The sequence below is a fragment of the Capricornis sumatraensis genome, chromosome 8, assembly GCF_032405125.1.
Source record: "Capricornis sumatraensis isolate serow.1 chromosome 8, serow.2, whole genome shotgun sequence".
NCBI classification, from domain to species: domain Eukaryota; kingdom Metazoa; phylum Chordata; class Mammalia; order Artiodactyla; family Bovidae; genus Capricornis; species Capricornis sumatraensis.
This window is the reverse complement of record NC_091076.1, coordinates 90,482,350-90,620,538: the sequence shown is the minus strand read 5'-3', so window position 1 is coordinate 90,620,538 and position 138,189 is coordinate 90,482,350. Positions and strand designations below refer to the sequence as shown.

The window sequence follows — 138,189 nt, the reverse complement described above, 5'->3', positions numbered from 1 at the left end:
GACTTTGGAGCCTGTTCATCTTCCCGAAACTTGTCATGCTCCCAGCGACCCTCATCCTTCCACAGCTTTCGCTGACGTCCCTTGGGTCTGGTTGGAACCAGGGAAAAGTGTCTTAAGTTGGCAGACTCTGCCAAGTAAAGATGTTCATGAAATAAACAGGGTTGGCAGAGAAACATTAGGAACTCAGGTAATCTCTCCATCTTCCCAGACAGGTTATACACAACAGGCCTTCCAAAAGCAAGGGTGAATCACAGCACCGCAGGGCCTGCTGGGCATCAATGTAACAGGTATAAAAATAAGGAAAGCCTTTACTTCAAACTTCTCAGCACTCTGGAAACATCTCTCTACTGTAAGGCCACCTATGCAAGTATTTAGAGGCCTTGAGCCTCAGATTAATGAAGGCAGTGGACATAGAAGTCTGGATCCCAGCTCCTCCACCAAAAGTTACTAAATATCCTAAGTCTTACTTTCCTCATCTGTACAAAGGGGATAATCATAATACTTACCTTAAAATGTTGTGAACAGTAAATAAGATAATACAGGTAAAGCACTTAGTAAAGTGCCTGGCATGTAGTAAGCATGGAATACATATAATACTAACACATTACAGAGCAGCAGCAAGGGGCTGTTACCTGACTTCTTCCTCCTGAGTCTGCCCTCGAAGATCATGCTCAAAAAAGAGCCCTTTCCGGGGTATGTACGCTGGGTTCTTCCGATCTTCATCATCATCCAAATGTTTAGGGCCCTTTTTACCGACTTTGTTCTCCACAGGCTCTGTGCTTTCCTGTCGGACAGATAAAGAGCTCTTTACTCACTCCAAACTTAAAAGCCCCTATTCCAGAACTCGAATGGAAATGGAGGCCTTTGGTGGGTACTAACCTGTCCATCCCCACTTTGCCTCTCTCCAGTCACAGTGCCTTTGGTATCAGGCTTTTCTTCTCCCTTCTCATCTTTTGCTGAAGAATTAGCAGCATCATTGGCTTCTGATTTCAGCTCCACTTTGGAGTTTTCCTCTTCACTGTACTCCCCGTCATCGCCCTGAAAAAAGTTTCCTGGTACTTCCTTGGTGGTCCCATGGATAAGACTCTGTGCTCCCAATGCAGGGATCCCAGGTTCAACCCTTGGGTCAGGGAACTAGATCCCACATATTGGCAACTAAAGAGTTTGCACGCCCAGCTAAAGATCCCACATGCCGCAACTAAGACCTGGTGCAATTAAATAAATAATTTCCCTTTAAGTTTCCCTGTTAGCTACAGAGATAAGATTCAACTAGTGCATTTAAAAATTTTCCATTCTTTAGGAAAACATTTTCTAACAAATTTTATTATAATGCAAAAATTAAAAGCAAACACTTCAATATTTTTACTAAAATTTCTACTGAATAGAAGCATCGTTTAAAAAAATTAAAACCACATTAAAAAAACCTATACAGGGAATTCTCCAGCAGTCCAGTGGTTAGGACTCTACACCTTCACTGTCAAGGGCCCAGGTTCAACTCCTGGTAGAAGAACGAAGATCCATCCACAAGCTCCATGGCTCAGCCAAAACACACATACATAAATATATGTGTGTGCATATACATACACGGCTTCCCAGGTGGCTCAGTGATAAAGAATCTGCCAACGCAAGAAACGTGGGTTTAATCTCTGGGACAGGAAGATTCCCTAGAGAAGGAAATGGCAACCCACTCCAGTATTCTTGCCTGGGAAATCCCACGGTTGGAGGTGGGCTACAGTCCATGGGGTCACAAGAGAGCTGGAAACAACTTAGCGACTAAACAATATATATATGCACACATAAACAAGCTTATATAGATCTCTGTTAGGTTTTCCAGTAAGATATGCATGGAACTGTCAGGAGCAGCAGCCTCTTTCACTAAGCTTATTGTGATAATCATTCCACGATGTAAGTCAAACGATTATGCTGTTGTTACACCTTAAACTTATACAGTACAATTTTACCTCAAACTAAATGGCAAAAAAACCCAACAAAACAAATAGCTGCAGCCTCTGGGGAAGAAGCCCAGGGCCTATGGATCAGAGGCTTTTAGGTGTCTAAAGCATACAGAAGAAGCTTTCTTTTTGATAATTTCTCTCTCAATGAATTGTCTCTTAAACATGCAGTGCCTAATAACTACACTCTAACTCAAGCTGTTAATTCTCTCATCTCAAAATGTCTTACAGCAGAGATTCCCAACCTTTTAGATTACATGAATCCCCTTTTAGGACCTAAAATTTTCATAGAATCCCATGAGAAATAGCACAGTATAGTACCCATGAACTGAGAAAACACATAATGACAAACAACTGCTATATGTTCAATAATACTTTAAAATACATTAATATTTTTAATTAATTTATATATATTAAAAAATAGTAGTATATAACATAGATGTTGATTTGGTCTATAGATAATGGAAACAGAGTTAGTGAATTTGCAATCCCTTATCATAACTCCATACTTTCCCATGGCATTATTACTTTCAAGTTGGGAAATAGTAGCTTACATTTCTTTTAGGTCTATGATATGAACACTAAATTTTCTGCAACAGGAGAGCTCTTTGGCCAATAACTCTGTCTAGAATGATATAATTATAAAATTTTGACTTGTAAAACTTTAGAACTTGTATAACCACTGCATCTTAGGAAAAAAAAAAAAATTAACGCCCAAGTGCTCCCTTCCCTTTCCTTCTCCTGGCATAGCAAGATTGAATAATCCAATCAATTACACTTCAATTTTTTAAAAACTGAAAAATCCTACTTGTGACGTAGAAAATCTATCCATACAAAGAAGGGTCCTGAGGCCATCCTTTAAATTGAGGCAACTAGAAAGGGTTAGGCAAGAGAGGTGTGGCTTGTTTCAGGTAAGGAAAAAAAGAAGCTAAGATTCATGCTAAGGGGGCTGGCTTCAGACTAAAAGTTACTCTCTCATATCCCGGTCCTTCCAAGATTTGGACCTAGTGAGGCAGAGCTAAAGGCTAAGGAAGTAGGTCTAGAGACCTGCTGCTGCTGCTAAGTTGCTTCAGTCGTGTCCGACTCTGCAGGACCCCACAGATGGAAGCCCACCAGGCTCCCTGTCCCTGGGATTCTCCAGGCAAGAACACTGAAGTGGGTTGCCATTAAGGACGCAAAGAAATGGGTTCAAAGGAAGGTGGTCTAGTCCCCACTGCTGGGCTAAAAAGTCAGGGTGCCCAAACACCTCTGCCCCCAGCAGACATGTGCACTGTTCTCTTATTCTTCTACTGGATCTGACACTCGATCTGTAACAGACCAACTCCAGGCCCAGGATGGCCTAGGAATCTGATCAAAGATACTGAGATTCCTGATGAAACAAGAAGCTCTCAAGCCCTAAGTTTCTGACCTTTTTTCCAACAGGACCTAGACTGCCAGACTGGCCCAGATAAGCCAATTAATTACCCTTCCCCTTTATTCCCTGTCCAGCCTAAGTATTTTGGCCTCTGAGTGTTTTGAGTTAGGATTCCCAGAAAGATGATACTGTTATGAAGCTCACAGACCACACCCACACTATAAGAACCAAGCCCTTATTTACAGCTTTTTAACAACCAAGTACTCCAGATTCTTCCCATTTTTCCTCAATCACAAGAAATTTTCTCTCCTCTTGAGCTGGGAATGGGTGGGTGGTAATCATTCAGTTCTTTCCTTGGTCCTAGATTTCTTGCAGCATGTGTTGCAAGAATCTTGCTTGGTGTGTATGTGACCTTAATTCACTACTTCTCCCCCCTTCAACCCCAAACCTTCCCCCCTCCCAACAAACACACATTGACTGAATTCAAACATCTGAAAAGAGTATCAGCATAATTAATGAGAGAACTTTGTTTCATGCTGTATCCCTTCTTAGTCTATAGCGGAATGTCAAATGAGGCAACTCTTTTATTCCAAAGGAGAAAGTAATTTTGTTTCCAGGGCAGTACAGAAGATACAAATAGCATAGTGCTGAGAAGACTCCAAATAAGCATCAAAATCTGGTGTAACTGATGTGTTACCCTAGGGTCAAGCTTCTTTGGCTACAGAAGTGGAAGTGTTAGTGACTCATTTCCAACTCTTTGCCACTCAATGGACTGCCAGGCTCCTCTGTCCATGGAATTCTCCAGGCAAGAATACTGGAGTGGGCTGCCACGCCATTCTCCAGGGGATCTTCCCAGTCAAGGGATTGAACTGCAGGCAGATTCTTTAGCATCTTTGCCTACGGGCTGACATCAAAACCATTTTCCCTACTGCTGCCTTTCCCATTTAGTGAACACCCTCCCAACTCTAAAGCCTAACCCTCCACTTAAGCAACTGCTTCCCTGGCAGAATTCTCACGCAGATGTTTTAACTCATTTTTCCATTCCCCACATATTTCAGAGTAAAAGGGGAATCTATCTTTCTCATTCTCAATGTCTCTTCCAGATCTCTGTAGCCTTTTATTTTTTATTGAAGTATAGTCGAATTATAATAATTTTAATTATTGCTGCATAGCAAAGCAGCATAGTTATATATATATAGTATATACATGGAATATAACTATATATACACTTTTATACATATATATATATATATATATATAGGGGTGTGTGTTTGTATGTTACGTGTGTGCATATGTACACACACACAGATTTTTTTTGGCCTTGCCACATGGCATGTGGGAACTTAGTTCCCCAAACAGGGATCAAAACTGCACCCCATGCATTACAGGCACAAAGTCTTAACTACTGGGTCAGAGAAGTCCCTATCCGTTCTTTCTCACAGTCTTCTCCATTGCAGTCTATCGCAGGGTACTGGATACAGTTCCTTATGCTGCGCAGTGGGACTCTGTTGCTTATCCGTTCTATATATACCAGTTTCCATTTGCTAATCCCAACTCCACCTTATTTTAAATTCCTACTTCTCTGAGGCTTCTTTCATCTAGCTATGTCTTACTTCTTGAAAGTTAGGATTACACCATTTTGCTTTTTTTCTTTGATAAAAGACCTATAGTAGTATTTGTTTTCACAAACTGAAAGAAATTTGAAAAAGATTTTTTAAAAAAGGCAAAAGTGAAAACTGCACTCAGTGTTTGCTTTGCAGTGAGCTGTCATACAAGCAGCTCTATACCCTAAGCTGAAGGCGTGGAACCACCAACCACCAAGCTCCGGCCCTGAGGACTACACTCAGCCTCTTAGCATCAAGCTGCCACAGCTTTGAACTGTGTCTGTGAGCATTGGTGCTTTACCTCAATTTATTTTGTGCATCACTTGCCGAGAAGCGTCCTAAGGTAATTGCTTCTTTGCTTTAAGTCATTTCAACTTACAAAAGGTTTCACAGGGACACTCTATAAGTTCAACAGGAAAACCTCCACCTTTGTCTTTGCCTGGGTCTACCCTGTCACTCATCTGAAAATTATGGAAATAAGCTCACACTTTTCATCTCCACTTCAGTCATCCACTTTCATGTACACGTCAGATCAGTCTTACCTGGAACTGCTATACATTTTAAGTAAATCTGATCTACTTTAAAAAATCTTAAATTTAAATACCCCAGGTTTTCATCAGCACTGCCACATAAAAAAGAATGAAGTTACATTCCTACCTCACTCCTCATACAAAGATTAACTCAAAATGGATCAAAGACCTAAAACTAAGAGCTAAAGCTATAAAACTCTTAAAAGAAAACAAGCCTTTGGATTTGGCACAGATTCAGCAAAAGCTTCTTTGACATGCATGACACCAACAGACACAGGCAACTAAAGAAAAAACAAATATACTAGACTTCATCAAAACTGAAAACTTAACACCATTAAGGAAATAAAGACAACCCAAAGAATGGAAAAAACACACTTGCAAATCATACAGATGATAGAAATAAATCTAGAACATGTAAAGAACTCTTACAACTCAATGATTAAAAAAAAAAAAAAACAACAAAGTGGGACTTCCCTGGTGGTCTAGTGGTTAAGAATCCACCTGTCAATGTAGAGGACACAGGTTCGATCCCTGGTCCAGGCAGATTCCACATGCCACAGGGCAACTAAGCCCGTGCACCACAACTACTCAGCCCTACTAAGCCTGTGCTCTAAAGCCCGTGAGCAAACAACTACTGAGGCCTGTGCACCCTAGTGCCCATGCTCTGCAGTGAGAAACCACCACAATGAGAAGTCTGTGCCACTGCAACTGAAGAGCAGCCCCTGCTTGCGGCAACAACGAAGACCCAGCACAGCCAAAAATAAATAAATAAAAAATTTAAAAATGGACAAGGTATCTGAATAGCCACTTCTCCTAGGAAGATACACAAATGGCCAACAAGCACAAGACAAAATGCTTAACATCAGGTAAATACATATCAAGATACCATTTTACACCTATTAGGATGACCAGAATTAAAAAATCAAGACAATAATAAGTGCCATTGAGTATGTGGAGAAACTGTAATCCCCATACATTGCTGCTGAGAATGTAAAATGGTGCAGCTGCTTTGGAAAACAGTCTGACAACTCCTCAAACAATGGAACAGTTACCATATGACTTAGCAACTCTATTCCTAGGTACATACCCAAGAGAAACGAAAACACACATCCACACAAAAACCTGAACATAGATATTTTTAGCAGTATTATTCATAAAAAAATAGAAACTCAAATATCCGTCAGTGGATGAATGGATAAATAAAATATAGTATACCCATACAATGGAATATTGTGTGTGCTTAGTCACTCAGTCATGTCTGACTCTGTGACCCCATGGACTGCAGCCCGCCAGGTTTCTTTGTCCATAGGATTCTCCAGAATCTCCAGGTGGATTCTTTACTGTCTGAGCCAGGGAAATCCCACAATGGAATATTATTCAGTCATAAAAAGGAATGAAGTACTGATACATGCTACAATTTGGGTGAAAACTTCGGAAATAATATGTTAAGTGAAAGAAGCCAGTCATATGTTATCATATATGATTCTGTTCATAAAGAAGGCCAGAATAAGGAAATCTCTAGACACAGAAGGGAAGTATGTGGTTGTTAAGGGCTGAAGGGAATGAGAACGGAGGAGCTGTGGGGGGTGAGTGACAGTTAAAGGGTACAAAATTTCTTTTTGAAGTAATGAAAATATTTTGAAACTGACTATGGCAATGGTTGTACATACTTGTATATACTAAAAACTACAGAACTAGACATTTTAAACTGGTAAGTTGAATGGCACATAAATTATATCTCAATAAAGCTGTTTCCCCCCAAATCCTGCCTGTTATTCCTGTCCGTCCCCAGTTATTCCTTTATTCTTCCCTCTCATTTTTTTTTTTTCCTTCCCTCTCATTTCTTAAGACATCCGCTTCATTGACATTCCCACCTTTTCTCTGCCTATCAGTCCTCTCCCACATTCGCCTTCTTCTCTCTCTAGACTCTGTGGCCCGATCATTCCAGCCCTATCGGTAGCTCCCTCCAATCCCCTATTCCCATGTGCTCAGGACTGGATCAACCAAACTGTCTGCTTTTCCTAAGCTTACAACTAGACTACTGATCATCACTAAGGGGGATTAAAAAAAAAATCCTACAACTTTATATATCAGTGCCACCTCCCGGCTCAACTATTTAAACTTCCTTTATCTCAAAATTCCTATTCTGTCCCTTCATCAACAACCATTCTTTTATGTTTTTCCTCCTATTATATTTCACAAGGAAAACAAAACAAAGGGAACACCAGCTTCCTTCCCATACACCTTTCCTTCCCACCTCTCTATAATTACAGCGGAAGACAGTTTTCTCATCTGGTTCCTACTTCTTCTCATATACTCAATCAAGGACATCACACACTTAGTACCTATCCTCTCCCTTTGCTTTCCCTTCTTAATCGTTTCTTCAACCTTTAGGCATACTTGATTCTCCAACTCAAAAAATAACACCAAACCCTCTCTTGACCTTAGAGCCTTCTTTCCAGCTGCCATCTCTCTAGCCTCCCTTTCACAGTCTAATTTCTTTAAAAATGTTTCCTCAGAGGATTCTGGAAAAAATGGCAGCAGCATAGTTTTTGATCTCTTCAAATCTCCACATCAAATGGGGGCTTCTGACAGCAAAATCAAAACCCTCTGGACAATATTTACAGCAAAACTAGGTTACAAGGTATCCCCCAGACCCCAAAATACAAGCACATGAGCAAAGCAACGACTGCCACAAGACCTGCATCAGATTGGTGTCAGGGCTGGAAAAGCAGAGAGCGGTAAATGGACCTGCAAACAGGAGAACCTTGAACTAGTCAACAGGCAGTCAACAGAAAGTAAAACCAAAAACAACAGTTGAAACCAGAAGGGGTTTTGCTGTCTCTAATAGAATGTGAGTTTACGGATCTTGCAGTAAGAAGGTCCGAAAGGGCTGGAGCAATCCAAGCCTTATGAAATCTTAAAATCAACCTGGCTGCCAGGGGTTCCCTTGAGGACAGAGTACCACACTGAAGATAAAAATTGTTGAGAAGAGAATCAGTTCAGCAGAAGAGGGACAAAAGGAATGAAGGAAGGAAGAAGGTCCAAAGCAAATTAGAGAAGGGAACAAAACCAGGAAATCTCAGAAAGCCATATATATATATATGTATGTGTGTGTGTTTTAACACTAGGGGAAAACATCTGAGGAGGGAGTTCTATGAAGTTAGAAAAAGCTACTTTGAGCCATACTTCCTTTGAAAAGATCAGGAAGACTACATAAAAATCAACAAAAGAAAAATACAGAGATCAAATCCCACAGAAACTTACTAAAAGAAAAAAAAAAAAGTAGAATAGCACTGGTGGCTCTGATGGTAAAGCATCTGTCTACAATGCGAGAGACCCAGGTTCGATCCCTGGGTCAGGAAGATCCCCTAGAGAAGGAAATGGGCACCCACTCCAATACTATTGCCTGGAAAATCCCATGGACAGAGGAGCTTGGTAGGCTACAGTCCATGGGGTCGCAAAGAGTCGGACACAACTGAGCAACTTCACTAGTGACCAGTGACTAGCACTCCTACAATGAAAGCATGCCAGAAAGACATATGCATATCATACCAAAACTGCAACTTCTATTTCAAAATGAGCAAAAAAAGACATTAAAAATATTATATATGGCATGAAAGAACATCAACCAGAATTTTAAAAATCCAGAAATGAACTCAAGAAGATATTAGAAATTTTAAAAATCATTTAAAATATAAAGTCTAGAACTAGAAGGAACACAAACAAGAGTGAATAAACACAGTAATCAAAAGAAAACAGAGATACTACAAAGGATTAAAGAGAAAGGGTCGTTTATTGAAGACAGGAAAAGAGTATTTGGTTGTATTTGGATGGAAGTTCCATGCCATACTGTACAGAGCCTCTCATACCTATGAATACTGAACCAGAATGACCGAGTCCAAGACAAAGTATAATATGACTATCGGACCTTAAAGGAAAATATACTGGGAATATCCAGACAAAAATAGCAAGTGACTTATAAGGGAAAGAAAATTAGGTGATCAGCCAGTTCTGTGCAAGATAAAAGCTTTGGGTCATATTGCTATTTTCCATGGCTACCATGGAAAGACAATTTGCAAGAAATACAATGGATACAGATAGCATGGTGAGTTGCACAATGAGTGAGTGGCCATCAAAATCTTTTTAAAAGATACACTATTAAAAAAAGGATGAAAAACTAACCTGTCAGACTAAGAGACAGATCAAAATTTAAGAAACAGGCAAAACTAAGCATAGCATCTAGGTATATACAGTTAGTAACTAAGAAGAAATGCAATCAAGTAACAGATAACTACGTAAGGCAAAATATCAAGTCAAACTCTTTAATCTAGATCAGTGCTGTCCAACAAAACTCGCTGGAATGAGGGAAATGTTTTTACCTATGCACATGAAGAGCTGAACTTTTTTATTAACTCGAATAGCCACATATGGCTGGTGACTATCCTACTTGACACAACAGAACTACACTCCTCTCTTAAATTTTAGGCAACACATACCAGATATTGCCTCATCAAAGCTGCACATGTTCCTCAATCTCAAAACATCCAAAACTTAACCCAACACTGTCCTTCCCGGACTCTCTTCCTCCTGTGGTCCCTTTCTTAGTGACCAACACCATTCTCCAACCTGGGCATTACTTGGACTCCTTTTTCTTTTTTTTTGATATTACAAATGTATTGAACTTCAACATTATTAGCACAATCTTTTTTCTTAAGGTAACAACACTTTTTTTCCCCTTATAATTACTAGTTTTTACAACAGGAGCTGTATCTCACATGTAATGAAATTGTATTATGATACTTTACTTATGAAAAAAGGTTTCTCCAAATGATAAATGCTCAAATGTAAAGGGTAAAGTAGAATTGCAGTGTTAACACAGGAATGTGTGTCAAAAAAACAAAATTAATTTAAATAAGTCATTCTAAATGTTAACATTAGAAGAACTGGGTGAAAAGCCTATGGAACATCTATATTCTCTTTGTGATTTTTTTTTGTAAATGCAGAATTACTCCAAAATAAAGTGTATTTAGAAGAAAAGTCCTTGCAGTTCTATTTCATTTACTAATCCAAGGAAAGTTTATTGAGGGCCTATCACAGATACTCTTCTAAGCTCCCAGGATAGAACAGTGACAAAGACAGTCTCAGCCCTCCAGGAGCTTGCATTCTGCTCAGAGCTGAAGGAAATGGATATTAAAATCTGAAGGTTGGATTGCAGACAGGTCATGTGAGGCAGAAGTAAGTCTTGGGACAAAACAACAGAGGACACTCACGAGCAAGAGTCAAAACATTCAGCATTATTCTAGGGCTTTGGATGAAGCTAGAGAAACCCAGATCACCAAGCTCCCTCACCATGCTGTCGCTGTTCTTGTCAGTAAACTTTCTGGCTCTATCACAGGCATCTGGCCAGGTCCAAGCCCTCACCTGGATCAACATCTCCCATCAAGAGATGTCAAACAGTGCTGGGCATCTAAAGCTTATAGGAACCAAAAAGGCAGTCTTTCCAGTTTCAGCAGAATTCTCTTTTCTGACTCCTTAATTTAGGCTCCACATTCAATCAATCAAGAAATTCTGTTATTAATAATAATACCTAAATATCTCTCAAATCTATGTCTTGGGGTGCCACTGCCATCGTCCCTTCTTTAGGGCACTATCACGCTCCTTGGACTACTCTCTTAACAGCTCTGTCTTCAGTCTTCCCTCATCCTCAGATCCTCCTCCAGTTAAGCCTCCAATAGCCAGCCTTTCTTTCTTTGCTGTTACAGTAACATCCAAACTCATTATATTCATAATGGTAAACTGCTACAAAGTCACAATCACCAAACCTCACTGAATACTCCACATTGCCTGGCAGCCTTTCCGATGTTTCCATTCTTTAATGACTACTGCAAACATTACTCACTCCCAAACCTCTCATCCTCCTTTAATTGTTTGTGGGTAACTTTACAACTGACTTCACAGAAAGTCAGTCAACCACCAGTCACCACGTTTTGCCATCCCACAGCCTAAACAGCTGCCAGTGCTGCCCACTTCTGTTGCCACTGCCGCCACATTTTCTGCTTTCCTAGTCTTCCACAGTAGCTTTCTTAACTAGTTTTTCTGCCTCTAATCTTGCTCCCTTCAGATAATTCTCTCCACTGCACACAAAACAATTGTTAAAGATAATAATTCTAAAATATTACTGTGAATCAACCTGGGATGTTGTTAACACATAAATATCTGAGTCTGCCCTCCTGCAGGAGTCTGTTTCAATAGGGTTTTCTTTCATGTAGACGTTCCTTGGATCTGACAAACACTGCTTTAAAATTTAAGTCTAATCCATACTCCATATCATACTCTTCTTTAAAACCCTGTTTTACTTTCTTAGAATAAAATCCAAATACTTTTTCAACCAGGCTTATAAAGTGCTTTAAGATTTAGACTGAGATTCATCCTCACCACCAGTTATACTAAATCTTCCATGTCCTGCAACTCACTATCCTCCAATCCCACCCCTTCTGGACGTTCTTCTCGGACTGTTTCCTCTGCTAAGAAAATTCTAGCTAGCTAACTCCTACTCATCATTCAGGTCTCTATTTGAAGAGTCGCTCCTGTAAATACTTTCAAACACCCTATACTCAGTTAGCTGCCCCTGCCATGTGCTCCCAAAGCACCCTATGCGTCCCATATCATGGCATTTAACAAAAGGTTATTGTAATTACTTAACTGTCTGTATTTTCCCTCTCTGATCTGGAATGTAAATTCCATGAGGGCAGAACCATGTATCTTTTATTCCAGGGCCTAGCACAGCTCCTGGCACTGAGAAGGCATTTAATAAAGAGAAAGAAGAAGTAATCCCTGCATGATCTGACCCCTACTCTATAATTTGCCTTTATTTCTGGTATCCATCCTGTCCCAACGATGTTCCAACCACACCAAACTACTTCTAAGTTTCCAGATAGTCAATCTTCCCTCCTATCTCTGAGCTTTTGCAGCTGTTGTTCCCTCTGCCTAGAACATGATTTGCCTGGCTAACTCCAATTTATTCTTCTCTGACTGCCTAATATGGAATCAGTACCCAGTCATTAACACCTTATTTAACCCAACCGCCAGCAGTTGTCACCAAGTCCTGTGATTTCCTCAATGTTTGTCTGACTTCCTTACTAAGCTGTAAGATTCCGAAACATAGGAACTTTGTTACAGTGTTCACTTTTGCATCTCCAAGGCTTAATGGTAATCCTAGTATGTAGTAACAGTTCTACAAAATTTACAGAATGAACCTTTGAATCCACAATCCAATTCTTTCTGTATAAACCAGAGCTCTATTCAACAGTTCCAGGAAACAAGTAGTCATTCTGATAACATCTCTAGTTTATCCAATCAAAGCAAACTAAGTTCACAAACATTTGGCTTAGGGAAACTTTCTGCTAAAGACAGAAAACCTCATCCATAAACTGAGAAATGTTTCTGACACAAACCACTCAGAATCCTACCCTTCTGAGGTCTTCAGATATACTCAAAAAAATACCCAACTGGCTGGTTTCACCACCTAGGCATCATAAAACGGAGTGTGAAACATCCTGTGAAGGGCCAAAGAATGTTCTCATTCTCATATTTAGCATCTTATTTTCTTTAGATAGGGTGAAAGGTCAGCTATCAACAGTGTAACACATGTGGCCTGAAGAGGTTTAAACAAAGCTTCCCTCTCTATAACTGAACAACACTTTTTATAATAGTTTTTCAGAAGCATAAATGAAGAATGCACAAGTGGAGTAACAAACAGGTCAGATGCTTTCAAACCACAGGTGGGTACAATTTTTAAAACACATTTTCCAACCTACATCATAGGAAAAAGAATCTATCACACTCACTTCTGAATCTTCTGCACTTTCATAATCCGAGAGAACAGCTGAAAGAAAACAGAAACATATAAAGAAAAAAAAATGCAACAGAAATTTTATAATTACATCTTCCAGTGCTTGTTGTGGGTCAAGCTAAAACTCTCATTTAATTCTGACATCAACCTATGAGGTTAAACTTATAGTCCCCATATACAGATGGAAAACAGGTTCAAAGAGTGACTTTGACTTTCCCAAGATCATACAGCTAAAACTTATGCTCTTGAACGTTAAACTACAAAGAGCCCCTTTGTGGCACCCTCCCCAAAACCCTTAACAGTCTGCTGCTGCTTCTGCTAAGTCGCTTCAGTCGTGTCCGACTCCGTGCGACCCCATGGACAGCAGCCCACCAGGCTCCTCCGTCCCTGGGATTCTCCAGGCAAGAATACTGGAGTGGGCTGCCATTTCCTTCTCCACTAAACAGTCTGAGAGGATGTCAACTGCTGCAGACAGGTGACCTGAGTTTGGGGGCAAAGATCTCTATCATGATGCTACTCACCATCGCCCTCGATGCCATCTTCACTCTCCTGAAGGAAAGAAGACATGGGTTAGTTCTATGATTTCCAGGGGGTGGAGAAACGAAGAATGAACACAAAATGGTTGAAAAGGAAGACGAGGGAAGGTATATCTTTAACAGGCAAGATCTGAGGGAGGTCCCATCTATCCACCTCCAGTTCCAATTTCTGAATAAATATCCGCTTTCCGTCCGCAGCAGCTCCGCCTGTCCCCCAACAAACCCTCAATCCCTTCTCTTCCCTTGGAGCTCCGGATGCAAACCGCACCGGGATCGCTCTCCTCTTCTCCAACACACTACGCCTCAGCATCTACAGTCAACTCCCAGCCTCCCATCACCACCTACACCCCGCCCCCGGTCCACCCCGCCCGCGCGCACTCACACACTCCGACTCCTCAGCGCTCTTAGCGCCCCCGCTCTCCACTCGCCGCAGATGAAGGGCCCCAGCTCGGCCTCCGCGCTGGGAAGGCAGAGAGCCGCTGCCGCCGCCTTCAACGCTACCGCTGCAGCTCCCGCCGCCCCGCGCCGGGGAACCGCCGCTGTCTGAGCCGGAGGCACCAGATTCTTCGTCCTCGGTGTCCTGCGAAGCGCGCTGCCGCCGCCGGTCCGCCATCTTACGGAGAACGGCCGCCGCTGGCCAGATCCTGACGTACCGCGCCCGTCGCAGGGGCTGCCGGGAGGCTTGAGAGCTGGTCCCAGCATGCTTCACTTGCGGCGCTGGTCGCCCCGTTTTTCGGGGGGAGGGGCTAGGGGCGGAGCTGGCACGCTGCGGCACGTTTGCGGGTGCGCGGAATTGCGTAATTGGTGACATGAGGGGGCGTGGTGAGGCCCCTGACTTCCCCGCGGTTGGGCCCCTGGCGAGGAGAGTTGCTCTTGGGCGGGCAGTCGGCTTCGGTCCTTGCCCGGCCATCTTGGGCTTGAGTGGATAGCGTTGACCTGTCACAGCTTCACTGCGGCATTAGAGTTGTTTTATGATTTTCTTTTTAATCTCTCATTTCTACCTACGTTTGAAGCAGATCGTTTGACTGCATTCGTTTGCTTAGTAAAAACCACGAATCAAGGGAAACCTCTGAAGCCGTTGTGCTGCTTCAGATTTATCAGTCTATTTTAAGCTAAAGGGCGGGGGAGAAACCAGTTGTCTGTAGGGAAGCCCGAGAATTTAGTGTTGCAGCACTAGTGTTTCCCCTGTATTCTCATTTCTTCCCCCTTCATGTGTCTTCCCACCCCAGCCATCACCTCCCTGAAAGTGCAGGCTAATACGATGTGCTTAGTCGCTCAGTCGTGTCCTACTCTTTGCGGCCCCATGGACTGTAGCCCACCAGGCTCCTCTATCCATGGGGATTCTCCAAGGAAGAATACACGAACGGGTTGCCATGCCCTCCTCCAGGGGATCTTCCCAACCCAGGAACTGAACCCAGGTCTCCCACATTGCAGGCGAATTCTTTACCGTCTAAACCAGATGGTAATCTTACTAAAATTTTAGAACCGACTTAGAGATAATCATAGGAGCGGGCATTAGTTTAATATCCCGAAATGATTTTCTTGCCAAACGGGTAGATGACGGAATGCTGTGATTTTAGCAACACATTTTTCAGCAAGGAAAAAAAAATTGTATATTTTCTCTGTACCATAATAAAAAACATACAAGAAGCACGAGCTAACTGTGCATCTAAAGGAGTACACAATAATATACACCCGAGGAAAGTCACTATCATAGCACAGGATTCTGTCCCGTGTAATGCTTTTACAAATAATATGGTCAAGGCTACTGATGCTTATCAAATTTATAGACATTATGAAACTAGACGGTATTATGAATGCCTTCAGAGATAGTCAGGATCCAAATAGAGCTCAACTGGTTAAACAAGTGGTCAAATGGGACAACTTGTAAATACAGGTCCAAAAACCAACTGCTTGGGCTCAAAATGAAGGATATATGATTTTTAAAGTGTTAAAGAAAACCTAGAGGATCCTATCAATCACAAAGTAAATTGATATAGTAAGGCTGCCAAATTTAGTGTCTAAATAAGTAAAGTGATAGTCTGCCACTTTGCCTTTCAGTTGTTTGGTCTGCATTCAATTTTTAAATGGACTTGAGCAAATTGTTCACTCATCCAGAGAACTGAAACATTCAAGATTCTTTTGAGGAACAATTGTAAGAGCTCTGAATGTGAACCATGAAGATTGGGATTGCCACAGCAAAGTATTTGAGGGACTATGAGGAAAGAAGGAATTGATCTTTTTGTCACCCTGGAAAGCAGAGCAAGAACCAGTGGGCTCAAGTTACAAGAACTTAGATTTTGTCAATGAGGAAGAGTTCTCTAACATTTAGGAAAAACTGGACAGGAGAAAACGAAAGTGTTAGAGAAGAAGCTGGATTTCATTTGTCTGGAATGTTGTCAGAGGGAAATCATGTACTTGGGTCAGACTACATGACCTATAAGGTCCTTCCAGCTGAGGTTTTATTAATTAGACACCAGGCACCAAGCATCCTATCATCTCTTATTGTTTTTTAATTGCCCATTATCTGTAAGGAAGAACCCAGGACAAAGAGATGGAACATACACTGTGTTCATACACAAATGGGAGTTAGTATCTCATATAAAAGGGAAAATGGTGTTTTTCTATTTTGTGAAAGTGGATTTCTTTTTCTAGTCCTTTAAAATATCCAAGCAAAACTGTTTAATGCTTCCCAATAAATCTAATAAATTGAAGCAGAAGTTCAAAAATTAACAGCCACAATAGTTTATTTACAGTTGAACTCTTTATAAGATATTTACAAGACAACCAATTTTACACATCAGAAATGGTATCAAAAGTATGAATTACAACACAGACAACAATATGAAATGGGCATAAAACAAAGCTGAAGTGGACAGACAAGCAATTTCTTTTTTTAATTTATTAACACTAGCTTAAACTTTGTTAAAGAAAGAAACAAAGAACTATGTTTTAGGAGAACGGCAGGGCCTTCACTTGAAGATTGAATTTCACAGTGTTGTATCCCATGTAGGGAAAAAATAAGACTAATTTCCCCCCACACTCTGACACACTGTCTTTTTGCTCTTGGAACTTTGCTCATCTACCCTCCAACCTCCTTCTCAAAAAAACTTCAACATGTCCAAATCAAAGGAGAATTGATCTAGAAAAGGGGGCAATAAAATAGATACTAGGTAGAGGGAAAACCAAGGAAATTAGAATCCACATAAGTCTGGCCAAATAGCACCTCATGGATTCCTCTTAGTCTAACTTGAGTTCAGAATCTGGGAAGTCCCTTGGGTAGGAACAAAGGTGAAATCTGCTAACCTATATCCAAAGGAATCCAACAAATGCTGAAAATTAAGAAACTGAGAGGAATCAAAGAATAAAATAAAGAGACACTGACTGGTCTTTTTTCTTCTTGGGCACATTTTAAAGGAACATAACATAGGTCAGAGTAGGAAAGCCAAACAGTTTGCCATATTAAAATGATGGTAGAACAAAGAAAATCTGGCCTAGTTTTTCTAGAAATCTCCTTCCTCTCCTTAAGGTGTGAGATGAGAGCCCCTAGTGGAATAAGTCCTATTTCTCTCTACATTCTTGCTGCAAAGAAGTTCACAGCAGGTTCCCTTGTGGAGAGCCCACTCTCCTAAGCAGATGGAGTTACAAATGAAAACCCATAGCCACACACACACACACAAAGGAGAAATAAGAGCAGCAAGATCATCCAAGAATACTACATGTGCTGCCCGAGTAATTCCTTTAAAAGTCAAACTCAGGGAGCACAGACCAACATCTCACGAAAAGCTTTAGCAGTGGGAGGCCCCTGAGGAACTTTTTTCTTCCCTTCCCACAATGGTATCCCATTCTCTCATGCTCCACTGATGGGCCGGCCACACACCCTACATACCTTGGCTTCTCCTCTAAAAGTGCTAATAATCTGGGGACATATTCTCTTCAAGGATAAAAGCCCCTACCTTCTAGGAGATTAGACCCCTACTTGTTTTCATACAATAGTCCTGAAGACTAAAGAAAGGCAATTCCTATATATTTAAGACCAGAGGTCTTGGCTCTATTTTCCTTCCAGATAGTTACAGGGATCTTACACTGAGACCAAAGTGGCCTGGAGTGCTGTCCTGAAATTTTTTAACAAAATGGGGGAGGTGAGGGTTGGGAGGGGAGAACCAAGATGGTACACATACAAATCTATTTTTACAAAATGAACTGGAGAAGCTCATTAGGTACATCTGTTTGTTTCAAGATGTAGACATTTGCCAGCCAGAGGAAGCACATATTTCCACATACATCCCCACCCTCCCTAAATCTCTAACCCACCACCAAGAGCTCAGCTAAAAGGATAAAACCCAACTAAGGAATACTCAAGAGGTGATGCGACACAGAGACGTCTGTACAGGATCTGGCGCGCCGTTCCCAACACCAGCTGCTTTTGTTTAGAGCCTTAGCTGGCCCCAAGCTAACCATCCTCATTCTCTCTTCAGAAGATCTTATTTTTGAGGGGTGGGGAAAGACGTTCAGTTACCCATTAACTTAAGAAAATAATCACAGCCAAACATCCATTCCCACATGGCTGTACCACAGAACAGTTTTAAGACAACAACTGTGTTTTCAGATATTTATCAACCAACTCGCCATTATCTTTTCTACCCTGTGAAGATGACTTGCTTCATCACGTCACTTGTTATTCCTCATCTGGTCCTTAAGCTCCTGGTGAAATTTTGTTTTGTTTTAGGGTAAAAACATACTCATACTATAAGGAAGGGTATACGGGGCGAGAAGAGTGCCATGCAGGCACAACTCTAAAGGCAGGGGTTGCTTCATCTTCCACAAATCTAATGAAGGGAGCCCTTTTACCCCTTTAACACAGGCAAATGTAAAGAAGCAGACCCCTGAAGCTTCCAAGTCTGCCATCCTATAGATTTAAGTTGAGAACTCACTTCCCCAAAAAGGGAAAAGAAATCCCAATCACCCTCCACAATTCACAATTAGCCCAATGAAAGAGTTTTTGTGAAATCAGAGTGATGAAAACAAAACCAAGATCAGGGGAGTATGGAAGGGCATTTTCAGCAAATGGTAACATACATAAGGACATAGGTCACATATACAGGTCTCTGCCACTCTCTGGGAATGGCATGCTACAACTATCTGAAGACAGAAGGTTCTTGCCAGCACAGCTATTTCCTACACGTCCGATGAGGTGTTTGCTTCTTCTGGATCTCCAACCTGCATCGGCTACGCTCATCCAACCAGGGCAGCTCAAAATTCCTGGCAAAAAAAGAAGAAGGAATCAACCTGCAAGACTAGAAGAAATTCAATATGGACATGAGACTAAGTCAAAGAGAGATGGTATACCCTTCACCACTCCTAGCCCTGACTCCCAAGTCCCAAGTTTGGAGTGTCTTTCTTGCCTCAAAGTCAGAGAAATGGTGTGCTATTAAAGTGATTGAATAATCTATTTCTAAATCGAAAAGCAATCCTCCTAATTCTTGGCTTGGGAATCTTATCATTGCAAAAGCTAGTGGCCCAGGCAGCGACACTCCTGTCAAAGAGCCATGGCTATCCCTAAGCCTACTATTCCACCTTATATTGAAGCTTTCATGAAGTCTGAAAGGGAAGTGAAGTGCATGCCACCTGAGAAGAGGGAAAAAAACTTTATACTTACTGTGGAGTTAGTTTTGGTAATGGTCGTCCGAATGCTACAACAGGCAAGAAGGGGGTAATCATCAAACTTTCAACTATGGAAGAAAGCCAGATGGGACCTTGTTAGTGACATGGATGGAAGATACCTAGCAACTATACCTCTTCCAAAATACCACATTCATTCAGAGCAAGTTGTATCCTGGAGCCTTGTACCCTTTTTCTTCTCTGAGAAAACTTATTCTCTTAGATAAACAAAACTTACCATCATCTGGCTCAGGGAAAAATGAGGTAACCTCAGGCTCAGATTCCTGAATTCCTTTCTTTTTATACATTCTGAGCTGCAGTCGCTGTAAAATTCTTTGTTCCCTGATCCTCTGAATATCCCATCTGGGAAAAACAAACCAGACAAAGAAAACAAACAAACCCAATATTACTGAAAACCTGCTCTATAAAGGCAACTCATATGATCCAGATGCTAGGGAGATCCTGGCTGAGACTTCTAGATGAAGGGATGGGGGTGGGAAGCAGGGGGTAAAGAGAACTGTCTGCTTGATTAGGGAAGAGCTGTTTCGGTCTAGCAGTCTGGATCATGTGTTAGTGTTCCCCACAAGAAAAAGAGGCCAAACATCTTTATCTCTAACAATAACCACTTCAAAACTGTGATAATCAATTAGGAAGTCAGTAATTTAAAAGCATTAAGAGCTCCTGGGCTCCCCTCAGCATGGATGAGAGATGTCACAGTCCTATAGGCTCAACTGTTCCCACAGTGAACATCTCTAGCCTCACCTTTTCCTTCTCTTCTCATCCAGCTCCAGTTTTGCATGCCTCTTCGAAAACACACTGTCATCCAGGTTCTGTGTAAAGAAGAGCAGCTGATAAGCTATTTATCACCGTGTGACATGTATACTCATTTCCAGCTTTCAGGAATAAAACCTCTTTCACCTTCAGGTCCCACCTAAGTCTATAAGTTCTATGGGTATCATGGGAAACCCCTGGTAACAAAAATCAACAGAACACATACTTCTATCCCTACTCCTACCCTTGTAGAATCTCCACATTTCAAAATCTTTTCTATAACTTTCCAAAGTGAAAGTCACGTAACACTGAAACAACCCTTCAGACTGCCACAAACCCTCCCTACTGCTATATTTTATAAGGATATGAGTTTAAAGTAAGTATCAAGCTTTCAAAAGGCAAATGAGCTTGGAATATATAATTCTGTTTCTGAGTGGTACATGCCTAACTTTTCTACTTAGCATGAAACCTAGCTCTGTTTTGAATATTCACTAGCTACTTATTGTTTAAATCACTTAAGCCATTTTAGATCTCAGTTTTTTCATCTATACAACAAAGGAGTTGGACTTGATAATCTCTCAAGTCACCTTCTGGCTTTAGAATTCTATTTAACCCATCCATACAGTTATTATGACATATTCAAGTTATACCCCCATTTCTATCTATCTCGTACTCCCTTCTACTGACGAGTCTTGGGTACCTACCTCCAAAAGGTCTGAAGGATTTGGGTCCCTTAGAGGCTCTACTGAGTGGTCCCTCCAAGAAGGAACTGGAAAGAAAAAAAAAAAAAAAAGAAAGGGAGGAGGGGTGGAACCACCCTTAAATCCAAGGTCACACAACCTACTATTCACTAGGACAAGAAGTCTCTCCCCAGATAAGACAAAGTTACCAAGTGATAGGAATCCATTCTATGGCCTCACCTGAAGCCATATTCAGTGTCCTTGCTATGGTATTGAAAGAACCTAAAATGCCATTGCAGTCTGCCAAACACAGGATTACAAAAAACCCTAAACCAATACCTGACAATTCATATAATGGATGCTATTGCAGTTCCTGAAAAACAACTGAAATTTGTAGTCATTTTGAAGTCTATAGTGTAATCACATACCAAGGAATCTCACTCTCCCCCATCCAACTGATGGGGGATGCAACTCCCAACCATCCACCATCCCACCAGCCCCCACCCCAGGCCCAGTCAATATAATTCCTATTCTACTCACCAGCCAAGACTGAAGTTTCTCCTGCAACACTTGATGGCATCAGACACCCTAAATAATGCAGGAAAGAAGAATCATCTCAGTGTAAAAAGAAAAAAAGCCCATACCCAAAATGGAGGAAAGGATCATCACTGATGTTCTCACTAGGAAGCCATTTTGGTTTTTTTTTTTTTTGAGTTGCTCTTTTGAGAATTTCTCTCTAGGGGAGGGGAAGAGGGAACAACAGACAAAAGAAAAGAAAATAAGCCCACCACTTTTTTTTTTTTTACACTGAGACGACTTCTTTTCTTCATTATTTAGGGTGGTTTCCCTGCAACAGTTGATGGCCAAGGATATCAAACCTTAAACTCAGAACATGGCAGGTGAGTAAAAGTTGACCCTATTTTTCAAATAAAAGATCAGTGTTCTCAAAACTTACACATGTAGTCTTCTTAAACAGCTCCCTCCTCCCTCCAAACAAACTACCTTGCTGGTCCAGCCTGAACAACATGCACAAAGACTTTGGCTTCCTTAGAACAAGCCATTGAGACTTCCTCTTGAAATAGGGGCGTCCAGAATAAGGATTCACACATTTATTCACAACTCAGGCTCCTCAGAGGACTGGGATTCCCCCCAATCAGACTCTTTCTGTACTGCTAGACCCACAATATCAGAGGTGTTTGGAATTTTCTGTACTACGGCAGAAAGGGTTTTCAAAAACAGCCAGTCACACAGAACAGCTCCAGACCAAGCCATTTCTCAATCCCGGATGGGAAATTGCTTCACGGTTTCTCTTGTTACACAGCATTGCCATGGCAGCAAGAAGGTTAACCATTAAGGATGAACCTGTTCAACTGACTGAACCAACAAAAAACCTGAACCTAGATCAGGGTCCTGGTCTATCCATGTACTCAAATGTAAGGCCTAATGAATTTTAGATAATGAAGAAGAGTAATCTATCTTCTCCACTTAATTTTGTCACCAGAACAGCCAAACAAAAGCCTGGAGAATGCTCTTGTCTTATTGGAATGGATTCCCATACCCAGCCCTACGAGGGCAAGACACATCAGTAGAAACTCAGGACCGTGACTCTATCCAAGAAGGCTTCCCCACCATCACCCCGGAGCACCCACAGTGACTGTCATAGACTAACATTACATGATTGAAGGCACATTCCAGTTACTGGTTGATGTAGGAGATAGGGGAGCATCTCTGTATGGAAGCCATGAAGAACAAAAAGGGAATGAAGACCAAGGTCCCATACCCCGCACCCATCCCAAGCAGCTCAGATATCCCAAGATAGTCCTTATTGTTTGAAAAATAGTTTGTAGACCATTTTATTTAAATATATGAACAACCAATGGGCTACTGCAATCCAAGTAAACTCTTCACATTTAGAACCTTTGTGAAGTATAGTGAGATATAGTAAGACTGTTGGTCTTTGGCAGATTCCTCCTGCCCCCCAGACCGGGACACAGAGATACAGATAAATGTTTATATAGTTAAAGAGCGGAGGCCCAGGTGAAATTCCCCACCCCAAGCTGGCTCCCCAACCCAAAAATTACCATTGGCCCCTGAGAACACCCAAAGACCACCCTCCCAGGTTTCACACAGTATCAATTGCAGGAACAGTCGTGCATGGCAAAGTATAAGTTCTATGCATTTCACAGCACAGAAAACCCTTCTTTCAGAGGGCATGCAAGTTGCCGGAGATTACACCCCCAAGTCTGGTGCTCTTGTGATGAGCAACTTACTGGCAAACACATCTCCCAGTGTTGTAAGCAGGCAAATACATTGAGCACATTTTGCTGTAATTCCATCTATTTGCAATGCCTGCACAGTGTCTGTCTCTGGCTGTTAACTTACTCATTCTTGACAGAACTCTGCTTTATTGATTGCACTTTTTTAAAAATGCCAAAGGCATTTTCACACTTGTTAGCTTGACCGCCACCACTAGGGTATAAGAGCAAGTGTTCTCTATGCCTTACTTGCTACAGTCTCCTCCTTCTTTGGAGAGGATTCCCGTAATGGTAACGGTGATGGGGGAGGCTGGTGCCAACGACACAAATACATTTCTGTGGTGGAAAGGTACGGCAAATCTTCTATCTCACTTGAGAAGGCTTTCTCCTTGGGATGGGTGTTGGGTCCCTTCTGGGGAGTTGAGAGTCTTGGCGGGGTGTCCACTGAAGACCGGGGCTTTTCTGGAGTTTCTTGGCTCCTCAATTCACGTTTACAAACAGTTTCAGATAAGGAACCACAGGGTTCCTCTTTAACAGGAGAGTGCTTAGGAGTTTTTGTTTTGACTTTTGAAAATTCAGGAGCCAGCTTTTTAACAGGAATCTTTCTTTCTGTACTTCCAAATGGGGATTTCCTATTAGATAGGGAAGAAAAGATTATAGAATTTTATTGACTCTTGAATAAAATCTGATTTGATTACATTTTCGGGCAAGAGAACTAGCTTGCTCCAAAATGACCAGTATTCAAGTATCTAAATATCTGAGTTCACTTGGCTGTCATGAACAGGAACAGCCTCATGCTTAACAGTATGTATAATAAGCCCTTAGTAAACGTTTGTTGAACAAGTGAGTTTCCATGCTTAAGAACTTCTACTACTATTCCATTGACTACTAAATCTAAGAAGGTTCCTATTTTATTCAAGATCCTTTAGCTAACATCAGATGCCTCTACTCTGTGGTCTATTTCATTCCTGTCAACCAGACCCCAGTCTTATCCCACCCCCCTATTCCTATACCATGTTAATTACAATCATTTTTCCTTGCTATTTTCTGATTCTCTCTCTCCCACCAGTCTACACACGCACACACACACATGCACACTTCTAGAATGTCATTTCCTTTCCTTTTTCACCAACCTAAGTTCTATACTTTTTCAAGATCCATTTCCTCCTTAAACTTTCACTATTCTAACGCACGATAATTAATCTCTGAATAGTCTGTATCACTGTTGTCCATCTGCATATTTTATTGCAGTTGAATTCTGAGTTTTCAAAATTTATGCTATCCTTATAGCTAATCTCTTCCAGTCCAAGGACAGTTCGAGCTTACTTTTTTTTTTTTTTTTGAGCTTACATTTTTAACATCTACCAGTGCCTAACGCAATGAAGGAATTTAATACTTCCTAACTTGAAGTGAAGGGCTATAGTTTTAAGAAATTCAGCTGTCACATTTGCTGCCCATTCTCTTTATGATGTATGCTGCGTTCTGTAATTACTACTGTGACCAAAATGTTCCTAACAGACTTTTATAGCCCACACAAGGATGTTTCAGTTTCTCAGTACAGAAGACCTCGTGATTCAAGATACATTTGTATTAAAACTAATTCATAAGTCCTCATCCCTTACTCTCAGTCACTGCAAACACATGACCTCAAGTCCAGACAGTGTAACAAAGTTATCAGCACACCTTTTGTGTCCCTTTCCACTCCGCCCACAGGAGAAAGGCTTGGGAGGCAGAGTCTGGGTTGTCTCAGAAAGCTCCGGCTGGCACTCCAGTTTAATTTTCTCCGATAGCTCTGTTTCCTCTCTTTCTTCAGTTTCATAGCCCTGAAACAGCTTGTGCCTTTCTTTCTCATTATCCTTCTTTACCAGCTGCATCCGCCTTTCCATACGTTCTATCCGAGCAAGGAGCTAAAAAAGAGAGGGGCAAAATGCAGACTTAAAAAACAGAAAAATTAAACACAGGTACTTATCCCCATTCTGGAATCAGTCTGGTCTTCTGCCTCTTTCCATGAACCACAGCAATTCAACTTATTTTTAACAGGCAGACATAATCTGAATAGATTTTCTTAATCACAATAGAGAAGACAAGGCGCACTGGTTAATTTTAGGAGCCAATGTATTTGGGGAGGGACATGGGGAATCTGTAGTTCATTCTTCTGAAAAAAATCCTCTTCACTGGGAGAGGCCACAACATGCCTTTTAAATGGCACAGTCTCTGCTACTGCTAACATGTGGCTCCAAGTCAGTTTGGGAGTTTCCAGAATTAACCTTAATGTTCTTTTAGGAGGCCCTGAAGTTCTCCGAACACTATCCTCTCTACTTCCACTCAAAAATGCTACACACAAAGTCCAGACAGTACATTGAGACAGAATTAAAAGCTCACACAATCACAGTGCCACTAGGGATTGCAATATTATTTGAAAGGGGGTATGGTAGGGTGGGGAGGTGCCACCTAAACTGTGAACACTCAATTTGGAAGACTTATAAAAAGAACCAGTACCCATAAGTCCCATCAATCATCACATATGCATATTGCTTTGCATTTGAGATAACAGAAAAACTTATACCTATTTATTTAAACATTGAAAAGTCTTTTGACTCTAATAATTAAAGGGAGGACCACATGATCAAACACAAAATGGAAGTCTATTATCATTGAAAATTTCACATTAAAATGTTCTGAGAAAAGATGCCAACTGTGCTACTTATACTCTATAACAAGAATTTTAGTTGGGTTAGACAGTGATATTAATGTTGACTTCATTACATCCACTTAGCTGCACAGATCTCATGAGAAGCCAAATAACAACTGGAATAAGAGAAACAAGCTTAAGCGACACTAAGACTGCAATACACAACAGAGGCAGTGAATGCCAAGTTCAGACTGACACTCTATCCTTAACTCACCCCACTTTTCCTGCCTAGGAAAATCTGCAAAAGGGCCATTACCTCAGGAACTGAGCAAAAACCACAATCAGCAGAGAGCCCCCTGTCAGCCACACTCTCATTTCATCTCCTTCTGTTTTGATTCACAGCCTTAACATTACTTAAACACGTCTATTTGTGAATGACATTTCCTTGATTTCTTCTCCTTCACTGGTCGTCCTCTTCCGGACTCCCCCTCTCCCAAGTCAGGACATGATGTGTTGTAATTACAGTACCATCACACCCCTAGACTGCAGTACAGTAGCTGAGCACTGCCACCTCCATATTGAGTAACTTCCACAAATCAACACCATGAAATATTTTAATGAGACCGGCCCCAGCTCCCATTCCACCTTGCAGAATGCCTTCTCTAATAAAACAGTTGCTGCCTGAAGAGATTCATTTGGAAAGCAAACAAAATGAATAGCCCTCTGCTCCCTTGCTCAGCCCTTGGCGCACACAACGCCAGAGAGAGAGAGGGAGGGAGAGAGAGGAGAGACAGAGACTGCTGCAGCCTGAACACAACAATTGTAGAAACCATGTTTATTTTTAGGCAGCTGTAAGGTATGCTAGCACTATAATATCCCACCACCACAGCTTTCCTGATATCTGGAGTATGTTTTAACACATCAGGTGCCCTTAACTACTGCTACAAGGGTAATAAAATAAAATAAAACAAGCCTATATAGTCATGTTCCTCAGAAGTACAAAGAAATAATAAATGACTTCCCTACATCTTAAGATTCTAATATAGGGGAAAAAATTTCGGTCTGCTTAATACATTTAATAAACTTAATTTCCCCTGATGCCTTAAAACCCTTCCAGTTTCTAAACACCATGCTTATACAAGGGAGCTGGTCAGTAGGTCATGTTTTATAACTCTGATTCCTATTAAAACAAACAAAAAAAAAAACTATCTGAAATCAAAGGTGATGATTCTCCTAATATCATTTTAAAAAGCTAAAACAGGATTCCACTGTGAGTCACCTCAACCCCTCTGCCAATGAAAAGGCCTACTACTCTATCTAGATAAAGATGCTACAGCAGTGCTTAGAGCAACAGCTGCTATGGCCCTCTCCTCCAGAATGCATTTCTAACGCAAAGCTCTTTAATTTAACTCCTTCCATAAAGCAACCACATATGCATCCCACCTTTTCATTTTTCAACCCCTCACAAATCAGATCTTTCCCACTCAACGTCTTTCCCACAAGTCTGGGGCTGTCATTTTAAATTAACCCTTTGGCACCTGAAACCTCCCCTCCCCCTCCTCCTGGGAGGTTGCCCTTTAACCCTTCCCTCAAACCCAACGTGTCTGTGAGCCTGGCTCCCAAGGACCCAGCTACTGAGAAGACTCCTTTGCTGGTGGCCGACCTCCTTACCCCTAACTCAGGGATACCTTAACCTCTTACAGCCCCCTTCCCCCGAGCATGCGCACAACTCGTTCCTCGTCCCGAACGCAGATTAACCCTTCCCGTACCGTGTCTCTCTCTGACTTCAGCTCCTCGATCTCCTTTTCCTTGGCCTGCAGCTGCTGCTGCTGCTGTTCGATGAGATCCAATTGCAGCAGAAGGATCTGTTTGAGGCAGGCGGCCTGACTGGAAGCTCCAGAGCCGCCGCCACCTCCGAGAGGGCTCTTCCTCATACTCTTCCATCGACCCTCGCTGGCCGCCAGGGTCCCGGCGGCGGCGGTGGGCGCGAGGGGTGGCGGCCCGGGCAGAGGTAGTGGTGGGGGTCCCGCCGGGTCCGAGGCGGTGGCAGCTGGGGGAGCCGCCCCACCCTTGTCCCCAGCCCAGGGCGTAGGCTCTTTGGCCGCCGCCACGAGAGAGCCCGTCTGAATGGGCAGCACCGCCTGATACTTGGGTCGGGGACTGCAGCCGGCTCCGGCTGCCGCTGGCTCCCCCCCAATGCCAGCTTGTTTGGTGGCCGGGGGTGGACAGGGCAAGGGCACCGAGCCGCCCCAGCTCTCTTCCTGCTGCCCGGGGGCCGCCCCGGCCGGGAGTAACAAGCCCCGGCCCTTGCCGCCGCAGCCGGCCGGTGAGGGCGCGGGGCTCCCGCCTTGGGAGGAGGCCAGCGGGGGCCCCGGCTCCTTGAGCTTACGGTGCCGGGGGAGGAAGTGGGCTTCGGCCGCCCCAGGTTCGTCCTCGGGCCCGCCCAGCGCCGCAGCCCGCTCGTAGTCCAGTCGCTGCTCAGGGTTGCCGCCGGCAGGGGCCGCGGCCGCCTTGAACACTGCGGATCTCATGGTCATAGTGGTCCGGAGCAGCGTCGGGGACCGAGACGGAGGAGGGGGTGGGGAAGGGGTGAGGTGCGGGGGGTCGAGGACGGAGGAGGGGGAGGGGAGTTTGGCGGGCTCGCCTCAGCAGCGCGGCAGCAGGCCTCGGCTAGCGCGGCTCCTCCGGGGCCCGGGCGCCATCCCGCCGGCGTGCGGAGAAGTGGAGGCCGCGGCTGAGGCCCGCCGCCGGCCCATGGGGGCCTCGCCGCCGCCTCTGCTGCCGCCGCCGCCGCCTTCGCCTCAGAGGCAGAAGCTCGCACCCAGCCGCCCCCGAGCTCATCCCCAGAGCTCGCTTCGGCCCCCCCTGGCCCGGCCGGGCCCGCCTCGTCTCCCCACCCCACACCCCCCCTTCCCCGCCCCGGCCCCCCGCCCCGGAGCTCGCCTCAGCCGCCCCGAGCCTCCATTTTCCCCCCCCTCCTCCTCAGGAGGGGGTGGGAGGGATGGGTCCGCCCAAAGCCCTCCTACTACGGGAGAGGGTCTGTCGCCTCACCCGGGGGTCTCCGGACTCGGGGTCCCCCTCCCCCACAGTCACCCCCGATGCCTCAGCGTTTCCCTTTAAAAAAACGGAGCCGCTCGGAGCCGCCACAGCCGCAGCCGCCGCCGACCGGAGGGCGCATGCGCCGGGAGAGAAGCGGGCGGGAGTGAACCGGGAGCCGAGAGGAGGGAGGCGGGCCGCGCTATTGTGAAAGGGGCCGCTGTCGCCTGGAGGAGGGCGGGCAGGGGGCCGCGGGGGCCCCGGGCGCGGGGGGCCGGCGAGGGGAGGCCGGGAATAAGGGGCGAGGACCGAGGAACCCGCGGAGCGGCGGGGTGAAGGTGGGCTGCCGGAGGAGGGGCGAGCCGGGGGAGGGTCCGGAGGAGGGAAGAAAGGGCGAGGGCGGCGACGGGCTGCAGGCGACTGCTGAGGCTCCGGGAGAGAGAGAAGCGCGAGAGAGTGGAGTTGAGAGGAAGGAAGGGGGCTTCGGGAGGCAGATGCGCCCTCCGTGGAAGTGTATCGAGCGCTCCATGTACCCGGCCTGCGCTGGGCGAACCCTTTCCCGGGCACGTTGGCCACAGGCCTGGCTCTCACCGGAGGGGCCCCGCGGCCCCGCGCGCCGCCTGGACCAGAGTTAGGATGCAGGCTCCTGTTTGAGCCTGTGGGTATTTTCTGGGCATAGAATTCTAACCCCTCCAACTCTGCGCTCCCCAGCAACCCAACACTTGTATGGGAGAGAACGAAGTTCTTTATCTCTAAGGGACCCAGATGAGAAACGGAGGGGACCTCTGGTACCCCGAGGGAGGAAAATCCATGATGTCTGCTGCCTAGGGAGTTGTTGCCACCACCTCCCTGGAATGAAGTATTGCCAACTACCAACAGTTCTTTCCCAACGGCCACCTCCCCAGACTTCTTAAGTCACTTCTAGCGTCTTCCGGGGGTGTTCATGAAAGACTGAGGCAAAGGAAGTCTTAGAAGGGATCTTTACCTTTACGGAGAATAGAAATACTTTAGGGTATTAACGTATGCTGAGCACTTTGACCTCTCTGTGTTCATTTTGTATCTGTCTGTAACCTTTCAGGCAGCTTTAGCCAACAAGTTCTTACAGAATTTCTCCTGGAAAGCTTTTAAATAGTTTTTATTGATTTTTCTTTTCTGTTTAGGTGGGATTTTTTTTTCCCCAGTCTATATGGAGATGACAATGGCAACCCACTCCAGTACTCTTGCCTGGAAAATCTCATGGGCAGAGGAGCCTGGGAGGCTGCAGTCCATGGGGTTGCCAAGAGTTGGACACGACTGAGTGACTTCACTTTCACTTTTCACTTTCATGCACTGGAGAAGGAAATGGCAACCCACTCCAGTGTTCTTACCTGGAGAATCCCAGGGACGGCGGAGCCTGGTGGGCTGCCGTCATGGAGTCACACAAAGTTGGACACGTCTGAATCAACTTAGCAGCAGCAGCAACATTATTTGGCCTCATGTGAAAACCTCTAATTGAAACTGTGTCTCTGCCCTGTGAGCTCAGAGCATGAAGCACTGCAAACTTTAAACAAATGGATGGTGATGTGCTAAGAAGCCAAGGGAGTCACAGCCCTCTTCTGCCAGACTATATGGCCTCAGATCTGCAAAGGGAGTATTTGGGAGTTAGGGATACCAGTGAAGTGGGGGCCATGTGTGGCAGGAGGCATATAGAATATGGTGATCTTTTTCAGTGTCAAGACCTTCAATACCATCTCTACACTGCTCACATGCTCAGTCATGTCCGACTCTGCAACCCCAAGGACTATAGCTTGCTAGGCTCCTCTGTCCATTTTTCTGGCAAGAATACTGGAGTGGGTTGCCATTTCCTACTTCAGGGGATCTTCCTGACCCAGGGATCAAATCCGAATCTCTATACTGGCAACTCCTAAATTTAGATCTTCTTCCTAGGCTCATTCCCTCACTCCAAAATCACATATTCAGATGCCTAGGAAACATATCCACTTGGACGTCTAATAGGCATTTCAAATTTGTGTCTAAAATCACACTCCTGAATTTGCCTCACCTAAATCCTGCTTCTTCTATAGCCTTCCTCTCTCTCTCACTTCATATCCAGTCAGTCTTCAATACCATTGCCCTTCAATATGTATATCCAGAAACATACACCTTTGCAACATTTCCACAGCTTCCACCTTGAGCCATAATCTTTTCCATAATCGTATCTCACCTTTTTTTATTGCAGTAACCTTGTAATTAGCCCCTCAGTTTCAACCTTTGCCTTCCCCCACTGAAGTCTATTCTCAACACGGCAGCCACAGCGAACCTGATGTGAGAACATGTTCTTTGTCATGACTTCCCATCTTACTTGGAGTAAAAACAAAATTATCCTTTTGGTTTTTAGAATCTGGCCCCCAGTACAAATGACTTTGGCCCCTACTTCTCTCCCCCTTATTCAGTCCCCTCCTGCCACACTCACCTCTTTGCTGTGCTTCACACACACCCAGCATGGGTCTGCTCAGGTCCTTTCACTTGCTATTCTCTCCACATGTGTCACTCTTTCTTCAGATATTCACATACCTTCCTATTCATTGCTTCAGTTTTTTACTAAATATCTTTTCATCAAGCATTCTTTTCTGGCTATCTTATGTAAACCCACAACCTTCCCAGATTCCTTCCTGGGCCTTTCCTGCTTTAGTTTTTTTCATATACTTATTACTATCTGAAGTGAAGTCGCTCAGTCGTGTCCAACTCTTTGTGACCCTGTGGACTGTAGCCCACCAGGCTCCTCCATCCATGGGATTCTCCAGGCAAGAATACTGGAGTGGGTTGCCATTTCCTTCTTCAGAGGATCTTCCCGACCCAGGGATCAAACCCTGGTCTCCCATATTGCAGGCAGATGCTTTAACCTCTGAGCCACCAGGGAAGCCCCTAATAGATAATGTTAGATAGTACTATCTAACATGTAATTTATTGTGTTTATTGTCCTCTTCCACTAGAATGTGAGCTTTATGTTTTCTTTCTCTGTTGTCTCCTTAGCCTGTAGAAATATATCGGCCTAAAGTAGGCAGTTAATAAATATTCACTGAGTGAGTAAATGAGGTATTTAGATATATTAAGAGAAAGCATCTACCCTTGACCTTTAGCTTGGTTGACAGTGACAGCCTTATTAATAGGGTGTAAATAGTGAAACCTAGGGAAGAAAAAAGTTGTCTAGAAGCACAAAGAAGATAGAACATACTATCTGGAGGGAACTGAGGAAGTGACAACTGAAGTGGGTCTTAAAGGTTGAGGCCATAGGAGGACATTTCAGAGTTGAGAACATTGCAGATACCTGGGATAAAAGGATGTATTGAAGTAAATGGCGAAGTCGCCTGGACTTTAGCTTGGATAGTGGGGGGGGGGGGGGGGTACAGGGGATAAAACAGGTGAGGCGTATTGAGACTGGATTATTGAGGTCTGAAGGCCCAGTTAAGAAATGGATACAGTCGACCCTCCACATGCACAGGTTCCACATCTGCAGGTTCAACCAACTGCAAGTTGAAAATATTCAGGAACAAAAATTCCAGAAAGTTCCAGGAAGCAAAACTTGAATTTGCTACAAGCCCAACAATGATTTACATATCATTTGCATTGTGTTAGGTATTGTAAGTAACTAGAGATGACTTAGAGGATATGCATAGGCTGTATGCAAATATATACCATTTTATATAAGAACACTGAAAGATTTCCAGCAAAGTGTGGAATAATCAGATTTGTGTTTTTGAAAGCTAGTATATATTTGTACTGAAGGCAGGAGACCAACTTGCAGGCTATTAGTTCAAGTGAGAGATGATAAATGGTTAATCTAAGGCTTGAAAATCTAGTTTTCACATTTTTAATTTACAGAACTTTGTAATCAGTTGGAGAAGGAAATGGCAACCCACTCCAGTACTCTTGCCTGGAAAATCCCATGGACAGAGGAGCCTGGTGGGCTACAGTCCATGGAGTCACAGAGTCAGACACGACTGCGCGACTAAACTTTCACTTTCTTTGTAATCAATAGAAACAGTGAGGAGAGCATGAGGGAGAAGGAGGACTTTGTGGTTGACTTCTAAGACCAGGATTTGTTCCATGAACAAATTCCCTGTTTTCTTCCTCAATAGACCAAATGTTAGTCGCTCAGTCACGTCCAACTCTTTGTGATCGATGGACTTTAGCCCACTAGGCTCCTCTGTCCATGGAATTGTCCAACAAACTCAGGTTATTAGTCAAAGCTATGTTTTTCCCAGTAGTCATGTACAGATATGAGAGGTGGGCCATAAAGAAGGCTGAGCACCAAACAATTGATGCTTTTGAACTGTGGTACTGGAGAAGACTCTTGAGAGTTCCTTCGACAACAAGAAGATCAAACCAGTCAATCCTAAAGGAAATCAACCTTGACTATTCACTGGAAGGACTGATGCTGAAGCTCCAATATGCTGGCCACCTGATTTGAAGAACTGACTCATTGGAAAAGACCCTGATGCTGGGAAAGATGGGGGGCAGGAGGAGAAGGGGGTGACAGGATGAGATAGTTGGATGGCATCATTGACTCAATGGATGTGAGTTCGAGCAAACAGATAGTGAAGGACAGGAAAGCCTGGCATGCTGCAGTCCATGGGGTTGCAAAGAGTCTGACACAACTGAGTGACTGAACAAGACCAAATCTCCAAGACTGGCATCACCTGGGAACTTGTTCGAAATGCAAATTCTTGGGTCCCACTCTGCTGCTGCTAAGTCGCTTCAATAGTGTCCGACTCTGCGACCCAATAGACGGCAGCCCACCAGGCTCCCCCATCCCTGGGATTCTCCAGGCAAGAACACTGGAGTGGGTTGCCATTTCCTCCTCCAGTGCATGAGAGTGAAAAGTGAAAGTGAAGTCAGTCCTGTCTGACTCTTAGCGACCCCCATGGACTGTGGCCCACCAGGCTCTTAGCGACCCCCATGGACTGTGGCCCACCAGGCTCCTCCATCCAGGCAAGAGTGCTGGAGTGGGGTGCCATTGCCTTCTCCGTGGGTCCCACCCTAGACCTAGGGAATCTGAAACTCTGGGTGGGATTAAGCAGTATGTGTTTTAATAAGTCCACCAGATGATTCTGATTCACCTTAAGTCTGAAAAACACTACATTGGCATCTATATCAGGACCTATTATTCGAGAGCCAGATAGTAAATATTTTAGGCTTTGACAGCTGTAGAATTTCTTGCACTATTCAACTCTGCTGTTGCAGCACAAAAGACAGTGTAAATGAACAAATGGTGGCTGATGGTGAGTGGTTAAGGTACCCATGGTATGGGGATTTAGAGGGAATGACAGGTTGCAGATTCACTGTTTGAAAGCAAAGGCTCTGGTGTGAATACTGCAAGCAGTGATCACATTCCTACCATGTTACAAAATTTTATTTATGGACACTGAAGTTCGAATTTCATACATTTTCATGTTATGTGAAATACTACTTTAGATTTTCAATATTCAAAAATACTTAGCTGAATTATTAGAGAAATGCAAATCAAATTATAATGGAGTACCACCTCAAACCAGTCAGAATGGCCATTATTTAAAAGTTGACAAATAGGACTTCCCTGGTGGTACAGTGGATGAGAAACCACCTGCCAATGCAGGGGATTCAGGTTCGATCCCTGGTCCAGGAAAATTCCACATGCCTCAAAGCAACTGAGGGTGTGCACCACAAGAGAAGCCATTGCAATAAGAAGCCCGAGCGTCTCAAGAAAGAGTAGCCCCCACTTGTCACAACTAGAGAAAGCCTGTACAAGCAATGAAGACCCAGTGCAAACAAAGATAAATAAATACGTCTACAAAAAACAAATTCACCCATGTATATGTAATGCCAGGCTCCTCTCTCCATGAGGATTCTCCAGGAAAGAATACTCAAGTGGGTTGCCATGCCCTCCTCCAGGGGATCTTCCCAACCCAGGGATCAAACCCAGGTCTCCCACATGGCAAGCTGATTCTTTACTGTCTGAGCCACCAGCGAAACCAAAATTTAAGGCAGGGTGGCTTAATACTGTCACTTACTCAGAGATCACATACTTCCTATTTTGCAAATGTTGAGATGTACCTTTCTAAAATGATGATAGTAAACAGCAATTGGTAGTGGTAGTTTTTTAATGTCCTTACTTGGCAAAATAAAAAGCTGGCAATCCTACATCAGTTCCCTACATTTTTTTTTTTTCCTGAAAACTTTACAGCACTGAAATCCAAAATCTAGGATTTCACTGCTTCAGACTAAGTAAACATGCTTTTCTCCCCCAAAAGCCTGGAATTTTGAATTTGATGTCTGATCTCCTTGATCTCAATTCATAGGATGAGGTGAATAAACTACCAGAAAACTGAAACTTGGGAAGAGAAGCTCTCTAAAAAGGAAGAGAATTTTTGCTTCGAAACCATTCTTTCTTTCTTTCTTTTTTTTTTTAAAACTAATCGTATGTATTTATTTTGGCTGTATTGGGTCTTTAGTTGGAGAGAGTGGGGGCTACTCTAGTCGCAGGGCACGGGTTTCTCATTATGAAAGCTGCTCTTGTTACTGCGCACAGGCTGTAGGGCTCCTGGGCTTCAGTAGTTGTGGCCTCTCCGACTGTGGCAAGGCTCGGCAGATGTGGCCCATCAGCTTAGTTGTTCCGAGGCACATGGGATCTTCCCAGATCAGGGATGGATCCCGTCTCTTCTGCATTGGCATGCGGATTCTTGATCACTGAACCACCAGGGAAGCCCTATCATTAGGTTTTAAACTGTGATAATCCCTAAACTAGGACACATAAGAACATAAGATACCAAAGAGTAAAGACCAACAGGGAGAAAATAGACCTGCTGGCTTGAGAAGGAGCCTGAGTAAAACCACAGGACCCGTAAATCAAGTCCCTAAAGAGTTCTCTGCCTATTTCATCCCTAATGGGATAGTGACCATTTCCATTTGCCCTCTGGCTAAGTGTATGGATGGAGATAAAGCCAACACTTCAACCATTCTTCTTAAGATTTTTGGAATGACAGAATCGCATTTCCACGACCTACATTCTTTGAATGGAAAGCCTATAGTGTGGAAAGAGCATGTAGCAAGCCCTTTTACCAGTCTGGGTCCTGGTTTCCCCAGACCAAAAAGAAAACAGAAATAGATCACCTTAAGACTGCATGAAGTTGCCTTTCCCTACTAATAGTGGGGTAGAACTAAGCAGTAAAGAGACTTGCTTTGGCTTCTTCCCAGAGAGGATTCATCTCTGCAGCTTCCTGAGGCTCTCGGAAAGGTAAATAAAGACTGGGGCTGCGTAGCTGGTAGCCCACCTCCACAGGGCACCGAAATGAGACCACGGGTGGAGAGGCTACCTTTCCCTTCTGGAGGATTGGGGGATGGGGAACCAGCATGGAGCCACAGAAGTTTCCGGCTCTGAAGCTCGGCACCGGCCCAGAGCTCTTTCTGGCAAAGACCCTGCCCTGCGCTCCAGGCTTCCGCGAGCAGGATGCTTGCGTGCCGCTCCCCTTCTCCCCTCCGCGGGGGCCTCTCCCTAGGACACACCCTCCACCCTCTCTGCTGCCTTTTTTTTTTTTTTTTCAAATAAAATCACAACTCAAACTCGGGTATTTTTCTCTCTCTGCCAGCCCCGCCAAAACTTTCAGCGAGTCCCGCCCACTCCACGTGGACCTCCCTTCCCTTCCCAGAAACCTCTGCGAGGACCCCACCCCCAACACGTGACCAATTGTTACATTTCCTTCTTCGGCTCCTTTTTCGCTGGCAAAAGGACTTTTAACGACTGAAACAAAAGTGCCCCCTTCAGGGTGAATGTAGAGCAGCAGCATGGGGAGGAGAGGAAAGCTGATTGAGGGCTGGAGTGCAAGAGGGGGCCGTTGCTGCCTCTACTTAAGATTATTTCAAACCCACGTAACTCCCTGGCTGATAGCTTTAAGGATCATACAACTAAAAGATGAGGCAAATTCAAGAGGAGAGATATCATGAAAGGAAATGGTTTTGGAGAAGTTGGGTTGAGTTGTAATCCCTAGCTGCAAACTTGACTACCTGTACTTGATTTCCCCTAGAGTTCTTCAGGATGTTGGCAGAGCTCTCGGAGATCCCCGAATACCAGCTGAGTTCTTTAATTATGTTCCGGATAACGGGAACGTGACCTCTCCTGGAGTGAGCGTTCTGTTTGTTGCCTCCTCCATCACCTCCCTTTCCCCAACAACACTGGAAACAGTTCTTCCTCTATGGGCTGTTTCCTCAAGCTGCAAATTATTTCCAGAATGGAGAATCCTCTCCCAGCGTTGAGAACATTTGCCCAGGATAGGTAGAGCCCTGGAAGATCGTGTTGGAGGAAAGGGGAGGGCAGGACAGCAAAAATCAGTCCAGTGGGAAGGTTTGATGCAGAGCAAGGGGACTAACAGGAAAAGCTAGCCAGTTCAGTCGCTCAGGCGTGTCCGACTCTTTGCAACTCCTTGAACTGCAGCATGCCAGGCTTCCCTGTCCACCACCAACTCCCGGAGCTTGCTCATGTCCATCAAGTCGGTGATACCATCCACCATCTCATCCTCTGTCGTCTCCTTCTCCTCCTGCTTTCAGTCTTTCCCAGCATCAGGGTCTTTTTCCATTGAGTCAGTTCCAAAGTATTGAGCTTCAGCTTCAGCATCAGTCCCTCCAATGAATATTCAAGACTGATTTCCTTTAGGATTGATTGGTTTGATTTCCTTGCAGTCCAAGGGACTCAAGAGTCTTCTCCAGCACCACAGTTCAAAAGCATCAATTCTTCAAGTGAAGCTAAACAGAGGGAACTGTTTCCTTGGGAAAAATTCTCACAAAGACTTTGTCCATTTTTCTCTCCCCTCCTTTTCCCCAGGTGAGATGTGAGACTGAGGGTTTGGGTAGGAATTGGGGTGATGGAAAGTATGTGACTGAAGGCTGACTAGCAGAAAGGGTTGTACATTAAACAGTGCTCAGAAAAGGAAGGGTAAATTTAAAATCAGAATAGTCAGGTGCCATTTGTCCCTCCAGAGTCATAGAGGTCATGAATAGTAGATAACCCAAAGGCTAAAAGACTCTTGGAACACAAACAGGGGGACTTCCATTGTAGCCAAGAGGTACACTACCCAGGGGCATACTAAAGAGACATGTGTGGATGGGAATGGGAGGAGTCCTAAGGCACTTATTTTCAAGCGGAACAGCTCCAAGGTAATGGAGCTAGAACGTAAAGGACACTTGCTCTCCTATAACTCAGCATCTGTCAGCGCTCCCGTTACCAGGTGCTATTTCCAGAGTTCTGGGCCTAGTGCAGGAAAAGGGAGGGGGCCTGGTGGAGAGGCTGAGGGAGACCCGATGGACTCCTCCCCCAGCCCAGCTGCAGTTCCAGATTTTCGCCACTCGGGGTCTCCCGAGCTCAACCACAGCCCCAGAGTTAGGGACGCGGAGACAGAGAGCCTCCAGAGGACTGTTTGGGACGTCAGTGGTGACCCTGAGCAGAGAGGTGACTTAGGGGTCATTTGCTCTGAAGCTGCAGACCCTTCGCATGGCCGTTGGGAAGACATTCAGCCTCAGCCTTTCTTTCTAAAAGGGACTCGTGGGACCAAGAACTATAATAGTTCCCCACCTCTTAGCCTCCGAAGTCATTTCCTCCCCTGCGCGTTTCCTTCCCCTCCCCCATCCTCGCGGTAGGAGCACTACCACCATCCCCCACGGCCTGTCAGAGTCCTGAGGAATGCTCTCACCCTGGCTGGGTGCCAAGCTCTGGACTTCCTGGGCTTTGGGGTGGGGCTTGGCCAAGGGGAAGCCCTTTGGACCGGAGAGCCACCCAATCCTGTATAGCCTGCTCGTGCTCTCTCTCTCTCTGCTAAGCAAAAGGCTCATCTATCATTCTCTGTCACCATCACCTAATTTCCTATCCCCATAATAGGATTTCCTTGCCAGAGCAAAACATCCACAATCTGGAGGTGGTGGGCATCCTAAACACTGGTTCATAGTGAGAGGTGGGGGTGGGGGAGAACTATTTTAGAACCTGTCTTGCCTGTTCCAGAAGGTCTATAGCTGGAAGCAGAGGTTCAGCTGCAAGGAGCCCTGCCAGGCTCCTTGTGGATCCTTCTCAGAGCCATTGGGTCTAAGGAAGTATGTCTCTTAATAGTAAAGCTTGGGAGTGGATTTCTGCATATCTGACTACTTCTACCAAGCCTCCATGTTCCTGAAATAAATCAGTTGAAATCTAAGCTTGTTGGTCTACCTCAGGGCCAAGGAGATCTTTCCAGCCGACTGGAATGGGCTCAGTGAGAATGGGTAATGGGCAAAAACTACTCCCAAATCTAATGAATATAGAGACCAGGCCTGTCAGAGACCTCTGGCTCCTATCCAATGGGTCACTGCTCAGAAATGTTTTTGCTTTGGAGGGGTAGGAGAGTCTTCTGATATTGTCCACAAATGATAAAGTGAGAACTCAACCCTGCCTCACAGTCCACCAGTGCAGATTTTGCAGCCTGTCTCCCTGAAGTCATCATCTGCAGATCTGTGCTAGATTCCCAAGTTCCTGTCTTGAAACCTCAGCACCCCCCACATCCAGGGCCTAGGGGAGAGCCGATGTAGGTCACTGCAGCTGAGCCTGCAGGGCTGTCTGCTCCTTGAGCCCAGTGCCTTTCAGACACAGAGAGGAAACCTTGCAGAGAAGTGAAAGGGCTCTGTGAGAATTAGAGGAAAGCATCTTCTTCAAAAAATGAAGCATGGAGAGGCCATAAGTCAACTGGTCACATCTGAGCCAAGTGATGGGAGCTCTGCTCCTGAGAGGCTACATGTGGGGAGGAGGGAAGTGGAGAGAGGCGAGGCTGAGCAAGGCCCCATCCCTGGCTTTCCCGCCCACGCTCCATTCTTTCTCTGCTTGCCTGTGTGAGGGAACCCTTCTTGTGTGCATCCCCCATTCTCCAGTCACCTTGCTTTCAAGGCTCAGGTTTCATTCTCAGAAGCCTTTGTGACTTGCCTCAGAGACCTTCTGCTTCCTCTGGTCAGTTTTTGGGTCTCAGGAAGCTAGAGTAGGCCACGGTTGTCCCCACCCTCCCCCATTGAAAGACTCTTCCTGCTTTTTATCTGTTAAACTCATTTTGCCTGAGGGTACTTCCAACCCTTTGGGACCTCCTTCCATTTCTTGACTCTCCCTACCCCTGCCATCCTACCCTCACCCCGCCCCAAGGAATGTGTGTCTTTGTGGTGCAGTCCATGGGGTCCCAAAGAGTCAGACACGACTGAGCACCTGAACTGAAGAGTATGATGGTGTTCATACTCTTGGTTTTGCATGGGGAGTCAAAGGACCTATAGCTGTAACAAGTTTGGGGTCCCCAAGGCCAGCAAAAATAGACAAGGGACCAGTTTCTACCTCTAGACTCAAGACAGTTTAAACCACAATCGATTGTTCTGTAGGAGCCTCAGGAAGAAATGTAGGGAAGATGGAGAAAGGATAAACAGTCACAGTCTTGGCCTTCTCTTTCCCTCATTCTTACCTCTAAGCCTTACCCTATCATATCTCAGCTACTTATCCTCTCACTACTCATTTGCTCTCGTTTCCAGACTCCTTGCACACAGTAGGCACTCAATAAATGCTTTTCACACTGAGTCAAACTGAATCAAGTTACGCTCCCTGGCTAAACTTTAAGATAAAGAAGCACAAAGGGAGAAGGAAGACCTTCCCAGATCCTGGGATAGAATCTCCTACAGGGCTGTTTGCTAGAGAACAGAGACCCAGAGCCGTGGTTCTCCAGCATCAGACTCGCCTGTAGGACTGGGTGGAACTCAGACTGCTGGGCTCCACCACCAGAGTTTCTGATTCAGTGGGCCTGGGATGGGACATGAGAACCTGCCTTTCTTCTAACAGGTGCCCAGGTGATGTTGACCCCACCACTAATCAATCCTGGGACCACCAGTGGATCCTGAGCACCCCTGGCTTAGTCAACCACAGCCCCTCATCCCAGTGCTCACTCACCACGGGGACCTGGTTGGTTCTAATTTCATATGGTTTAGTAGGAAGGAACAGGTGAGAATTAGGAACACGTGACTCCTGCTCAGCCCTCCAGGGATCCCAGAGAGGGCAAGGAAGGTCAGAAGCGGGTCTCCGACTGATTATCCATTCTGTCTCTATTTAAATAGTCCATCGACTCCATCCTTATTGAAAGTCACTTCCCAAAAACATGTTTTGCAGCAGCAGCGGAGCACTAGGAATTTCCTGTGGCGAGGCAGAGCCAGCGCGGGGAGGGGAGAGGCCGTGCTGAGCGAGCGCCTTCCCTTGGCTCGGGCAGGGCCACGTGCCCCACCCCCTCGCTCGCACATGTCTGCGCCGCCACCGCCGCGGCAGCCGGGCTGTTTATGAGCGAGTTGTTGTGGTAGAAATGGAGCAGGCTGCACATGCCCGGCCCATGTGACCCCCGCAGCCCGCGTGAGTCTCGGGCCGGCACAGACACACTCGGCCCGGTCCTCCACCGACCGGAGAAGCAGGAGGAAAGATGGGGAAGAAATGAAAGGGCACTGGGCTCCCTTCCCCCCTCTCCTGGCTCTTTACCCTGCTTGCGTCTCTTTCTGCCTCTCGCTAGCCACCAGGGGAGAAAACACCCAGGAAAGCAACATGGTTTCCCCTGGGGCAGGTTCTCCTCCAAGGCAGCCCCTTGGCATTTACACAACCTAGAGCCCTAGGCCCCAAACGAACAAAAAGCCTCCCCAAGCCAGGAGCACAGAATGCCAGCCTCAGCCCTCCAACTGATGTGCTAATGGCAGCCCAGAGCCAAGACTTGGTTTCCCTGCAGTCTGGGCTCCCCCAGTCAGGCAGCAGGGTCCCTTGTTTCTAGGAAGGAGGATGCCACCCAGAGATACGGTGAGGATTCAGGGTCCAGGATTAGAACCTGGAGAGCTCAGGAATTTGTGGGGCTGGGGACTGGAAGCAAGGATTCTTTCTGCAGCAGTGATCTGCAGCGTGAGCAGACAGGAAAGGGAAAATCCCTCTGCCAACTGGGGATTGGGAGGAGCTGAGGGATGGGATGGGATGGGGGTGGGGGTGAGATCTGGAAGAACACTAACCCCGTCCAGCTGGAGAACAAACTCTTCCTTGCCATGTGAGAGACAAGTTCAGCCTCCATCCCTCCAGCTTCCCTTCTGTCCAGTCCTCCCAGCCCCATAGCGTCCTGTCTCAGCACTCTAACCCCAGACCCCTGCTCCCAGCCCTGGGCTCTGGCCCCCGCCCGTGACCCTGTTTCTGAACTGCAGTGCCTCTCGCTGGGATGTGAGACGACACTGGAGTCAGGCGGACAGTAGGTTAGCAGGAACAAGCAAACGAACTGAGCACGACCCACATTTCCTCACCGCATCAAAACTTCGCAGATCCTGCATTGCAGAGCTAGCGCTTTTTTTTTTTTTTTAATTCTCTGCTGGGCCCCTACACACGTTTGCATTTTTGCAACCAGCACAGATTTTTTTTTTTCAGGGTGCAAACTGTGCATTCTAATGAGCCAAAGCTCCTTCCTGTGGCATTGAAAAATCTCTTTGGCAAATTGCTTCTTCCCACCCCCACCCCCAATTTAGAAAAAGGGGAGGGATCCCAAATTTGTGAAGTCGCATCCTCCCCCTTTCCTTCCCCTGCCCCCTCCCCCAAGATACTGCAGTCTTTCCAGACCAACTAACAGCTGCAAACCAGGGGAGAGAGATGGGAGGAGGGAAAACCAGCCTTGTTCCTTCTTTCCACTCAGATTGAGCTGGCTGTCCGGGGTTGCTTTTCTTCCCTGGGCTGCCCATTGCATGCCTCTTTCCCTCCTCATCCCAGCCAGTGTTTATGTAAGCCTCCCAGAAGCTACACACGGCCCCTAATGCCTGCCTAGGGTGCAGCTCCTCCAAGGTCTATCCTGCTCATGAGGACTGTCATGAGCCTCTGGCCTCCCCCAGGCAGCTCCGAGGAGCTGTGCAGAGACCCAAAGAATGAGGAGAGATGCTGGACACGGAGGTCTGAGACTGAGCTCAGGGTAAACCATGGAAATGGGGGCAGGCACACAGGCATCCCCACCCCCGCCACTTCCCCTGCACATTCCCCTGTGTGTGTGTCCTACAGAGGCTCAAGGACAGCCAGTGGGCAGGTGCAGTAACCTGGAAGATGACACCAGCCCTGGGCTCCAGCAGAGCATACAAAGGTCGGACAGGATGGCCTTGGCATAGCCTGTGCTGGATGCCACTGCCCTTCAACCTGGCAGGGGGAACTCCATGCCAGAAGGAGGGCATTCAGGGGCTTAGTTTTCTACTGCCAAAGGCGGTCCATGTCACCTCCCTGATCCTGTGGTTTTGGTGGGATCCTGGGTTCAGAGAGGGGAATCCTCCTTTGAGTTCCCCAAATCATCTGCTGAAGAAGCATTGACCCAGGATGGTGAGTGGCTCTCAAAGGACTGTTTTTAGAAGTACTCATCTCTCAAGCAGGTAAATGGGGAAGCAAGATGTTGTTTCCTTATGGCATTTTATACAACTTCTGTCTGTCCTTGGTGGCCTTCCATACTCCTTTAACCAATCCATTTTTTTTTTTTTAACTGAAGCTTATATTTGAGGTGTTAGCAAGGAAAGAGAACTTTGTTTCACTGGAAAAGTCAGTTAACTCAGTGAATTATAAAGGTAACCAAATATGTAACAAGTCATTTCTAGCAATAGATCCATATCTATTGGTTTCTACCAAGGGATCCATGTAGATATGGTTACCACCAAAGGGTCTGCGCACACAAGGCTCCTAAGGGAGGGGGCCATCCACGCAGTCTTCATTCATGGAGCCCCTGCCGAGGGTGCCTTCCAGCAAGATGGAGGTCATGCAACCCAAAAAACCCTTTCTGTGGGGGGGTGGGGGGCATCCCACACGTGGCTGGCGGGATCTTAATTCCTTGACCAGGGACTTGGCAGTGAAAGTGCCTAGTCGTAACCACTGGACCGCCAGGGGATTCTCATTTCCCCCCAACCAATCCATTCTTGATATACCCCTTAGAAGGAAGTGGGTTTCCTTGGTGGCTCAGATGGTAAAGAATCTGCCTGCAATGCAGAAGAACCCATTCGATCCCTGAGTCAGAAAGATTCCCTGGAGAAGGGCATGGCGACCCACTCCAGTATTCTTGCCTGGAGAATCCCATGGACAGACGAGGCTGGCAGGCTACAGTCCATGGGGTCCGAAAGAGTCGGACATGACTGAGTGAGTAACACTTTGGAAGGAAGTGCCATGGCCCTTTAAGGGGCCCAGACCTGCATGTCAGTGTCCCTCTCCCCTCATCACCAGCTAAAAAAGCTCAATGCCTGCTTCAGTTAACATCTCTGTAGCAGATAACATTGAGCTCCGTCTTTTATTTACTTGGCTGCACCACATGCTAGTTGATATTCAGTTGTAGCACGTGGGAGGAGGTTCGTCTTATTGTGTGTTTGTTTATTTGCAGCTTATTCTGGCCCCCTTCTACCTCACCAGAAGAGGGGGCTGGAGGAGGGAGGAAGGGAGGAGTTTAAGGGAAGAAGAAAAGTGGTTGGAGTGAGTTAGAGGTTCTGGATGGCTAAGGTACTTGTGGGGTCAGGAGCCAGGGGTGCTTCAGGCTTCCCCTTCGTGGTGACACACCTCACTTGTAGCACCAGGATGAGCTTGCAGCTCAGACATTCCACTCGATGTAATCCTTCTCTCCAGGAAGGGCAGTCTTGCTAGTGGAAAGAGTTTGATCCACAGGCTTGGGGTTGAATTTCCAACATCCCCATTTTCATTGTGTCTCTTGGTAGTTCCAAGAGACAGCTGGGGGAGTTTTAGTACCTCCAAAACCTCCATTAACTCCACTGTTATTTTTTTCCCACCATTATTTAACGTGACATCTCAGTTTTATGCACTTCACTTCAAATACAGCTTCAAGGCAAATCGCCTAGTCTCTGAAGCATCCTGGGCAAGTGAATAAATGTCTCTAGGTCTCAGACTCCCCACCTCTAAACTCAGAATGAGACCTACAACATAGGGTAGTTATGGATATTCAATGAAATAATGTGTGTAATACACTTAGCCCAGTGCCCGGCATATACTTGGTGTGAGTGCTAAGTTGCTTCAGTTGTGTCCAACTCTTTGCGACTCCATAAACTGTAGCCCACCAGGCTCCTCTGTCCATGGGATTCTCCAGGCAAGAATATTGGAGTGGGTTGCCATGCTTTCCTTCAGGGGATCTTCCCGACCCAGGGATTGAACCCATGTCTCCCAGGCCTTCTGCATTGGCAGATGGGTTCTTTACTACTAGCGCCACTGGGGAAGCCTACAGTTGGTACTCAGTATATATTTATTATTCCCTTTCCTTGGAAAAAGGAGTACTGAGGTAAAGATAGAATCTGAGGCAAAACACATCCATGGAACCCAGCTCTGGATCATGCTTCACCCTCCCTTTTTCCATCTCCCTCAAAGAACAAATTAACTTAGACTTTAACCCTCCTACTTCATTCTCTTGAAATTCTTCCCAAGACATCAAAGCTCTGGGTGGGTTAGGGAAAGCTGGCTGGCCTTTCAGAGAACAGGAAAATAGATCTAGGAGGGCTGGGAATGAGTCTCTTCCAGCGCAGGGCTTGCTGCCTGAGTGTGGGGCATTCCCAGGGTTTCTGTCTTGGGGTTTGCATCACCTGCGCAGGTAGGTTATTTCCCAGGGGCAGTGGTTCTCGGTGAGAAAGGGGCGGGGGAGGAAGACACTTACTGAAGCCTGACCTGGTTTCCAGCAAGGACCCACCCTCCGCAGTCAGTCAGTCATTCAGTCAAGAAGCAGGCCCAAGATTTAGGCCACCCAGGATTTGCACAGGGTGTTGTCCTGTTACCCACAGTGTCCTACTGATGAGGAGAAAAGGTCTTGGATCAAACACACACATCCATACACACTCCTGCCATTCATGCTTATACACTCGGACATGCAGTCTCTACGATCGCATACACACACACTCGGGCCAGAGCTTAGAGCTCTCACTCTTTTCCTGTCTTCTACCCTATCTCTGCTGTCTTCCCCAAATCAAAGAAATCCAAGAGAATTTAAGACATAGTTGGAAACACACACATATAGAGGATCCCACCCTGTCTCTAAATGGTGAGGTCAGTCTGGAATCTCAGACTGTGAGGAATCTGTGCAGAAGTGTGGGCAATATGGAGCCAGATGTGCTTTGCTGTGCCAGGTCTTGGGTTCTATCTAAGCACTATTTATTAAGGGTCCAGATTCTTGGGCTGAATTTGGCTATGGGAGATATGGTACATGAGTGCACATGTGTATGTGTGTGTGTCTGTGTGTGTCTAAAAGAGAACTGGAATGTCCAGTTGGCAGGAGGGGGTGGGAGGCCATGTTGATAGACACCTGTTGTCTTAGGTCAAGGCTGAAGTGAAAGAGAGGCCAAAGCTAGATTCTATTACAGGTCCCCAAAGGCCAGACAACCCAGCCTTTTCTCCCTCCCTTTGGTGGCTCTGAGTCCCATAGTCTCTGTCCTTTTCCCAGCAGCTGTTGACAGAGAAAGGAGCAGGATGAATAGATAGAAGCTTCTAGAACAAAGGGAGAATCCTGCCTCTTCATTATTCTGTATCCTTCTCTCCAGTTTTAGAAGGAAGATCCCAAAGTTACTTGTCAGGGAGAAATGGAGGGGCCCTGTAAGAAGTTCAGAGGAAGGAGGACCCAGAAGGAACCCCCCTCCTTTGCCTCCTCCCTCCCAGCCTCCGCTTTCATACCTCACACAGACTGCAAAACAACCCAGCTTCTTGCCAAGAGTTAGGCTGACTGCATTTCAGCCCATGCTGTCTCTGCCTCCTCCTCCCTCTCACTGGCTGTAAACTCAGGGAGGGAGTCTTGACCCCTGGCCCTCCCCCCATGGGAATAAACACCAGCAAGCAGAACAAGGGGTGGGCAGGGTCACCAGAGCAGCAAACAGAGCTGTAGGTGCTAAACAGGGCAGCTAAAGGGAGTGCTGAGGCTGGTGGGGAGCTAGAGGTCATGCCAAGGTCCCTGATTGTGAATCCAGCGGTGGCAGGTCCCTGGGCTTGGGTCCTGGCTCTGATGGAAACTCAGAAAGGGCACAGAGAGCATGCAGTGCTCTCACCTCCCAGCTTTCCCTCCAGAGCCCTGAGGGAGGAGGGAGAGGGGGTGGAGGCCAAGTTCAGAACCAAGTTTTCCTGAAAAGCCTCTTTCCTTGTTTGTCCTAGCCCCTCCCAGGCCCTCCCACGCTCTGCTGAAGCTTCCCAGCTCTGGGCCAAGGGGCTCCGGCAGCCTAGGGAAGAGCCCACTGCCTTCTCTCTCCCACTGTTCTTGGGGGCAAGGGAACAAAGCTAAATCCCAGGCCGTTGTAGGGAGTCCATCTGTCTTCCCCAGGGAGGCAGAGGGTCAGCGAGTGGTCAGGCCAGCTGCCCAGCTGCCTCCCCTTCAGTCACCATCACAGTCCTCTCTGCTTACTCACTTCCTCACCACCCAGCTTACTCCTTCCCCGGGGTCCACACGCCTCCTTTTCTCTACCTCTTTGATGGCTGTGTCCAGGCATCCATCAATGCTGTCCCAGGAGTGGTCTGTGAACAAGTGGGGAAGGGCTTCCTGTGTGCAAAAACAAACAAAACCCTCCCTAGGAGCAGTGGGACTGAGGAGGGATTAGCAGGAAGCAGCAGGTGGCGCGGGTTCACTGGGCTGCATCTAGAAGAGGCTCTCAGCTCTCCCCACACCCAAGTCCTCAAAGAGGATAGACCTGGGGAATTCCCTGGCAGTCCAGTGGTTAGGACTCCGAGCTCTCAGTGCCAGGGCTCTGGGCTCAATCCTTGGTCAGGGATCCCACAAGCTGCAGGGTGAGGCCAAAAAAACCCCAAAACAAAAAAAAAAAACCATGATAGACCTCCACTGGAGACCTGCTTTCACCAGTGGGGTAGAGTTGCTCCTCTGAAGGGAGATGCTGGCTGTTTTTAACCCCTGTTCAATGTTTCACTTTCATGTCATTGCCTGATGGTAGGCAAGTGAAACTAGCAATGGATGTCTGACCTTGGGCCAGTCACTCCTTCTAAACCTCATTCTCATCAGTAAAGGATAGGGGTTAAGATGATCTCTGTGTTCCCATATGAAACCCACACTACCCTGAAGCACTGGGGGTGGAGCTAGGGGGTGTCACTCTGCCCCCAAGCCCTGCCTTACCTCTGGTCCTTTTATTTTAGGACCTCAAAACACTTTCACCACAGTTTCCTTCCCTTGTCCTTTTTATTTCCTAGACAAAGGGAAATGACTCACCCCAAAGTCACCTTGAGTGGGTGGGGGTGGTGTCATATAAGCAAACAGGGAGTCCCCAGGGACATCCTCAACCCCATGGCAACTCCATTCTCAAAGAGGAGGAGAACCCAAAAGGGGTCACATTTCCTTTCCCTCTCAGGACTTGGCTCTGCAGGACGTTAAGCTCCTGACTGTGGGGCTATCTCCCTCCCCAATCATCTCTCTCTCGTGTCACCACTAACCTCAAGACAGGGTCAGTCCCACAATCACGTGAAGCCCTCACGTTTGCAAGATTTGCAGAAAGGGGCTGTTAGCTTTGATCTCCCAGGGAGCCGCCAAGCTTGTCAGTCCCTCCCCAGGAATTCACATGCCTCTGCCATACAAGCTTTCCAAACACGCCACCCTGACTCTTTAACGCACTCCACCCCACAAGGCTCGCAGCTCCTCCCCGGTTCCAGCAAGAGCTTGTGCAAGGCAGAAAAGGGAAAGAAACGCAGTCCGCCCACTTTGCCAACGGACTACATATCCCGACAGCCTCGGCTTTACGCAGGCGCACCGAGCTCAACGTGCCTGCTGCTGGAAAAGTGTGTCACTGGGGCACGAGGCGCTCCCTGGGATCACATGGTACCTGCTCCAGTGCCGCGTGCGGCCCGGGAACCCTGGGTTGCTGGCGCCTGCGCAGAGCCCTCTGTCCCAGGGAAAAAGGCTGGGGCAAAAGGCGGCTGAGATTGGCAGAGTGAAATATTGCTGCCGAGGGAACGTAGCAGGGCACACGTCTCGCTTCTTTGCGCCTGGGTGCCCTGTTTCTCCCCATCACCTACTTACTTCCTGACTGCAGCCTCTCTCCCTGTGGGACTTTTGCACAAGGAGCTCCAGATTCGATACCCTGCAGCGCTGCGGAGTCGTCAGGCAGTGGCACCCCGTGCACTGCAGAGACCCGACCCTCCTTGCTACCTTCTAGCCAGAAGTACTGCAAGCTGATTCCCTCCGCCCCCTTCCCCCACACTCTCTCTGCTCTTCCCATGCAAAACAGACCTCGGTGCCTCAGCGTCCTACCCTTCTGCAGGGCTGCAGTCCGGTCCCGCCAAGACCTTGCTGCAGAGTGCCTCGGATCCTGATCGTGAGCCGCGGGGGTCCACTCCCCGCCCTCGGCCAGTGCCCAGGGGGCGACAGCTGCAACTGTAACCTCCAGTTGTGTCAAGGTCCAGTTTGAATGACCGCTGTCAGCCAGTGAAGACATGACGACCCTGGACTCTAACAACAACACAGGTACTAAGATTCCTTTGCTACCATCATTCTTTCTCTGTCACTGTCTCCTCTCCTCTACGTCTTGGAACAAGAGGAACTTTGAAAGGGACTGGGGACTCGCTTGGTCAGGGGATTTGCTAGTGATGGACACGGGGCTGGGATTTCCACAGCGGGTTGTTCGGCCTGGGAATGCGCCCGGAGGCGCCCCACCGTCACCCTTCAGACTCCTAAAGCTCCCTTTAGCTAGAAGGACTCAGATCGCGGGGAAGGAGGGAATGGAGAGAGTGGGTACGTGTGGTGAGACGAACAGTTTAGAGTAACTGGGAGTTTTGGAGCAGTGCCCCGAAACGCCCCCATCTATCCTGCCGCTGCAGCTGTGGCATGCCTGGACTTTTCGGAAGGAGGACCCTCTCTTTACAATCTTCCTCTTCCCTCAGAGTCCGCAGGAACTTGAGAAGCAGAGGGGCGACCCGGGTTCCAGGCAGGAGGGACTGGGAAAATGGGTCGGATCTCACTGGGGAACCCTCAGTGACAGTAGGGAGTGGCACTTGAGAAGCCCCAACAGTGGTGCTCTGCCCCAGGGAGGACACCCAGAGCGCCCAGGCAGCCCGGAGCGCTCACATGGCTGCAGAGCCGGGCCCACGTGCTGCGTTTGTTTTCATTCAGCAGAAGCCGTGGCCGCCACCCCATTGGTGGTTGCCTTCCGGCCCCGTTACATAATGAGCTCCGCCCCCCCCGGTTGCCCCGGCAACGCGTGATTTTTCCCCCCCCTGCCCCTTTTCTCCTCCCCTTGTAGTCCCGACCCAGCTGGTGTTAGAAGCTCAGCCGAAGACCCCGACCCGGGACTCCGAGGAGGGGCGGAACGGGGGCGGGGCTACTGCTCCCGATTGACGGAAGTGGAGAGGGCGGAGCCTCGGGTACTGGGGTTCCTCGTTGGGGAGCCACGTGCAAGAGTCACACGTGGAGCTGGGACGTGAGGCCGGCTGAGGGCCTGGCTCACGCCCCGCCCCGCCCCGCCGAGATCTGGGTGAAGCTGGGCTGACTCACCGCCCCCGCCTGCCTCCTTTTCCTGTCCGCTTGTCGGAGGGGGCCCCCCTTCGCCATAACCGATGCAGAGTAAGACGGAGTCATCCCTGACCTCTCGTGGCCTCATGTTTACACTCCTCAAAGAAACCTCACATCTAGCTTTCTCCTCACTCCTTTTCGATTTATTGTCTTTGCACCTACTTTACCGTACCGCCTTTAGAGTCAGCTTCTCCACAATACAAATTCCTTCTGTTCCCCAGCATCTCTTCTTAGTCCTGCAAACACTCTTGCCCCTTCCCCCATGAAACAAGAAGCAGCTTGCCTCCTAAGGACTTCCCCAGTCGGTAAAAAATCTGCCTGCAATGCAGGAGTCCAGGGTTCAATCCCTGGGTGGTGAAGATACCCTGGAGAAGGAAATGGCAACTACTCCAGTATTCTTGCCTGGGAAATCCCATGGACAGAGGAGCCTGGCGGGCTTCAGTCCATGGGATCACAAGAGTCGGACATGACTTAGGGAATAAACCACCACCACCAAAACAACTAGATCTCAGAGACATAGCTGAAAGGATATAAAGTCTCTTTTCATCTTTCTTTTCTCTTCCCCACTGAAAGTAAAACTGGGGCTCTGAGAAGGGAGTTGGTTTCCTCTAGATCACAAATCAAGTTGTTGGTGGTAGATCTAGAGCTCAAACCAGACTCTTGAATGTGCCCCTCACTTCCAGGTTGGAAGTCTCTTTGGATGAAAATCTTAACTTGCTTTTGGGGGATGGCTGAATTAGGTCAGGTTTATTTACCACCAAACAAGTATCCCATCCTCCCCACCTCAACCCTGAAACTGTAGGAGCTGGTCTGTTGTGCAACTGTTTTACAGGGAACTGGGTTCACCCTGACCAACCTTGAGCTATTTTAGGGTGGCCCTGCCCAGCTTAGTGTGTGTCAGTGGGTGAGCAAGACATGCCTCTGTAGACGGTGGCATGGCCTGTGTCGGCTCACACGTGTCCTGGGATCCTCCCTTCTCCCACCCCACCGATGGCAAGCCAAGCGAGGTACTTGGCCAAAGGTGTGGCAGACAGGTCGCTTTTTTATCCTGCTAATGCAATGGGAACTCGGCCATCTGGTTGGCAATATAACTAGAGGGTCAAAGTCCCTGAATGGTTAGAGAGCCAAGGTCATTGTCAGCAGGCGGAGAGATCTAGAAGGGGGAATTCCAAAGCTTTAGGCTGGACAGTTTGTTCTTCACTTCCACCTCCTGCAGCTCATACTGTTAAGCCCTTCCTGGATTCAGAGATAGACTCTACTCTGACTCTTGATTTTGGAGGCCAGGGGAACAGCACCTTTGGAGATGATGTCTTTCAGTTTTGAGAGAATGTAATTGTTTTATTCTTGTAAGACCTCTGTTCCCCTCACTGTTGGCTAGCTGCCCCTCCATGGTCTCATCCCTGGAATGGTCTTGGTATTAAAATCGGCAGCTGGGCTGTTTTTCTTGAAGCTTGTGCATTATGAATGGTTTTCAGCTGCTCTCCCATCCCCAGGTCAGCTGCTGACAATTAAGTCATTAGCTGCGTTTGATACTCTAAAGGAAGGCATCCAGGGCGGAGGTGGGGGGAGCAGTACATATGTGAGATAGCCACAGAGCATCACAGAGGTCACGCCTCTAGGGAGGTACCTCACACGCAAGGCAGACGCAGAATGTCCCTGCCGAGAGTTGCAGGGCTTGGATGGCCATGTCTGGCTTATGTTGGGGAACTGCTTACTGTGGCTCTTCTGGGGACTCCAAGAGTAGGGGTGCCACATGGTTAACTTCTGAGTGCCCCGCAGTTGACACCCCTTTCCCTTGTTCTCCTGCCAGGTGGCGTCATCACCTATATTGGCTCCAGTGGCTCCTCCCCAAACCGCACCAGCCCTGAATCCCTATACAGTGACAGCTCGAACGGCAGCTTCCAGTCCCTGACCCAAGGTTGCCCCACCTACTTCCCACCATCACCCACTGGCTCCCTCACCCAGGACCCAGCTCGCTCTTTTGGGAGCATTCTGCCCAGCTTGGGTGATGATGGTTCTCCCTCTTCTTCTTCATCTTCCTCGTCGTCATCGTCGTCGTCCTCTTCCTTCTATAATGGGAGCCCCCCAGCGGGTCTACAGGTGGCCCTGGAAGACGGTAACCGAGTGTCTCCCAGCAAGAGCACCAGCAACATCACCAGTGAGTCAGTTTCCAGCTGATTTGGGGGAAGGGAAGCTGTCCAGGTCTAGGCAGGGAGTTGATCTTCATGTGACAGCTATTCCAGGGCCTACTCAGGGCCTCAGGGGTTTCTCCTAGAGTTGCACCAGCTGCTGTTGGCCCCGTCTGGTCATCCAAGTGCCCCCTAGATACTGAAGTTCCTCCTCAGCTCTTCCCCCCACCCAGTCTCCAGCCAAGAAAACCTCCAGCTCTCTGGCCACTCAGAAACCCCCATTTACCTGCCTCCCCTCTCTTCCTGCAGAGCTGAATGGCATGGTGTTGCTGTGTAAGGTGTGTGGGGACGTGGCTTCGGGCTTCCACTATGGCGTGCACGCCTGCGAGGGCTGCAAGGTGAGGCAAGGAGGAGGGAAGGGCAGGGGCAGGTGACCCTCTCCCACAGGACACGTAGGCCTGGCCTGGACCAAGATGCTCACTCACTACCCTGCTCCACAGGGCTTTTTCCGTCGGAGCATCCAGCAGAACATCCAGTACAAAAGGTGTCTGAAAAATGAGAACTGCTCCATCGTCCGCATCAATCGTAACCGTTGCCAGCAGTGCCGCTTCAAGAAGTGTCTCTCCGTGGGCATGTCTCGAGACGGTGAGGCAGCACCATGGCCCCGCCAGCTTCCCCACACCCTCCCCCTTTCTTCCTTCCACTCGAGGTTTCTGAATTAGTCCCTCCCTTAAAAAGTCCCAAGACTATGCGTCTCATTTGCAGAGGGGGTGGCCATATTTCATCAGGGCTTGGGTAAACACACACTTCTTTCCCATTTAGTCTCTCTGGTCCCCTCCTACCACAGCCCTACTTGGAAAACCCCCTCCATGGGTGTGGCCTTCTGGGTTTTAGTTTTGATATGGAACCCCAAGTCCTCGGGGGCTTGCCCTTTCAGGAGGAAGGAAGAGAAACATGTGAGTGTGCGTGAGAACTTCCTGACACTGCTCTCATCCTGTCACAGCTGTGCGTTTTGGGCGCATCCCCAAACGGGAGAAGCAGCGGATGCTGGCCGAGATGCAGAGTGCCATGAACCTGGCCAACAACCAGCTGAGCAGCCAGTGCCCGCTGGAGACCCCACCCACCCAGCACCCCACCCCGGGCCCCATGGGCCCCTCACCACCCCCAGCCCCTGCCCCCTCACCCCTGGTGGGTTTCTCCCAGTTCCCACAGCAGCTGACGCCTCCTCGATCCCCAAGTCCTGAGCCCACAGTGGAGGATGTGATATCCCAGGTAGCCCGGGCCCACCGTGAGATCTTCACCTACGCCCATGACAAGTTGGGCACCTCACCTGGCAACTTCAATGCCAACCATGCCTCAGGCAACCGTCCGGCCACCACCCCACATCACTGGGAAAGTCAGGGCTGCCCGCCTGTCCCTAATGACAACATCATGGCCGCCCAGCGTCACAACGAGGCCCTGAACAGTTTACGCCAGGCTTCCTCCTCCTACCCTCCCCCCTGGCCTCCTGGCACTGCCCACCACAGCTGCCACCAGCCCAACAGCAATGGGCACCGTCTGTGCCCCACCCACGTGTACCCAGCCCCCGAAGGCGAAGCCCCTGTCAACAGTCCGCGGCAGGGCAACTCCAAGAACGTTCTGCTGGTGAGAGCACTGGGGGTGATGTGGGCAGGGGGCTGGGGAGAACAGATTGAGCACAGGGTCGCTGGGTGTGTATGGAGGCTAAGTGCAGAGAGGATGTTCAGTCCAGCAGGAGGGGCTCTGCCTGGGAAACCCTGATCTCCACCTGGCACTTGATTGCTGCTTTACCTGAAAGACCCATCCTCCAAGGCCACAACGCCAACCCAGGCAGAATCTGGGGCCCAGACCTGCTAGGGAAGCCCCTCTGAGCTGGCCTGGCTCATACTCCCCTCCCCAAATCCTTCCCTTTTCCAGGCATGTCCCATGAACATGTACCCGCATGGGCGCAGCGGGCGAACTGTGCAGGAGATCTGGGAGGACTTCTCCATGAGCTTCACGCCTGCTGTGCGGGAGGTGGTAGAATTTGCCAAACACATCCCTGGCTTCCGTGATCTTTCTCAGCACGACCAGGTCACCCTGCTTAAGGCTGGCACCTTTGAGGTGAGTGACCGTTTGGGCTCCCTGCTCTCAACCTTGGGAAGTATCCAGCAGAATGGGGGTCTGGGGTGGGGAGGGGCCACCTTACTCTTGAGTGACTAGGAAGGGACAGAATCCCACCCAGTCCTGCCTGTGGATGGCCAGAACTTCTGTCATCTCAAATGGGGTCTAATCACATCTTGCTACCGTAAAATAACACTTCAGAGTACAGTGCTACCCCCACCCCTCCGTTCTAGGCATGAGCAGATTCACTTTGGTGAAGGGCCTTGCCCAGGGTCACAGGGAGTGACAAGGCTGAGACTCAGATTCAGGCCCACTGGATTCCAAAGCCAGTGGGATGTTCCCCATCCTTCCACCCGCTCTGCCTCATTGACCACTCAGAAACTAGCCCCGGTCTTCACTAAGAAATCCAAGGCAGCACCTGTAACCCGTTCAGAAAAACGGTAGGGGAGATTTGGCAAGTCTTCCGCCCCACCCAGGACGACTGTCCCTGCTTCAGGTGCTGATGGTGCGCTTTGCGTCGCTGTTCAACGTGAAGGACCAGACGGTGATGTTCCTGAGCCGCACCACCTACAGCCTGCAGGAGCTCGGCGCCATGGGCATGGGGGACCTGCTCAATGCCATGTTCGACTTCAGCGAGAAGCTCAACTCCCTGGCGCTTACCGAGGAGGAGCTGGGCCTCTTCACCGCGGTGGTGCTTGTCTCTGCAGGTAGGTCAGGCTCTCGTCTGAGCCTGACCGGGGAGGAGGCGGACGCAGTTCGATTCAACACACCTTTTATGGAGTACCTACTCTAGGCCAGGCCCTGCACCGGGCACTGGAGATACAGACATGATTCAGACACAGTCTAGCTCAGGAGACAGACTCATGCCCAACTAATTATAAAACAGTGAGATAAGTGTCACAGTAGAAGCATGAACCAAGGGCTTTGGGAGCACACACAACTATTTCTGCCTGGGGAGCTGGGGAAGGAGGTGACACTCGAGTGGGGCCTCAAAGGACAAGTAGAGATACTGCCAGGCATAGGAGGGGGGAAGGGCGTCCCAGGCAGAGGGAACCACAGAGCAGCGGGGGAGCTAGGGCCCTGCTGGGCCTGTTCAGGGAAGGAGAGTGGCCTGGTGGGGCAGGAGCGGGGCTGACCTTGCTGAGCCTGGGCTCCTGGTTTGCAGGCATCTCCTGCTTTCGGGTCAGGGCCTGGGAGAGGGCATTATGTTCCCCCTCCCGCCCCTTCCCCATCGGCCCTCTGAGGGGCTTCAGGGAGAGGCTGCGTGGCCACCGCTGCATCCTCGCAGACCTCCGCGTCCTCCTCCTCCTCGTCAGAGTCGGAGGAGCTCAGGGAGTCTGCCTCACTGCTGTCGTCTTCCCCACAGACCGCTCGGGAATGGAGAATTCCGCTTCGGTGGAGCAGCTCCAGGAGACGCTGCTGCGGGCTCTTCGGGCTCTGGTGCTGAAGAACCGGCCCTCGGAGACTTCCCGCTTCACCAAGCTGCTGCTCAAGCTGCCGGACCTGCGGACCCTGAACAACATGCACTCCGAGAAGCTGCTGTCCTTCCGGGTGGACGCCCAGTGACCCGCCCGGCCGGCCTTCCGCCGCTGCCCCCTTGTACAGAATCGAACTCTGCACTTCTCTCTCCTTTACGAGACGAAAAGGAAAAGCAAACCAGAATCTTATTTATATTGTTATAAAATATTCCAAGATGAGCCTCTGGCCCCCCCGAGCCTTCTTGTAAATACCTGCCTCCCTCCCCCATCACTGCACCTCCCCAGCCTCCCCTATTTAAACCACTCTCCCCCCACCCCGCTCTTTCTCTCTAGCCCCCCGATCTGTTCTATTCCTGTCTCAAATCCAATAGTTCACAGCTGAGCTGGCTTCTGTGGTGTGTGCTCGTTCTGGGGGGAGGGGGAAGGGGTGGTGGAAATATGGCCAAGGCTGGGGGCACACCTCTCCATCTGGTCAGTTTGGGGGTGGGTACTCTGCCAGCAGATGGGAGGATACAGGGAAACAGCACGCAAGTCTAAGGGGGGGGGTGCCCAAGGGGGTTATTTTCATCATATATTTATTACATAAATATATAGTAAAATAGACGAGCAACAATTACCATAAAAATATCTTTCTTTAAAATCCTGACCCAAAACACAACGGGGGTGAAAAATCGCACATAACAGACATACTGATTGTCAACGTGGGGCAGGAGTAGGAGCCCCCAGGTCACCCCTACTGGCCCCAACCCCTCCCTGGGGAAGGGACCTACTGCCTTCCCTGTTTCTGGCCACAGCCCCCCTCCCCCCACCCCAGCACCAGCTTCTCATACATTCAGTAGCGCCTGCAGGGAAGTGTCCCCCTCCTCCCACCCAGGAGCTCCCAGGGCAGGAGTTGCTGTCCCCCTTCTGGACGGTGTCTGTGTCACACGCCCCGCCCTCTCCCAGCCCTGTAGACCCGCCACCAGGGGAAGGGGTAGGGGCTCCTCCACCCCCACCCTCCCCAGGTCTGAGCAGGGAGGAGGCTGGATGAGGTATGTGTGTTATGAGTGATGGGAGGGGGAATACTGAGATGGAGAGGCGGGTGGTGGGGGCGGGGTAGTGGTCATGGCTCTGGCACCCCCTTGTCCTGGCCTGGCCCCCTCCTCCTCGTCCCAGCAGCCCCTCCTCCCACCAATACTGCACCTGCTGCCCCCACTCTGCCTGCCCTAGTGCCCCGGGCCAATACTGGGGAAGGCAGGCTAAGCACCCACATCAAGGCCATCCCCCTCATTAGCACCAATGGCCCCCAGAAGAGGGCCCTGTCCCCCACTTCCAAAGCAGGGACTGGGACGGCTGGCTGCCCATCTAGAGCAGGTGCGTGGCACTCCTGAGTCCCCCAGCTCCTCCGCCACCACGTGTACTTGCTCACACACACACACACACACACACACACACACACACACACCCTTTCCCACTGAGTGGGGGGAGGGGTCGGGTTACGGGGACGAGTGGGGGATCACAGCTCACACGACTGGGCAGAGGTGGGTGGGGAGGGAGGGTTTCCCCAGTGCCTGTAAGAGGCCAAGCCTCTTGGAGGCCTTTTCTCCACCATGTGCATGGCTGAGAATGGGAATGGAGACGTGGCGGTGGGGATGGAGGGACGGGGAGACAGCAGACAGGCCAGGAATTCCACTGGGCCCCCAGGGGTGGGAGGAGGGTATGAGAGGGCTTATCCATGGGACTGGAATAATACAGGAATCAGTACCCCAGAAGAGAGATGGGGATTGAGACAGACAAAGACCGCAAGGGCAGCCCAAGAGCCCAAGGGGGCGGGGCAGGCACACGCACAGGTGGCAGCCTTGCTCTTCCAGGCCCTCCACCCCCCGTCGGAACACCTGAACAGTGGGGAAAGGACATGCCCCGATGGGCTTCGCGTGTGTGTGTGTGTGTGTGTGTGTGTGTGTTTCCACGCACGTGTGTGCATGTGTATAGGGGGCTGTGGCAGGCTGAGGGTCAGGGTGGGGTAGCAGGTTCCCCACTGCTTAAGACATTTTGCCCCAATAGTGCAAAGCGCAGGAAGCCCTGGCCCCCCGCCCCCCGCCCCCTGCCCCATTCCCCATGGCTTCCGGGGGCATCTATGTCCACCCATCCATCCCTGCCGACATGCAGCCCTGAGCCCAGGGCCCTCCGGTCTGCTCTGTCCCTCCCCACCCTCCCCTCCCCCACCCTCAGAGGGCTACCTCCTCCCTCCCTCTCTTCCCTGCGGAGTGGGCGCTGGCAAAGAAGGGAGGAGGAGAGCAGCTCACCCAAGTGCAGACCAACAGAGCACTCCTCACCAGGAGGGTGGGAGGTGGCTCAAGCCAAAGTCCCTGAATTAGAGAAAAGAAGAGGGGGAAGGGGTCCCAGGGGCACAGGGGCGGCTGGCCTAAAGAGCTTCAAAGGAAAAAGGCGGAGCACCAACCGCCCTCTCCCCCAGGGCCTTGACTAAGTGCCACTGATCTAAGCACCCCATTCTGGGGCCCGCCCACCCAGAGTCTGGGGTAGTGCTAGTGGGAGCGGGAAAGAAGGAAGGCAGGGGTTACAGAGAGCCCAGCAGACGGATGGGAACAGGGGCCGCGGGTGTGCAGGTTCTGGGAGAAGCTCAAACACACCCCTTTCGCCTCCCCCCATGCCGCCCCCCAACCCCCGCCCCGGGGCAGCAGCATCTGGATCGTAGCTAATACTGCAGGATGTGAGGAGGGCGGGAGCTTGAGCCACAGTTTTTCCTGTGTGGGTGCCAAGGTGCAGAAGAGGAAGGGGGGTGACAGGGAGAGGCCCCCGGGGCTGGGCACTTGAAAGGGGAGCTGTGCGGGCAGCAGGGCAGGCTGGTGAGGGGCCAGCTGGCATCCAGAGTGAGAGGTAGATGGAACTCAGCGGGCACGAGTGGCAGAGAGCAGAGGGAGTACTGGGGTGGGGGGTGCCAAAGGGCACAGAGGGAGGGGCAAGGCAAGGGGGCGTGGCCAGGACCCTGCTGTATTAGCTCACAGCTCTGATGGCAGCCCTACCCTTGGGGACCTGATGTGTGTGGGGGGGCAGTTCTCTCTGATTTGGGGGGAGGAGGGGCAGCTCTCAAAGTGCTCGGGGGTGGGAGGGGGGGTCCTCCCCTCTGGCCAGCCTCAGTTAATAACTTAATATCATCTCTCTATCAGTCGCTCGCTCTTTTTTCCTCTGTCTAGTATTTCTTCATTTATCTTCTCCCCTTGCCTAGTTTCCAAAGTGCAGTTAGAATGACTGTAATTTTTAACCTCCAGGGGAGGAGCCAAGCCAAGCCTTTCTTTGCACCAGGCATCTGGGGAAGCAGAGAGGCCCTCAGCCTGGAGGGGGGACCTAGGCCAAGAGACTGGGCGAGGGGGCTCTCTCGTGTGTGTGTGTGTGTGTGTGTGTGTGTGTGTGTAGGGGGTGAGTGAGGGCCTTTGCCCCCACCCCACATTCTTCTATCCCCTACGGTCAAGATGGCTTGTCCGCTCTTAGTTCTCCCTCCCTTCTCCTACCTTCTCAGAGGACAGGGTCCTGGGAACTGCAGGACACGGTCCCCCCGCCCGCCTCCCACACTGTCCTTTTCATAGCAAGTTCATTTGTTTGCCCTGTCCCAGGGCTGGAGGTTCTGAGGAGGGACAGGGCAGTGTGGGGGTGTGTGTGGGGAGCTGAATCTATCCAAGGATGAGAGGGAGGAGAGAAGAGGTGTGGGGGTCTCCCTCAGCCCCCAGCTCTGCCCCTTCTCTCCAGGCTCCTCCCCACCAGCTCCGCACACCCTCTGGCCGCCTGAGGCTTTAGACTTCCTGATCCTCAAAGACCTCGAGGAAGAGTGGGGGGAAGAGTTCGGTGGGGCACTCGACTTTCATGTGGAGGAAGCGGCTGGCGTGGCAGGCCCCGATCATGCGGAGGTCAGTCACCTTCATCAGCAGCTTGGGCCAGAAGTGCGGAATGTTGTGTTTGCGGTGGTTGACGTAGTGCTCGAACGCCAGCAGGTACGCCTCCTGACTCTTCTCAATCTTGTCCACACACAGCAGGCCCGAGCGGTCTGCAGGGAAGGAGGGGCACGAGGCTGAGAGGGTGCAGGGGGGCAGAGGCCGAGAGGCTGGGGGAGAATGGAGAAAAACATGCATTCTGCAGGGGCAGGGGGCAAGTCGGGGGCAAGCACAGGGCAAAGCCGGTGGAGGGGCTGGTAAAGCAGACAGAGGAGTCAGAGGTGGGCCTGGGAAGGGAGGAGACTAGGAGATGAGGCAGGCCCAGGGGGTGGAAAGGTGGGGTGGGCAGAGGAGTAGGAGGTGGTTGGGGGCAGGGACAGGGGTACCGAGAACAGAGGAGGGAGGGGAAGAGAAGGTGGATGGGAACAGAGTCAAGGGTGGGGAACAAAGGGGACTATGAGAGACAGAGAGCAGATGTGGGGCAGAGGTGAAAAATGAAGCCAGGATAGAAAAGGGCGTGGGAAGCTAGAGATGGGCCTGGAGAGAACAGAGGGGGGATGGGTGACAGAGCAGGGGACAGTGGACAGAGGATGGGCCTGCGGACAGGGATAAGTTTGGGGGACAGAGAGGTGGGCTTGGGGAGCAGAGAGACTGAGGGGTTAAAGGACAAGCCTGGGGCCCAGCCAAGGTCTCGGGCCCTGGAAGCTCCGGAGCCCACCCAGCCAGGCTAGGTACCTGTTGACATTAGCAGCACAGCCTGCAGCAGAGCCACTTCCGTGTCATCCAGGTTAAAGGCAGAGAGTGACTTGCCCAGTTCAAAGATGGCGTCAGAGACGACACCCAGGCCGCCGTTCTTGAGCTGCTCCCGCTTGACAGCCATCTCCCCGCTCAGCGTCAGGGTGTCGCTCTCGGGGTCATAGCGGACAGCCGCCCGCAGGGACATGATCTCCATGCAGCACCCCTTCAGGAGGATGATCTGGTCTTCGCAAGGCAGCTGCAGAGTCACAGGAACACTCAGCATGACCCTCCCCATGAGTGTCCCCTGAAGGTGCCCCTGGGAACTGCGAGGCCACCACCAACCGGGAACACATGCTCTGGACAGCTACCCTTGCACTGGGTGGCAGACCTGCCTTGCTTCACTAACCCTCACAACTAGGTCTCTGAGTTAGGTCCCGTCATTACCTCCATGCCCACTGCAGATGAGCAAAGGGAGGTTTAGGGAGTTAGGCCATGTAGCCAAGCTCTCAAGCCAGTAGGGCAGCCTGTCCACAGAGTTAGAGCTCTTTAAAATAAGAGTCTCCAGAGTCAGGATGGTCATGTAGACTTGCGGGGAGATGGGCAGGAAGAGGCTGGGGGTGCAGGGCTGGGCCCACGGAGCCTGTTAGTTCTTAGGAATCCGCTCATCCTGTGCATGCGTGTGTGCGTGCATGTGTGTGTGTTGGGTGTGTTGACCTACAGGAATTGCTCCCTGTCCAGAGAGCTTCAGAGAAGGATGAGCTGGGACTGGGTGACCCAGGGAGCAGCCCAAGGCTTCCCTCCAGTGTGACACCAGGTCTCTCGTCCCATCCATCACTCACCTCGGAGAACATGGGCAGTTTTTTGGCAAAGTCCACCACACGGGTGATGGCCGGGGTGATGATCTTGGTAAACTCGCTGAAGGCCTCAAGGTCCACCTTGTCTCCGTCTGGCATGGAGACGATGGGTGACTGGCCGATGTCATCCGGCTAGAGGGAGAGATGGGGGTCAGTTGGGGCTGCAGACCCCTTTCAACCACTCACTGAGGCTCCCTGCCCACCAGGGGGAGCTCCAAGGCAGCTTGGGGAAGCGGGGGCCACCGCACCTAGAGACTCTGTGTCCCAGGCCTAGGGCTTCTCCCACCTCACGGCAAAGAACAAACTAGCACCAGAGCTCCAAGATGGCTAATAAGAACAAGGATCGTAACACCAGTAGCGGCAATGCCATAACAACAGAAGCTACATTTGACTAATATGTAGCTAGGAATGAGGCCATGTGTTTTACACATATTATCTCATTTAATCCTCACCATGACTTATCACCACTAGTTGATGTTATACTTATCACCATTTCACAGATGAGGAAACAGACAGAGTGCAGCTAAGTAATAAGCCCAGGTCGAGAGCCCAGTAAGCGGTGGAAACAGGATCTGAACCGTTATACACACACACACACACACACACAAACACGTGCTTGGTTTCAGAGCTGGTGCTCCTTCCAGTGTACTGTTTCACCCACTGACACACTCCAGCCATCAGGAGTTCTCTGCCTTCCCCCACCACACACAACCAACTGTCCATCTCCTCCCACGCTGACCATTTCCTTGGCATTCAGCTTTGCCAAGGCCCAAAACAGCATGTGGCACCCAGGAGGCTCCCCAAAATACTGTCCCATGACTGTGTCCTTGCCCCTGCCTCCCAGTCACCGTGGAAAAAGGGGGAGAGATCCTCCCCACTTCACTGGAAATTTGATGAGGCAAGGCCCTGCCCTCATCAAATCAGATGGAAAAGGCAGTAACACATACACAGGTGTACAAATCAGAACTGCCAAGCTGTGCAGACTAGCAGCTTTGGGGTGGACTAATCTAAGAAGGCTTCCTGGAGGAGGCGAGACTCTGAATTCGCTCCCCTCGCCTGGCCACCAGGCTGCCACTCTCACTCATGCCCCTTCTCTCCTTACCAGGAATTTCCGCCTCTGCTTCCAATGGCTGCCCTGGGCGTTCGTGCTGCGATGGGCCTCCGTGGCAACATGGATCAGGTCCCACTCTTCAGGAGTGGGCTCTGGTCGCTGCTGCAGTGATCGGATCATCTCCTCCTTCCGTCGCCGCTCTCGGTTCTGCTCAATCAGCTTGCGCTTGGCCACCCGCTTCGAATCATCTAGAACCACTGTCAACAACAGACACAATGCCCTTTGCATGGCACACTCTGCCACCTGCTCAGAAACTACTCTTCCCAGTGTTCAGGTTGGAGAAACTGAGGGGAAGGGCCAAGAGAGGCTAAATGACTTCCCTAGTAGTCGGGTGGCACAACCTGGATCATGATCATCACTGGGACCACATCAACTCCAACCCAGAGGATACCATGTTCTGGTCTAAAGGTGACAATGGTTACTGGGAAACTGAGCCATCCAGTCCCTAGCTAACAAGAGGCCCTCTCTCACCCCACAGAGAACTGGAGTGCCTTCCCTGGCAGTCAGAGATACTGAGTTATGGTGAGGTACTCAGGACTTATTTCTACCCAACAACTCTCTGAAGACCCTTGACTGGTGAAAGGCAGGTAGGCACCAGGGCCTGTGCTCAGGGCCAATAGAGGAATCCTCTGTTTCCTTTTCTTCTGAGATGAGGGCAGCAGGGACTGCTGAATTCCCTGAAGATTCTGAATACTCATTCCATCACCAGCCTGACCCAGATGGTCACTCTGCCCTGTGGGTACCCTGGAAGGGAGCTGCCACATCTGAACACACCCCCCCTACAGCTGCCTGGCCCGGTTCCCCCCACCCATCCCCTTACAGTCCATGGCCATGCCCACAGCGATGCACTTCTTGAAACGGCACAGCTGGCATTGATTGCGGGTGATCTTGTCAATGACACAGCAGCTGTCATATTTGCACGAGTAGGTGGGATGGAGGTTCTTCTGGATTGTGCGGCGAAAGAAGCCCTGGAGTGGGGGCGTGGAGGAGAGAGACAGAGCATGGTATGATCACGATCTTCTCTTCCTGAACCAACCATGCAGCTCTCTGGCAGGGGGTGGGGGGCTAGGGGAATTAGTGAGGGGACCTGGCATCCTCTGGACAGAGCAACCCCAGCATCGCCTGGGCTCTGCCAGGACTTAGAAACACACATCTTCAGCCCCCAACTGCCTACGGGGTACCTGGGGAGTGGTGGCAGCAGAGGTAAGGATGGTGACCACGGAGAGGAGCTTTGAGCCTGGGAGGGTGTGAAATATGACGAGGCCTGAAGGAACAGCCACTGTGGACATCCAATTAATACCTGATTTTCCATCTTGCTAAACGACTCTAGAAACAACACTGGCCCCAAACCATTCTCATACACACTGCCTGTTGCCTATGCAGGTGGAATTCATGAAATGGTGGAGGGGCAGGGAGAATGTCAAAAAAAAATCAAGAAAAGGCACTGGGCATGGACTAGTATTAGCTTGAAAAGAAAATTTTCAATTTTATATACAGAGTTTAACCTTTGCTTTAAAGGAAAAAAACCCTCAAGACTCAAGATGGCAGTAATAATATGAAGGGCTAACATCTGCTGCATACTTACAATGAGCCAGGAGCTTCTAAACCTTTTCTTTCACGTATCATCACCTTTAATGCTGGTGTCAACCCCATGAGGTAGGAACTGTTACTATCTCCATGTTGCCGACTAAGAAACTGAAGCTTGGAGAGATTGAGCCATTTGGCCAAAGTTATATGGCTAAACAGTCAGAACTGGACCTGAGGTATGAGACGCAAGGTCTGAACTCTCAGATTCTGGGGTGCAATTAAAATCCACCGATCAAAAATACGGATTCCTGGGCCTCACTCTAAACCTATACCATCAGACTCTCTAGGAGTGGGAAGACATCTCTGTCCTTTTGGGATGACCCACTGGGACTCAGAGGGCCTTGAGGGTGAGACTCTGTTCTGTGCTACACTGCTGGTGATGCTTCCACGAATGCTGCTAGAGGACTCTCCATTCCTGGTGGTCTTGGCTTGACTGACAGCAAGAAAAGAGGACCTTGAAGCCTCGATGTATTCTTAATCTTTCTGTTTCTTGAAAGGTCTTATATTTTCAGGAGGTGATGACTCTAGACAAACCATGTAGGTTGAAATGCCCAAAGTGAGATCTAATTAAGTCTCCCCAAGTCTACGACCTTGTCCCCTCTGCCCAGGGAGACTCTGCCATCCTCTCCTCTGGGCTCCACCATGCCCCTCCCGAGCAAAGGTTCTCAACCTTTCACGGGCAGTGGAAGCAACTGGGGAGCCTGTTCCAAGGCAGATGCCTGGCAGCCACCACAAAATGTTCTGATTGAGCAGGGCTGGGATGAGGCCTGGGGACCTGCGCTTAACAAGTACTATAGGCGGTCCAGGAACCACATTTAAAAAACACTGATATTGCTTTCAGCTGACATCAGTCTTTCTCTGGTAGGCTGTGAGCAGCTTGAGGTCAAGGCAGGTACTACACTTCTGACACTTAATACACTGGGTGGATGGATGGAAGCAGACATTTGTTGAGTGCTTCTTTTCTGTTTGGCACTGTGTTAAATACTCGATGTGCATTATCTCATTTAATTCCCCCAACAATGCTATGTAGGTATTATCATTATCCTAACCCATTTTATAGATGAAGAACCTGAGGCTCAAGAGAGATGAGGCCTCTTGCCTAGGAGTGGCAGAGCAGTGATTATGAATGAACAAATGAATGAATAGGGGAAATGATGATGAAATAGGTGGGCTTTAGGTTACACGTTTATAGAGCTGTCTGTCGGGCCAGGTGCTGAGGGACTTAAGGGAACGAGTCGGGGGCTCAGGTGGTGGGGGAGGGGCAGGAGCTGGCTGGTCCATACCTTGCAGCCCTCGCAAGTGATGCAGCGATAGTGATAACCGGTTGCCTTGTCCCCACATACGACACACTGCTCGTCTTTGTCCAGGTAACTAGGGATATACCCTGGGAGGGAGGAAGGGAGGCAGGCAGGCAGGCATGGCTTGGGGCCCCAGCAGAGAGGCTTTGATACTCTCTCCATCCCCCCACTTTTCCTTCCTTGCCCAGCCTCCCTGAAGGGTTCTCTGTCTCCAGGCAGAGTCCTGGAGACATAACAGAGGTCATCTTGCTCATCCCCTTCCCTAAGAATATGGAGAATCCAGTTCTTCTGATTGCCCCTTCAGGGCTCTTCTCTCTTGCTGCATCCCAGGGGCAGGGGACACAGGAGAAGGAGAAGCAAATCTCGGCAGCAGCTCATCTCGGGGACCTCAGGCAAGGGCGTGATGGGAGGAGAGAAGGGAAGAGGCCCTTTCTGACCTACTCCATCCTCAGTGGCTGGGGCATGCTCCACGTCACACATCTCACCCAGACAAGTCCATCCCAAGCTCTCCAGGAGGCTCTTCCCACAGGACACAGGACCTGCTGGTACAAGCCCAGGCCCCGGAAGAGCCCTTTGCTGGTTCGGTGGGGTTGAGGGTGGGGAGGAAGGGCACACACAGCCAGGCTCACCTGACATGCTGGTTTTCAGGGAACATTGGCCGTTCTTTCTTTTTCGCTTTCCATCTGGTGACCTGGTACTGGATAGGGGTAAAGTGGGTAGAATCAGAGAGCAGACCTTGGGCAGCCCCTCTTTGCATCCAAGAGGCTGAGGTTATGCCTCAGGCCTGACTCCCTCCATCTACCTCGCACCTTCAGGTCAGCTGACAAAACTGAGAAGGGTCCAGCTATCTGAGCAAGAGATAAGGGGCTTGGCTGGAGCACAAGTATGTTCAAGGGTCCCAACACACACTCACACACACATTAGAGAACCTTAAACATCCATCATCTATAAAACATCGACATATTTAAGCCTTCAGTGCTTGACACGTATGCAGGAAGAATCTGAGAACATGAATCTTTAGGACATGCTTAAAACTATATAAACTTAGAATACACACAAATATATGCAGCATAAAACCAGCAAATATGAACATATGAACAACTATGCTGCCTTCAGTATAAACCCAAGCATGGTACGTAAGCAGCAGTCTCTATTATCTATGTGGATGTGACTTTCAGGGCTTTCTCAAATGTTACACGGCCTCAAGGATATGCCCACGTGTTTCACAAGCCTCTAGACAGGCACCTAATAATACCATGCCCCTCCCCGCAGCGAGCATGTCATTTGATTTTCAGCTCATGCACACACGCTAGATAACCACAGTGGACCACCAGAACCTAGACTCAAGAACATGAGAAAAGGATGGGACTCCCAAAGCCACCCTGTCCATGGGCCCCATTTAACAGAACAGCAAACTGAGGCCCCACCTGTGCCAGCTGACACGGTGGGCAGGGGTCAGAGCCAGAACAAAGACCCAGGGCCCCTCCATGTAAGGTATTATAGCAGCCCTCAGCCACTGCACACGCATGTGGCCAGCCTCTCCACATACGTGTTACATAACCTCGGCACACACAGATTACATAAGCCTTCTACATGCATGCAAGGATTGTATAACCTCTCACACGCCGCCCCCCCCCCCGTGTGTGGCATGTTGCAGAGCCCTCCCTCCAGAGTCCCATGCAACTACCAACACACTGACACAGTGACCTTGGCCAGGGTCACAGTCACAGATAGCTCTGTGTCCCACACACCCTGGGGATTGCCCCTGTTTAATTTCTAGAACAGTTAGAGGGTCAGATCTGCCTCCTGTCTCCGGAGGGGTGGGCGTAGGGGAACGCCTAGCTATCGAGGCCCCAGCTGAGCTGGCGGTCTTCAGCAATTAATCAGACTTACAGCCTCTGGGTGCAGTACCAGAGCTAGCCACAAGGTGGCGCAAGGACATGGGGGAGGGGAGGCTGTCAGGGGAGGGGCTGCAGTCCTGGGGGGACCAGGAACTGGCATTCCCGCCTTTCTCTGCCTTAGGAGCAGACTCTCCCAGACCCACAGAAGTCTGGGCATGGAGGTACAGAGGCTGTAAGTAAAAGCTATGCAATGACAGGGTACATCTTTTTCAGAGTTCCCTGGGGTAGGGACTGGGTAGGGGGATACCCCACTGCCCTTACCTAACCACCAGCCCCATCTACTTACTCCACCCTTCCAGGGACCCAGTCTTGGGCCCCAGGGCTTTGCTGGGCCAGGACTCCAGCCTCCTGGCTCAGGATCTGGTCTCCTAGGCAACGGCCACACTGCTCCCCAGAGCACCCATCCCCCACCCTCTCCCCAGCCATAGGCACAGGCTGTACCCAGCTCCCAGGGCACCATGCCAACAGAGACGGAGCTCTGTGCTGCTTGGAGCCGATGGGAGAGGCAGAGACCCTCTGGGCTCGTGAAAGGCACTGCAGATGGTAGGTAAGCCATCCCTAGCTGTGTGTGCAAGGCTGATGTCTGCTCCACGTGGGAGCAAAATCTTCATAGCTGGTATTCACTTCCACTTCCTGGGAGGAGCTCCATGGTAGTGCCCGCCCTTGCCCATGAACAAGGAAGAGCTTGTGAGGCTCCCAATAGCTTCCAAATATAAGTGTGTGCTGTGACCAACAGCTACTGGACCATGTGCCCTGAAATGTCATGTAACAGGCACCATGGCTTCTGGACTGCACAATGGCAGTCAGAAGGGAATGAGCTGCTAGGGAGAGGAGGAAAGGAGGCAAATGGCAAGGCTGTTTGGATTCCACAGATGCAGGTGAGGGTGGCCGAGGGGACCAGGGAGGGGGGCAGGATTTGAGATGCCCAGCACCATCCAGGGAGGGGCCATGTGTCTGCCGCCTGTAATTACTCTACATCACCTCCCCCTTTTAGAATGGGCATCTCTCCATCCAGGTGCCTAATTCCCTGCCACATGGGAACATGACTTCATCTCCTGGGCAAAGGTAGGCAGCAGGCTGGCCGGCCTCATGGCCCCGCCCTGGCCCCCACCACAGAGGTACTTAAAAGGCCCAAGCTCAGCTCTCTTGGGCCCAGCCAGGTGACCCTGCTTGCTGCCTAGGAGTTGGCACGACGTAGCTGCTGAACGCATTACCTGCTCTCCTCTGGGTCTGACCCACACTCCACCTTGCTTGGCTTCTGTTCCATTCACTTCAATTCCATCCAGGATGCCCTCCAGCACGCCGAGAGACTGGGGTGGGCACACTGGCCCCCCCGGCACACCCACAGGCCACCCACCCCCTGCCACCCAGGCCCTAGGGCACAGCACCCATGGTGCCCGCCTCAGCACTTGGCCTTTCACACCATGCCCTGAGCCCCAAGGGGGGCGGGCGGTGAAAGGGGCCAGGGAATGGCAGGTGGTAGGGGTGGGTCGGGGAGCAAGCCGGGTCTGTAAAGGGGTCCTGGGTGGGAAGAGTAACTTCTGAATCTTGTCCTGTCCAGAGGTCCCTGCAGAGAGAGGAGAGAGGCAGGGATAAGGTGGCGCCATGGTGGGGCTAGGCGAATAGGATTCCTTTGGTACCAACATTTTCGGGCTCATAATGAGAGGATGGGGGACTTCCCTGGTGATCCAGTGGCTAAGACTCCATGCCCCCAATTCAGGGGGCCCAGGTTCAATACCTGGTCAGGGAGCCGGACCCCACAGGCTGCAACTAAGAGTTCGCAAACCACAACTGAAGTTCCTGCATACTGCAAGGAAGACCTGAGATCCAGTGTGCCACCACTAAGACCTGGAGCATGCCAAATAAATAAATCCTTTGAAAAAGAAAATGAGATAGTGGTAGTCATAGAGGGCAGGCACAGGGAGAGGACTAGGATAGCCATCCAAATCAACAGAGAGCAGGCAAAAAAATAAAGAACCACCACATAGCAGGCAAGACTGGAGATCCACAGCCTGATCTCCAGACATGAACAAGGACGGCGGGAAAGAATGAGGTCATCCATGTACCTTGTCTCAATCCTCACAATCAAGTGAGGGCCCTTGTGTGTGTGTTAAGTCGTTTCAGTCGCGTCTGACCCTTTGCAACCCCATGGACTATAGCCTGCCTGGCTCCTCTGTCCATGGGATTCTCCAGGGAAGAATACCAGAGTGGGCTGCCATTTCCCTCTCCAGGGGAATCTTCCTGACCCAGAGATCGAACCCGCCTCTCTTGTGTCTCCGGCATTGGCAAGCCGAGTTCTTTACCACTAGCGCCACCTGGGAAGTTCCTGGCCCTTAATATGCATCTATTAAACATCAGCTGCTATTACCAACCCCCTCGCCAAGTTTTCCTAAAACTCATCAGTACTGTAAGGCAAGAGGCCACCAGAGATGGGCAGCTTTGAGCCCAGGCACAGGGCGGCAGGGGGGGGGGGGGTGGGGGGGCAGGGGGGTGTACTGGGGAAGGAAGCATGGTTTGTAGAGGTGGCATGCAGGAATCCTGAACACCCACCGGAATGCCTCAATGAAGAGGGACGCTGAAAACAGTAGGGAGCTGCCCCCTCCCCCAGCTGCTGGCCCAGTTATGACTCCCCAACCCTGGCCCCACAAGGTGATTCCCATACAAGGTCCCACATCACACTTCCCAGTCTGAGGACCAGGCTTCCCCTTCCCCATTGGTTTAGCTGAGCTGCCACCCACCAGAAAGGCAAGGGAACAGGGAATGGAAAATAACCCCCGTTAATGGCACATAGAACATGTGCCCTCTGGTATCAAAACTTCGCAGGTGAGTAAACGAAGCCTCAGAAAGCTTGAACATTCACTCAAGTGGGCACAGCTAGTCAGCAGCCTGCCTCCAACGCTGGCCTTGTTCTGCTACCTCGGGTCTAGGGCAGTGCCAACCTGGGCCAACCATTCCCTCCACACCACACTGCTGACCCCAGGCTGCAGACCTGAGGCTCCGTGTCTGCCCACACAGGCAGGTGTGGGCACATGAGAGGGGACAAAAGGTGCAGCTTCCCACACACACCCCTTCATCCCTCCATCGTGCAACTGCTGCACCAGAGGCTTTGCCCCTCGGCCCCACCTCCAAGAACTGATAAGGAGTCTGGGTGGGAGAGGAAGGGAGAGATAAGTCAGGCCATTGGGCAGGGCAGGGCCAGGCCATGGGACAGGGCACTGGGGTGAGTCCCCATCCTGGGGAGCAGGGCAGGAGGACAGAAGGGTCGCCCATTCTGCCTTTGATACCCCCATAGACCAGAACTGGGCACTGGGGGCTGGACAGGAGACACTGGGGGGGGGGGGCGGCGCGGGTGCGAGCGGGGAGCCTTAGCCCAGGGAGCCGTCAAGAAAGTAGGTCAAGTTTTTCTTGGCTTGCGGAGAAATTCCTGTTATAAATTTATAATGGCGTAGCCAGCCCTAAGGGGTGGAGGTGGGGGAGAAAAGGAGTGGGTGGGGTTGCCCAGAGCCTGGGCACAGAGGCCTGCTGCTCCCAGCCAGAGCGCTGAGGGGTAGGGGGGGCCAGGGTAGCCGTGGGGGTGGGGCTGACAATAGAGGGCTATTTTCTGTCGCCTCTGTTTCCACCTCTCTCTGTGCCCAGTGAAGCTTCCTTTGGTCTGTCTGTCTGCATCTGAATGTCTCTCTCTCTCTCTCTCCGGGGCTGGGTGTCTCCCTGTCTCCCCCTCCCCCCAAGACTGTGCCTCGGTGCTTGGCACACCCTGGCTGCGGTGCTGCCCCCGCCTGTCTCCTGCCCACCTGGCATGCTGCCACCACTTGTTTACAGAAGCTGGAAAAATCCACTCGCCAGCCTGAGGCCCGGGCGCCCCCGGGAAGGGGAGGAGGCAGGCACAGGAGTGGGCAAAGGGAGAGAGGGGCAGCCCTGGGGAGCAGGCCCTGGGGGCAGGTGAAGGCAGCCAGGGAGTGCAGGAATGGGTACTGACAGCTGTGGGCCAGGCAAGGCAGGGAGTCCTGGCGGCAGCGAGTGGCGTGGGCAGCTCCCTCTCAGGCCACAGAGCTGGAGGAACCCCCTCCCCGCTCACTCCTGCCACTGCCCCTACAGGGCACACCTGGGGCAGCGCCAACCTAAGCCACCATGTTTATCTTCCCTTCCCCCTCCCAGGCCCAGTCTTAACTCCAAATGTGTCTGGGCACTGCCAAGGGCTTGCACGTGCCTGCTGGGAGGGGCGTCGAGCAGACCGGTGCCTGCTGCCTGTCGGTACCACCTAGGATCCCCGGAGGCCCTGGCAGCGGGCAGTGGAGCAAGGTCCTGCCCTCGCTGCTCAGGGCACCCTCGCCTGGCACTTAGCAAGAGGCTGGCACCCCTGAGGGCTCCTTGTCATCTCTCTGGGGACATACCTGGGCCTCTGAGGCGACAGAGCGGGCAGAGAGCCCAGCATGCAGGGAAGCACACGGCACGTGGGCCAGGCCTGCGTTGGCCGTGGGCAGATGAAAGTCCACAGGGAAGTGGGGCGGGGACACCCACCCTGAAGGGCAGCCTCTCACCCCTCCTCCTGGAATCCTGTCAGTTCCCCAAGTGCCTGCCGGGCACAGACCTGCAGAGGAAGTGGCTCAGGCCCCTGCAGGTAGAGGGGCTGGAGCCATGCTGCAGAGGAGGCTGGACAGCCGGGAGGCAAGGCCCACCTGTCGGCGGGCCTGGCCACCCACTCCCTCTTTGTCAGATAGAGCTGCCTGGTGGCAGTGTGGGCAAGGCGCCCGTGGAGGGGAAACATTTCATTAAGCTTAAGTGCTTCTGGGATGGGGGGACAGAGACAAGAGGCCGATGCAGCATCCATAGGCACCATGCCAGGTCCCCGCTGCCGGGACTGTCCCACTCTGCAGTCCTGTGGACCCAAGGGACTCCCTGGAAGGATGCCGAGGGCTGCCAGAGGGGGCACACTCTTTGCCCTTGGATCAAGCCCCCAGGTCTCCACACCAGACTCCTCTGTGTCTACTCTTGGCTTTGGCCCCACCTGTCAGGGCCCCTGAACTTTGTCCTTAATGCGCTAAGGGAAGCCCAGCCCTCCTCCTTGCCAAGCAGAGGGAAGGACACACATAGAGAGAGGGGGGCTGAGAAAAGGGAAGAAAGAGGAGGAGGCAAAGGGTGAAAGGGACGAAGGGGGAGAGGAGAGGAAAGATGAGGAGGGGCAAGAACAAAGAGATGGGCCGGGACTGGGGTAGAGGCAGGGATGACAATGAGGTAGATGGAGAAGAAGAAAGGCGGCAGGGAGGTGGGGGTGGGGAGAGAAGGGTGGGGGAGACAGAAGGACAGAGGAGGGGAGGAGACACAGAGAGAAAGGTAACAAAGGAAGGTGGGTGGGGGGTGCTTGGTGCCCCGCCCAAGTCCCACCTCAGAGGCTGGGGGGAGGGCAGAGCAGAAATGGTTTCCACGGTGACAGCTGGTTCTTGGTGGCCTGGCATGTGGGCTATTAATAGTGCTGTGGGGAGGTTCGCACCTCCCTCTCCCCTTCCCCTTTGCCTGCTGCTAGGGTGGGGGGAGATACTTCACCCCCACTCCCAATTATCTGGCACTGATGCCCTGACTGCACACCATGGGGGCCAACAAGGGTGATGCTAAGAGGCCCAGGTGGCCACTGCAGCCCACACACAAACATACACACACCAGACACACGCGCGGGCATGCACAGGCAAACACAGGCATCTGTGTGCAGACATGACCGCCTGTGCCAACGTGGGCTCCCATGGGCAGCCACAGACACCAACAGCCCCCGGGGGTTCTGGCGACGGCGGCAGCAACACAGGCCCCCAGGTTGAGGGCTGGGTGCCTCTCAGGGCTGGGACCTTTATCTCCTTTCCCAGATCCCCCCGGTGCTACTCTCAGGTATGGACTGGGGGGGCGGGGGACGGGGCTGCCCCACCCAACTCCTGTTATCCCAGTGCTGGGAGAGAGAGGAGGGGTGAAGGCGGGAAGGGAGGTGCTATTTGGCAGGTGTGTGATGGCAGAGGAGTACACAGACAGACGCAGGCACCAGCTTGGCAAGCGGGAGGGGCCCGGGGAAGGCAGCAGCCTTCGGTGGGCTCTCACAGGGCCCCCATGAGAAGGGATTCTGGAGCTCAAGGGCAGTGACCCCTGACGTCTGATCTCCTGAGCCACTCTGGGGCCTTGGAGGCTAATGGAAGATGGGGGTGGGGGATATAAGGGGGAGATTGGTTACTTAAACAAAAGGATCCTCTCCCCCAAAAGAATATAACAGGAAATTCCCCCCTGCAGGTCAGAGACAGAAAGACATAAACAGTAGCCTTGACTTGGGCCAGATGCCCAGTAGGAACATCAAAGACTGTCGGGCTTCCGCCCACCCCCACCATAACTTCACCCACCTGCTGCTCTCCTGCCCCTCCTCCCACCCCAGGCCAGCTCCCATCAGGCAGCAAGGTGGGCACCCAGGTGTGGGGCTCACCTCCACACTCCCCACCGCGCCTACTGACGATGGTGGTGCCCACAGCTCCTGCTCAAGAGCTCAGCCCCTTCCCTGCCAACCCACAGCTCTCCATACCTACCCCCCACTCCCCGCAAGGAATGGAGAGGGAGATCCAAATAGCCAAGAAGGCAGAGTTAGGAGCACCCCCAGGCTGAGCACGCTCTCCCTGCCCCCACCCCCCCAGCAGCCAGTGGGTAATCGGAGCTGGGAGCTGGGGCAGCTGAAGGCTGGAGGCATGAATGTCACGGGGCCAAGGCGCTCACTGCAGATGGCATCATGGGCACAGGGCTGGGGTCCTCCTTTCCCCACTCCCCTCTTCCAGGGAGGAGGTGGCACAGAGGAGTCTGCGAGCCCTGGGGAGCTCCGCCCAGGAGGGAAGGGAATGGTCGAGGGGACACGAAAAGCGGGGATGTTCTCCCTGGCACCCCCAGAGAGGCAGAGATAGCCCCCAGACAAGCCGAACAGGCACAGGCAGGGTTGGAGTGGTGGGGGGAGGGACTGAGAGGGGAGCGGGGGGAGAGAGGAGCAGGGAGACGAGGGAGGGAATGAGGAAAAGGGAGGAGAGATCGAAAATTGTGTGTGTGTGTGTGAGAGAGAGAGAGAGAGAGAGAGAGAGAGAGAGAGAGAGAGAGAGAGAGAGGGAGAGAGAGAGGGAGAGAGAGAGGGAGAGGGAGAGAGGGAAAGGGAGAGAGCGGGAGAGGGGGAGAGGGGAGGGAGAGAGAGAGAGCAGGCGAGAGCGAGCAAGTAAAAGCAGCCGAGTCTGCCCGCACACACACGGACACGTGCAGATACACACACTCACCCCGCATGCGCAGAGCCGCGGGCTCCGGTACCCCATTCCAGCGGATAGTCAGAGCCCTCCCCGGCCCACACATGCACAAAATGCGCACACATGGATGCGCGCACAACACACCCACTCACTGCTGTGTACCAAGACGCCCGATAGCCACCAAAGCCTGGGGTCCGCGCACTCCCCTTCCCTCGCCCACGCCCCATGCGCCTGGGTAAAAGAGAAAATGAAACAGGCGGCTCTGGGAGCCAAGAGCTCATCTCCTCCTTACAAGAGGAAGCGAGGAGGAAGAAGAGGCGTGGGGGCTGGGTCCAGTCCCGCTGCTCTGTGCCAGTGCCAGAGGCGTGCTCTTGGCCCTAACCTTTAACCCCAGTCCCCGTGCCCAGACTGGGTGCCCGCCTCCAAAGCAGGGGAGCAAAGATAGCGTTTTCTGGGCACCGGTGAGTTCCATCTTGCTCCCCTTGTCTGCCCAGAGAACTGACGCCTCCCTCTGGACCACCTTACAGCCCCGCATGCCACAGGGTGGCCCCCCTTTGGTGCCCCAGCCGTGGCCTGCCAGGGAGGAGGGCAGGCAACACCACATGCCTGAGAACCACAGGGTCCTCTCCCCACCAGCCCCAGCCGCCTCTGTGAGAGCCTGAGAACCGTCTCTGGTTCCAAGTGGCCTGTGTGTCCCCACCCACCCTGCAGCGTTCCAGACCCTGGGAAGAGAAGGGAATCCACAGGCCTTGTTGGCCGTGACAGCTCGCAACAGGGGCTGACTACAGGTGTCATCTCATGTTATGTCATTTGCCTTCACTCTGCACGAGGTGGGCATCCCTGTCTCCAGATTACGAAAACCTAAACCCAAAGTCAGCAACTGGCAAGTGGCGAAAACCCAGCCTCCAACTCCCAGGCAGTGGTCTTCCCACCATGGTCATGCGTGCCTCCCTTCCCCATGAGGCAAAAAGTCCCCCAAGCACCTTTGCAGTCGTGCGAACTAGGGTTGAGATTAGCACCCCCACTCCAGAGGTTCCCCAGTGGCCCACCACAGGGCATATCCCTCCCATTGTCCTGGTGGAGCTGCATAAAAGGGATGGAGGGCGGAGAGAAGAGTTTTATCACCAGATTCACAGAGGATAAAAGGCAACCCAAGATAGACCCTGGACCCCCAGGTGCTGCTCCCAACACCCTCCTTATTCACTGCCCCCACCCTCCACACTAATGTCCCCTCCATGCAGGGGCGGGGAATCTGTCAGCCAAGGGTGGGTCCTGAATGACAGTTCGAAGGTAGGTAGCTGAGATTTTGGGTCCCCAGGAGAGAGGAAGGGTGACTTACTCCACACATAAGAAGTGAGAGGGGTTGTGGAGAGGAGCCTGCTTTCCTTGTTTTTCTTCTCCCACACTCCCAGTGCTCAGACTTGTCCTAACAGAGATGCAGTGATGCCCAAACATTCGTGCATTTGTCCCTAACTGGGGAGGTGTGTCCCAGGCTGAGACACACCTGGGCTCCTTTAAGAAGCTCCTTTAAGAAGCAGCTAAGTAAGGTGAGGATCAGAGGAAAGCACAGTGGTGGGAGAGGGGCTCCAGGCTGCCCGAACTCCTGGCGGGAGAGAGAGAGGTGTCATGGGGAGGTGACAAGGAGGCTGGAGATTAGGGACCCACTATCCCTACCACCCCCACCTCATGCCTGTAATGTCCAGGAGATCCAATTCTCCACCAAGCTTCTCCAAGAAATCCAGGGGACCCCAGACCCACAGACTTCCTTGCTGTAACAGCTAACACATACAGTGCTTGTGCACCAGGCACTTTTTAAAAGCATTTCCTATATTCTGACTGCTGTAATCCTCAAAAAACCAAATGAGGTCGGTAGTACCATCCTCAATTTACAGATAAGGCAAACGAGAGGTTAAATTGCTTACCCAGGATTATACAACTGCCAGTGGCAGACCTGGGATTCAAACCCAGGCACTCTAGCCAATATACATATATATATATATACACACACACACACGTGTGTGTGTATATATATACACATATATATCCCTGTTTTTAACCATTACAGCATATCACCTGCTAGAGGAACAATACCTTGTTCTTTCATCCAGCTATGTGTTCCCTGTGACCCAGCCTCAGTTTCCCTTTTTTGTAGCAGCTATGGATTCTCTAGTGTGGAATCCATGCCAGTACCTCCTCATCCATCGTTTAGACCACAGTTAGAGGGGAGCATGGCCAGAAATGGTAAGTGCCCCCTGCTCAGATTTCCTCTCTGGAAGAAATGCCTGCCCTGCCAGCCCAAAGTGAAGGGCCAGCCCATGGAAGAGGGCCTCACACAGCCCCACACAAAGTGTGGGCAGCTGTACCCTCAGAACCAGGCTCAGAGGCTGGGCAAAGCGGACACAGCTGTTGGGCATCTCTGAGGTGGGTCTCAGCTGCCAGGGATGTGGAGAAAGGCCATTGTGAGTCCTGCTCAGCTGGGTCCTGCCAACTCCTGCCACTGCCCCTGGGCGGGGGGGGGGGGGGGCGGCGATTATTTTCCAGTGGGTCAGTGTGGAAGGAGCTTCCGCTAACCATCCGTGGCTTGCCCACCCAGACCTTTCACCCAGGCTGAGCCCACCGGCCTGAGAAGTCAGCGTGGGTAGTGGTTGACCCCTTCTCTTCTTCCCCTATGCGCAGCCCCCCAAACTTGCTGGCCGCAGCTGCAGGGCTAAGGAAGTGCAGGATGTCCTGAGCAGCCAGCTGAGCCCCCCGCCCCCCACCCCAACCTCTCGCTGACCCCAGAGGCAGGGCAGGCAGGCCGAGGGGCGGGGTCTGAGTACTAGCAACTGGAGAAGAATGGAGACCATCACCGCCGGTTCGGGAGGCTGTGGCAGAAACGGACACCAGAACAGGGGTCAGCGAGGGGGGTGGATAGGGACGGGGTGAGAGGGAGTTACAGACTGGTGGAGAAGCAAGGGGAAAGAGAAGAGACACAGAGAGACAGAGCCCCGGAGACCACGGTGGAGCAAAATTCCAAGTCAAAAATACACAGACTCACCCAGACACTCACCAGCGCACGGCCTCCTAAGGGAGGCTTCCAAGTTTAGACAGGAGGGCAGAGCTGAGAAAAGGGGCCAGACTCCCGGTGGGAGGCAGGAACTCGGCGGGGGCTGGGGGGGAGGCCGGTGAGCATCCCCAGTAATGGCCCAGACCAACGAGCCCAGCAGGGGCACTGTGCTTTCAGGGTGGGGATGGGGGCTGCTCCCTAGGAGGCAGGTATCCCCAAGATTCCCTTCCCACCCCACCCCATCCCCGACCCCCCACCCCCGGCAGCCAGGGTCATCCCAGCTCCTGAAGTCACCTAACACTGCTTCACGAGCCTAACTCGGCCCTCCTAGAACCCCCTCCCCCTTACTCTTTGCTCTGATTTTCCTGTCCCTCAAAAAAAAAAAAAAAAAGCCTGGAAAAAGAAGGCAGGAGGAAGCTTGAGGGGAAAAGTCTATGACTGCGTGTGCATCTAGGGGTGTGCCTGACCGCACAGCTACAGTGTGTGCATCGGGGTTGTAGACCTGTGACTGTGTGGTCCTGAACCTTCTGAGTGCCTCCTGCACCTGAGCCCCCGGGACTGTGTGCAGATGCCTGCACCTGTGTCCAGAGTTCCCACAGTCAATCAGTTAAAAAGGATTACGGAGCACTTCCTATGCTCGGCTCTGGGTGGGATCCAGAGCAATTCCAGTGACTCTCCTGGGTCTCAAGGAGCTCACCATCTAGGGGGCGGGATGACAAGGGAAAGAGACAGAGAATGTTACCTATAATGACTGCGTGCCTTCCACCATTATAGGAGCAGGGTTTTTTGTGTGTGGTACACAGCACCTCAGAAAGCCACAGTAAGAGTCCAGGAAAATACTTGTTGCTGAGTTGCGTATATGTGGGTTGATGTGCAACTGCGTTTGCGTTTGACCGAGTGACAGCGACTGTCACGGCAAGGCGATGATGCCTGTGTGACTGGGCTCATGCAAGCACGTGTGTGCCTGTGAGTGACAGGGTCTTTTGTGATGCGTGGCTGTGTGCAATTGCTCTGCGTTCATGCATGCAGGCGATAGTGACTTTTTCTGTGTGGGTGACAGGACTCCTCCTTGTTGTGTATGAGAGCATCTCCCCGTGACCCTGTGCCCGGGTATGTGCATGGGTTGGTCTCCCGTGGGTGTGTCCCACCCTTCTGAGCTCCCCTGTGCAGTGGCAGCGTGCCTCTTCCCTTGTCCCCATGTGGGTGTGTCCAGCAGTTCCTGTCCTTGAGTCTGCCTGGGTGTCCCTGGGTGTGCATGTGGCCATGTGTGTGGGCATATCTCTGTGTCTGCATGGCACATTTGCTTCCCCCTCATCTTGGACCACAGCCCCCTATATCCCTCCCCTTCCTGGGGCCTGAGCCAGCATTGAGGGGTGGGTTCCCATCCCACTGGTTTTCCTTCTGCGACCTCCAGACCTCCACCCCCCCAAAACCCCCCTTGCCGGGAAAACGGGAGGCTCTCTCCATTGCCCCGATAACCCCCACCCCGCAGGCTTTACCTTCACACTGGACAAGGGAGGGCCCCAGGCAGAGAAGGGGCACCAGAGACACGTTGCAAGGGGAGGGAAGCGGGTGGCACACAACACGGGCCCATTCCTCCCTCTCTTCCCCAACCACCCTAGCTTGCAACTCCCCTAATTATCCAGGGACCCTCAGATATACCCCCCCAACACACACACACACACACACACACACACACACCCAGCTGCGTTTTTGCAATTAGTTGTGTTGCAACCAGAGAGCCATGTTCAATTGGGGAGGCGAGTGAAGTGGTGGGGGGGGAGACTTCTCCTGGGGCCCGGGGAAGCCCACCTCCCACCCCACTCCTACCGCCCTCCGCTGCTGGAGGTAGCCTTGCAAACGCCACTCGGCCTCGGCCTGGGAGGCTGGGGGTGGGAGCTGGGGGGGCAGGCCTTCGGCGCACCGTAAACAAACCGCGGCGCGGCGGGCGGGGGAGCTCCGGCGGCCGGCAGCGGGGCCGGGCCCGGGAATGCGCAGCGGACGGGCCGGACAGAGGCCGGGCGGGCCCTCGAGGGGGAGGCCCGGACGCCATCTCCGCCGGCGAACCCCGGGGCCCACCGACCTCCCAGCAACGCCTCCCTTCCCCAGGGCGTTGAAGCTGCAAGCTCCCGGCCAGTGACAGGGTCACTGGGGCGCCCGGGAAGGCTGAGGCTGGCTGCGGGTACCCCCCGGACGCCCCCAGCCCGCCTGGGAGCTGGCCAGAGAGCCCCGCGGCTTTGCATAATCAATCGCGAGGCATTTGCATATTAATGCCCCCTCGCTCCCTCCCCCTTACCTCGGCGTGGCGCGCTGGACTGGGCTGGGCAGCGACGCGAGGGTCTCAGCGCCCCGTGCCGGGGGCGTCCATGGGGGGCCGGTGGGGCCCGGGCCGCCCGCCTCCTGCGCCCGGGTGTGAGTGCGAGTGAGCGCGGGGGGGCGGGGGGCGAGTGTGGCGGCCCCGCGGCTCCTCCGGCAGAGGCGGCGGCCGCTCTTGGCTCCTCCCTCCCCCGCCCCGCTCTGGCAGGGGCTCGGGCTCGGCGCGCCCAGCCGGCTCGCGGCTGCTCCCTGCAGGCCGCCTCGCCGCCGCCGGCCCCCGCCCCCCGCTCCCCGCCGCGCCCCGGGACCCCGGCCAGCTCCCCGGCCGCCCCTCGGCCGCCTCTGCCCCCTCCCGACCCGCACTCGCCCGCCCCACTCCAGGCGGCTCCGGCAGGAGTGGTGCTTGGTGACATATTTTGGAAGAGATGTCATTTAAAACATAGCCTTCGCTTGCTGCAAGAATTGGGGGGTTGGGGGGTGGCACCACGGAGATGGAGAAGGGCACATCGGGGAGCCGAGCCGCCTGCACTTTAGAAGTCTGGGAGAAAGTCTAAACACCAAACCGCAGGCGGTTTAGAGTTTGTTTTGAGTTCGGGTCCCTTTTCTGCCAGTAACTCCCTGTATGACCTTGAGCAAATCACCACCTCTCCAGGTGACAAGCTTCCTCAACCTTACAATTCGAGGATTGAGCACGTGACCCCTGGGGTCCTCTTAAATTAAACCATCCTGTGTTTTTAATCCTTTTGGGGGTATGCTTCCCCATTACTTCCCTTGCAGGCTCATTTTTAACATCATTACCTGCCTGATCCACTGCCTCCCCTTTCAAATGTCACCCTCCTCCAATGTAGGCTTTTTCTATTCACTGCCACCAGTCATTTCCTCAATAATCTGGTGCTCTTTCTGAGCTGGGGAGGGGGCGAGGCTTGCCCTACCCCCTTAACTCTCAGCTTCAGGACAGCGGGTTTTCCTTCCACGTTTGCCCCTCCCCATCCAAATGTACAAGGCCAGTCCAGAGAGAAGGGTGGGCTGCGAAAAAATAGATCCCCTTCCCCAAAGAAGAGGTCTCCATCATGCCAGCCCCACCTCTCATGTGCGCGCACACACACACACACACGCACACACACACACACACCTGCATTCGTGGACATAAAACCAACCCGGTGACGCCAGAGCCCCTTTCATCTCGAGATCTCCCAGCGGCAGGCAGGACTCTAATTACCCCAGCACCCCCTCTGGGCCCGCCGGTTCCCCCGCTGTCATTAGCCCAGTTTTACCAGCGGGGGCCCTAGCCTTCCCACGGCTCCCAGGGCGGAGCCCTGTCTCCACCGTCTGCTCTTGGAAAGGTGTGTGTGTGTGTGTGTGTGTGTGTGTGTGTGTGTGTGTGTGTGTGTGTGTGTAGGAGAGCTATTCTACCAATAGCCCAGTTTGTACTAGGCAGAATCACTTTCAAATGTGGGGTTCTGACCAACAGCCTATGGGAGTTGGGCTGCCCTCGCTTTTCTTAGTCTCAGCCACCTGCATCCTGGCTCTGTTGCAGCCACTTCTTTTACAGGGGGTCCTGGCATTTGCAATGCATGGATGAGGGGAGGATAATTCTCTTGGGACCTCCCTGGAATCACAGGGATGAAAAGGGCAGTTAGGGAGAAACCCTTGGGATGCAGAGTGGAGTGCTGGTGATGAGGGGTTTGCAGATGGGGGAAGGGAGATGGCAGCGGGGAGCTAGAGCTACAGCCTGCAGAGTCAGCACGCAGTCAGTGAACCTGTGGGTTCTGCCTGGGCTCATGGTGAACATGCAACAGCTGCAGTGTGGGGCAGGAAGCTGATCGTGCAGGGTCAAGGCAGCGTGCAGTGGGAGGAGCACCGAGGGTGGCTGTCTGCCAATCGATGCCACCTCCTCAGTGATGGGATTTGGCTGATATCCTGGGGCAGGGGACAGGGCTGTGCTGTGCAGTGCCCAGGGTGCAGGCTGTGCCATGTGTGGAAACAGTCCTTTGGGACTGGGTTGCCCAGGGAGCTGGGAGATAATCTCAATGCATAAGACATATTTATGAGATGAGCTACTGTATCTTCTGCCTCCATCAGCCAGAACCAGAGGCAGTGAAGAGGTCTAACGACAGTCAGGATTAAGGCAGGGTGATGGAGTCCAGAGCGGGAAGGTGAAAGCACTAGGGTTTTCCTCTTCCCTGCATTCTGGCTTCCCCACCACATCTCTCTAATGAAAGGCCCTAAAGTTATTGGACGAGGGAGACTTTATGAAATCCCAGATCCAGAGCCATAGATAATGAAGTGCCTCCCGCTCTATCTGTTTTTCCCCAGGGCCTGAGGAGGCACTTTGAATTCAAAGAGGAAAGTCCACCCGTCCTACCTTCTCCTTACCTCTCTCACTTTCCTTCATTCCCGACATGGGCTGGTAACAGACCCGGACAAGGGCAAAGTGAAGGGCACACTGCCTCCAAAACAGGCATCTTGCCAGATGCCAGGATCCAGCCTAAGTCTAGGCGCTTACAGACCCTGGCCCTGGGTTGCGTCATTCCCCTTCCCACCCCACTCACCCTGCCTACCCCCATTTCTCAAAGCTTCTAGCTCATCTCAGAGTCATTTCATCCCCAGCGTGTTCCCTCCTTGTCACGAAATCCTTATCCAGGCTGCTCCTCCCATCCCTGCCACCTCTTCAGGGCTGAGTCCAAGGGGAGAGCAGAAGGGTGGGGCTCAAGTGAGGAGGGATAGAGACCCTGCAGGGATATGTCTGACGGCCCCCTCCCTCTTAGACTTCGGTTACCAAGGAGGCAGCAAGAACAGCCTGTTCTCTAGGCTCCCATCGGAACAGCTATGCCCAGGCTTCTCCCTCTCTTTCTTCCATTCCTTCTCTCCCTCCCAGACTGTTGCTAGGAAGCACCCCAGGACTGATCAAGGGTCTCACCCCTAGAAACCTGGGGATCCAGATAGCTTTCTAAAGAGCTTCTCTCAAATCCTGGAAGCCAAGACCCCACTCAGCATTCTCCACTCCTACCAAGAATCCACAAACAGTTTGGGGGAACGGGGACAAGGCCTCCTTCAGCCTGCCCTGGAATGAACGAGCCCTTCAGTGGCCTGGGCCTAAGTAATTCCCCTTCCTATCTCCCTTTGACCTCCTGGGCCCTAGGTGATGTCAGCAAGTGACGAGGTGTCTAACAGACACCCCCTGACTCCGCAGATACAGCCCCACTTATTGGAGAGTTCTGGAAAGAAGAAACTGCTGCTGCTAAGTCGCTTCAGTCGTGTCCGACTCTGTGCGACGCCATAGATGGCAGCCCACCAGGCTCCCCCGTCCCTGGGATTCTCCAGGCAAGAACACTGGAGTGGGTTGCCATTTCCTTCTCCAATGCATGAAGGTGAAAAGAGAAAGTGGTCACTGAGTTGTGTCTGACTCTTAGCGACCCCATGGACTGCAGCCTACCAGGCTCCTCCGCCCATGGGATTTTGAGGTATCACCAACTAAGAGAACATAAAACCTAAGTATTTATCTCTCTTACTGATTTTTTAATCAAGAAAAGATAGTAGAAAAGGAGGAGACAAAAGGAGGTCAGTTTATGCGATTTGGGGATCAGCGGCTGGCAGAGATGAGAGACTGAGAAATTAGCAAACAGTTGCCCAACTAAGAGTAAAGTGACCACTTATTGCTCCCTATCAATCACCTTTGTCCCATCAGATGCCCTGTTTATGGGTCACAAAAAAGAGAGCCAGGGAAGGGACTCAGGCCTGGCTGAGCCTTGCTTTGGTATCTGAGGGTAAAAGTAGAGAAAGAAGCTGACACCTTCTCCAGGTTGTCTTTCAGAGCTTATTCTAATTTTGTTCAAACCTTTAATACATCTCAAGTATCAGATCCCCTAAATGTTTCCAGCTTCTGGTCTCAGAAGGTTCCCACCTGGAACCCCTTCATCCTGCTTTGCCAGGAGAAGAGGTGGGGGGCGGTCTCCTTTACCTGCCACACCACAGCCCTCCCCCTCCAGTTAAAGGAGAGATGGCCCAGGCAGCTGTGGCGGTCAAGAGGACAGAGTGGCTCTCAGAGCCAGAAGGGAGGAGCAGTGGCCTGTCCAGGGTTCAGGATCAGGGCACTCTCTTCTCCTCCTTGCTGGAGGGTGTGGAGAGAGAAGGCATCCTTCAGGTGTTAGAGAAGAAACCACTCTGAGGTTCAGAGTGGTTCAGTGGTTCAAAGGTTCAGATTCTGCCTTTCACTGTCCTGGCTGGCCTCTTTCTGGACCTCTCCTGGGGCCAGTGGGAAGATAGCGGCGGAACTGGGGGGGATCCAGGAACTGTCCCTAAGGGGGGACCACCTTGTAGTCTTCTCCATCCTTAGAGAGCTTAATGTGGGGACGGGTAAGGGGAGGGAACTGGTTTGGAGCCAGCTGTGTACAGAGTGTGGAGTGTGTGGGAATGACTTGCTTTCTTTCCCATCCACCTGCTGCCAATTAACTCCCCATAGTGGGGGGACCCAGGCAAGCTTCCAAAGGAAAATGTTCTTCCCTATAGAGAGAAGGGATGATGACACCCTTTGTGCCTTGAGTGCTTACCAAGTATTTCAGAGTTTCTTGGTTTAGACTTGCCACTTTTCCCTACACTTCTTTCCAGCCTAGATGAGGAGTGTTCCCATCTCCTTGGGTACCCAAACCCCGATTCCTCATAGCATTTTACCCCACCGCAAGTCCCCACTCCAACCTAGTTCCTTTTCAGCTACTCCTTCAGTGTTGCCATGTCACTCTGCCTGGCTGGCTTTTTTGGTTTGTTTGTTTTTATTCATTTTCAATTTGAGGGCACCAGGTCTTAGTTTCAGCACACGGGATCTTTACTTGCAGCGTGTGAGATCTTTAGCTAGGGCATGCAAACTCTTAGTTGTGGCATGTGGGATCTAGTTTCCTGATTAGGGGTGAAACCCAGGCTCCCTGCATTGGGAGCACAGAGTCTTAGCCACTGGACCACCAGGGAAGTTCTACCTGGCTGGCTGGCTTTTACTTGCCCCTCTTCTCCAGCCAGTCCCCTTCCCCCGCCAGCAAAATGAAGAGCTTGGACCTTGGGGCTAAGAGGGTGGAAGTGAGAGCTCAGCTTCTATCGGTGCTGAGAGAGAAGAAACAGACAGCCCAGGAAAGTGGAGTAAGGAAGAGGGATATTTGAGAGGGACTGTGTGTGGGGAGGGTTTCCTTCTACTCCCAAAGAGGATATTGGCATCTCTTCTCTCACCCACTGGAGGATTATCATGGAATGCCGGTCTTGTGAAGGGCAAGTCAGAGAGCCTGCAGGGCCCTAGAAGCTCTTCTGGTTTGGGGGAAAGAGGTGGGGTATGGAAAGGCAGTCTCTGAAACTGACACACTAGAGAGGACAAAGTAGAAAAACTGCAAATAGCCCTTACCCAGAACTAAGGGAAACCTTTTAGTGAATTCTTTGGCAGTCCAGTGGTTAGGACTTCATGGTTTCATTGCTGAGGGCCCAGGTTCAATCCCTGGTCAAGGAATTAAGATCTCGCAAGCTGTACGGCACAGGCAAAATAAAATAAATAAATAAATAAGGGTGTCCTTTTAAACTCTTAGAAGTCCAGTCCTTGGGGAAACCCTGCCAAACCAAGAGAAAGAGCTGCTGGTGAGAGGTGGGGGACAGGGAGGCAGATGGTCTCATGACAAAAGCCGCCTCTCTGCCACTGTAAAGTGGGGGAGAAGGCACCCCTCCCCAGAGGTCTGCTAGCTTCCTGCCAGAAGGGGATGGTCTGAGTTCAGAATGCCACTCTCCTCAGGGCCCAAACATTCTCCACTCCCATGTGGACCAAGTCAGGAGCAGTCCCAAGGTTGACAGCTTTTTTCTAAGAGGACAGTTTGGGTTCTGTGGGATGGGAGTGGAGCTGCAGGATGCACGAATGTGTCAAGGTGGGAAGCCCTGAGCTGCAGTTACAGCAAAGGAATAAGAGGAGGGAGGCAGGCGAAGGTAGAGTTGGGGGCCTGGGAGAAGCAGGGAAGCCAGGTACATGAGAGACTGCTGAGAAACAGGGTCTGTAGCCGGCTTCAATGTGTGTGGCTGAGGGGAGTTTGGAGGTCAAGTGTGAGAAGTCTGGGTTCTCCCTCCTTCCTGCTTTGGAAGCTTTGGCTACACATATTTGGCAGCTGTTTTGTATAAACATTATTCCCCAGCGGTGTCGCTTGGGCAGGCACTAAAGGGAGCAGAATGGAGGGGGCTGTGGGTGGGTTATGGGGAAGGAGGAAGCTGAAGGCAGTCATGACCTTAGAGGGATGTGATCTGGGTCTCCTCCAGCTGCACTCTCCTCTTCAGAACAGGAGTTCTGCTCTCCCTGTTTAGACTATGCTCCAGACACCCAGGATTCTGTCATTCTTTGCCCGGAGAGCTGCAGGTTTGCTTCTAGAATCTGAGGGGGACTGCTCTTCCAGATTCATCCCTCTGAGAACTAAGTCTGACACTTAAAGGGTGACCAAAGAATGGGGATTGGGAAATATTGATGGAACTTGGATTCAGGGATGGGGATCTGAGGCTCCTTGTGGTATGGGATGGAGGGCTGAAAATAGGGCTGCTGGACACTGCCTTGTTCCAGTTGTAAATGTAGTTCTGATTGTAAATGTTAGTGGTGATCTGTCCACGGGGCAGGACAGGGATGAGGGCTGTGTGTGGAGAGGCTCAGCTGTTGGAGTCAGAGGTGGGTAGCATTTAATTTTGGCTTCTAACTGGGGAAGGGGGGTTGGAAAAAGGCTAATACTGCAAACACTGGACATAATTATCTATAATGTGGTTCCATAGGTTAGAGCAAGACATCATGTTTTTAAAGTAATTAATTTATGTTTGGCCGTGCTGGATCTTGGTTTCTGAGCATAGGCGTTCTCTAGTTCAGGTGAGTGGGGGGTTACTCTCTAGTTGTGGTCTGTGGGCTTCTCACTTCGGTGTCTTCTCTTGTTGCAGAGTGTGGGCTCTAGGGCCTACAGGCTTCAGTGATCGTGGCCCTTGGTCTCTAGAGCCTGGGCTCAGCATTTGTGACCCATGGGCTTAGTTGCTCCTTGGCAGGTGGAATCTTCCTGGATCAGGGCTAAAACCATGTCCTCCGCATTGGCAGGCAGAGTCTTAACCACCGGACCACCAGGGAAGTCTAATCATACTGCTTTTAAGAAACATTTTTAAAAAAAGAATTTTAGTTTTAGATTTATAGGAAAAAATTAAAGATAGAGAGGTTTCCTATATACCTCACTTTCAATCCCTACCCCTTTAACCTCTTACTTAGTATGGTAGGTGTTACAATCAATGACTGACATTGATACAGTATTATTAACTGACATTGATACCGTATTATTAGCTGAAGTCCGTGCTTTATTCAGATTGTTTAGTTTTCATCTAAGGTTCTTTTGTTTAAGGATCACATCCAGGATAGCAAGTTACATTTAGTCATCATGTCTCCTTAGGCCCTCTTGATTGTGACAGGTTCCTAGACTTTTCTTATCTTCGATTTCCTAAAGCTCAGTTTCCTCCTTACTTCTCCCTTAGTCAAGCAGTTGGCTGGGCCAGGAGATTCTGAGAGAACTGTCACATTTTAGGGTTAAGGGGTGGGTAAGGTGTGTTCAACTGATAGAGACTCAGTGTTGCTTTGGAATATAGTTGCGGAAAGGAGAACAACTCTGGGAAATCCGGGGGTTTCGGAGGGAAAAAAAGGCCAGGAAAGAGAAAACCTATGGATGAACGTATGCCACACCCGTGTTGAGCCTACTAACTAGCAGGCAATGAAAGGGTGTCAGAATTTGATTTAAATGCTCGGTCGACAATGATGTCACTGGAAGAAACTTAATTGCGGTAGGCCTTTTGAGAGCCTTTCTCCCTAAGCTTCCTGAGTCTTCGAGATCCTCAGCTCCTACTCAGCTTTCCCTCAAGGAGAGAAACAATGCCGACTGACTAGCTTCTCGTAGCTTCCGCGCTAGCTGAGTCCAAGGAACTGCAATTCCCAGAAGACATAGTGGTGTGACCGGTGTCTCGCTGCCTTCCTATTGGTTCATGTTTGTTACTGTCAGCCAATAGAAAGCTAGCTCTTTTATAAGTGCCAAAATGGCGACACGTAGGATCTAGAACTAGATTGTCCGGTAGGTTTAAATTTGGGGAGGTGATGGATGGAAAGGAAATAGGGAATTATAGTTTCAGGGTTGGGGAGGGTGGAGGAAGTAGGGGGAGAAATCTGGATTTGGGGTAGTAGTGGCTGAGGTACGCAGCCAGAGCTAAGGGCATATTTAGGCAACCAGAACTGGCTTAACCCCTTACTGCCCATTTATTCTTTGTATTAAGCCCCTTTGACACTCTCTTCTTACTGCTCTTGTTTAAAGAATGTTCAGGTGGGAATAACCTAATAGAATCCCTGTTTTGCCCCTTTCCCCTTTTTTTTCCTTTTTAGTTCTACTTCCCTTGAATCTTCCTATATCGACTCCATTCCATCTAAGTCTGCGCTCCACCCCCATCTCCCCGCCGGGTTCTTTCCTTCAGAATCCCTTTCCCTTTCTCTAGCTTGATTTCTCCAACCTCAAGGCTGACTGCTACCGGCCCGGTCTCCTCAGAGTGAAATCATGAAGGTGGTGAACCTGAAGCAAGCCATTTTGCAAGCTTGGAAGGAGCGATGGAGTGACTACCAGTGGGCAGTCAACATGAAGAAATTCTTTCCCAAAGGAGCCACCTGGGACATTCTCAACCTAGCAGGTCTTAAGTGAAGTAGGAAGGAAGGATGGGAGGGCTAAACCCAGAAATGTTGTAACACTGAGTCTTCCTTTGTTATTCTCCTTGCAGAAGCACTACTGGAGCAGGCCATGATTGGACCTTCCCCCAATCCTCTCATCTTGTCTTACCTGAAGTATGCCATTAGTTCCCAGGTAAACTCTTCTATCTATTCCAGACAGGGTTTGAAGGTGAAAGGCTTGGAATATAGTTGTCAGCTCAGATTTTCTAGGTGAATTTGTTTGAACACATCGTTTCTCTGAGCCTCAGTTTTCTTGTGAAAGTAATAATACTCCATTGGTTATGATGAATATTACATTAATTTACTCTATCAATAAATATTCACATATGCCCTGGGGATTTAGCTGTGAACAAGGTCTAGTCCCAGTGCACAGGTATTTCGTGGGTAATATAGGCGTGTGAATAAGCAGTCAGTCACAGGATAGGATTACGATATAGGACAGAGTACTATGGGAGTACATGGGAGGGATACCTAGTCCCAGGTTGAGCAACCAGGGAGGAAGTGATGTTTAAACCAAGACTTGAGTGTTGAATGGGAATTAGCCAAGGAGATTGATGAGAGTGTACAAAGCAGAGAGAAAAGAATATGCAATGGTTGGGAGACAAACATCATGTGATATTTAGGAATTGAAAATAACGTGATATGGCTAGAGTAGGGTAGGGCTTCCCTGGTGGCTCAGTGGTAAATAATCTGCCTGCCAAAGCAAGAGACACTGGTTCGATCCCTGGGTCAGGAAGATCCTCTGGAGAGGGAAATGGCAACCCACTCCAACATTGTTGCCTGGGAAATCCCATGGACAGAAGAGCCTGGCGGGCTACAGTCTATGGGGTCCCAAAAGAGTTGCAACACCACTTAGCAACTAAACAATAACAATGGCTAGAGTAGCAGTTTTGGCCTTAGAATATTTTATGCTCTTAAAAATTGAGACTCCTGCAGAGCTTTTGTTTGTATGTATTATATCTATTCATATTTACCACTTTAGAAATTAAAAAAAACTTATATATTTAAAAGTAACAAAAAGTAAACCCATTGTATATTAACATACATAACGTTTTAATGAAAAAATTAGCCATATTTTCCAAAGCAAAAATGAGTGAGGAAAGTGGTATTGTTTTACAGATCTCTTTAATTCTGGCTTAATAGATTACAGCTGAATTCTCATAGCTGCTATTGCATTCAGTTGTTGCAGTAGGCTGTTTCAGCTGAAGAAAATCTGGCCTTGCACATCAGATATTTAGCTTGAAAAAGGAAGAATATTTTAATAAGCCTTTCAGATAAATGTGGATATTTTGAAAGGTTTATTAAAATATTCTTCCCTTTTAATTAACCTTGAGTTTTAGTAACTGTGTATACCTATGTCACTAACATCCAAAATAAGATAAACCATTTCCATTCTCCCAGAAAGTTTCCTTGTGCCCTTTCTAGTCCATCTTCCTGTAACCACTAAATGTTTTCTATTCAGTTCAGTTTAGTTCAGTTGCTCAGTCGTGTCCGACTCTTTGCGACCCCATGGACTGCAGCACACCAGGCCTCCCTGTCCGTCATCAACTCCCCAAGTTTACTCAAACTCATGTGCATTGAGTTGGTGATGCCATCCAACCATCTCATCCTCTGTCGTTCCCTTCTTCTCTCACCTTCAATCTTTCCCAGCATCAGGGTCTTTTCAAATAAGTCAGTTCTTCGCATCAGGTGGCCAAAGTATTGGAGTTTCAGCTTCAGCACCTTTTTCTATACCCATAGATTAATATTGCCTGTATTTGGATTTCATAGAAATGAACTCGTGTTTAGTATTAACTCTTAATGCTCTGTCTTCTTTTAATATAAATGTTGTTGAGCTTTATGTTACTGTATATGTCAGTAGTTCATCCTTTTTTAAACTTGCTGAGTAGTATTCCTCAGTTGGCACGTAGTTCTTATGCTTCCTGTTTCCTTTTGGCGTCAAGTCTCATTTCCATGTTAGCACGTATTCATCTACTTTGTTTTTTTTTTGGCTGCACTGGGTCTTCACTGTGGCACACTGATGTTCTCTAGTTTTGGCTCTCAGGCTTCTCTAATTGCAGAGCACAGGCTCTCGAGCATTGTGACTCAGTAGTTGCAGGCTCTCTAGTTGTGGTTCACAGGCTTAGTTGCCCCTTGGCTTGTAGGATCTTAGTTCCCCAGCCAGGGATCAAACCTGTGTCTCCTTCACTGGAAGGCAGACTCTTGACCACTGGACCACCAGGGAAGTCCCTACCTTGTTCTTTTTAACTGCTGCGTACTGTTCCATATATACTTAATTTCAGTTCGGTCGCTCAGTCGTGTCTGACTCTTTGCGACCCCATGAATCGCAGCACGCCAGGCCTCCCTGTCCATTACCAACTTCCGGAGTTCACTCAGACTCATGTCCATTGAGTCAGTGATGCCATCCAGGCATCTCATCCTCTGTCGTCCCCTTCTCCTCCTGCCCCCAATCCCTCCCAGCATCAGGGTCTTTTCCAAGGAGTCAACTCTTCGGATGAGGTTTCCAAAGTATTGGAGTTTCAGCTCTAGCATCAGTCCTTCCAGTGAACACCCTGGACTGATCTCCTTTAGGATGGACTGGTTGGATCTCCTTGCAGTCCAACGGACTTTCAAGAGTCTTCTCCAACACCACAGTTCAAAAGCATCAATTCTTCGGCGCTCAGCTTTCTTTACAGGCCAACTCTCACATCCATACATGACTACTGGAAAAACCATAGCCTTGACTAGATGGACCTTTGTTGGCAAAGTTATATCTCTGCTTTTGAATATGCTGTCTAGATTGGTCATAACTTTCCTTCCAAGGAGTAAGCGTCTTTTAATTTCATGGCTGCAGTCACCATCTGCAGTGATTTTGGAGCCCAAAAAAATAAAGTCTGACACTGTTTCCACTGTTTCCCCATCTATTTCCCATGAAGTGATGGGACCAAATGCCATGATCTTAGTTTTCTGAATGTTGAGCTTTAAGCCAACTTTTTCACTCTCCTCTTTCACTTTCATCAAGAGACTTTTTAGTTCCGCTTCACTTTCTGCCATAAGGGTGATGTCATCTGCATATCTGAGGTTATTGATATTTCTCCTGGCAGTCTTGATTCCAGCTGGTGCTTCTTCCAGCCCAGCATTTCTCATGATGTACTCTGCATATAAGTTAAATAAGCAGGGTGACAATATACAGCCTTGACATACTCCTTTTCCTATTTGGAACCAGTCTGTTGTTCCATGTCCAGTTCCAGCTGTTGCTTCTTGACCTGCATATAGGTTTCTCAAGAGGCAGGTCAGGTGGTGGTGGTTTTAAATTTTTTACCGTTATAATCAGTGTTTCATTGAATGTTCTTATACTTAACCTCTCTGCATATCTGGCACTGTTTCCCTAGAATAGATACACAGAAATGAAGTTGCTGGTTTGAAGAGTGCACATGTGTTAAATTATAATAGATCTTGAAAATTGCTCTCAAAAGATGATTCTCTCAGTTTACACCTGCTCCCCAGTGCTTGAGAGTATTTCTCCACACCTTTTCCAGTGTTGAATCTTTTAACATTTTTTTCCCCAGAGAGGCAAAAAATTACAACATATTATAAGATGTATTTCCATGATTGTGATGATGAGTGTATTTTTTGAAATGCTTATTGGCTCTTTGTATATATTCTGTGAATTATGAATTTCATTTGCCCAATTTTCTATCATTAGTTTGTTTTCTTTAAAGTAACAATTTTGTGTGTGTATGTAAGTGGTAAGTTGCTTTAGTCATATTTGATTCTTTACAACCCCATGAACTGTAGCCCACCAGGCTCCTCAGACCATGGGATTTCACGGGCAAGAATATTAGAGTGGGTTGCCATTTCCTTCTCCAGCGAACCTTCTTGACCCAGGGTTCAAACCTGCATCTCCTGCTTGGCAGGCAAATTCTTTACCACTGAGAAACCCGGGAAGCCCATAAATCACATACCATACATTTTATGCATTTAAAACGTACAGTTCACTGATTTTTAGTATAGTTAGAATTGTGCAACCATTACTGCAATCAATTCAGACCATTTTCATCACCCCAAGAAGAATTCTAACTTACTGATTTTGGTGTCTTTTAATATGTTGTATCTTGTAGTTGTTGTCTGTTATTTATGTTTTGAATTTTCTATCAGTTTTTAAACTTGTTTTCTTTTCTTAGCATGCAGAATTTTATTTCTATTTCTTGCGGGGAGTGTAGTGCCACGTGGCTTGCAGGATCTTAGTTCCCCAAACAGGAGTTAAACCCAGGCCCTTGGTAGTGAAAGTGGAGAGTCCTAACCACTGGACCACCAGGGAGTTCCCTAGAATTTTGAAAATTTATTTGTTTTCAGATTTAATTGCCTTTTTTCCTCTCCATGACTTTTGTCTTTCATAAGTGCTTCCCTTCTCCAAGGAACAAAATATAATCTTTAATTTCTGCCAACACTTCACTTTGTTTAACTCATTTAGAATTTATTCTGATATGAGGAAGAGATCCAAATTTATTTATTTTTCTGAATAGACAATTAGTTTAACTGCCTTAACTGAATAAGCCATTCTTTTTTATATCTTAAATTCTCTGATAGTTGAGAGTCTATCTCTTGACATTCTAGTATATTTCATTAACATATTTGTCTTTTCTTGGACTGTTGCTTTACTATTTTAATTACTGTACCTTTGAAGCATTTTTGATGCTTGTTAGGCAAGTGTTCCCTTAGTTGTTTTATTTTTCAAAAATGTCTTGGCTGTTTTCAGGCATTTTTCTTTTCCAGTCAGATTTTAGAATCAAGTTAAATTCTTAAAAAAGCCTATTGCATTTTGATTGGAGTTTCCTCGACTTTGTGGATTTGGGGAATTCGTAGGTTAATTTTGGAGAGATCACTCCAGTTGTAGTTTGAAGAATGAGTTGGAGGGAGGCAAGACAGAAGGCAGCGAGACAGTTTAGTGTGGCTTTTTTTTTCTGTAAAGGACCAGATAGTAAATACTTTTCAGCTTAGCTGGCCGTATGGTCTCTGTTACCACTGTTCTATCATTATTGCTCAGAAGCACATACTGGTGACATATAAATAAATGGATGAGGCTGTGCCGTGACATAACTTTATTTACAAAAAAAAAAGGTGATGAACCAGATTTAGCTTGCAGGCTGTCATTTGCCAGCCCCTGATTTCTGCTGTTGCAGTGATTTAGGTAAAAGATGATACTGGCTTAAACTTGAGAAGTGGCAGCAGGAAAAAAAAAAAAAGATGAATTCAGGAACAATTTAGGAAGTGGTACTGACAGGGTTTGGTGATTAATTAGATGAAGGGTGTGCAGGAGAGGAAGAAGTCAAGGCTAGTGTCTTAGTTTCTGATTCGGATATCAGATGGCTGATGGGATCTCAGGGAGACAGTGGGAGAAGAGCAGGACCACTGTCAGGGTTTGGTTGCAGGTAAGGGTGGAGATGCCTTATTTGATTCTGGCCTCATTTCATGGAAGGTTCCTGTATGGGTTTTCCAAGAGTAGACACTCAGTATGCAGTTGAACATCAATGTTGGAGACGCCGAAGGAGAGGTGGATGCTGGAGTGGCAGTTTAGGAGTTGTCCGCCACAGGTGATAATGGAAGCTATGGGCATGGATGAGATTTACCCAGAAAGCATGCAGAGGGAACAAAGAAGTGACCCAAGCCATATTTCTAAGGAACCAGTCACATTTCAGGAACATACAGAGGAAAATAATTCCTCATAGGAATCTGCAAAGAAGGGACCAGTGAGGGAAAAAGGAAAGCAAGAAGGTGTGATATTAAGAAAAGCCCAGGGGGACCTCCCTGGTGGTCCAGTGTTTAAGATTCTGAGCTTCCATTCCAGGGGGCGCAGGTTCGATCCCTAGTCGGGGAACTGAGATCCCACATGCTGTGCAGTGTGGCCAAGCAAATACAGAAAAAAAAAAGAAAAAAAGAAAAACCCAGGGAGGGGAGGGCCGAAGGATGAGGAGATGTTTCCTGGTGTGAGATGCTGCTGAGAGGTCAGTGAGATCAGAACTGAGAAGTATCTATGGGGTTTGACAACAAGTTTGTTGATGAGCTTAATGAGAGATTCACGCAGTGGTGGTAAGGACAGAAGTGATTGGAGTGGGTCACATTGAGAACGGAAGCTGGGGAGGTGAAGGGTAGAGAACCCTTATGACTGAAGAGAGTGTGGTGGTTAATTGGAAGTATATGGTCTGCGGGAGGTTCTTGTAAAAATAGAAGAATCTTGAGATATGTAAACTGATGGGAAAGGCAAGAGAGGGTGGAGGCTGAAGTACCAGTGAGTGAGAAATAAATATATTTGAAAGACCTCCCTGACTTACAAAGTGCAGTGCGAAATTAGTAATTTATTCTCCCCTCAGAGTCAAGAGGCTCTTTGGTCCAGTGCTATCTCTGCATGTAGAGGGCACTTAGGAGCAGTTGAGGGCGTTGAATATGAAGAAGAGAGAGGGGATTAGAGAGCAGCTGCAGGGTCCCTCTGGGCCGGCCAGGTGTGCTCTGGGCCATGTAGATGGGCTCCAGCCTTGGGGGCTGGTGGTAGGTTAGAGCTTCTGTGTTGGTAGATATATTAGGACTGGGATAGGTTATAAGTCCTGCTGTGAAAAACAGTTCACCATGTGGAAAGTATTTTTAGGTCTCTGAAGTAGCAGGGCTCTCTTGATACTGTTAGCAGAAATTTACCAAACAGAATTCTCAATTTGGAGACCATAAATTCATAGTAACTGATGGCATCCCTTAAACGTACAGATTTGGGGGTTTCCTCTTGTAGTTTGGGTTCAGTTTCCAGTGGGAATGTCCAGCTCCCCCTTCAGGTTGGTATCCAGCAAGGTTCAGTTCACTGCCAAGCTCTTGCTATGGGGACATCAGTTATAAATAAACAAACACTTGCCTGGAACGTTACAGTCATCCTGCCCAGGCAGGCTCCCAACTTTCTGGCCACTGTCAGACACCAACTATGGCTTCACAGCATGACCCATTGAGAGTGGCACTAAACAGTAATTTGTGTGTTTAAGTCTTCTGTGTGTTTTGCTTCTTTTCATCCAAGAATACTGGTTAAAAAATGTCTGAACGGAGAGCAGCCTGTTCACATGATGGAGAAATTATACATGGGAGGCATTGCCAAGCATGTAAAATTCACCATACTGAGTCACTGAGGGTGACTTAGCTTTCTTTTAAATCTTTGGAAATTTCTCTTCTTCTAGGAGGCAGGTGATTAGCCTGACAATTTCTATCATTGTATTCTGCTTTTTATTTTGATATATTTTGCCACTGACTTTGAGTGTAGAGTTGGAACTATTTTCTGTAGTCTTATTCATATTTGATCAGCATGCTATAATTATTTTTTTAAAAATACGACAACTTAAAAGCTATTGGTAAAGTTTGGTTTAATTCAGGCCAGATTATTTCTTTTGAACTACATCTCCGATCTTATAATGGTGATAAGTAGGTTTTACTAATAGAAAATTGTGTTAAGGTAAAAGTTTTTTTAGAATGCTAGTTACTAGAATTCGTCAATCGAAAGCAATAAAAACTTCCTGAGGACCTACTCTGTGATAGTCCTTGGGCTAAGTTCTGGGGAAACATATATTTAACACCGTTTCTATTCTCAGGGAGCTCACTGTTCAGGTGGCATTTTGCAAAATATGCCTTGCAGTTATGTTAAATGAGATACCTTGGTCAAATAAGATGGAAAAGTATTGCTTGCCTCATCTCCAGTGATCTTAGAGATTTTTATTGTGTACAAGTTACACTAATGGGTAAGAGGAGTCCTACAATAAAGAAAGCTCTTTACTGAAAGAACCCTTTTTTTTAAAGCTAGCTCTTTGTATATGTTTATTTCAGAGTTTCTCAAACTCATATCACGCAGAAGCTCTGTGTATGTGTGTGCATGTATAAAATTTCTTAACATCTTGAGGACCCTTTGGAGCAACATCTGCCAATAGAACTTTCTACAATGATAAAAATATTCTACTGAGTGCAGCCAAATAAATAAAAATACTAAAAAAAATGTTCTATATCTGCACGGTCCAGTACAGTAGCCACTAGCCCCATGTGGCTGAGGAGCACCTGGAATGAGGCTAGTATGACTAAGGAATTGCATCTGTAATGTTATTTAACTAATTTAAACAGCCAAGTGTGGCTGGCTGGTGGCTTCCCTACTGGACAGTGCAGCTTTGGAAGCTACTTTGGGAAATATTGCTCTGAGGGTGTGTTTTTACTTATTCATTCTGCAGACACTGTAGAATGAAGACACACAGACTGTCTTCAAGGAGCTTCTAGTTTGGTGGGCAGCAGGTGTCCACGGTGTCATGACAGGTCTAAGGGGATTGCTTAGAGCCAGAGGTTAAAGCGTCTTCCTGCACTGTGGGAGACCTGGGTTCGATCCCTGGGTCGGGAAGATCCCCTGGAGAAGGAAATGGCAACCCACTCCAGTACTCTTGCCTGGAGAATCCCATGGACAGAGGAGCTTGGTGGGCTACAGTCCACGGAGTTGCAAAGAGTCGGACACGACTGAGCGACTTCACTTTCACTTTAGAGCACTGAGGAGGGTTTCAGCTTTGGGTGATGTCCCAGAGGCATCCTAGAGAATGAGTGTGTATAGTGAAATTTTTACTACCAATTTCAAAGTGTAAATGCTACCTGTTCATTGAGGGAACAGTTTGTATGTCTCCAGTTCTTGTCCAAATAAAATCACTCTTGGTTGGAGTTATAGCAATATCATGACCTCACGTGTTTCCATTCTTCTGCCCACCAGCAATCAGACCTTGTACTATGTGGTGAACAGTGAGCGGCAGGTGGGCATGAAACACGGCCCCTTTGAATCCCCAAATGATCCCCCCATTTATGCTGGTGCTGTCAGTCACAGTGAATTTGACAGAAGCAAGGATGGGCACAATGCCTGGTGTTACTGCCTGTCTTTGGGGCTTGAAGGCCTCTTGAAGGGGTTGAGATTTTCAGATAGCTGCAGCAACTTCAAGTGTCAATGTTTGTTCCTCTCGATTGCACACACTGGTTGTCTGAACTTTATCTTTCTTCTTTCCCTCCAGATGGTGTCCTACTCCTCCGTTCTCACAGCTATCAGCAAGGTACGACCACAGCCACTCACAGCCTGGATGGGGGGCAGGGGACAGAGATACGGTGGTGACATATGGGGACCCACCTCCTCGACTGTTCTGATCATGTGACCTCTGGGCCTGGACCATGAGCACAGCGTACCTCTGGCTGGCATGGCCACCTTCCATTAGAGAGTGGGGGATCATGGCAAGTGGGGGCTGGCAACTAGGAGCCAATTTCCAACACTGAAAGGATGCCGAGTGTGAATCTTGGGGTTGGAGGAAAGATGAGCAGGGCTCCTGAAGGTGCCAGCTGCCTCATGTGGGAGACGGGGAGGTGGGGTGAGCGGGACACTCCATCGCATCGCCTTTGTTCTCTCCACAGTTCGATGACTTTTCCCGGGACCTGTGTGTCCAGGCTTTGCTGGATATCATGGACATGTTTTGTGACCGACTGAGGTAACAGCAGGAGCGAGGGGCTTGCAACCTTCCAGCATTAACTGAGTGTAAAGGAGAAGCTCCTGGCACACAGGCTCAAACCATCTCTGTGGGTTCCCACACTTGTCCCCCGCTTGCTCTTCTGCACCCACCCATCCCCATCTTTTTCTACTTACTCTCTTAGGGCTAAAATGTCTCTGCTCTATTTGGAGTAGCTCATTTGAAATCTTATCCAGTAGAAGCCGACAGGGCAGTCTTCCCCAGGACTTTGCTAGCTTCCCAAGTCTCTTCCCTAGTAAGGGAGGGCCAGGCACTCTGGGGAACATGGGTGTGGGTCGGATTTCAGCCTTTGGAGCGGAGACAGATTTTGCATCCTTTCCTGGTAGCTGTCACGGCAAAGCGGAGGAGTGCATCGGGCTGTGCCGGGCCCTGCTCAGCGCCCTCCACTGGCTGCTGCGCTGTACTGCGGCCTCTGCAGAGCGGCTCCGGGAGGGGCTAGAGGCCGGCACCCCAGCGGCCGGAGAGAAGCAGCTTGCTATGTGCCTGCAACGCCTGGAGAAGACTCTCAGTAGCACCAAGAACCGGGCCCTGCTCCATATCGCCAAACTGGAGGAGGCCTGTATGTCCCCTGGTTCCTTGAGCCCCACCCGCCATCACTCCCATAGCCAGGTCTTTAATTGAGAGGGGAGAGGCAGGATGCCATCCCACTTTTTTCCAGGAGGATCTGAAATCATCCCACTTCCTTTTTTTTCTCCCCATAAGCATTGCATACATCCCAGGGACTTGGGCAGGGTGGCACCCGAGCCAATCAACCAACAGGTATTTACTGAGCATTATTGTATGCCCAGCACTGTGCCAGGTGCTGGGGGTGGGGGGTGGGGGGCTACCAAAGGAGCATGTGGCAGGGTCCCTGCCCTCAACGAGCGTACCTGCTAGTGGGGAGCAAGGCTAGCATCTAGTATACATGGAAAAAATGAGCAGACAAGACAAGCACACCATCCATCCTTGTGTTTGTCTCCATGTGTTTGTACTCATCCTCTGAAAGCAAATGACGTTTGTGTTTGAGTGTTGCCTAAAAGATCCCTTTAAATGCAGTACCGGTCTGCTGTCGGGCCTGTTGTGCCATTTGCTTCTCAACTCAAGTGCAGATATTAAATCCTGGAACCCTCCAGAGCCCGGGGATCAGACAGATGACTTGGTGGGAGGGAAGACGGGTTATTGCTGGACATGGGGCCCAGAGACCACAGTCTTGGTGATGAGGCTTGGGATCACGGAAGGAACTCTTGTTCTTTGTCATGAGAGTGCTGGAATGGGTTACACCCAGATAGATCTTTAGGACCTGGCTGAAGAACTAGTTCTAGGATTCATGTATTTATCACTTCTGAAAATATGGTTTATTGCCTGTGAGAAGTCCAGAAAGATGATCACTATGAAAAAATGGGCTCTGTGGACGGTTTCTTATCTATCTTGAGCACTTGCTGAATGTTTATTGGCTGAAAAATGAATGAATTTTTGACTTAATTTTATTGGCTCTCAGGTCTTATCTTTTTCTTCTTTTTTCCCCCACTATGCTACATGGAGGTTAATGGGCTAGTTGGTGCCATTATTCATCATTTGACCCTCTGGAAGTGTTAACTAGGATAAATGACTTACAATTAAGTGCTAAACTCTGCAGTGTAGACCATGAGTTCAGGCATTTAGGAGTAGGAGATCAGTGGGTTGGACTGTTGGGTAAGTTGTTACAGGAGCTGGGGCTTGAACAGTGACTTAAAGGACAGTGAGAGTGTGAGAGGCAGAGGTGAGTGGAGGGGCTTTTCGGAGGGGCCCAGCGAGAGCAAAGGCCCAGACGGGGAGCGGCTGAACACAGAGGCTCTTTAGGCCTCCAGCTTGACTGGGGTGGAGAGCAGCAGCCACTTGCAAGGCTGGCCCACTCTTGCAGTGACTCGGGGCCAGCTTCTTGTTCCGGCCGCTGGACTGCAAGCCCACTGGGCCTCTGTCTCTCACTGCCTGTGTTCTGTTGTGCCTAGTCTCTGAAGTCAGCTGCCGGCGCCCCCTAGAAGTCGGGCCTCTGGGAATCGTTTCTAGTGGTCTCATCATTAGTGCTCACCCCCCCCTTCTGGAAACAGTGCATGCTGCCCTCAGGTCCCCAGCCTCCATGCCATCCTTAGGGGAAGCCTCCCCACGCGGTTCTGTGGGCCCTGGGGTTTGGGGCCAGTCTCTCCCTCTCCTCAGGTTCCCATCCTCCTCCGCATTTCCTCTCTCTGCCAGCCTCCTGGACAGCCATCGAGCATTGTCTCCTGAAGCTTGGAGAGATCCTGGCCAATCTCAGCAACCCCCAGCTCCGGAGCCAGGCTGAGCAGTGTGGCACGCTCATTAGGAGGTACCCGCGCTGGGGGTGACCCCGGGGAAGGGAGGGACGGAGGGCCGCGGGGGTGGGAGGGCAGACGTGGCCCCTGGCCCCCACGCCTCTGCCCTCACCGCCTCGCCCCCTGCACTCTGTCCCCTCAGCATCCCCACCATGCTGTCGGTGCACTCTGAGCAGCTGCACAAGACTGGCTTCCCCACAGTCCACGCGGTAGTCCTGCTCGAGGGCACCATGAACTTGACCGGCGAGACGCAGCCCCTGGTGGAGCAGCTGATGATGGTGAAGCGCATGCAGGTGGGAGGCCGGGGTGGGTTCTCTGTCCCCACAGCGGGCTGGCCATGGCAGCAGGAGGGAGGAGTCTTCTGGTCTTTCCTGGGAGATGTGGGGTTTCTCCTGCTTTGTGGCGGATCATGGATCCCGTCGTGGTGGTTCTGTCTGGTGGAATGGCTCTGCTGTCTCACCTGCCATCCCGGGTTCTCGCTCAGGAGTCAGGCCTGCCGGATCCCCAAGGGTCAGGAGACTGGAGTGGGATGGGCACCCTCTTCTTCCTCACCCTTGGGTCTTCCCACAGCATATCCCCACCCCGCTCTTTGTTCTGGAGATCTGGAAAGCCTGCTTCGTGGGGCTCATTGAGTCTCCTGAGGGCACAGGGGAGCTGAAGTGGACAGCTTTCACCTTCCTCAAGGTACCTGGGCTATGGGAGCCACAGAGAGCCACTGTTGGGATGGTTCTCAGGAGGGGCGGCAACCCCCTGGACCTTTGCCCCAGGTTTCTCCCCTCCAGCTTCATGCCTAGCTTGCCAGGTCCCCCGTTATCCAAAAGCCCCAAGGCTCTTGTGCCTGCTTGGCAGGCCTCTTCTGTGTCTTGGCACACAGGTGCCATGAGAGCAGTCCTCAGCCAGGTTGGCGTGGGGCAGCTCTGGGAGCCCACTCTCACAAAGGGCACTTCCTCACTGAGCCGTGGAAGCGGGGCTCCCAGGCTCTGAGGCTGAGCACCGACATGTCTGATCTGGCTCTTAGAATGCTGTCACTCCCAGGGCAGGAGTGGCCCTGTCTCCACCCAGAGAGGGGGACTCAGGGAGTGTGCCTTTCATTCTGGGTGAGAGAGAGAGGAGATTGAGCTTCCTGTTTTTCTCCCGCCTCACCCTCCAGATTCCACAGGTTTTGGTGAAGTTGAAGAAATACTCCCATGGGGACAAGGTGAGTTACGGAAATGAAATGGTGGAACTTCCCTGGTTGTCCAGCAGCTAAGATTCCACACTTCCAATGCAGGGGGCCCAGGTTCAGTCCCTGGTCAGGGAACTAGATCCCATATGCCATACCTAAGAGTTTGCATGCGTGACTAAAGATCCCATGTGCTGCATGTGAGACCCAGCGCAGTCAAATAAGAAAAAAAAAGAAATGGGGAGTGGGCATGGGAGCAGATGAATCTTTGGTTCTGCTCTGGAGAAAAGGGCCAGGGAAGAGTCGTATAGCCCGAGCTGGGCAGCAGTGCGTTCTTGTAAGGAGGTGGGGCCGTCCCTGAGCTTCTGTGCATCCACACACAGAAGGCAGCCAGGCCGCTCTGGAGGCGAGGGTGCCTGAGATGCCCAGGGCCGGAGTCCCAGGGCCAGGGTACAGGACACTGACGCCCCATACTATTCCCGTTCGGTCGCTGGTAGCCAGCGGTGGGCACAGCCGACTTGTTGGCTACTGTACTCAGCAGTGCGTCCTTGTGAGCCTACAGTGCAGGCCGTGGGTGGAGCGGAGGGCCTGGAAGCCAGATGGCAATTTCTGGCTTTACTTTACTCTGGCAGGACTTTACTGAGGATGTCAATACAGCTTTCGAGTTCCTGCTGAAGCTCACACCATTGCTGGACAAAGCCGACCAGCGCTGCAAGTACGAGGCCCCCTTCTCACCTGGCTTTACTGGAAGGAGTTCTGGCTCTCCCACACCCTTTTTTCCCCATCAGTGCCAGGGGACCGTCTGCTTGTTCGCTCCCCTTGGCAGAGGCAGGAGGGAGCTACTCCATGGTTGCTCAATGCCCGAGCCCCTGTGCCTTCCCTCAGGTGCTCACAGTGTTCTTCCTCGGACAGGGCCTCATTTCCCACCCCCACCACCCAGTAATCCCTGCAACATGCCCCAGGGATGTTGTATCCCATCCCCCATCGTCTTTTTCCCTCACAGCTGTGACTGTACAAATTTCCTACTGCAAGAATGTAGCAAGCAGGGGCTTCTGTCTGAGGCCAGTATGAACAACCTCATGGCCAAGCGGTAAGTGGGAACTCCCTGGCCTGGCCCAAGGGCCCCTTGACCACCCGCCTCGTGTCCAGCCTGGGCCGCTGGGTGCCTTTTCTCTCCTGTCTAGAGTTTGGTTGTGGGTGACAGGAACCATGCTAAGGGTTGCCAGAGACAAGAGACACTGATTTCTGCAGACCAGGGTTTTGCACTGTTAGGGTTTTAACTCTCATCCTCCTTTGCTTCTGGACTGGACTAGGGTATGTGTCAGGAATTCATCTCTGTTCCTCTTACCTTCTCTGGACCAACTGGTCCTGGCTACAGCAAAGCAGATCGGGAGCACGCCCCTCAGCTGAAGTCAGATGAAAATGCCAACATCCAGCCCAACCCCGGGCTGATCCTCCGTGCGGAGCCCACAGTCACCAACATCCTGAAAGTGAGCTCGCCCATCCCTGGCCACCAGGGTCAGCCCTTCCCTCTTTCCAGGTTCCCCCTACTGCCAGATGAGTAAACAGGCCCCAGACCTCTCTCTCTTTTATTTTCTTTGGAAGCTGAGAAAGGGGGAAGGTGAGGGAAGTGTCCTGGAAACGAGTGTGTGTTGAGCATCGCCAGTCAGCCTGGCACTGTGGTGGGTGCTTTGCTTGCTTATGTGGAAACAGTGCCGAGTCTCTCAGCAGAGAGACCCCAGTCTGGCTCACACTGACCCCACTGCCCTCACCCCAGTCTAACTGAGAAGGGTGGATCTGAGAGCAGAGGATTCAAGGAACAGATTTCCAGCTTGGAGTCAGTTGTAGGGTAAATTGTAAGTCGTGGTCTCCCATAGAATGGAGACAGGCAGAGAAAGAAACTGCGGCTAGGCTGTATCTGGGAAGTTCAGTGTTCTCCAGGACTGGTGTCCTGTCTCGTCCCCAGACGATGGATGCAGACCATTCCAAGTCCCCGGAGGGGCTGCTGGGCGTCCTGGGCCACATGCTGTCCGGGAAGAGCCTGGACTTGCTGCTGGCTGCTGCCGCTGCCACTGGGAAGCTGAAGTCTTTCGCCCGGAAATTCATCAAGTAAGAAAGGTTGAGCCCCTGACCAGGGTCTGGGAGGCATGTCCGGAGGAGGAGAGGGCAGAAGAAGGGCAAGGTGTCCCCAGAGATGCCAGGGCAGAGCATCCTAGCCGGAGACTGGGGAGGGGCTGGTTTTCTGAAGTGAAGAGTGTTTTGCTTTTCAGCCAAGGCTGGTGCGGAGGAGGTGTTTGGTGAGGCGTCGAGGTGTTGAGCAGTGATGGGGAGAGACTGCTTTCATATCCACTTATTAATAAGGGGCTCTCACATTCTGCTGACCTTTTGGATTGACCTGGAATTTGATGTATAGAACATGGCTCCATTCAGCAAGCAGTTCTCTAGGGCTTGGAATCTTTTAAAAATAGAAAGAGTTCTTGTCTCTGTAGCAGTGGTGTTCCTTTTAAGTTGAACCCACAATTCAGACTCCATTGATCGCCTCCGAGTGGGCAGAGCCCCCGACCCCAGCTGCTGCTCAGCCCTCACCCTGGTTGATGCCACCTGTCTCCATTCCTTCCACAGTTTGAACGAATTCACGACACACCGCAGCGAAGAGAGCAGTAAGTCAGCTCTGCACACTGCAGACCCGGGGGCGCTGAAGGAGGGGTGTGGGGGGAGAGAACAGGGGAGGAAGAGGATGCCTTTGCTCATCCTGGGGAGGCTGTGTGCTCCCCTGGGGATGACTGATTGGAGCTTTTGGGGAGCCTCAAAAGAGGGTCATGCTGGGAAAAGCATTCTTCCCACACCCCCGTCTGTGTCTCTCCATCAGCATAATGATTTGGTCAGGTGTTGCGGGGGAAGGAGGGTTTAGGAGTCTTTGGTTCCAAGGAAGGGATGATGTTCCAACTGAAACTCAAGAAAAGGATTCTGAGCCTCAGAGCTTTGAAGGAGCCACTCGTTCCCTGACCTTCCTTGAGGTAGTTCCTGAGCCCCTGGCGATCCAGCCAAGGCCTTCGGGCCCATGCCTGAGGCCGTGGGGTCAGCCTTCTCATCCTTCACAGCCAAGGCGGCCTCGGTTCGAGCCTTGCTCTTTGACATCTCCTTCCTCATGCTGTGCCACGTGGCCCAGACCTATGGCTCAGAGGTAAGTGAGGGGGAGCGGTCAGGATTGGGGCACCAAGTGGATACAAAGGAGACATAAGCAACCAATAACTTCCCACCTCACCCCTGCTCCCAGTCTGGGTCCCAGGCCAGTTAGTTCTCCTGGCTGCAGAAAATCAGGTGCCAGCGCCCCAGTCAGTAGATGCTCCCTTGTCGTTTCCTGAGTGCCACACGCACCACCAGGTGGCAGCAGAGCCCCTGTCTTTCTCCCTTAGACCAGTTAGTCCCCAGTTCTTCAGGCTGGGAAGGGCCAAACCAGTGGGCAGGACACGAGGTCCAGGCTGCTGCGCCCCCCACCCCTCCTTTCTCAGGTGATCCTGTCTGAGTCGAACACAGGAGGGGAGGTGTTCTTCTTTGAGACCTGGATGCAGACATGCATGCCCGAGGAGGGCAAAATCCTGAACCCCGATCACCCTTGCTTCCGGCCCGACTCCACCAAAGTGGAGTCCCTGGTGGCTCTGCTCAACAACTCCTCGGAGATAAAGCTTGTGTCAGTGGCTGGGCACCTGCTCCCGGGGTGGTGGTGGGGGCAGGCTTGGGCCCTCTCCCTCAGCCCCGCCCACGCCCGCCCACCCCTGTGGTGATGTTTTCTCCCGCCCCCATCCCCGTGTAGGCAGATGAAGTGGCACGAAGCCTGTCTCAACATTTCAGCGGCCATCCTGGAAATCCTCAACGCCTGGGAGAATGGGGTGCTAGCCTTCGAGTCCATCCAGGTAGCTCCTCTTTTCCACAGCCTTCCCTCTTCCCTAAGGCACAGCCAGTCTTTAATAGTTTGCTACATTTCATAAAAACTAAATGACCCTTCCTCCAGGAGCCCGTGTGTGGGCATTGGCCTCCCCTGTAGTCATAGTCTTAGCTACCCTCTCTCACCACGTGACTTTAGGGGAAATCAGACTTGTGGTGAAAAGAGGCTTGGACGTGGCTCCAGACCCCACTGCTCTGCTGAGTTGCTCACGGAGGCCGGGGCAAGTGATGGGCAGGGAGGGGGCGAGAGGCCCCAGTCACTCTTTTTCCCTCGCCCAGAAAATCACGGACAATATCAAGGGGAAGGTATGCAGCCTGGCAGTGTGCGCTGTGGCTTGGCTCGTGGCGCACGTGCGGATGCTGGGACTGGACGAGCGTGAGAAGTCGCTGCAGATGATCCGCCAGCTGGCAGGGCCGCTGTACAGCGAGAACACCCTGCAGTTCTACAATGAGAGGTCAGTGACCCGCCCCTCTCTCCTTGAACTCTGCAGGTCTGTGGTGAGAAGTCAGCCCCTCCAGTAACCACTCTTCCTCCTCTTCTCTCTCCCTCTTTTGAAAAATCAGTCATTTATTTATGTAGCGTACACTGGATAAATGGGGTCTTCACCGCGGTGCGCGGGCTTTCTCTAGCGGCGGCGGGCAGGCGCCACTCTCTGGTTGTGGTGTGTGGGTTTCTCACTGCGGTGGCTTCTCGTGTTGCGGCACACACGGGCTTGGTCGCTCAAGACACGTGGAATCTTCCCACACTAGGGGTCAAACCCGTGTCCCCTGCACTGGCAGGTGGGTTCTTAACCACTGCACCACCAGGGAAGTTCCCCCTCTTCTCATACCTCCCCAAACATGCCACTTGCCTGCTCACTCACATTCTCAATCACATCTTCACTCGCTGACTCAACAGTGCTTGTATGTGTCTTCGTGCCGGCTGTGTTTATAATCCAGCATCTGCTGTGTGTGTGCCAAACTCCAGACCCCAAACGGCCAGGATTCCTGCCCTCAGAGAGCTTGAGTCCCAGGTGCTCGCTGGTGGGAACAGTGCTTATCTCAGCTGTGTCCCTCTCTAGGAGCTGTAGAGCCCCTCTGTAGTGTTTACAGGCTGTGGGCCTGTCCACCCCCTCCCTACCCTCCCCCCACCCCCTCTTCTGTGACTTTTTCTTCCCTGGACTTTTCAGAGACTTGGAAGACCTCCTTAACAACTTCAGCTATGTTGAGTCAGGGGGTGTGGGTTTGTTTACCCATCCAGTAAGCTTTTTTAAAACATTGTGGTAAAAAAATACATGATCTAAAATTTACCACCTTAACCATTTTTAAGATAACAGCTCATTTTTATTTTTTTCTGACTCTGCTGAGCCTTTGTTGCTGCACGTGGGCTTTCTCTAGTTGTAGTGAGCTGGGACTACTCTTCATTGCGGTACACGGGCTTCTCATCGTGGTGGCCGCTCGTTGTGGAGTGTGGGCTATATATAGGGCGCTTGGGCTCAGCAGTTGTGACTCTCAGGCCCTAGAGTCTGGAGGCTTCAGTAGCTGTGGCGCACAGGCTTTCTTACTCTGAGACGTGTGGAGTCTCCCCAGCCCAGGGATCGAACCTGTGTCCCCTATACTGGTGCGTAGATTCTCCACTGTACCACCAGGTCCAGCGGTAGGGTTCAGTAGCGTGTTAAGTATATTCACATTGTTGTGAAACATCTCTAGAATGTTTCCATCTTGTAGCTCTGAACCTGGACCAACAACACTCCTTCATGTCTTTACCCCAGCCCCTGGACCCATTAAACACCACCCCTTTCTGTCCTTCCCCAAGCACCTGGCAACCACCACCCTAGCTTCTGTTTCTGTGAATTTGACTATATAAGTGAAATCATATCACGTTTGGTGGCGGGCATATCTCACTTAGTGTAATGTTCCTCAAAGTTCAACCACACCGTCGCGTGTGTCAGGACTTCTTGCTTTTTTAAGGCTGGATGATATTCCATTGTATGTATATGTTGTATTTTGCTTATCTGTTCCTCAGCTGATGGACACATGGGTTTCTTGCACTTCTTGGCTGTTGTGACTAGTGTTGCTATGAATGTGGGCTTGCACCAAACCTTAAGTTATGAGTGATGACCCGCAAGGTAGCCATCAAAATGTTTTTTAAGGGAAAAAATGGAAACACAGCTGACATGAGATCGGGAGGGTCTTTTTCCCCTGCCTCCTTCTCTGTTCCACCCCTCCTCATCCTCCTCCCACAAATCAGGGACTATTTTCTTTGATCTAATTGATTCTGAGCACCCTAACTGCTGTCTGGGAAATCTGTGGCTCCATCCTGCAGGTGGGAAAAGTGGCTATGAAAGTCGTGGTGACTTTCCCAGAGCCACGCAGTATTCCCTGAATGCCCAGGCCTGCATTCACCATCAGAGACTCCTGTCATGAGGAAATTCCTGGATGTACTTATATTTGCCCAGCTACCAAGGGCCGGGAAGAGTCTTGTGGGGCAGCCCTCGGGCCCCTGTCCTGGAAGTAACAGTTTACTTTGGGAGGAAGCCAAGGCCGGGTGGGGAACCCCCCTCGAGCACAGCCTAGAGGGAAGTGATTGTATTTATCAATATTGACGCCAGAGGATTAGCAGGCCTGGGCCTGGAGGGTGGGGGAAGTTGGAGGGAGAGACTGAGAGAGGAAAAAAGAGTATGAATATATTGCTGAAATGACCCGAGAGGCAAGTGCCCACCAACCCCCTGTAGGCTCGGTGCTGGCACAGGGCTGGTGGGGTCACATCTGCTCAGGGTTTGCAACTTCCTCTTGTCCCCTCCCTCCCTCAGCACAGAATGAGGCTGATTTCCCGGTTCCTGGTTCCGTAACCCTAATCCTGGGAGGAGTGGGGCCTGGGTGTTTCCGTCCCGACTCCCACCCCCTCTGTTGAACCTGTACCACTGGCCCTCCCCCGCGCCCCCCAGGGTGGTGATCATGAGCTCCATCCTGGAGCACATGTGTGCGGACGTGCTGCAGCAGACCGCCACGCAGATTAAGTTTCCCTCCACGGGCATGGACACCATGCCCTACTGGAACCTGCTGCCCCCCAAGCGGCCCATCAAGGAGGTGCTGACGGACATATTTGCTAAGGTGCTGGAGAAGGGATGGGTGGACAGCCGCTCCATCCACATCTTCGACACCCTGCTGCACATGGGTGGTGTCTACTGGTTCTGCAACAACCTGATTAAGGTATGGGAGTGCTGGGGGTGGGCTGTGGGAGCAGGCATCCTCAGACTGCCAGAGACAGGCCTGATGAGACTGAGCTAGGTCTGGTTGTCTGGCTCCCCAACCCTCAGCCTGGCGAATCCCAGCTCGAGAAGGTTCCTTGGGCTCCAGAGGCCAGTCCTCGCCTGGGGCGCTCCTGGGCTCTGGGGAGCTGTGGGATGTCATTGCCCTGTGTTGAGGGTCCTCAGCTCCTGGGTCCCCCTCCCCTGCCCCCCCAGGAGCTGTTGAAGGAGACACGGAAGGAGTACACGCTGCGGGCGGTGGAGCTGCTGTACTCCATCTTCTGTCTGGACATGCAGCAGGTGACCCTGGTCCTGCTGGGCCACATCCTGCCAGGCCTGCTCACTGACTCCTCCAAGTGGCACAGCCTCATGGACCCCCCTGGCACCGCTCTCGCCAAGTAGGGTTCTGTGCGGAGCCTCCAGTCCCCCAGCCTGGTTTTGGGTGCCCCGCCTGGGCCCCAGCCCGGAAGCTGGACTGCAGGGAAGCCCTGTTGGGTGGGGCCTGGTCAACGGGCACAGAAGCCCCCTTTGATTTTCCCCCCATCTCCTGGACCCCTTTGCCAGGCTGGCCGTCTGGTGTGCCCTGAGTTCCTACTCCTCCCACAAGGGACAGGCATCCTCCCGCCAAAAGAAGAGACATCGGGAAGACATTGAGGTAGGAGGGCACCCCTTCCTGTTCCCTTGCCCACAGACGTGTGCTGAGCCTTTCTTTTAAGAGGCACCTTCCTGGGCACAGGTAGCCAGGCATGGCTCCTGCCCCTGGGCCACTGTATTGGGTGACTGTGTGGGAGGGTCTCTCCCTAGGGTGGTGGGAGGGTGGCGAGAGGGAAGGTGCCCCCCAGGAGATACTGCCTGCGGCCTGTGGGGACTTGATTCCCAGCTGAGTTCCAGCTGCTTCCCTCATCCTGGGAGATGTCAGGGTGCAGGGGTGGTGACGTGACTCCTCTGCCCCCCAGGATTACATCAGCCTCTTCCCCTTGGACGACATGCAGCCCTCGAAGCTGATGCGCCTGCTGAGCTCCAATGAGGAAGATGCAAATATCCTTTCGAGTCCCAGTGAGTATGTGGACGGGGCCAGGCGGCCGCTTCCTTTCTGGCAGCTCACGCCTGCAGAGAGGCGCTCTGCTCTGGCCCCAGCGTCCCTCTGGCTGGCCCAAGGGGGTGTGGTGTGCATTTGCCCCAGTCTGCCCCTCCGGCTGCTCGGTTTCCTGCCCTGGAGACCCTGGAGGTTGCTGTGCTTTCTCCTTCAGGGTTGGCTCTGTCCTACCCAGACCTCAGCCCAGCCCAGGGTGCACAGCTGACCCCTCCCCACCCCTCACCCCAGTGAGTTCACTGCCTCAGGCACAGACTGTGCCCTTGACTCAGCCCTGACCTTCCTTCCCCTGAAATGGGCCCTGAGGCCTGGAGCAGCCTGGGCTGGGGCTGGACTGCTCCCCACTCTTCCTGTCAGAACAGCCCTCCCCCACCTGCTTCCCTAGATGTCCTCACGCCTCCCTGCCAAGGGGTCTCCTGTGGCGTTTAGTTTTTCCTGTTTCCAGAGGTTTCTCCTGAGGCTGGAGGTTCTCTGGGGCCTTGAGGGATTAGGGGATCAGTGTGCTTAAGAAGAGGAAAGATGAAGGGTCTGCCACGCACAGACCCCTTGGCTAGTTACTTGGTTAGTGACTCTTGGCTAGTTACTTAGCGAATCTTAGCCTCTGCTTCTTTGTCTGTAAAACGGAGATGTGCGGATTTATCGGTTTCACCCGTGTACAGCCTGCAGCTTGGTGCCTGGTGGTGCTGACCTGTTCTTCTCTCTTATCTGCTTGTGGTGGTGTCTGTGTTTGGGGCCCATGTGACTGGACCCAAGGACCTCTCTGGGTGGGCCCTCCACTCCTGAGGGGTGAGAGCTTCCCCTGGGACAGTGGTCTTGATTACAAGAGGCCATTTCCTCTATGCTCCCTCATTTGTCCCCACAGCTGACCGGTCCATGAGCAGCTCCCTGTCGGCCTCCCAGCTCCACACAGTCAACATGAGAGATCCACTGAACCGAGTCCTGGGTGAGGCCTCCCACCCTGGTTCCCGAGCCTCGTCTCCTCTGCCTCATTCCCTTCCTCACCTCTGGCCCATCTCCCCTGGCCGCCAGCTCTCCTGTCTCCCCCAGGCCCCCATCGAGTCCTTCTCTGGCTCGCCCTCAGCTTTCTTAAGTGCTTTTTCTTTCTGATGTCCCCATTTTGGGGACCCCCTTGGCACTTCTTTCTTCTCCCGGAATCTGACCGCTTCCCAAGCCCTTCTCATGGAATTCTTCTCCTGCCCCCCTCTTTCCTAGCCAACCTGTTCCTGCTCATTTCCTCCATCCTGGGCTCTCGGACCGCCGGCCCCCACACGCAGTTCGTGCAGTGGTTTATGGAAGAGTGCGTGGACTGCCTGGAGCAGGGTGGCCGAGGCAGCATCCTGCAGTTCATGCCCTTCACCACCGTGAGTGTGCCCCCGCCCGCGGGCCCCAGCCGGCCCCCTCTAGCTCAGAGCGGGTCAGCAAGTCTCAGGAGAGCTCAGGGTCCAGTGGCCAGTGGGAAGGGGCTTGTTCCCCCAGACATCACGCCCACCACCACCCCGCTTAGCAGCTGTCTGTCTGACAGGTATCAGAACTGGTGAAGGTGTCGGCCATGTCCAGCCCCAAGGTGGTTCTGGCCATCACGGACCTCAGCCTGCCCCTGGGCCGCCAGGTGGCCGCCAAAGCCATCGCCGCCCTCTGAGGGGCTTGGCGTGGCCACGGGGGCTGGCGGGAGCGTTCCAGCCCTGTGCGCCTCAGAAGGGAACATGCGGAACGATGAGCCATTGTTGCTCACATCCACATGACGTAACCTCCCCTGGTCGGTTTCCAGATCTTTCCCCCTGCTCCTGACTTCTGACCTCCAACATGGCTCCCAGTTTCTTTCATAATTTCCTCTCCCCACTGTCAGTACCTCATGTGCGTGAGCAGCCTGCTCCCTTAACTCAGAGCAGGCTCCTCAACAGCCCCCGCCTCACCCCCACCCGGCTGCTTGTCCCCCTTCCAAGAGTGGATTTACCTCCAAGGAACTTTATGGGTGCGGGGTGTGTGTGTGTGTGTGTGTGTGTGTATATATGTATATATATATTTTTACATGAGGTGTGTTTGCCTCCTCTCAGTTGTAAATAAAGACCTCGTGGATCCCTTTATAGCCATCGGTGCCCGTGTCTGGCGTGGGCGGAGAGCACTGTCTTCTCCTTGGTCCCCTGCCGTCTGGTGGTAGAGGAGGCAGGCGGAGAGTTCAGGGGAGGGCTGGGCCCAGCTTCCCGTGTTTGTCCACGCGGTAGGGGCAGGGCAGGGCACGGGAGCAGCTTCCCTTCCTCATACCTGCCAGCTGCCTCCCCCTGCTCGCAAAGTCTGATTTACTCTGCATAGGGAGAGGCTTTGGCTGAGGGCCCCGCTGGTGCTGGGGTAGGGTGTCTTGTTCGTTCCGATGCTTCGCAGCCCTTCCAAGCCCCACCCAGAGTCTCACTGGCCCGGAGTTTCCTCTTCCTCTCCGGAGGAGGACTGACTTGGGGGATGAGGGGTGAGGGGGGTGAGGGACCACGGGGGATGAGGGCAGGAGCTCTGTTTAACCCTTCCTTGCCTGTGTCCCACATCTCCAAGCTCTGGTTTCTTCAGGACCAACCGCGGTGGGGAGGGCACCCTGAGCTGCACAGCTGGGGATTCCAGCCCCCTCAGCCTGACCCTGCTTCGTGGGAGGTGACTTGAGCCGAGGATGGGAATCTTGGGAGGGGACCCGGGCACTGGCTGGCTGTCTGGGTGTCCTGGGTCTGGAGGTGGCAGCCCAGGAGCACATGTGCCTCCTTGGCCGAGAGGTTTGCCTCGGACCTGTGCTGTGAAGCGGCCCCTCCAGCCTCCCCAGATGTGAGTTCAGGCTGCGGGCTCCCCGCCAGGTCAGAAGCAGAGCTCAACGAGGGAGAGAAGCGCAGAGCCTGGAATTTGGGGTCCGATCCAAGCTGTCGCCCTGACTTCAGCTTCCTGGTCTGTAAAAGGCCCTTCATAATCCTATCTTTATGGGCAGCTGTGAGTACAGGAGGGGGAAGGTTTATGGAAGGTGGTAGACCGAAGCGAATACTAAATCCTCCTAGCATCAGGCCCACGTCCATCTGCGTCTGGACTGTTGAGCACCCCCAGCCCACTCTCTCCTCTCCCGGTACTGCTGACCCATCTGCCTCCTGTCCAGCCGCTAGGCCGTGGCTCCTCGAGGGCAGGGACCACGCCTGCCTCATTAACTCTGCGCCCAGCACCCGGCCTGGCGTCTATACCAAGTGGGTGCCAAGGAATGACCGTACCTCCTCTTCCCTCCCTCGGGCCTCGCCCGCCATTCAGCTCCCCACCCGCAACCCCTGGCCAGGCACCAGCTGGACTCAAGAAGGAGGAAGGCCATTTACTGGAGACAAACACTTTATTATCTTGAAGTTTGGCTACAGGGAGAAAGTGGGGGCCGGGGTGGAAAGTGAACAGTTGAGTGTTTCTCTCTCACCCCGTCACACAAGCCCCCTCATCTTTCCTTTCCATGTTCCCAGTCTCACCCAGCAAGGCAGAGACACACGACCATCTGCCTAGCCCGAAAGAGAGTCAGAATCCTGACCCCAACCCTGGTGGGTTGGAGCAAGGTCATGAGCCTCATGGCGTCTATAGCGCATCCAGAAAAACGAGGTGTCACTGATGCCTGGGCTCCCCACATGAGGAGTCAAAATGTGCCTGAAAAAAGTCTTAAAAAGAAGAAGTTTCCCCAGCAAATTCATGGGACCCCAGGGTCAAGCATCCCACTCCAGCTGCCTCTGCTGGGCTTCATGCCCGAATGCAGGGCTGGAGCCAGGGGGCAAGGACCCAGTCGGGGAACACTGCTGTTTAAATATTAAACAGGGCTGTCTCGTCTCCCACCTGGGAGACTTCCCGATGCTTCCAAGGGCCCCGAGGAGGGCACCCTCAGGGTAGGGGTTCACTGCAGCTTTCCCCAGAACCCACCGCGGAGCCAGACCTGGAGCAGCTACAGGAAGTAATACTTGGTATTTACCAACTCCCTCCCAGTCCCAGTACACAAGACGGGGAGTTTTCCCCACATGGAGGTGGAAGGAAGGACCCAGGAGCTTGGGGCTCCTTTCTGTGCTTCCCTCTCTTTAAATATTAGGTTTAAATAAGCATAAATATTAAATACAGAGATAAATACAGAAGAGGGGAAGAGCTGTGCTCAGGGCTTGGCAAGGTAGCGCAGGCCACGGTATGCCAGCCCCAGGAAACGCTGCAGCTGGGAAGCAACCAGGACTCCTCCTGCTCGGCGCTGGAAGGCCGACGTGAAGGTCGGCATGGTGCCCTGGGTGGGCTGCACAGTGGGGGCCACCCCCAGGTCCTCCATCTGTGGGGGAAGATGAGGTCAGCAGTCAGGGCAAGTTGGCACAGGGAGGGAAGGCCGGGGGCTGATAGGCTGTGGAAGATCCAGGGTTCACGGTGGAGCCAGGACAAGAACCAGGTCCAGGGACTTGGCTCCGCCCTAGAGAACTCCAGGGCCCCAGGCTTGCAGCACTACCTTTGGGGACCAGCTCGGTTCTGGCCCTTAAAGCTTGCTGCTCCCAACGAGACTCACCTGCAGCCAGATGTTGGTGGCAAAGTCGGTGACGTCCAGCTGCAGTGTGTCCAAGGTGGGAGCCAACTCTGGGGAGATGCCCGCCAGGGCCTGCAGGAGGCCCTGGTAGAGAAAGAGGCCGCCGTGCAGTTGGTCTAGGCAGCTTGTCTGGGGGGTCGGGTGGGAGAGTCAGGGGACGCCACCTGGGATGCTCCCCTCAAGGCCCCTGCGTGGAGCCTAGAGAACTGGGGAGCCTTCCAGGTCAGCCTACCCTTCTGCCCCCTCATCTCCCTTCTCCCCTCGGGACACTCACCAGCTGTAGGGACTGGCTGGAGCAGCTTCTTAGGGGAGCCTGGGGGATGCCCAGCGAGTGCCCGAGCAGTGCCAGCTCCTCCGGGTGGCATAGCTTGTGGGTGGCACACTGCGGTGGGAGGGATGCTGGGTGAGGGGCCAGCTCCTCCTCCTCCCCGAGCGCCCCCACCTCTCCACCCCCACATCTCCGCCTCCCCACCCGTCCTGCCAGGCTTCTCAGCCCCCTTCTTCCATCCAAGCTCCCAGCCAACCCTTCCCAGTACTAGAGGCTCTTCCCCCAGTTCCTCGCCAGCCGCCCTCTGGGCTGGGCCTCTCCTGATTCTCCTTTTCCCCCAGTGTCTCCTCTCACCGCGCGTCCCTTCCTGCTGCCCTTTCCCACGCTGCCCTTCAGCCCTGCTCTCTCCCTCAGCTCCCCGCTGTGCCTCCTTCCCTCCCTGCCCTGCTGCAGCATCTGTCCCCTCCCTGTCCCCACGCTGGCCTCCCTCACTCACCAGCCTCTCCTGCAGCTCGGCGCCATCAGCCTGGATTTTCCTCACTTGCTCTAAGCATTTGAGCAGGAAGCTCTGGGGCAGGGAACGGGCAGGGCCAAGGGGGGTGGCTTCGTGCACCGTCCAGAGCGCGCTGTGCCAGAGGAGCAGCTGCAGGGCTGGGAGCAGACGGGGGTTCAGGAGAAGTGCAGACCTTTCTGGAAGCCCAGGCACCCCTGCCCGCTGCCACAGCTCTCCCCTCCCAGGACCCAGACACTCACCCATCAGCTTCATGGGGCTCTGGGCAGAAGGCTCAGCCAAGGGTCTGGGTGGGGCTGTAGGTTCTGGGTTCTGTCAGGGACCAGCTCCGGGGGCCTTTATACTCAAGCCCATGGAGGCCTGGGAGGAAATTACCTGGTGCTGCGACCAACGCTTAGTAATAGCTTCCCAAGTTTTATGCAAATTTGTCCAGGACAATGCAGGGGGGTTGGGACCAAAAAAAAGTGTTTGCGAAAGTTTTGTGAAATTGTGGAATCTCTGATTCTTCTTTGACGTCTTGCCCCCCTCAAACTCCCTTCCTCCCCTCAGCCCCACCCAGGTCTGAATTGCCCCAGAGTGTTTGAACTAAACCTCTGAACCAAACTGAGCTAATGATAAAAGGCCAGGAGGCTGGAGTCTGGTTGAACCTCAAGGAAGAGGCAGGCCTGGGCCCCTCCTCCGTCCCTCCCTCCCCTGGCATATCTCCTGGGTCAGCCCCATTAGCCACTCTCTCGGGATCCTTAAGCCACCTGCTCCCTAGGCCCCCAATTTGGAGAAGGAAGAAGCTAGTTTCCTCATTTCTATCCCCCCAGGTCCCAGGCGATAAGAGATCGCCTCTCTGATTGCCTCTTGAGGGGCCAGAGGCCTGAGGTAGGGACGTTGGGGTCTGGCTGCCTGTCCGCACCCCACACTCTGATGGGCATCCTCCCGGTCTCCATCCTGAACCGATTAGCTGGGAACTCCCCAATCCCCCCATGACTCATCCCTTTGCCCCCGGAATCCTGGCAGAGACCAGAGGAAACCGGATGTCTGTCCCGGATGAAGCAAGACCCTTCGAGGCTCTTGGGTCACCTGACCTTGTCCCTCCTCCTCCTCTTGCACTGACCGCCCCCCACCCCCACCCCCGGCCAGTGCCTCAGCACTTTGGAGTTGAGGGTCTGGGACAGGTGGCTTCCCTGGCGAGTGTGTGCTGCCCTGAGGGGAGAAGGGATGGGGTGAGAAAGAAGAAACCACCTGGCCTCCAACCCAAGAACCACGCGCTGTCCAGGCTGGGAGAACTTTAGGCGTCTGTTCCAACACTGTGAACTGGGTCAGTGAATGAAGAGGCTCGCCCAAGGTCATGGGTAGCAGAGTTAAAACCCAGACCTCTGCCTCCGGTCTGAGCGTTTTCCATAGGCCATGGGGCCTGCCTGGGGCAGTGTGGCCGACTGCATCTGAGACTGTCACTTTCTCTCCCAGTTAACCCCACCAGGTGCCTTAACAGTCTTGGGAAGAGGAGTGGGTGTGTCTAACTGGTCCAGGCCATCTCTGGGGTGGGGGTGCCCTCTGGTGGTCACAGCTGGCAGGGCCAACAACTATGAATCAATTCATGTCCTGCCTCTGGTCCTGGCCACGCTGGACAGCCCTGGCCCTGCTGGACAGCCCTGGCCCTGACTCTACCTTAGGCAAGGACACTGATTAAGCCCAGTTCTATGCCCACCTTCATGGGAAGAGAAGGGTGAATTTAACAGAACTGTTGGGAGTCAGGGCAAGAGTTCTCACAATCATGCCTTCTCTCCCTTGCCTTAACCTCCAGAGTGCACAGCCCACCCCAGATAATGTGTTGGGCACTCCCCGTTGTTGTTCAGTCGCTAGATCTTGTCTGAATCTTTGCAACCCCACGGACTGCAGCACACCATGCTTCCCTGTTCTCTGCAGTCTCCTGAAGCTTAAATTCTTGGGCATTGAGTCCGTGATGCCATCCAACCATCTCATCCTCTGGCACCCTCTTCTCCTGCCTCCAGTGTTTTCAGCATCAGGGTCTTTTCCAGTAAGGCAGCTGTTTGCATCAGGTAGCCAAAGTATTGGAGCATCAGCATCAGTCCCCCCAATGAATATTCAGGGTTGATTTCCTTTAGGATTGACTGGTTTGATTTCCTTGCAGTCCAAGGAACACTTCCTGCACATTGGCAAATGCACTCTTTTAATAAGCCTTATGAAAAAATTACCAGAAAGATCTCCTCCTTTACAGAAGATGAATCTGATCTTGAAGAGGTTAAATGACTTGTCCCAAAATAGCAGAGCCAAGGTCTGCCCTGTGCCAGAGTCTTCAGCTCTTAACTATCAAGTCTCTGCGTTCCGCCTTCCTCACCTGGGACCAGGCCAGCTCTGGACCCAAACTTTAATTTTCACTTACAGTGCAGGTGTGTCAGATGTTTGCCTCAGAAAATGCTGATTCTAACAAGGGTGGCCAGAATGGTGAAAGGACTCAACATGTTGATTTGAAAAAAGCAGACTTAAAAAAAAAACACAAACTTTTTTTGGTGAAGGGGCTGCTCCTTGTGGCACCTTAGTTCCCAGACCAGGGATCGAACCTGTGTCCCCTGCAGTGGAAACACAGAGTCTTAACCCCTGGACCACCAGGACATGTCCACAAACTGGCAGTTTTGTCTGGCAAAGAGGAGAGGGTTGTTGTGTGGTTTCAGGGACCAGAAGTGGGATAGGGAGTGGAAGCCACGGCCAGTCAATTTTCAGCTCAAGAAGAGAGTGTTCTAACTACCGGAGGTGTTGAAGGATGGGGTGGGCTGCTTCCAGAGAAAGTGGGACTGTCTGGCCAGGGAGGTGTTCTGGCCTCCATCCCATACAGAGAGAATCTGGGTGAATGCTGGCTGACAATTAGAGGGCACCTCTTATATGCCAGGCACCTTCCATTACACTTTCGTCTTTCATCCTATCAACCGAGTGTGCAGAATCTCCATGATAGACAAGGGTTGGCTTCAGAGCAGGGAAAAGCCCAAGATCACAGAACAAACTGGGGGCAGGATTTGTGGCCGCCCTTCCTGAGCCCCCGTCATTCTCATTACACTGTCTTCCTATTCAGAGATGCACTTCTTGGATGACAGCTTAGCCCAGGTTTCAGCCCCGCCCATGAGAGAATAAAGACCAGGCAGAGAGAAAGTTACTGGTTCTGATACATGTGGGCTGGGCCAGACTGAAACCGTCTCTCAAAGGGCCTGGCCCCAGAGACCCCTAGCTGTTGTTCATCCTTCCAGCTTCCTCAGGGCTTTCCTAATTATTTCTCAATAGCCAGAGCGGGTGGGTAGCTTCCACTCACACTTCCTGTTTTCATCTGGAACTGGGCTTGGAGCACTTCCCACCCCCTACCCCCCTTTATTTTTGGCCACGACACGCACCACATGGGGATCTTAGTTCCGCAACTAGGGATCAAACCTGTGCCCCAGCCGTGGATGCCCTGAGTCCTAACCACTGGACTGCCAGGGAAGCCCCAGAGTGTCTTTATACAGGCTCTGGAGTAATGCCTTTGCTGCAGACTTGGCCTGTGGGCTGAGATATGTACACCCCAAGTTGAGAATGAGTGTTACATTTTTTGAAATGACTGGAAAAAAAAAAGAATATTTTATCACATGTAAAAATCACAACAAGCCAGTGTTCATAAATAATTTGTTTAGGACTTCCCTGGTGGTCCAGTGATTAAGAATCTGCTTGCCAATGCAGGGAACACGGATTCAATCAGTGGCCTGGGAAGATCCCACAGGTCGCAGGGCGACTAAGCCTGGGTGCCACGACTACTGAGTCTGGGCTCTAGAGCCCACAGGCAATGACTGCTGAGCCCACACGGCAACTACTGAAGCCTATACACCTAGAGCTTGTACTCAAGACCAGAGCAGCCACCGCAGCGAGAGGCTTCTGCACCTGGAGAGCAGCCCTGCTCGCTGCAACTAGAGAAAGCCCACTCAGCAGTGAAGACCCAGCACAGCCAAAAACAAATAATTTGTTTACATATTGTTTATGCAAGTCCCCTTTCAAGAAGGACAGAAGTGAATAGTTGTGACTGCGGATATGGCTCACAAGTCTAAAAAACGTACTGTCAGACCCTTTAAGAACAGTTTGCAAACTATGTCCACAGGACACATGTACAAAGGGACACACAGAAATGTCCTCTGGAATGTTGTTTGTAACAGTAAGCCAGTGGCCACCAGTAAATTAATAAATCGTGGCCCATTCATACCACGTGTGCCTCCCCCCCCTTCCAGAATAAAAAGCCACGAGGAAAGGAGTTTGTTTTATTCAGTTGTATTCTCAGTCCTTGGAACAGTGCTGGGTGTGGGTTTAAAGATGATTAGACCTCAAAACCCATATTGAGTGAAAGGAACTTACTTTCAGATGATACATCATTTGCAGAGATTTAAAAACTCAAGACAATACTGTATGTTGTAGTAAAAGTAGAAAAGTGTAAACTGGAAGGCTAGCCATTGAATTTAGCAGAGTGGCTGTCTTGAGGGAAAGATGGGCTTTAAACTTACCTTTAAAGATGGGCTTTAAACTTATGTTATTCTTTGTACTTCTCTGTAGTTTTCTAACTAAAAAAAAAAAGACTGGAAGGTAGAGAACACAGTGAACTCTCCAAGCATAAAAATAACACTGAATTTCTCCAGGAAAAGGAAGCCAAGCCAAGGAGGATGGATTACAAGAAACTTCCAGATACTGAGCAGACAGAAAAATGGTCCACAGACTCAAGGCGGGTGAGAACCAGGAAATCATGACAAATAACCCCAGCTCTGTGAACAGCACTGATACACTCTGATCCATTACCAACCAGGAAAGGGTCTGGGGCACTTTGGGCTGGTGGTGACTTCAAGATCTGTCATTTTGAATAATAATTACAACTAATTATCACACACTCAGAAAGAGTCATTTCATTTATTTATTTTTGGCTGTGCTGGATCTCCGTTGCTGTGTGGCTTTTCTCTGCGGTGAGCTGCGGCTACTCTCTTGCTGCGTCGCAAGCGCTTCTTATTGTGGTGGCTTCTCTTGTGAAGCGTGGGCCCCAGGGTGCGTGGGCTTCAGTAGTTGGGGCTCTGAGCCCTGGGCAAAGCCTCAACAGTTGTGGCACATGGGCTTAGCTGCTCTGCAGCATGTGGGATCCTTCCAGGTGAGGGATAGAACCCGTGTCTCCTGCACTGGTAGGTGGATTCTTTACCACTGAGCCACCAGGGAAGCCCCAGAAAGTCATTTTAAAGGTCAGGCTAAGTGGTCAAGGGCCAGAAGGACAGCAATGTGAGGACAAAAACCAACCAACCAGCAAGAAAACAGAGCCACAGGCTGAGACTGGAAGGCTGCACACACCCCACAGAATGGGACCCTCACTTGGCATCACACAGGCCAGGGTTCAAGGCCCACCTAAGCCTGCCCTCACACCCTGGAAGGGTGTGGGGGTGATGCTCACCGTCAGTCCTCATCCTACCTGGAAGGGAATTAAAGATCTATTAGATTTTTGAATTGACCTATAGAATGAGGAAAAGATTGAATCCTTAAAAAGAAAATAAAGTTTGGATGCAAGGAACTAAAGCAAGGCCAGTCTAAAACATGCCTTTAATGGAATTAGGGCTATCCACAGAAAACGCAGTGCATGCCTGCTGAGTTGCTTCAGTCATGTCCGACTCTCTGCGACCCTATTGTATGGACTGTACCCCGCCAGGTTCCTCTGTCCAGGCAAGAATGTTGGAGTGGGTTGTCATGCCCTTCTCCAGGGGTCTTTCCGACCTAGGGCTTGAACCTGCGTTTGTCTCTTGCGTTGGCCGACAGGTTCTTTACCACTACTACCACCTGGGAATACACAGCGGATCTTGCCTAACAAACGAGATTTTATTCAACTCAGTGTGCTAGGCACTGGGCAGTCCTGGAGGGACAGATACGCCTCAAGTTCTCTAAGAATCTGCAATCTAGTTGGAAAGATAAGGCTTTCATACAAACGACCTCCTAAGAGAAGAATTCCATTATCAATAAGTGAGTGGTTCAGAAGCTGGGAAGTTGAATCACTAAGAGGCAGGATGTCCGGAAGACGTGTAGAAATCAGCAGGGGGGAGGGACTTCCTTGGTGGTCCAGTGGCTAAGACTTCCCACTCCCCATACAGGGGGCCTGTGTTCGATCTCTGGTCAGGGAACTAGATCCCACACACTGCAACTAAGAGTTCGCATGCTGAGACTGAAGATCCCGCATGTTGCAACTAAAAAGACAGATCCTACAGCTGCAGTGAAGACCGAAGATCCTGTGTGCAGCAATTGAGACCCGAGCCGTGCTAAGTTGCTTCAGTTGTGTCTCTGCGTGACCCCATGAACTGTATGTATGTAGCCTGCCAGGTTCCTCTGTCCATGGGGTTCTCCAGGCAAGAATACTGGAGCAGACTGCCATTCCCTTCTCCAGATCTTCCAGACCCAGGGATTGAACTGGTATGTCTTATGTCTAACCTGCATTAGCAGATGGGTTCTTTACCACTAGCGCCACCTGGGAAGCCCAGTACAGCCAAATAAATATATATATAAAAAGAAAAAGAAATCAGCAAGGTGGAAAGGAAGAGACCAATAAGAGAGGGAATGCAGCTGAGAGGGAGAAACCCATGAGGCACTGCTCAGATGACAGAGCTGGCAGGAAGGTATGGCACGTGTATGTCCCAGGTGCCAGCCCGAGAACATGAATATCGCAAATGACCCAACGAGGGGTGCACCACTGGCAGTGGCTGAAGCCTTGGAGAGCTGGGCAGGCCCACTGTCTCACCATATGCTGCCAGAGCAGGTGGGCTGGGGGCCACAGGGAGCCCCCTCGTGCCCGACCACTCCTCGCTGCCCTCAGGGAGGAGCCCATCCTCCCCTCTCAAGGGCCAGCTGGGCAGGGCCCTGCTCCCAACATGGTGCAGCCTTGCTGGAGACCCTTCTCTCCTCATTGAATCTCACCTGAGGGCCAGACTCTCACATTTTGTTTGATCCATTGGAAGCCTAGATTCCTCATTTTCGAGCCAGGAGATCACTGAGTATAATAATTTATTTGACAGATCTGCCAAAGGAGCCTGAGAGGTTTAGAGAGTTGCCCACTTATTTGAGAGCCAGTTAGATGTGAAAGAGTAAACCCAGGCCCTTCTGACCCCAGATCAGAATCTCTTCACCCAGCCCCTGGCCGCCTCCTCATCTACAACTGCATCAGGTCCTCAGATCATGCCCGGGGCTGGCACTCCCAGGCCAGGAGAAAAATCTGGGGCTGTAACACTGTACCTGTGAGGGCAAAAGAGAGTAACTGATACACAAGGAGCTTTGGAGAACTTTTTATTGTTTAAAAATCATAATTGAAGCTTCAAAAAACATACAGCCTAACACATGTCCCAGTTCCGGGGCCCTACTCCCTGGAGGAGGGCACAGGGCTAGTCCCTCCCATCGTGCTGCCCACACCACTAGCCAGGACCCTGCCCTGGGGAGGCTGCCCGCCCGCCCGCCTGCCCCCGTGTGCTAAGTCACCGGCTGAGGAGGGGCCCTGGGATGAGGTAGGGTGGCCGGCTCCCTGCACCCCTCACCCCCTGCACATAGCAGTCTGTGTGCCCCGTGTGGGAAGAGGAGCCAGTTCCCTGGGCAGGGGACCCCCACGGGGGAAAGACAGAGCCAGTCCCCACTCACCCCACCCCTCCCCAGCCCCCTAGCTCAAGGGAAGCTGTCGTCGTCATCTTCTGCCATCTCCTTGGCAAACTCCAAGTCCTGCTGCTCCCGCTCTCGCCGCTCCTGGGGAAGAGGGCCAGGGGGCGGGGGGCTGAGGGCCAGCCAGGCACTCACTTGGTCTGCATCCAGCCCGACCCACCCAGGCTTTCCAGAAACTTCCCCTTCCACCCAAAGCAGAAAGCAGCTTACCTCTGCAGACTCCAAGTCCTTGTTGTAGGATTTGGGAGGAAACCTCATGGCCTGAAGCACAATGGAGAGAGGAGTGAGTGAAGAGGAGGCAGGCACCTGGGCGCTAGGAAATGTACCGGACAGGTGACACTCCTCAGTTTAGTCTGCTGGGGCATGGTGACTAATGACCCGTGACACCACGTGATAAACACTACAAAGAAAATCCAGAGGGATAAACGACCAGCCCTCTCAGTCAGGCAGGGAGGCGGACTGGCAGTGAGAAGGAGGAAGAACGGATGGCCTATGGGAGTGGAAGGAAGGGCATTCTAGGCAGACATTCAAGGTGTGAGAGGTTAGGCTGGAGCTCAGTGGGGCCAGCTGGGAGGAGGGGAGAAGGGGGGGGAGGGGCTGACGGGAGCAGTCCTGGGGAGTGAGGCTAGAGACACAGGGGACCAGTCACAAAGGGTCTTTCATGCACAGCGTTTGCCTGATTTCAGACAAAGTGATATGCCTGGTTTCCTGGGGGGAGAGACCAGGAAAAACAGTGTCCGACAGTACCAGCACCTGACCCACAAGGGCTTAGGAGCCTTTTGCGGACCAAGATGGTGGTCCCACCCTTTACACAATTCAAACTTTGCTAAGTGCCCCAAGACAGTGATTTCATCCAATCTCGACAACTCTGTGAAGCAGGCAGGGCAGGTAATACCTCACTATCAGTCTCACAGATGGAGACATGGAGACTTCACAGAAGGTAAACGACTCAAATTTGGAACCAAATCCAGAACCGCACACCCTAAACCCCAGTCTCATCCTCCCTGGCAACCAGACCCTTTAAGTGCACAGAGGCATTGTGGTCCCACAAGCCAAGTCCTTTACCCCTCTCGGACCCCCAGTGCTTTAGAGACTGGGAGCCGGGCCCCAAACCAAGCCGGTCTTCTCTAGGAGCCTGTGGGTGTGGCAGCGTGCTGCCCAGCTGGCTCTGCAGCTCAGGGCCCCTCACCTTGACAGACATGTTGTGAATATCCAGGCAAAAGGAAATGCGCTGGTGGAAGGCTAACTGGGGCTCGCGGGTGGAATAGATGTCAATCATCTCCTTGGACTGGACGTAGCCCTTCTCGTGGTTGATGCTGGCCTCAATGACGCCATCTCGAATGGCCTGCAGGCCCCAAAGGGAGAAGTCACCAGAAAGTCCATCTTCTAAGTCTGAGAACATCCCGTCTCATCTCTTTGTCCTTGCTGATCTCTCCTACATTCATTCGTGCACACACAGACACTCTGGCAACTTCCTGGCTTCACTGTAAGCTGGGCATGCCGCCGCTTTAGCCGTCAACCCCCTCCCGCCCCGCGTCTGAAACATGGCGTCTGTGACCCCCGAACCAGGCCCACCTTGGCGACAATGAACTCTGCATCCTCTGGGCTATCAAGCTGCAGCTTCTGGGCGATGTCCGCCAAGGAGATGCGGGAATAGGAGAGGCTGATCATGCGCACACCTGGGAGGAGGGGCGCGGGGAGGATAGGCTGGGCACAGACCCTTCACCTGCCCGGGCAGCCACAGCGCTGTCCCAGCCCCAGAGAAGCCGAGTCCCAGTCCTGCTTCCAGGCTCCCTCAGACCCTGACCCACACTTGTCTTTTTTTTTTTAAGTGATCAGGTTACCTTTTCTTTTTTCTAGTTTGGCTGGACTGGGTCTTTGTTACAGCGCAAGGGCTTCTCACTGCAGCGTGTGGGCTTAGCTGCCCCGCAGCACGTGGGACCTTTGTTCCCTGACCAGGAATTGAACCTGTGTCCCCCACCCTGGAAGGTAGAGTCTCAAGCCTGACCCACACCTGTCTTGATGACGTTGTGCCGCAGTCGGATAATGAGGGTGTAGGTCCCATCTGCTTGGAACTTCTCCCCAAACTGATCCAGGACCTGGTTGAACTTGGCTAGGTTTCCTGTCCTGACAGCTGTGGTGGGGAGAGGAGTGGGTCAGATGCTGCCCGTGGCGCATACACCAGAGGGGACACAGTGCTGGGGGGCGGCACGCCCTGGGAGGGGACCAGCCTTACCCTGGGTCAGAAGGAAGTAGGGCATGAGTGAGCGCTTGAGGGATGGTTGACGGAACTGCAGCCGGTCTGGGATCTCCCCCAGCAACAACTCCACCACAATCAGAAGCTTGTGCACCTGGAAGGCAGTGGGCAGGGAGCCCACAGGGTGGGAGGAGAGAACCAAGGGGGCTTCAACTCAGCCAGACACACAGGAAAAGAAGGACGGCGGCACTGGACTGGGCCCATGAGAGAGGAAAACACCCTCAAGCTGTGCTGCATGTGGAACCGAGGCTCTGCCTTGGGATCAGGCCCTGGGAGCCTCTGACCCTTTGACTACATCGGGCCCTCAGCTTCATTTCACTTAGCCAATCAGTGCACAATGCTCCAAAATGGCAAAGCTCCAAATTACAGGCTGGATGGGCAGGTTCTATGGCTCAGAACCAGTGAGGAAGCAGGGCCCAGAGGCCTCAGGGATGGGATGCAAGCCAGTCTAAAGATGCTGGTTACGGAGGTGAACCATATGTAAGCTAGTCGTCTGGGTAGAGGAAGAAGCACAGGAAAGGGCCTGCAGAGCCTCGGTGAATGAGCTGGGTATGATGGACAGGGTTGCCTGGGAAACCGGGTCCCTCCTCCTGATGCAGCACCCTGCAAGGGAGACTGTGGGAGAAGGGGACGACTTCCCCCACAAGCAGGAGGGACAGGAGCCCAGACAGCTAAACCACGGGCAAGCAAGTGTCACAAAGGAGGCGAGGGGTTAAAAACGGGGGTGGGTGATGGTGCCCACAGCTGGGCAGGGAGGGCCCCGCCTTCCGGGGTGGTCCCCTCGCTCACCACTACCCTGTCCCTCTGCGTACTCCGTGAGTGAGGGGAAAGCCACGGTGATGGCAGAAATGAACATGAGCTCTGAGGATTCTTTTAAGCAATGGCAGACTGGTACTTTTTCGGCCACACCTTACAGCATGCAGGATCTTAATTCCCTGACCAGGGACAGAACCTGTGCCCCCTGCACTGGGAGCGCAAAGTCTTAACTACTGGATCATGAGGGAAGTCCCAAGCTTGAGAAATCTGATGAAGCAGAAAAAGGAGGGAGAATGATTCAGCCAAAGGGACAGGCTGGAGAAGAGGCCAGTGTACTTGAGGAGGTGAGGGGGTCTGTCAGGAGAGATGCCTGGGGCACGTCTCGGGACGCCCAGTTCTGAGTGCCAGGCTGAGTTCTGAGCTCGGAGACAGAATGCCAGTCTTTACCTGCTAGCTAGAAATGTCGAGTCTCTGGATTCCTCCTCCCTAGAATGGGTGTAATAACAATACTACTACCTGAACTACCAGACCCACAAGACTCACAATACTTTACTGGGTAGGAAATGGGAAAAATGCAAGCTTCCTGGACCAGGCAGACCAGCCAGGACCTCCACTGAGTCAGGCAGGGGAAGCTGGGCTGGCAGAGGGGAGGATGGTGACCAGCAGTGTCAGTGGCTCAAACAAGGGCACGGGCACCATCAGAGAGGAGATGACTACCAAAGGCGTCAGGCAAATCAACAGACGACTCAGCGATAGGGAAGGTGGGGACAAGTCCAAGATGACCCAAGGCTTCTATGCAGACGAGGAGAGCAAGAAGAACTGTAAGTGGCACACAGGCGGGTCTGGACAAGGTGAATGTGAGGAGCCAGCAAGTATCTTAATGGAGATGTGTGCTGAGAAGTGGAATTTGCAGGTCTGGGTTTACGAGAGGGCTCAAAACTTGTATTATGGGCGGAACTGGGAACCCCCAGATTTTTATGGTGAAGTCCTAATCCGAGTACCCCAGAAGGTGACTGGATTTGGAGCTAGAACCTTTAAAGAGGTTTATGAAGGGAATATGAAGTCCTGTGAGTGGGCCCTAATCCAATTATGATTGGGGTCTTTACAAGAAGAACTAGAGATACAGATATGCACGGAAGGAAGACCATTTGGAGATGGCAGAAGATGGACAACTCCAAGCAAAAGAGAAGCTCCCAGAACAACCTGGCCACACTGACATCCTGAATTCGGACTTCTCACCTCCAGAAATAGAATTTCTGCTGTTTAAGCCAGCCAGTCTTGTTACAGCAACCCGGGCAGATTAAGACAGATTAATGGACTTCAGTGATGCATTGTGGCAGAGAGAGCTAAGCCGTGAAAACAAATGAGATTCCCCCAAGGCGAGAACGTGGAACAATTACGGATGGTACACTTTCAGTGTGCTCTGCTTCAGATGCCATGTTAAACTCCACATCTGTCTCTACCCATTCTCACCCGCCCTGTTTTTACTTAAAGCTAGCTCTCCACTTGGGCTCTCTAGCCCATTCCTCCTACCTCTTCCCAGGCCTTGGCTCATCACCTATCTGCTTCAGCCTCTCTGGGTGGGAAGTTCTCCCACCTCGGCTTCTTTACCTCTCGAGCAGCCCTTCCACCTCTTTCCTGGCTCCTTCACCAACAGTCCACGGGCAAGGCCTCACTCCAGCTCCCTCTGCTCCTTCTTGCAACCTGGGTCTACCACAGAAAACTCTGAAACCTTATCCATCCGCAGCAAAATCTGGTTTGAAAACACCGCTTTACCCCATGACACCTCTCCTTGGTGTGCACCACAGCCTGTATGTCAATTACGTGCATTTTTACTGATTTTTAGAAGAAGGTTTAGTGTGTGTCCTACACTGTAAGCAATCTTACATTCTGCAATGTACCTTATGTGTCTGAAAAACCACCCCTTTCTATGAAAATTCAACCTATCTTTCAAAAACCAGATCAAATATAACTGTTTAAAGATTTATTTTACCACAACTAAATTTGCCTTTCTCTGAACTGCTGAACTAAAACCAAAGCTCCTACCAAACTGAGGTCGTCGGTATACATGCTCATCCTTCAAGGGCTCTCCTCATGCTCTCTTTCAAGGGCCAGGAGGTGCCTGTGTGTGAGTGTGGGAGCAGTCATCTGTGGCTGGGAAAGCTGGGTCCTAATTCTGGCTGCTAGGCTCTGTGATTCTACACAGCTCTCAAGCCATTCTGCTTCAGGTGTTCTGATTCCATCTCTGAGTGCGAATACCATTTCTAATCCTTCTTTTCTATCCCTCACAGTGCCCAGTATCAAGGTCAGCACTCAAGAAATATACCTGGGGACTGACAGCTCTGACGTGGCCGAGGTTTGCCTCCACCTGAGTCGGTCACCTTACGGAGGGCCCTGGGTTCCCTGGCCACAGACACCACTGCTCCCAAAGGGGCACCTGAGGGACCAGGTAAAGAGTCCAGAGCTAATCAACACAAACAAGACCCGTGCATGAAAAGACTATAGGATCTTCCGGGGAGTCAGGAATATTTAAAACCTACCTACCAGGGAGAAGACTCGGGATATACACTGCCAGAGGCGCAGGCAGTGTCGGCCCAAGGTGCCCTGAACAGCGTTAGGTGGAAACAGACACGTGATGCCACCTTTAGGGTACGAAGACAAGGTGAAGATGCCTTCCTGGCTCCTCAGATGGGCAAACAGCACTAACGTGGTATCAGATGAGTAAGGGGGTCAAAGGGGAGAGAGAGCTGCTGCTCACCGTCTGTTTGAAGCCGACAGCTGTGTGCTGAGGGGCCTTCCGAAGGGCGTTGGTCATTGTTCTTCGGGCCTCTGAGTACTCCAGCTGGATGGCTTTGATGCGCCCTGGGTGTGAGAAGAGGAGAGCTGATCAAGACGAGAGCGTTATCCAAACCCTGGTCCTCCACAAACCAGAGCGCCTCTTAGGCACCACGGGCACCACATTCTTAGCCAATTTGTGCCGAGTGAGCCTGAGACGCCTCCTGGCTGGGGCGGGCCCTGCTCACCTGTGTAGTAGAGGTACCTTGCCCACTCGTTGTTGTTGGCCTGCTCGGGGAACACGGACTTGGACACCAGCTTCTCGGCCTGGTCGTACAGGCTGTAGTGCAGGTAGTTCCGCAGCAGGAGGTTCAGCAGTGTGGCCTGCCCGTCCGTGTCATGCCGCAGTGTGGCGGTCCGGAGCCGAGCGTGCAAGAAGCTTCAAGAAGGAAAGAGATGAGGTCAAAGGCCTCAAGTAACAACTCTGAACAGTCAACTAGTAACGCACCAGTGTGGGTGCACAGAGGACCCGCACTCAGATGGGGGAGACAGACAACTCTCATGATGAATAAGTGTACCGTGAGGCCTGACAAAAGGTGGGGGTGGGGGGTGACGCAGAAATCAGGGTAAGTGCGATAGGGGCGCCGGAGGACAGGAGGGAGTTGTGGCTTTAAACAGACCGGTCAGGGTAGGACTCACTGAGAAGGTTACAGTTAAGCACAGGCTTGAGGACGCAGGGAGGAGGGCACTCTCAGCCAAGGGGAGTGTGCGCCCATGGAAGAGCGAGGCGTCGGGGAGCTGGGGGGCCCAGACCCTATGAGGCCTCAAAAGCTTTTATCAGGAGGGCTTTTCCCTGAGGGGAATGGGGAGCCACCGCAGGTTCCAAGCAGAGGAGGGAAAGGCTTTCCAGCCTGTCCTTATACCTTTTTTAAAAACAAAAACCTTTTATTTTATATTGGAGCACAGCCAATTAACAACGCTGTGATAGTTTCAGGTGCAAAACAAAGGGACTCAGCCATACTCCCCTGGTACCTCTGACTCACTGAAGAGGTGGGTGAGAGGAGGAGCCTGGGGGACAGGACTTAGCAGGCCAGTGGTCATCTCTGCCTCAGCCCCTCAAGCCCTCCCGCAGCTCAGGGCGTGTTAGCCGTCACCCCCACTTCCTGCTGGGGCCTTAGCGCCTCCCAGGCCTCGGCCCCCTGCAAGTGCACAGCTCTGTGCAGCGCCTGACCATTTTGCTGACCCCGAGGCCCGCGAGCGAGACCCCTGGCCACCGGTACCTGCGCACCACATCCAGCTTATCCAGGAACTCATAGACCCGGGCGTGATAATAGTAACACTTGGCAGCCACGAGGTCCAAGGCCCGGCGGTTCTGAGTGCTGATTTTCTGCATCAGATCATCAGAAATCTTCTGTGCCTGGGGAGGCAGCCAAAAGAGAGTCAAGCGGCAGTGCTTCAAAATTTAAACACGGAGCTATCACATGAGCCAGCAAGTCCCCTCCTAGGCATATGTCCAAGAGAACTGGAAACGTATGTTCACATAAAAGCTTGCACACGAATGTTTATATCAACATTTTTCACAATAACCAGTAAGTGGAACCGGCCCAAGTGCTTATCATCCAATCAATGGTTAAACAAAATGTGGTATATCCATGTGATGAAATAGTACTCCTCCATAAAAAGGAACAGAGTACAGATACATGCTACAACATGGATAAACCTAGAAAACCCTAAGCTACACAAAGAAGTCAGACACAAAAGGCACATAGTATCCATGGGACACAAAGTATTAAAAGATTACTGGGCTGTGGGGAGGGGAGAACAAGGTGTGATTACTAACAGGTATGGTATTTTTCTTTGTGGGGGGCGGTGGGGGTTGGTGGGGTAGTGACTAAGCTTGTCTGGAATTAGACAGGAGGGCAGTTGTACAACCTTGTGAATATACAAAAAAGCCATCGAAATCTAGACTTTCAAGTGCGTGAATTATAGCTAAAGAGCAACCAATCAAACAAAAACCAGCCAGTGGCAAAGCAAGGAAAAAATAAAACAGAAGACGGAGGCATAAGACCTGTCACCTCCTGGGTGTGCCCCTGGGAGAGAAGCTGAGCCTGCCAGGGCAGCTGCCCCAGCTGGAGGCGGTGCTGGAAGAGTCGTATCCACAATGGAGTCTTTCAGATCCACAGTAAGAGCTGCCATTTATTAACATGTAGGGAATGCTGACTTTGTGCAGGTCATTGTGCCAAGTTATTTTTTAAATGTATTATTTTTATTTAATACTAATGATAAACTTGTAAGAATGGCAGCTCGTCTTATTTTACACACAGCTGGAAGAAATCAATTTGCCTAAGGTACAAATGGGATTTGAAGCCAGGTCTTTCTGCCTCCAAATCTACCCTTTCCAAAGCATCCCCCACCCAGGGACTGTGCCACAGAGAGGCACAGTGGCTATGGGCAGGCCTTTCCCAGAGCCGGAGCAGGAGTTGAGGGGTCTTCCTCGGATGTGGGGCTGGGCGCATCCTCACGCTGGGGAAGAGTCTGGGGGGCAGTGAATGACCCAGTGATGATCTATTTCTTCACAAGAGGCGATCTCCCCCACTAACCCCACGCACTGCCTGGGGCGCGTTAGTCACACGCTCTGGTCTTGGATACCTCTTTGTAGCGCTTGCTGTTCATCAGGAAGATGACCATGAGAAGCTGGAGGTAGGCTTCCACTTCAGGCAGGAGGGGAGCCGATGCAGCTTTTCCTGTTCGGGGACGGAACTGTAAATCGGCTTCTGTGTCCATGGGCTAGGAGAGGACGTGAGTTACCGTGGAAGAGCTCAGTCAGATCAATACACCAGGAATTTCTTAAGCACTCACTATTATTTCAACAGAGATTTACTAAGTGCCCACTGTGTGCCAAGATTTTTCTGGGTGCTGGGGATACAAAAATATTGAAGGGAGTAAAAAAGGCTGGTGATAAAATCAATACAGAAAAGAGTTACAGAGGTATAACATCCTTATAGAAGAGAACGGGGACAGAAAGGATGATGTAAGGACCCCTCAGAGAGCCTACAATCTAACTAGAGATTAAACCACCATACCTGAAACCACTGCAAATTCTGTCAGGCAGGGTTTAATAAAGTGATATAATTCTAGAGATGAGATCAAGAATAATGAGACAGGGAGTTCCCTGGTGGTCTAGTGGCTGGGATTCTAGGTTTCACTGCTGTGGCCTGGGTTCAACGCCTGGTCGGGGAATTGAGTTATGCAAGATGTGTGGCTTGGCCAAAAAAGAATAATGAGACAAAAAAATTTTTTTTTGGTGGTAATAAAGAAATTTAGGGGGAAATTGACATATATATAGTATTTATTTTCAGATCTAGTCACTAAAACTGGAATAATGTGTAACAGATCAAAAAATGATCTTGATGGGGGACTTCAGAGATGTACAGGTTAAAAAATATTCCAGGCAGGGCTGGGGGAGGCTGCTTTTCCCCTTTCCCAGACAGTAAAGTCTTACTGTCCACCTCAGGGGATTTCCTGAGTTTTACATCTATGAAACAGATTGTAAGCATACAGAATTTTAGGGAGATGAAGGTAGCTGAAGGGCCAATGAAGTTTAACAAGGGGCAGGACTTGAACTGTACCATGAATGATAAGGGAAGTTTTGCAGTCAGAAAGGAAAAGGAGAGGTTTCTCCTGGCATGCAGACAACCATCACCAGCAAACTAATGTCATCAACATGCACTCTGTGCCACACACTGTTCTAAGAGCCTTCCCCGTCTTCCTCAGCAACTGCCCCACAACGTGCCCCCAGAGCTGCTCATCACATACATCAGACGAGGCCCAGGGAAATTAGGTCAGACACCAAATGGTAGAGCTGGGATTAAAAACTCAACCTTCCCCCAAAACCTGTGTTCTTAACCACGGTTCTCTTTTGGGTGGGGCCACACTGCAGGGCATGCGGAATCTCAGTTCCCCGTCCAAGGATCCAACTATAACGCCTGCAGTGGAAACAAGGAGTCTTAACCACTGGGCCACCGGGGAAGTCCCTTAACCACTCTTCTCTACATCCTCCATGGTGAAGCTTCAGAGGCAGAGAGATGGTAGAACCTTCTCCCAGGCCCTATGTTGGGAGTGGTGGGAAATGAATGTAGTTGGAAGGGTTCTGATTCTCAGATCCTTTTTCTGACTCAGAATAATGACCCTACAGGGCAGAAGGATGGTCCCCCTGTTAGAGGGCAGATGAGTATTAAGAGGGGCTGCTTTGCTTCATGTCTCTGCTGTGGCAGGTAATGAGACAGGTCTCCAGGATGGGACACAGCTACCCAGGGTGGAATGTGTGTCCCTGTGTGTCTCAAGCCAAGCCCACACTCCTGTGCTGGCCTGACTCCACTCACCTCTTCCAGGAAGGGTAGCAAGAAGTCTCGAGTAGCATTGTTGGAAGTGAAGAAGCCGTGCACGGCCTTATACAGAACGTAGTGGTTGAGGCGGCGGGATGTGGAAGGCAGCATCCGTAGGGCCCGCAGCACAAACCGAGGCTCCTTGCCCGACACTGCCTTCTCCAGCTGTTTCACGTGCTCCTTGATGTCTGTGGAGGAGCAGGGGAGGAAAAATGTGAATTCCAACTCCTCCTACCCCTCCGCCACTCCAGCCAAGCAGTCTTAGGAAGCCTCTTGCAAATGTCAGGATGTGGCCAGTCCCCTCTTTTGCTCTGACAGGGTTGAGCAATACTTATGGATGCCATATGCTAATTTTAAGACATAACCAAGAGACACAGAAAAACAAAGCTGGGTTGGGGAAGAAGTAGAGAGTGACATAAAAAGGAAAAAAAAAAAAAACCATGAAAAACAAAAACACGTGGGGATTTAGCAGATCTTCAAATAGGAAAACACTTTTCAAATGCGAACAATGGGAGAAATCACGCACATACACACACACAAGACTGAAAGAACTTCATAGAAAAAGCAAACAAACAAAATCCTTCTAATAACTGTAGCAAAAGAAAAGTATCTGCAACAAATGTGGCCAGAGATGCATATTCAATAAAGAGCTTGTAGAAAGGATTAAAATAAATACAAATGAGCATGAATGGTCAATATGAAAAGAATGACAAACAGACATGAAAAATGTTTCATTAGTATTCAAATAACCACTGATGAAAACATTTTTCAATAATCATTCTAACAGTATTTGAAAAATGATAACATACAGAGTACAGGGGTGACCAGGACATTTATGTTTGCATAATGTAAATTAGTACAGTTTTCCTGGACATATCTACCAAGGACCTTAAAAATATCCTTTCAACTCAGGGATCTATACTGAATGAGTAATTATAGAAATAGATCAAATACGTGGGCAGAGATGATGGCTGCAAAGCTATTTATAATGGAGGAAAATGGAAACAAATGTCCAGAAATAAGGGAGTACCATCAATTGGTAGCTTCTCAGTTTCCCTTGTATTCGTATTCCTTTGTATTAGAATAGAAGCTGATGCAGTCAACACTATCACAACCTCAAACCACCACCCAGGAGCATAACTTTGCTTATTTCAATGTTTTTGAGCTAGTTTCTCACGTAGTTAAGCAGAGAGAAAATCCAATGAATAGTCCTATCCTACTTGATCCAGAAGTGGGAAATGGCACCAGGGTCACAGTGGGGAGTCTTCACTCTACCCACTCCAAATATGGACAGGATGCTCTAAGTTGGAAAAGTGAAATATAAACTTGGAGGAACAAGAGGAGGATGGAAACAGAACAGGCACCAAGGAAAAGAGAAATGGGGGAAATGGCATATAGTTTAGGTGGGAGGTGAGTATCAGGAACTCAAACAAATGACAACTAAAAAGTTGAAAGTGTATCCTGTGTTTAAACTCTTTAGAAACAGAGCAGGAGTAAGGGTTTGAAGGGAGAGAAAAACGAGATAGGATCGTTTGGCCAGTTCAATTAGAGAGCAACGAGGAAGCAAGATACTAAGCAGAAAGGGCTCTCTTAGCGGAGTTTATTAAAGGTGGTTAAGACAACAGAAATCATTCTTAAAACACAGGAGTCAGTATTCTGTGTTAGTCTTATCCCCCTTCAAAGATAAATACAGACACTGGTTTTTATAGAGATCGGTCATGCATTGGGATCACTAGAATCAGTCTGATGAGATATAAGTGGAATAATAGGGTAAGAGGAGAGAACTTAGAAGAGGGTGTCTATGGGCCCAGTGAGACCTAATTCTAGATGCAATTCCCCGTGGAGGGAAGGTGTGTGAGAAGGGAGGAGTCCAGAGTCTAGAGAGACTTCAGTTATCCGGGCTGCGGTCGGGAGTGTCAGGGTAGCGGGAGCAGGCACTTGGGGGTGATCCGAAGGAAACCCCAAGTCACGGAGGTGGAGGCTACGCTGGAGTCCCAAGGAGAGGCTACATCATCGGGTGCTGTCACCCGTGATCAGGGCACGTCCCCGGCCCAAGCTCTCGTACCCTCCAAGGTGACGGTGTCCAGCTCTCGCTGGGAGTGCTCAGCCGCCGCAGCCGCCGTCTTGCCAGCGGTCTCCCCGGTTGATCCGCCACCCGCCGCTGCCTCCTCTTTCATCTCCACATCCTGGGGGGCCGGGGGCGGCGGTGGTTCTTGTTCCCCTCCGCCGGGCGGCGGCTTCGCCTTGTCCGCGCCGCGGCGCCGCGCCGAGCCCTCCTGCTTCATGGCGCCCGGGGTCGCGGCCTAGTCCGGGGACCGAGGCCGGGGCCTCGCGTAAACCCTCGCACCGGAGACCAGGAACCGAGCCGGGCCTGCACACGAGCGCGGGCTCGCGTCGGGCCGCACGATGACGGAGCAGCTGCAAACCCCTTCCCGGCGCTGGGCCTTCTGGGAAACGACAGGCCGGGCTGGTCGATGGCCGAGTCATCAAAGGGGGAAAAAGTCAACCACCGAGACGCATGATGGAGGCGGATCTCCACGGAAGGAGCGGGGAGGAGCTTCTTTGAGTCTGTAAGGCTTGTTTTAGAGTGCTCCACTGTGTTGATTTTCTTGCTTGCTTCTCTCACATTGTACTTCCGTGAATGTCCACAAGAGGTCCACAAGCGGTCACCTCAGGCTCCAGCCTTGGTTACAGCGGAGCACCCCACCCAGCAAAGAGTGGGTAGGACCTACCGGAACGCAGGGCGTTTTGACGCCGTGAGTTGCTGGGCGGGTTTCATGCTTAAACTCTCAGTTTGCCCCCGGCAGGGTTCACTTTCGAGAGCCACGAGGCTGGTCCTCAACCGTAGCCCGGTGCATCGGGCACGAGAGAAGAAAAGAATCTGCGGAGGGCTGTGGAGCTAGGATGTTGTTCAGTCACTTGGTCTGTCCGATTCTTTGCGACTCCATGAACTGCAGCACGCCAGGTTTCCCTGTTCATCGCCGTCTCCTGGAGTTTGCCTGGCGTGCTGCTATCCATGGGGTCGAAAAAAGACTCTGACACGACTGAGCAACTGAGCAACAACAAATGTCCACTGAGTCGATGATGACACCCAAACATCTTATCCTCTGTCGCCTCCTTATCGTGCCCTCAATCTTTCCCAGCATCAGGGTCTTTTCGTGTTATTGGGCTCCTGGCATCAGGTGGCCAAAGTATCGGAGCTTCAGCTTCAGCATCAGCCCTTCCAATGAATAGTCAGGGTTGATTTCCTTTAGGATTGACTGGTTTGATTTCCTTGCTGTCCAAGGGATTCTCAAGAGTCTCCTCGAGGACCACAATTGGAAATTATCAGTTCTGTTGGATTTGAAATAAAACCGTACCGGAGACGACAGAGAACCCTATGGGATTCAGAGTTTGAAAAGTAAAAGTGAAAGTCACCGGATTGGGTAGCCTTTCCCTTCTCCAGGGGATCTTCCCAATCCAGGGGTCTAACTCAGGTTTCCTGCTGCATTGCAGGCGGATTCTTTACCAGCTGAGCCACAAGGCAAACCCATCTATGTTTAGCTAGTGCTGAAAATAAAGCATAAAATCCGCAGCGGAGGAATGCGGATAGGGGAGTGTCAATCAGTTCAGTTGCTCAGTCGTGTCCGACCCCTTGCGACCGCATGGACTGCAGCACACCAGGCCTCCCTGTCCATCACCAACTCCCGGAATTTACTCAAACTCATGTCCATTGAGTCAGTGATGTCATCCAACCATCTCATCTGTCGTGTCCCCTTCTCCTCCCGCCTTCAATCTTTCCCAACATTAGGGTCTTTTCAAATGAGTCGCTTTTTCACATCAGGGGCCAAAGTATTGGAGTTTCCAATGAATATTCAGGACTGATTTCCTGTAGGATGGACTGGTTGGATTTCCTTGCAGTCCAAGGGACTCTCAAGAGACTTCTCCAATACCACAGTTCAAAAGCATCAATTCCGTGCTCAGCTTTCTTTATAGTCCAACTCTCACATTCATACATGACTACTGGAAAAACCATAGCTTTGACTAGACGGACCTTTGCTGGCAAAGTAATGTCTCTGTTTTTTAATATGCTGTCTAGGTTGGTCATAACTTTTCTTCCAAGGAGCAAGTGTCTTTTAATTTCGTGGCTGCAGTCACTATCTGCAGTGATTTTGGAGCCCCTCAAAATAAAGTCTGTCACTGTTTCCATTGCTTCCCCATCTATTTGCCATAAAGTGATGGGACCAGATGCCATGATCTTAGTTTTCTGAATGTTTAGTTTTAAACCAACTTTTCCACTCTCCTCTTTCACTTTCATCAAGAGGCTCTTTAGTTCTTCTTCATTTTCTGCCATAAGGGTGGTGTCATCTGCATATCTGAGGTGATTGATATTTCTCCCGGCAGTCTTGATCCCAGCTTGTGCTTCATCCAGCCCAGCGTTTTTCATGGTGTACTCTGCATATAAATTAAATAAGCAGGGTGACAATATACAGCCTTGACATACTCCTTTCCCGATTTGGAACCAGTCTGTTGTTCCATGTCCAGTTTTAACTGTTGCTTCTTGACCTGCACATACAGATTTCTCAGGAGGTAGGTCAGGTGGTCTGGTATTCCCATCTCTTGAAGAATTTTCCACAGTTTATTGTGATCCACACAGTCAAAGGCTTTGGCGTAGTCAATAAAGCAGAAATAGATGTTTTTCTGGACCTCTCTTGATTTTTTGATGATCCAACGGATGTTGGCAATTTGATCTCTGGTTCCTCTACCTTTTCTAAATCCAGCTTGACCACCTGGAAGTTCATGGTTCATGTGCTGTTGAAACCTGGCTTGGAGAATTTTGAGCATTACTTTGCTAGCGTGTGAGAGGAGTGCAATTGTGTGGTAGTTTGAGCATTCTTTGGCATTGCCTTTCTT

General features: G+C 50.9%; 7 protein-coding genes and 1 non-coding gene across 12 annotated transcripts in view; 3 read left to right on the top strand and 5 right to left on the bottom strand.

The window, feature by feature from the left end:
- Positions 1-14,444, bottom strand: part of CASC3 (CASC3 exon junction complex subunit) — a 21,675-nt gene extending 7,231 nt beyond the window's left edge. The window contains exons 1-6 of the mRNA XM_068977210.1: positions 14,214-14,444; positions 13,817-13,844; positions 13,291-13,328; positions 880-1,038; positions 633-784; positions 1-87 (exon numbers count right to left, since the gene is read on the bottom strand). The exon at positions 1-87 is cut by the window's left edge and continues 90 nt beyond it. Of these exons, the coding sequence (XP_068833311.1) occupies positions 1-87; positions 633-784; positions 880-1,038; positions 13,291-13,328; positions 13,817-13,844; positions 14,214-14,444 (695 nt within the window). The remainder of the gene's footprint in view (positions 88-632; positions 785-879; positions 1,039-13,290; positions 13,329-13,816; positions 13,845-14,213) is intronic.
- A 2,183-nt stretch (positions 14,445-16,627) lies between these two features.
- Positions 16,628-28,367, bottom strand: MSL1 (MSL complex subunit 1). Of its 2 annotated transcripts, XM_068976721.1 has the most exons (9): positions 27,600-28,367; positions 24,882-25,105; positions 23,448-23,830; positions 21,484-21,531; positions 20,968-21,032; positions 20,255-20,322; positions 19,731-19,855; positions 19,491-19,563; positions 16,628-19,093 (listed from the first exon to the last, which is right to left on the bottom strand). In XM_068976721.1, exons 1-9 carry the CDS (start codon positions 28,365-28,367, stop codon positions 19,003-19,005), a joined length of 1,845 nt encoding a protein of 614 aa, XP_068832822.1. In that variant the 3' UTR covers positions 16,628-19,002. The 2 variants fall into 2 exon arrangements, with proteins under 2 accessions (XP_068832822.1, XP_068832823.1); XM_068976722.1 differs by lacking the exons at positions 16,628-19,093; positions 19,491-19,563; positions 19,731-19,855; ... (1 more) ...; positions 20,968-21,032; positions 21,484-21,531 and having other exon boundaries at positions 22,843-23,830.
- Positions 28,368-48,778: 20,411 nt separating this feature from the next.
- NR1D1 (nuclear receptor subfamily 1 group D member 1) lies at positions 48,779-56,433 on the top strand. The gene is made up of 8 exons (XM_068979202.1): positions 48,779-49,322; positions 52,177-52,524; positions 52,805-52,893; positions 52,996-53,140; positions 53,499-54,139; positions 54,431-54,616; positions 55,113-55,323; positions 55,983-56,433. Exons 1-8 carry the CDS (start codon positions 49,292-49,294, stop codon positions 56,180-56,182), a joined length of 1,851 nt encoding a protein of 616 aa, XP_068835303.1. The 5' UTR covers positions 48,779-49,291; the 3' UTR covers positions 56,183-56,433.
- Positions 56,434-59,614: 3,181 nt separating this feature from the next.
- Positions 59,615-80,208, bottom strand: THRA (thyroid hormone receptor alpha). Its single transcript, XM_068979203.1, has 9 exons — positions 80,093-80,208; positions 68,724-69,076; positions 66,238-66,305; positions 65,594-65,694; positions 63,544-63,691; positions 62,715-62,920; positions 61,598-61,744; positions 60,756-61,014; positions 59,615-60,133 (listed from the first exon to the last, which is right to left on the bottom strand). The coding sequence occupies exons 2-9, from the start codon at positions 68,774-68,776 to the stop codon at positions 59,883-59,885; spliced, it is 1,233 nt and encodes a 410-aa protein (XP_068835304.1). The 5' UTR covers positions 68,777-69,076; positions 80,093-80,208; the 3' UTR covers positions 59,615-59,882.
- Positions 80,209-88,178: 7,970 nt separating this feature from the next.
- On the top strand, positions 88,179-112,142 carry MED24 (mediator complex subunit 24). Of its 4 annotated transcripts, XM_068976019.1 has the most exons (27): positions 88,179-88,205; positions 88,621-88,809; positions 88,897-88,979; positions 97,882-97,920; positions 98,273-98,346; positions 98,712-98,944; positions 99,088-99,144; positions 100,594-100,705; positions 100,834-100,984; positions 101,262-101,375; positions 101,842-101,889; positions 102,486-102,568; positions 102,857-102,943; positions 103,232-103,343; positions 103,820-103,962; positions 104,476-104,513; positions 104,955-105,037; positions 105,366-105,544; positions 105,668-105,767; positions 106,078-106,253; positions 108,726-108,990; positions 109,245-109,426; positions 109,593-109,683; positions 109,985-110,084; positions 110,984-111,064; positions 111,334-111,482; positions 111,644-112,142. In XM_068976019.1, exons 2-27 carry the CDS (start codon positions 88,680-88,682, stop codon positions 111,758-111,760), a joined length of 3,027 nt encoding a protein of 1,008 aa, XP_068832120.1. In that variant the 5' UTR covers positions 88,179-88,205; positions 88,621-88,679; the 3' UTR covers positions 111,761-112,142. The 4 variants fall into 4 exon arrangements, with proteins under 4 accessions (XP_068832120.1, XP_068832122.1, XP_068832121.1 ...); XM_068976021.1 differs by lacking the exon at positions 99,088-99,144 and having other exon boundaries at positions 101,292-101,375; XM_068976020.1 differs by lacking the exon at positions 99,088-99,144.
- Positions 104,772-104,875, top strand: LOC138084932 (small nucleolar RNA SNORD124). Its single transcript, XR_011145327.1, has one exon. It is a non-coding gene; the product is annotated as a small nucleolar RNA SNORD124 (small nucleolar RNA).
- Positions 112,143-114,253: 2,111 nt separating the features above from the next.
- On the bottom strand, positions 114,254-115,719 carry CSF3 (colony stimulating factor 3). Its single transcript, XM_068978978.1, has 5 exons — positions 115,686-115,719; positions 115,429-115,583; positions 114,939-115,046; positions 114,647-114,793; positions 114,254-114,418 (listed from the first exon to the last, which is right to left on the bottom strand). The coding sequence occupies exons 1-5, from the start codon at positions 115,696-115,698 to the stop codon at positions 114,254-114,256; spliced, it is 588 nt and encodes a 195-aa protein (XP_068835079.1). The 5' UTR covers positions 115,699-115,719.
- Positions 115,720-122,801: 7,082 nt separating this feature from the next.
- On the bottom strand, positions 122,802-135,714 carry PSMD3 (proteasome 26S subunit, non-ATPase 3). The gene is made up of 12 exons (XM_068976189.1): positions 135,362-135,714; positions 133,294-133,484; positions 131,561-131,698; positions 130,192-130,328; positions 129,160-129,350; positions 128,895-128,998; positions 125,360-125,474; positions 125,138-125,257; positions 124,699-124,802; positions 124,313-124,468; positions 123,334-123,384; positions 122,802-123,207 (listed from the first exon to the last, which is right to left on the bottom strand). Exons 1-12 carry the CDS (start codon positions 135,579-135,581, stop codon positions 123,130-123,132), a joined length of 1,605 nt encoding a protein of 534 aa, XP_068832290.1. The 5' UTR covers positions 135,582-135,714; the 3' UTR covers positions 122,802-123,129.
- Between the last annotated feature and the right edge of the window lie 2,475 nt (positions 135,715-138,189).

Coding starts and splice junctions, on each gene's coding strand:
- MED24 (XM_068976019.1), top strand. CDS start 88,680: ATGAAGGTGGTGAACCTGAAGCAAGCCATTTTGCAAGCTTGGAAGGAG. Junction 88,810..88,896: donor GGACATTCTCAACCTAGCAG/GTCTTAAGTGAA, acceptor TTCTCCTTGCAG/AAGCACTACTGGAGCAGGCC. Junction 100,706..100,833: donor TGTGGCACGCTCATTAGGAG/GTACCCGCGCTG, acceptor CTGTCCCCTCAG/CATCCCCACCATGCTGTCGG.
- PSMD3 (XM_068976189.1), bottom strand. CDS start 135,581: ATGAAGCAGGAGGGCTCGGCGCGGCGCCGCGGCGCGGACAAGGCGAAG. Junction 125,475..128,894: donor CTGTCGGCTTCAAACAGACG/GTGAGCAGCAGC, acceptor ACTGCCTTCCAG/GTGCACAAGCTTCTGATTGT. Junction 125,258..125,359: donor CTACTTCCTTCTGACCCAGG/GTAAGGCTGGTC, acceptor TCCCCACCACAG/CTGTCAGGACAGGAAACCTA.
- NR1D1 (XM_068979202.1), top strand. CDS start 49,292: ATGACGACCCTGGACTCTAACAACAACACAG. Junction 52,894..52,995: donor ACGCCTGCGAGGGCTGCAAG/GTGAGGCAAGGA, acceptor CCTGCTCCACAG/GGCTTTTTCCGTCGGAGCAT. Junction 53,141..53,498: donor CGTGGGCATGTCTCGAGACG/GTGAGGCAGCAC, acceptor ATCCTGTCACAG/CTGTGCGTTTTGGGCGCATC.
- MSL1 (XM_068976721.1), bottom strand. CDS start 28,367: ATGACCATGAGATCCGCAGTGTTCAAGGCGGCCGCGGCCCCTGCCGGC. Junction 21,532..23,447: donor GAAGGAGGAGACTGTAGCAA/GTAAGGCATAGA, acceptor TGCATTATTTAG/GGTGTCTGATGCCATCAAGT. Junction 19,094..19,490: donor TTACCAAAACTAACTCCACA/GTAAGTATAAAG, acceptor TTTTTTTGCCAG/GAATTTTGAGCTGCCCTGGT.
- THRA (XM_068979203.1), bottom strand. CDS start 68,776: ATGGAACAGAAGCCAAGCAAGGTGGAGTGTGGGTCAGACCCAGAGGAG. Junction 66,306..68,723: donor TCAGACCCAGAGGAGAGCAG/GTAATGCGTTCA, acceptor ACCCCTATCCAG/TACCAGGTCACCAGATGGAA. Junction 60,134..60,755: donor TGTGCTGCTAATGTCAACAG/GTACCTAGCCTG, acceptor CCTTCCCTGCAG/ACCGCTCGGGCCTGCTGTGT.
- CSF3 (XM_068978978.1), bottom strand. Junction 115,047..115,428: donor CCGAGCTGCAGGAGAGGCTG/GTGAGTGAGGGA, acceptor CTCCCACCGCAG/TGTGCCACCCACAAGCTATG. Junction 114,419..114,646: donor CCACCAACATCTGGCTGCAG/GTGAGTCTCGTT, acceptor CTTCCCCCACAG/ATGGAGGACCTGGGGGTGGC.